At 41.4% G+C, this 144,179-nt stretch overlaps 2 protein-coding genes, 1 long non-coding RNA gene and 2 pseudogenes across 8 annotated transcripts; 3 read left to right on the forward strand and 2 right to left on the reverse strand.

The window, feature by feature from the left end:
* Nucleotides 1-1,637: 1,637 nt before the first annotated feature.
* Nucleotides 1,638-68,143, forward strand: ELMOD1 (ELMO domain containing 1). Of its 3 annotated transcripts, none has more exons than XM_047693740.1 (12): nt 1,638-1,682; nt 24,995-25,096; nt 36,843-36,988; nt 37,132-37,160; nt 38,006-38,103; nt 41,874-42,003; nt 47,763-47,896; nt 51,220-51,288; nt 51,787-51,810; nt 54,696-54,746; nt 55,980-56,113; nt 66,750-68,143. In XM_047693740.1, the coding sequence occupies exons 2-12, from the start codon at nt 25,080-25,082 to the stop codon at nt 66,920-66,922; spliced, it is 1,005 nt and encodes a 334-aa protein (XP_047549696.1). In that variant the 5' UTR covers nt 1,638-1,682; nt 24,995-25,079; the 3' UTR covers nt 66,923-68,143. The 3 variants fall into 3 exon arrangements, with proteins under 3 accessions (XP_047549696.1, XP_047549695.1, XP_047549697.1); XM_047693739.1 differs by lacking the exon at nt 1,638-1,682 and adding an exon at nt 1,959-2,310; XM_047693741.1 differs by lacking the exons at nt 1,638-1,682; nt 51,787-51,810 and adding an exon at nt 1,967-2,310.
* Nucleotides 10,678-22,201, reverse strand: LOC125078625 (rRNA N6-adenosine-methyltransferase METTL5-like; annotated as a pseudogene).
* Nucleotides 68,144-94,538: 26,395 nt separating the features above from the next.
* LOC125079996 (60S ribosomal protein L32-like) lies at nt 94,539-94,942 on the forward strand (annotated as a pseudogene).
* Nucleotides 94,943-104,517: 9,575 nt separating this feature from the next.
* On the reverse strand, nt 104,518-108,925 carry SLN (sarcolipin). 4 transcript variants are annotated; one of them, XM_047693650.1, is made up of 3 exons: nt 108,770-108,810; nt 106,777-106,840; nt 104,518-105,137 (listed from the first exon to the last, which is right to left on the reverse strand). In XM_047693650.1, exon 3 carries the CDS (start codon nt 105,065-105,067, stop codon nt 104,969-104,971), a length of 99 nt encoding a protein of 32 aa, XP_047549606.1. In that variant the 5' UTR covers nt 105,068-105,137; nt 106,777-106,840; nt 108,770-108,810; the 3' UTR covers nt 104,518-104,968. The 4 variants fall into 4 exon arrangements, with proteins under 4 accessions (XP_047549606.1, XP_047549604.1, XP_047549605.1 ...); XM_047693648.1 differs by lacking the exon at nt 106,777-106,840 and having other exon boundaries at nt 108,770-108,925; XM_047693649.1 differs by lacking the exon at nt 106,777-106,840 and having other exon boundaries at nt 108,748-108,894.
* A 4,934-nt stretch (nt 108,926-113,859) lies between these two features.
* LOC125110296 (uncharacterized) lies at nt 113,860-118,005 on the forward strand. Its single transcript, XR_007130555.1, has 3 exons — nt 113,860-114,067; nt 114,902-114,970; nt 117,783-118,005. It is a non-coding gene; the product is annotated as an uncharacterized LOC125110296 (long non-coding RNA).
* Nucleotides 118,006-144,179: the final 26,174 nt, after the last annotated feature.

Here is a 144,179-nt window from a genome sequence, read left to right on the forward strand (position 1 = left end):
AGTCTGCTTGGCTTCGGGCCAATACTAATATCTTTATTGTTTTTGGAAGGATGAATCTAGACTATGTACATTAATCTGATGAATAACACAAAGATAAAAATATACATGACCTGTGTCATTGCTCAGGTGTTTATTGCCTATCTTCTTCAAACTAGACTATAAGTTACATGAGGGCAGGGACCCTTTCTGTCTTGTGCATTGCTATCTTCCTGGTGCCTGGAATGGTGACTGGACATAACAATCGCTGGGGACATTGCTTTAGATGGCTTCGACACTGCCAGCAGGAGGGCAGCGGAGTATTAACTCTGCCATGGGGTTTCGGGCAGTCTTCGGAAAAAAGGTGGCATTTGAGCTTGAAGAGTGGGCAGGACTTTGTGAAGTGGAATGGAAAAGGAAGAGCATTCCAGAAAGGGTGGAATAACATAAATAAAGGCAAAGTGTCATGAAGAAAATGGTATGTTTGGGAGTTAATGACATTTACTCTTTTTTTCAGAGAGAGGGAATGAGCAGGGGAGGGGTGCAGAGAGAGAGGGAGAGTGATAGAGAATCTTAAGCAGACTCCACGCCCAGCACAGAGCCCAACTTGGGGCTCAATCCCATCACCCTGAGATCATGACCTGAGCTGAAATTAGGAGTCAGATGCTTAAGCGACTGAGCCACCCAGGCGCCTCTGAGAAGTTTACTTTTTGAATGTTTATACTTTTTAAAAGTGGGACAGTATTAGTGCAGAGAAAACTTCCTTCCATACCTTACTTTGTTCAATAGTTGTGAAACAAGGACCATGGGGGAATGCAAGTCAATTAAACTACTTTTAGAGGACTATGGAGTGAAATCCCTCCCATGGTGATAATCCTACCCATAGCAAATTGCCTGGATATATGGCCATGATCTAGCTCCTTCCTAGAGGTTTATTCAAAGAAGTAGGAAGAAACTAGAGTGCTGAAAGAAAAGGTAACAGTGGCTAATGTTTTCTAACCAAAAAGTTAGAAAAATCCAAGTTCAAGGTTATTTAATGTGAGAAGGCAACAGCACAAATGGTCACCATTTCAAGATCAGCACTAACCCAACCTGTCATGAAAACAGACCAGCGACGAGGAACTTTCAGAGGCTTACTTGGTGAACGTCCGCTGCAGAGCAAGAGCTCTGCCTCCTTGCCTCACAACAATCCAGAGAGGCCGGGATCACCACGGTCCAGGCTACGGAGGTGCAGCATGGCTAGGGAATGCGGGTGATAGATAAAACTGAGATCAGACCAACCTCGAGGCTCAGCCTCTTTCCCTGACCCCGTGCTGCCTCTAACGTAAGCAGCGTTTTGCTTGAATATAGAGAAAACGTTCTCCATTCAGTATGAAGTACCACACCACTGAAAGGCACAGGTTTCGGAGGGTGTTAAGTTAGTCATTCTGGGCCACTCCTGTTGCACTGTGAAGCAGGGCGCCCTAAAATAACCCCCAACCATGGTGTGTACCTTCCATCCATTACAGTTAACCCCGGGGTGAAGATACTGTTTCGAAGCCCTGGTTGAAATGCAGACATGTGACCTGGGAGGACTGACAGCATCTCTCAATTACACCTAATTAAAGAGCTGGCTCCTGGAGAACTTGACCCGACAGGTCCAGGAGTCGGGAAAGGCGGGCGCTGCCCGCGCACCCAGGAGGCTGGTACCCGACACAGGAAAGCAGGTGGGGCTGCGTACCTGGATTGCGGGAATCATTCTGTGAGGCCGCAAGGGCCGGAGCTGAGCTAAAGCAAACTTTGCCTTCTGGACAATTCTCTGGGAAGCAAGCGAGAAGCACACCTTGCCCCTCACTGCAGGGCTCTCTGCAGGACACACTGTCAGGTGTCAGGGTCCCCGGGCCTCCCGCGGATCCGCCGGGCGCGAACCAACCGGGCCAACCACGGCCGCGGCCCCACTCTGGGCCCCAGCAGCGGTCCCTCCCCCGGCCCCGCGCCCGCGCCCCCGGCTGAGGACTGGGCATGCTCAGTCGCCGCCCGCGTCGCGCTCCCAGGGAAGCCTTCGCACGCCCTCCGCGGGCGGCTCTCAGCTGCCTCCCCGCCGCCGGCCGCCCGGGTGCCTCCCGGCTCGCTCCGCTCCCCGCGACCCAGATTCCTGGCCCGCCCCCGCCCCGCCTGCGCCCGCAGCCAGTGCGACAGCCGCGGCCACCCTGTGCAGCCGCGGTGCGGGGGACGGAGGGACCGTGTCCAGCGCCGCCGCCGAGCGCGCAGCCCGAGAGCCTGCGGAGCGCGGGCATGGAGACCCGGCCGCTGCGCGCCGGGACCTGCTGAGCTTCCCGCCGCCGCCGGGGTCCGGTGAGTCGCCGCGCCTAGGGGCGACCCCGGAGGGGCAGAGGCGCGAGGGGCGAATGCCCTTGGAGAGCAGGGAGGCGGTGACGAGGACGCTGCACCGTGCGAGCTGCGTTGCGTCTGGGGCGCAGCGGAGGAGTCAGGGTTGTGGCCAGAGAGGGGCTGGAATGAGAGGGCGCCTTGCCTCGGTGCAGGGGCTTCGGGGGCAACCAGGAGCGTCATCTTTCCTCCTGCACCGCCCCCCCCCCGCCCCGAACTAACACCCACGGGGCTACGGGGCCGCGCGGGAGGCCGTTTGTGTCTCGGCCCCGACGCAGGTCACCTAGCGACCGAACCGAACGGGGGCTCTGGAGGAGGCATCCTTGGCAGAGGCCAACATGGGAGGTGGGGACACCACGGGCGGCCTGGCCCTGGCGAGTGGCCCTCCCGGGTCCTGGACCCCCGCCACCCCCCGCGCCGCGGCCTTGGGCCCCAGGGACGCTGCAGGGCTGCGGGGCAAGGGGTCCTCCGCGCTGCGGTCCCCGAGGGGCCGTCTGAGGACCTCCTGCAACTGCTGGGAAACTGCTCACTCCGAGACCATCTCTTTCCCGGGCAGGTAGACTCGAACGGGCGTGTGGGGAGCGACGGGCGGCAGAGTGTGGTGGTGGGGTGTGTTGTTGTGAGTGCCTTTTCCCCCGGGTGTGGGTGCGTGCTCCTGCTCTCTCAGTGGGAGTCTGGTAACGCGCCTCATGAATATTTCAGAAACGACCTCACTGGCTCGCTTGCTTCAGATCAAGTTTAACGAGTGTGTTTGTCAGCCCTGCTGCTCTGCACAGCCAGGTAGCAGCCCCGCGCCGTCAGCTTTCCAAAGTTCCTCCCATTCTCGCACCAACTAGGAAAATGCCGCTACTAACCCTCAGTGAGTTTTGGCATGGCCCCATACGTTGAGTGTGTCCTTTGGAGAGACCAGTTTTGGGCAGGCTTCCAGGCATTGTTCTGCATCTCTGCAGTGTGTGCGTGTTGTGCCGGTAGCTTGACAACCGTCCTTAGCTGGAGCTGCCAATATGGTGGAAAGCAGGTACCTTGCTTGTGTTGCGCTAAACGTCTTAATTCATTATCCTCTTGTGACACCCAGTAGTTAGGGCAGACTTCGTCCTTCTCTGCCTAGAAGTTGAAGCTGAGATTAGTCCAGCTGAAATTCTGAGGAAGGTAGACTCCAGTATCCCTCTACTTAGGGAGGTATTTCTCTCTCCTTAATGCTTTCATGGGAATAAGTAATGAGAAATCACTGTCAAGAACACGGAAAGAAGAACACATTAATGTGGGAAACTTTCAGGATCGGAACAAGCTGTCCCTTTCACTCCCACTGCACCATCACCTTCGGTACACCAGCCGGCACACACAGCAGTTAGCACTCTCCGGCCGTAGTCGTTTGCAGAAACCTGCTTTTGCTTTTCTTACTGAGACAGGTATGTCTTTTAAGGACCTGTGAGGAATTCTTCTGTTGACCACAGTTTCAAGCCTCCCAGATTTACAGCAGACTCTAAGAGGCAGCTCTTTTCTGCTTTCCAGCCCATTCACACTGAAGCTGAAGCGCTTGGGTTTACAGACGTTTCCCCTTTAGGGATGGCTCACCAACAAAGACCCACTGCGGTTACATCACAGGCCCCACCTCCGCCTGCCAGGCTGCCTTCCCCTAGCCTGTGATGAGGATGGCACGTCTCATGGTGCCTGATTAATGAAGAAAAGAAATCCCCAAATGAAAGACTTTACTTATTTTCAATATTGTTTTGTGTTTTGCTGGTTTAATTGAAATATGAAATTTTTAAAAATTATTATTAACACTTGTAGATAGGACCTGACTCAGGCATAGTAATAACAATGAATATCAGCTTTGTAAGAGATTTTGAGCAATGCTACAGTGTTCTTTCTGCTAAAATTATTAACAGACATTAGAAAGGAGTTCTATAAATTAGCAAAATGGAAATTATGTACAGTAAACAGCATTTCCTAAAGCATGCTACTGAGATGTTCAGAAAGAAATGGAGCAGCATTAAAAGACATAAAATCTGCCCAAGTGAGAAGTTTGCAGAACTGGGACACAAACCTCCAAGGGCTCTAAATAAGCATCTTTAGAATTTTTAAGGAGTCACTGGTAGAACTGTCAGACTTAACAAGTAAAAATACAGGCTGTCCAGTTAAATTTGAATTTCATATAAACAATGAATAATTGTTTTTAGTATAAGTATGCCCCATGTACTACTTGTGACATACTTATACTTAAAAAAATATTTGTTGTTTATTTGAAAATCAGTTTTGATGGAGCAGCTTGTATTTTATCTAGCAACTCTAGTCATTGGAACTTTCTCACTTCTCGTTTTTGGGTCACTTATGGGTTGAAAATAAAGTGGAGCAGGAGTCAGATGCTGTTCTGCAGACAATCTGGGACAAGCTCATTTCTGGTTCAAGCTATTGAAAATAACTCATGCTTAAAAGTTAGTAGTTTCAGTTCAACACGTAATTGTTGAGTACCTCTGCTTGCTGGGCTTAGTGAGAGGGGCCAAAGCTGCGAAGATGAGGAGGGACAGCGTGGCTGTATGAGGGGGGGACGGCGTGGCTGTATGGGGGGGGGATGGTGTGGCTGTATGAGGGGGGGACGGCGTGGCTGTATGAGGAGGGACGGCGTGGCTGTATGAGGGGGGGACGGCGTGGCTCTATGGGGGGGGACGGCGTGGCTGTATGAGGGGAGGACGGCGTGGCTGTATGGGGGGACGGCGTGGCTGTATGGGGGGGCGGCGTGGCTGTATGGGGGGGACGGCGTGGCTGTGTGAGGGGGGGACGGCGTGGCTGTATGAGGGGGGGACAGCATGGCTGTATGGGGGGGACGGCATGGCTGTATGAGGGGGTCCACATCATGAGACCTGAAACCTGCTGCGCCAAGTGTGTGGGGAGCCTGGGATCGACACTGAATTCTGCTGGGCAGCTCCAGTCGGGGGGTGAGATGACCAGCACTTTGGACAGATGCGGCCTTCAGTAAGAGTGAGATCCTACCCTTATTCTGGAAGGAAAACCACCCCTGGGTCTATACCTAGTGCGTGGGAGCCAGAAGTTGAAGGGTTGTACTTGACGGCCTCAGGTAGAGGACAGAGAGGCCTGCCGGGCGAGGAAGTGAGGAGGAGATACAGAAAGAGACTCCACCTAGCTGCTGAGGGGCTGCAGCCGAGATGGGGCAAGCGGGGCTCGCTAAATGGCACCTGGGTGAACGCATCTCCCTGCATTTAAAAAGGCCTTGGCCTGCCCTCTGACTAATACCCAAAGTCCTGTTCCACTATTCCACTTCCATCCTGCTTTCCTCAGATAAACAGTCATCAAGTGACACTGGAGTATAGCATTTTACAGTATTTTGTATGAAAGTAGATATTTAAATGTAATATGGGAGCTGCTGATCAATATTCAGTTGCTTCTGGCACAAACTTCTGACATAGGATTAGCAGATGTTTTGGTTTTAGGAAATCTACTGCCTCAAGCGGAAAAACATACTAACTTGCCATCATTTTCTGATGTTGTCCAGCTATCTTTAAGGAAGCAGATTCTGATGGTGTTAAGAATGGAGATTTTACAGAAATAGCACTATGTGAAAATGACCATATGCTTGTAGTACCAGAGAGTACCTACTCAGAATATTCCAAATGCAATTAATTCCAAAAAATAGCACACCACTTACATTTGCGTCTTTGAAAACCCAGTGGGTGCCTTCACTATTAATCAGCACAGGAAGTTTCCAGAGAAGCTGAAGATCAAACCAGTACAGTCCATGCAGAGAACTCGAAGACTCCAATCTGTCAGTCTCAAGCAAAGGACACAGAGTGCCATTCTAGACAGCACTTCTGTCAACAACTCTAGTTACCTGAGGGACCATCTTCAGAAAAGGCTCATATCTTTGAGTATCCAGATGGCTAAATTTCCATTTCATATTTTATAATAAGTCTTAAAAATCATAAAAATTACTCTGTGCTAAAACACATCAGGAAGTAGTTAATTCGGGTCTTTCTGATCAAAGGATTATCCTTTAAAAATAGAGCAAAAAATAAAAAGTTCTATTTCAGGTATTTGTACTGTCCCTCTTTGTAGTGTCTGCCAAACATGTCTTGCCTTATAATTCTGATAGCAGATGAGGAAAAAAAAAGTGATCGAGGACATACTGAACTTACTAAAATTCCTAGGCAATTAGACATGGATTTTATTTTGAGCAAGATTCCCCATGGATATGGCTTATTAAAGGAAGGCTTACTGCAGTGGTCTCCAATGACGGCTTACGCGCACTACCACCCAAGAGAGATTTAGCGGAAATCCTGTGCTCTGCTGGCATTCTAAGTCCTCAGTAAATACTAGTGAATTGAAAGAATCTGAAGACAGTGCGTTCTTGCATCCCAGGAGCAAGCGCAATCACGCTGACCACAAGCAAGTCTTATTTTACATCAGTTTCTGTGGTGTAAAAATGAAAGATAGGCACATTTAAAAAGAAAACGGTGCCAGCTCCAACCCTCTAGTCTATAAAATAAATGTTAGCTGTTACTACTGTTTTAAGGGACAAATAACTTCATTTTCAGGGTAATTAGACAATCTGTATATTGTCTGTGTACCCTCTGCTGTTTTAGACACCACTGAAATAATGCACAATTTGCTCTGTTTCATTTTTTGCTTTTTTGGTACAAAGCAAGATGATTGTGGTAAATGCTTAAGAGGAGCTCATTAAACCCCTTTAAAAAATCAGTCTCAAACAAGCTAATAACTGCAGAATTCAAAGGTCTTTCCGTGGTTTTTAAATGTAGAGTTTCCATTTTAATTATTGGTATTAGGACTTGGTTAACGAGAATGCTTAGTAGAAGAGCTTATTTCAGCTGCTGTAGCTCCCCTCCCTTTCTCTTGTACAACTAGATGGCAAAAAGCTGCCATGTGTTTCGAAGATCTCATTCATGGTGAAACTGATAATTTATTTATCCCACAGCTGCTTTGTGGCTTAGCAAATATCAATGACATCATAAACTCGGCTTCCCACCCCCCCTTTTTTTACATCACTAGTAGGCATTATAAATATTTTAAGTGTAAATTGATCCCTGCAATGAATTTACTATACATTTCTTCCTTTTAGAAGAAGAATAAGAATGTTCCAGCCTTCAGAATTTAGAAGCCAAATTTTCTGAAGATCCTACATTCCAGTAGAACACTTTAATTTTAATTAGATTTTCTTTGGTTTCTTAAGTTAGCAAAAAACTTAAAACAATTGTTTTTATTCAAGAAGTTAAATCATATATTCTCTTAAAATGGTAATAAGCATTTATCAAAGTTATTATAATTAAAATGCACATTATGGACATCATTATTTTTAAGGCCTATATTAAAATGCCTTATGTAGAATTTTGACTTTCATATTGACTCATGTACAATGTGTACGTAGCCCAACACTAAACCCAGCATACGAAAATCAAGACTTACAAAAAGGATTGGGTGTCATAGTTTTTGCTTCACTGAAGAGTTCTGTGTTGTATCAGGAATGTCTCCTACTGCTCCTTTGAATTGTAGATAACCTAGAGTATTTAAAATAGAGCCAGACCACCAGATTTTTACATCCTCACAATCATTCCAGAGCACATCTGTAAACGAGGCCCTTGAGTAATGTTTGTGGGTGAGACACAGAAATGAGGTCTAGGATGTGGTCTAATAGCTGGGTTGATCAGCTGTACCCACAGAATGTTCACAGGTGTGGAAGCCAACATAGAAGGTGGCTTGCGTTGGCCTGCCTTGACCCTGACATTTCACAGTTTTATCAACAACTCAGGCATACTTAGACTACAAGTATGTTAGGTTTGCTAATGACACAAAGCTCAAAGCACTAGTGAATTTGAATGACAATCACTATTAAACTTGATATCCCTGAGCCCAGAGCAAGGGCTGAAACTAAGACTATGTTTCAAAAGAATAGATGTTGGCTTCATTGAGGTTCTAAAATCAGCTGCCCAAGGACATGGAATGGAAATTCTAGTTTAACAGTTTGGGTTGTAAAAAAGTTTTAGGTCACTTGAGTATTAACCAACAAGACAAAAGAAATTAATGCTATCTTTGGTGAGATTCCTAAACGAATAGAGTCTGTATCAGAAACAAACAATACAATACACTATACTCAAAATGATGCACCGTGGACCACCTGTCAGGGATATAACAAGGGGGAATGCCTTTGTTGGGTTGGACGCTGGCTCACATGACCTTAAAAGCACCTCCTAAATCTGATTATGCAGTTTAAATTGAGCTTCCACGCACCTATACGTCGTGAGTCTGCCAATGTCTCATTTAGCCTAATTTGGTAATATTTATGTAACATGTAACTATTACATATCCTTTTGTGGACTTATAGTAAATATCTATCCTTATCCTTTTTTTCTTAATGATTATTCCCTAGATAATTAATCAGTCATCACTTAAAGGAAGTGCATCTATTCTGTGACCACCACTGGGTTAAATTTAAAAGGCCATTTCCAACTATTCTTTCATTATCTAAGATCATAAGTAAAATTCCTAATGCAAAATGATATGTATTTTGAATAGCCATAAAATAGGCATTGGTCCAGGTTTTAATATAAAATTGCACAGTGCACCTAATCAACTTAGACAAAGATGGAAGGCAAACATGCTCACTCAGTGTACTTGATGTGTACTCCTCTGCATTGTGTTTTGGCTTTTGAAAGTATTTCTTTAGAGTCGAGTGGACAATTGTTTCTTTTGAACACTGTCATCTGAACCCCTTTCCCATGTTGCAGGCTCTCCCACATTCTGAGGCAGAGCCCACTCCCCACCATAGGAGCTACAATGCTATCTATATAATTGCATCCAAGGCCCGTGACCCAGACTCTGCCCCAGTGGGCCAGACAATACCCCTTGCCCCGTGCTGGGAGATCAGCAGGGCCTGCTCTGGAGTCTGGACCTGGTGGCACCAGGAGAGGTGTCTTTACTGGACCAGCTCCATGCCATCATTTTAAGGGTTATTTTTGGCTACATAACCTCTAAACCTAGTTCTCTGGCCCTCCCAGAGAGTCTATGGGTTACCTTCAGAACAAATTCCTTTTTGGCTAAAATAGGCAGAGCTAGCTTCTGTTCCTTGTGATAAGAAATCCTGACTGTTAGAGGGTGCACGTCCGTGCTCATGCTGGCATATTAGTCACTAGGGCCTACTGAACATGATGCACTCTGAAAAGCACAAAAGGAAATGTTTATTCATTTTCTGTGTATTTCTGGAATAAGGCACCTTGAAGAGGCACACGAAGCTGGTGTTTTCAAATTAGTGATATGGGGACAAGTAGGAGGAGGTTGTCAAACAAGATGGAGACAGATATCATTTTGTGGGTTTACTGATTCTGAAGATTGATTTGGCATGGGGATAAAGGGTCGGAATAAGAAAGAATGCTCTTTGGGAAAATACTGTGTTTCATCAATTCCAAGACGCCTTTTTTTTTTCATCGTAACATTCATGAAATTAGGAAACATTGCTAGAGTGTGTCATATTTTAATTGCCACTTTTTTCTCCTAAACCCATCTACCATATTTCACCAAATATAAGACATCACTGATATAAACCATTAAATATTTTAATCACTAAGAAACAAGCTCCATAAATATATATATATATATATTTTTTTTTTTTTTTTTTTGAGAGAGAGAGAGAATGTGGAGGGAGAAGGGGCAGAGCAAGAGGGAGAGAATCTCAGGTAGGCGCCATGCTTAGGGCAGAGCCCAACGTGGGGCTCCATCTCATGACCCTGAGATCATGAACTGAGCCGAAATCAAGAGTCAGATGCTTAAGCAACTGAGCCACCCAGTATCAGTAAATATTTCAATGGCGACACCTAACACCATATGGAGGCTCTAGAAGATTTAAAGTTCCTAAGAGAACCAAGTCAGTCATGGAAGTAGTGTGGGTTAGATACCAAATTCCTGTTCATTTTTGTTGTAGTCTCCCAAAGCTGTTAAAGAGCAATAAATTTACCTCTAACTTCTGTTCTGAACAAAGTCAGGTGCTAAACATCATTGCTTGGCTGTAAAACATGCCTCTATGGTTACAGTGATTCTCAATTGTGTTGAAGGCTCTTTTTTTTTTTTTTTTTTGCAAAAATTTTTTTTTTATTTAAAGGATTTTTTTTTTTAATTTTATTTATTTATTTGAGAGAGAGAGAGATCACAAGTAGGCAGAGAGGCAGGCAGAGAGATCGGGGAAAGCAGGCTCCCGGCTGAGCAGAGAGCCTGATGTGGGGCTCAATCCCAGGACCCTGAGATCCTGACCTGAGCCGAAGGCAGAGGCTTCACCCACTGAGCCACCCAGGTGCCCTTATCTTTGGAGTTTTTTTAAAAAGAAAACCAAATTAGGTTCACTTCCATGTCCACGGATTTCTTCTGAAGAAATTAATATGATGGCGGTAGGTTACATTGCAGCTTTGGAGTAGTACTGATCTTGATTTTCCATTCTATAGCTTTCTCATGAATGTGTTTTCCAGATGAGAATTATTACGAATATACTGCTATTCTTGCCATTTCCAAAGCAGTCTTCAGAAAATTCCTATCCCCTTTTTATTTTCATTCCCAAAAGGAGGATTCATAGTTACTATATCAAATGACTTGGACATTCTATTAGATAATGGGCACAGCCACACTGAACCACGTCAGCATGTGTTGACCCAAACCCTATGACCGTCGTTGATGATTTCCAGTGGCTCTTCATCTACGTCCCCTCTAGGCCTCAACCCGCAGCTAATGGCCTAGTCAGATACTGTTCTAGAAGTAGGGTGGGCTTTTTGAATCCATCCACTTGTTGCAGGCAGTGCTCTGGTTCCTTAAGCCTTAGTTTATCTCTCACTCTTTCTCTCTTTTCGGTCTTTCTGTATGGGTTCACAGAGTTTAGGACACTGGACCTACAGAGGCTGGAAGCACCATCCTCTGTGTCATCTTTAAAGTTTTTGTTGTTATCAGAGTAATACCTGTCACTTAAAATGGTACATAATTATCTGTCAGGTAATGTATCCGTTCATTTTTTTCATGAAGACATCCTTTGTTAAGCCCCTGCTCACTAACATCTTGAGAATTCCTTTAACCTTTCTCAAATATGGGATCTTCTGATTCCTGGGTCCAAGGTCTTTTCATTCTCTACCTTCATTTTGGTGGAATGCTTCCTTCAGAAACTAAGACATGCTTGGAAGGTACATGACAGGCTTGTCTGTCCAAAATGGTCTTCATGCTCACCTCATGCTTAATATTAATATTTTGGCTGGGTATAAAACTCTAAATGGGAAAGAATTCTTTTTTTAAGATTTTATTTATTTATTTGATAGAGATCACAAGTAGGCAGAGAAGCAGGCAGAGAGAGAGGAAGAAGCAGGCTCCCCACTGAGCAGAGAGCCCAACTCAGGGCTTGATCCCAGGACCCAGGGAATGACCTGAGCCGAAGGCAGAGGCCCTAACCCACTGAGCCACCCAGGTGCCCCTAAATGGGAATGAATTTTTTCTCATAATTTTTATTCTTGCTTCCGTGTTCCTACTGAAAAACTGGATGCTCTGATTCTTAGCCCTTTGTATATGAACTGTTTTTATCCCCCCACCAGAAACATTTATGTTGCAAAATTTCATCAGGATGTGCTTTGGTGAGGGTGTTTGTTGTTTAAGGAGCTGGGTATCCTGTGGGCCCTTTTGATCTGGAGGCTTGGGTTCCTCAGTTCTTGGAATTTCTTGTTTTATTTCTTCAATAATTTTTTCACATACTTTTTCACTTTTTTCTCGGGAATATCTGTTGTTTGAATGCTGAATCTTTTCCTCCCATTTTTCGTCTTTTTCTCTATTTCTTCTCAGCAGGTTTCCTCAAATCTGGGTCATTTTTTCAACTTCCATTTCTATCATTAAAAATTTTTTCTAAGAATATTTTCTTATTCTCATACTGTGGATTTTTATTGTTTCTTATGAATCTCTTTCATGAGTGTAATATTTTTTATAATATCTATGAAAATTAATTATGATGTATTATTTTCTTCTCTTTGCATTGCTTCTGATTCTTCCATATTCCCCCTTTTCTCAACGTTGAGTGTCTGTAATTCAGTCAAGTTAGAAACTTTTTTCAATTCTCTGATAATCCCTGGCTGTCTATTCATATTTAAGACTGAGGCACTAAAACACTGACTGGAAGCTTTGTGTACATCAGTGGAGCTCATGACCAGTAAGGGGCTGGTGCTTCACTGGGGGAGATCCACATTCATGTCAGGTAATTTCCTAAGGGATAAATCCCCCACTGGCCTGAGGAGCACATTATGGCTGCCTCTGTTCTGGGAGCTGAGTAGAAGCAGCAGCCTGGACAAATCTCACATTTACCATGTAGACTTCCACTTAAGCTTCTTATATGCAGTATAAACCAAAAGTTCAGAGCCTCTCTAGATCAACTTCTGCAAGAGTAATCTCACCTCTTCTGATAGGACAGAGAGCGGTTATATTTGCTTCCAAAGAATGGGGAAAGAGATCTAACTATTCCTTATGGGAAATGTCAACCAAATCTCCTGTGTTGACTTCATCCTACACTACACTTTTGGAGGAACGGGGCATTGCTAAGTCCTGAATATAACCAAGATTCTGTATTCTAAATTGTATTGCCTTTGGGTCACTTCCCTCACTGCAGGCTTCATCAATTAGGCTAAATAAATTACCATGTGTCTATCCTTTCCAAACTCTAGAAATCTGCTGATATCTCATGTATTCCCCTGTTGCCCTCAGCCTTATGGATTTATGCCTTTTTTATTTCTTTACTCTCCTGTCAGTGGGATTTCATGCATTTTATTTGCCACGTTTAAATGGAAGTGACATGACACAAGTTTTAAAGGCACACTTAAAAGAAATTAAAGATATAAAATACTATTAAATACACCAGCAATAACTATAGTGAGAGAATTACTACATAGTAAGGATCTCATATTGCTTATGTAGACCCACACAATTGCCATGCTTGTTTTGCTTGCTTATCTCCTAACCCACAGTAAAAATTAATACTCTCTTAACCTACTCATACAATCTTCTTAGCAAAATATTCTACCTGACACATACTATTGTTAAATAATATGTACTCCCCCCTAAAAAGAGAGAATTTCACATAATCACTGATCAGAATCTTGTCACACATCCATGAAGAGTCCATAATACTGACAGACTGGTTAGGAAGCCTTGCCTAAGAAGATAGTCTGGTTTAGTCTGACATGGCTGAAATGTATTTTCATTTGAAGCCGCTCAGAACTTCTGTACTGACTTCAGAAAGGCCCTAGACTCCATGTGTGAGATCTACTAGATTTCCCACTCCTGGAGGGCAAAGTCTGTATCCTGTTTGTTTTGTGTTTCTACTGCCTGGAAAGAACTAAGCATAATAAGTGAACATGTTTATTGACTAGAAATAAGAGCTGAGGTCTTTTCCTACCAGCTGGTTGTCTGGCCTTGGACAAGTCATTTGTTGATCTGATTGAGACCCCAAAAGAGAAGGTCACTTAGAAGAGGTGAAGGGGAAGAAAAGGGTCAAGAGCGGAACATTAGGGAACACTTAGGTTTAAAAGGCAGGAGGAAGAAGAATGTGAAAGAGATGGAACCAGGAGAACACAGAGACCAAAAACAGGCGCTTCAAGAAGCAGCACCACATGAAATCATATCAGCTACAGTAAGGACAGGAAAATGGAGCTTGGACTAGATAATGCTCTATCTTCAACCAAGCATTTCCATACTCATTCATTCTTTGTGTAGATAAGGCATATTCATCACTCCTGAGATGTTTATGGTGAGAGCATAAGATGATAGCATAAGAAAGTTGTCCTGAGCCCCATGTATGTGTAAGAACATTTGTGTGTGATTTGTGTATGCTGTGTGTATACTGGAGGGACTATGATAGGGAAGGGAACCAGAGCCCAGAAACTACGCAGTAAGGGGTTGGGAGGATCTCCAGTGAGTTAAGGACATGAGTTGCTCATATGTAATCAACCTATAACATATCATGGAAGTACTCAGCCTGGTGTAACCTGAATAGAAATGTTTGAGTTGGGGAATAAGAATCCCCTAGTGTGATTTTCTGCAGGCCTGTAGTCCTTTTTATCATTAACCCATGGATTCTTCTGCAGAAACACCATAGCCTGGAATTTGGAAATAAGTGGTAGGCTTCAATGTCTTACTCTATTTCATTGATAATAAGATATTTTCCCCCACCACTGAAATTAGGTTGTATCACAGTTTAATTAGCAGCATTTTATTCTCCCTTAAGGACACATGACACATGATGCATTCTACCCTTGATGGCCTTGAGGAAATACCACTGGAGAGAATAAAATAATATTCACTCAGCAAACATTTATCAAGTCATGTGTATCAAGTCATAGCTGTAAAGTGAGTTTAAAACTTTTTTTTAAATTTGTTTTACAGTATGAATTGTTGCAGAAGCTTAACCTAAAAGATCTACTTGTCCTCGGGGAATGCTATTATCTCATCTGTGTGATGCGGATCAGCAGCTGCCATATAGAGGCAGGGTACCGTTTGCTACCAGGCCCCTGGAAATGCTCCAATTCGCTTCCCTGTCCAACGTTCATAGCAGATGCCTTCACTATTTTTTCATTATATGCAAGAGAAAATTTTACAAAAAGTATCAATTTGGATTGGCAAAATCATATCCATTTAATTTTTATATAGACATAAGTGTATCATTCTTTTATTATGGTTTTATTTAGGAATTTAACTTTTAAAACTCAAATATATAATTGAGAATGAATAAAATCTACATTGAGTATTTTTGTGTTAAAATGGATAATACCTAGATTTTGAAATTTCCTTACTCTTTTAAAGATGAAAGACAAATCTGATCAATTCTGCTTTTCCCACCTTTTATTCCCTCCATGAGAACAGTACAGACATGTAGGCAACCACAGTGAAAGCCAGAAAACCACTGTACCTTTAAAGCAGATCATAAATACATTTGCAGGCAGCCCTGAATTTTGTGGCTGGCATGGGCCTCTATTGCTATAAATCACAAAAATAAACCCTGGAAGAGTGTTTGATTCCCGAAGAAAGAGGAAAAAAAACCTTCCTAGTTGTCATTTTAGTGAGTGTCAGCAGAGCACTTTTCAAGCTAATGGCCAGAGGAGGAAAGTTCTGGAATGTGGCCTCAGGGAGAATGTTATACATGAACATTATATCTCCAATGTGGCGTGCTGGCCAGCATGTGTGAAATGTAAATGCATAATCTGAAAGAGTTTTCATTTCTCCAGGATGGCAAATTTTCACGTTGCCTGCTCTCTCCCTCATCTGCATACCTGTAATAAAGTAAAAAGTGGCACTGTATACAGATTTCAAATGCTCAAAAATAGCCTTAGAAATGTTTCTTTCCCTTCTCTTTCCTTCCCTAGCCTGCCCTCCCCTCCTTTCTTATCTCACATGGTGAGTGTGCTACATCCTTTGAAGACTGAGTCCCTCATCCATCTGGGGTTCCCTGACACAGTGCTTCTCAGGACTTGAGAAAATAGGAAGCATGACGCAAGCTTAGACATTCCCTAAACTTGCTAATCGGGACCTATTTGTTCACCTGATTTGAGTCTGATGCTTGGCCCACCGGATTTAAAAGAATGACCTCTGCCTTCTTGTGTTGTTTGTGGGTCGGTTCAGCCAGAGCCCAGCCCCTCACATGGCAGGTGGCTTACCAGCCACTCCTCAGCCACCGCCATCTGTCCTCTTGCTGGTGTTCCCACAGACACGTGCTCATTTGGGAGCAATTCTCAAGTAACCACATCCTAAAACTACCTTAGCGTCAAACATCTGTACGGTTTGGCCTTTATCAGAATAGCTGCCTTCTCTCTGTTTTACCTACCCCTCCCCCCAGACATAGAGCTGTTGCTGAAGAAAGGGTGGAAAAACGCAAGCAAGAATCCCAAATCTCGGGGTACCTGGGTGGCTCAGTGGTTTAAGCCTCTGCCTTCAGCTCAGGTCATGATCTCAGGGTCTTGGGATCAAGCCCCGCATCGGGCTCTCTGCTCAGCGGGGAGCCTGCTTGCCCCTCTCTCTGCCTGCCTCTGTGCCTACTTGTGATCTCTATCAAAAAAAAATTTAAAAATCTAAAAAAAAAAAAAAAAAATCCCAAATCTCTCCTTGACTGATCGAGGGAGGGATGTCATCACTGTGACTTCACTGGATGCTCATGTCCTCACTAGGAACACAGACTCTTCCAGAGGGAAACTGCCTCATTTGCCTGATAGGTGAAGGTAACTTACTTGGGTTTATTATTGTCTCAAATACTTTTAGGAAATGGTTAAAGTGACATTGTAAATAAAGACGAAGTATAAATGGGATTGAACCAAATCAGCCATAGGCTTTCTTTTGATACCGAAAGCAGCTTTTGACTGAATGTATTTTTAGGGAAGAAAGCTATAAAAGTTATTATTTCTGGACCTTATGGTACAACTTATCATTGTTTTCTTCTTTCTTTTTTTTTTTCAAGATTTTATTTATTTTATTTATTGGGGCACCTGGGTAGCTCAGTGGGTTAAAGATTTTATTTATTTATTTGACAGAGAGAGAGAGAAATCACAAGTGGGCAGAGAGGCAGCCAGAGAGAGAGGGGAAGAGCCTGCTTCCCCGCTGGGCTCGATCCCAGAACCCTGAGATCATGACCTGAGCCGAAGGCAGAGGCTTAACCCACTGAGCCATCCAGGCACCTGTTTTTTCTTTCAAGTGAAATGAGAAGGAAGGCTCAAACTGAGGAAATTAAGTCAGGGGCAAATAATTTCACTACTGCTGACCTCAACTTTATCATATGCAGAGTGAGGTTGTTGGTGTGCATCCCCCCAACTGCTAAGCGGACTTTTTTTTTCACTACTGCTAATAACTGTTGTCCAAACTTTGTCTTTTGAATTCAGGAGGGGGAATGGAATGTGTTTTCATCTCCAGACTATAATTACAGTTTGACACTGACATGTTTGATTTTTTTCTCCTTACTTGTGCTGTAGCATGAAAAGAAAAAAACAGAAGCGGTTAGTGAAATCTAAAGGAGAATGGAACTTATTTTGCTTTTCAGTGTTTTCAAGAAAACTCATTCAAGTTAATATATATCTTCTAGGTTGATGTGGAATATCTTACCAGCCATTAGGTATATTTTATGTATAGTAAAAAAAAAAAAGTATTTGCAAAAAAGAAGGTGTAAAGTATTATGAAAACTAAAACACACAGAGGTGGACTGAAAGCAAACCCAGAGAAGACCCTGCTACACTTATCAATGACTCAAAAAATAATTTGGGGAGAATGAAATCACCACACAAACTGCACTGTGTACCTGGAGCTTGGATTTCATTGGATTTTCCCCAAGGGAAAATTTACACTGAGGGGAAGGGAACTTTTACTATTAGTTATTTCAGAATTGTGTAACTTCCCATAAAACGTTCTCTTTGGGAAACTCAGTTCTGCAGTGTGTTTGCTTCGGGAAAGGAAAGAGGTTAATTTTTAGTGGAACGGTAACCCTTATTATGCAAGAGTCCCCTAGTTAGCTCCAAGAGGAACCCTTAGTTTTCAAGTGCAGATGTACATCCAGGCTTTGATTATCCCCAGCTCTGCAGTTTGGGTTTGATCTGAGTACACTATTCATTTCTTTAACTCTTACGTCACTCCAGAATTTTACTTCAGTGGCTTCCAGAGGCAGCACAGGGGAGTAATTAATAGCAATGCCTCAGGAGCCAGGCTGCAAGGCTTTGAATCCCAGCTCTGCCAGTAACAGCTGTGTGACTGTGGAAGGTCGCTTAACCTCTCTGTGTCTCAATTTCCCCAGCTGTAAAATAGAGATAATAATTATTATTCACTTCATAGGATGACTGTTAAGTTACTATAAACAAAGCTCATAGAATATTGCCTGGCATATGAGAAAGCACTTCATAAATATTAGGTATTATTCCCAAAACTTTAGGCTGAGGCTAAATACGTAAATTAAATTTTACTTTTTAAATGTGTTCCATACAACTTTTTTTAAAAAAAAACTAGGATAATCCCAAATTAGGCAAGCTATGAGAGCAGAACACTGTTCACTTTGTAGATTGTCTTTTAATTACATATAAACATTTTGCGTCCACAAGCATTTTGGTTGTTATAGAGGATTTAGTCAGAATTTGAAAGCTACATACATCGATTTTTTTAGTCTCACTAGGGATTATGATTTTATGGAAAGGACTTTCTCTTCCCTCTAGTTGAGTGTCTAATTCATTCCCTGGGATGCTCAATAGATAGATTGGTTTCTAAGAGGTAGGGTCACCCTGGGGGACTCTACAAAGAGCCTTAGGGGGCTTCTCACTCAAAGGAGGCAGGGCAGGTTCCCTGATACCAGGTGAGAGGATGAGTTCTCAAACAAAGAGACATGCCTGCTTCCCCTTTCCTCCCAGCTGGAAAAAAAAAAGTACAAAGGGGACATATCCCCACACACAGCACTGAAGTGTCAACTGATCTCAGAGGTGTCTGATGCATCAAACACAGATTTGATCCTTCCCTTTGGAACAGGTCTGGGTAGCGGACTCAAACACGTGGAGAGGAATCACTGCAGATAAACTAGGAGGATCAGGAAACCCACGTTATGATCATATTTTTTATTTTGGTTTAAAAAAATCTGCAGGGTTTTCTTTTTCTTCCAGTGGGGAGATTTTTCATTTGTTTTGTTGGTGCTACTATGGAAGAGTGCTATTAAAGAATGGCATTGCTCTAAAAGGGTGCAGAGTTCATTCCAACAAATCCCTTCTGAGCCCCCAATGTGCCTGGCATTGTATCAGGCCCTGGGGCTTCCCCAGTGCCCTAAAAAAGCATGGAATCCAGAGGGGAAAGAAACAGGAAGCACATCACTTCAGAACAACAGGAGAGATTTAAAATAGGGAATTTGATGTCCACCTGGTTAAAAACCCCTCTAGAGAGGAAGTTTGAGGGAAGAGACGACCCAAGAGCAGTTCCCACATTGTCCCTGCATGCAGCAAAGCAGGTGGCATTAGAGTTCATGTCTGACCAGAAAAGGGTGAACTTTATATAAATAATACCTGAATAAACCTGAATTAAACAAACAGTTAATATCAGTGTTTTTCAAGTAGTGAGACAGATAAAAACAAGACCAAGAGAAATAACTGAGTTAAGGTCAACAGGCTGGTGTGTAAAATACTTGAGAATCTATCCGGCCTACCATTTTGTTAAAATGCTGTGCAGAAAAAAAAAAAAAAAAAAAAAAAATGCTGTGCAGACCAGAAGCAGCTGCAAATTCTCCCTGAACTCTGGCCCTGCCCAGCACTTGAAAAATGCTGCTTTGGCCACAAAGGGATAGACTAACTCAGCGCCACTTAGGGGGAAGGCAACTCAAAAGACTTTTTTTTAAATCACAGTGGCTCGGAGTATCATATTTTGCACACTATTTGTTCATGTTCCTATCTTTACAAGATTGTCTAGTTAACAGCAACTAGGACACTGACAAATTTGTGCCTCCTTTAAAACAAAGCCAGATTTTAAAAACTTAGTAAGCAGTTTTTTTAAGAAAACATTTAAAGAAGCTACTGAATGAATATCCAGTAAGCACTGAGTTAAACAGCATTTATACAGGCTTTCCACCCAAAGCCATTTTTGGTGTCTCCTCTCTGCGGGACAGATAATTAGAACTAATTGCTGTCTTTGTTTCCTGTTTGGGGGACAGATAATTGGAAATAATTGTTATTTTCTATCCCTTCACTTTTCCCATCCAACCAATAAGTCCAGATGATGCAACCTTCTGAACATTTTCCACTTCTGTTCACTTCTCTCCACCACCACTGTCAGTGTCCCGGTTTAGGTCACAACTTACCAGAATTTATCTAAATAGTCTCTTCAGTGATTCTTCCCTTGACAAAATGACCTTTTATTTTAGAAGCGTCTTTAGTAAGAATGATAAAATACTGATACTAACAACTAGTACCAATTCATTTAGTGCATATTGTACACCTGTCACTATGCTAAGCACCTTACATGCTTTGGTTCATTCAATCCTTAGTACAACCCTACAAGGTAGTTATAATTTCTCTCTCCACCCACCAGGGAGAAAACGAAATCCTAAAGAGGTTAAACAACTTGTCTAAAGCCAGTTGGCAAGTGGTAGATCCCAGATATGAACTCTCTGTCTCTAAAACTTATGCTCTTAACTACCATGCACACACTGCCGTATTTGCTGAAATTCCCCGTAAATAGTAAAACTCCCTTGCAGTATTAAACTATGTTATACTACCCAGCACAATGCTAGCATATAAGAATTCAAAAAGGTTCTGTTTTGTTTTGTTTGAATGGATAGATTCAGGAATACTTACGTAGATAGCAAGAAACTGAAGTATTACAATACGTCACTTATCCCACATCATTATGAAATTTTTTTTAGATAAACCCGTTTCTAGATAACAAATTAAACCATTTAAGAATATAATTATTTTTATCTTGATAAAACATTTCTGAAATGTATTTCATTCTTTATTGCCTTAGTAGTAAAGTTCTACTTTATTAACCTAATGACAAAGAAAAACTTTATGAGCAAGAAATATTGCATACACTATTTATTTAGTATTTCCTTCTGGATTGCGTTTTTTTTTTTTTTAAGATTTTATTTATTTATTTGACAGACAGAGATCACAAGTAGGCAGAGAGGCAGGCAGAGAGAGAGGAGGAAGCAGGCTCCCCGCTGAGCAGAGAGCCCAACGTGGGGCTCAATCCCAGGACACTGGGATCATGACCTGAGCCGAAGGCAGAGGCCCAACCCACTGAGCCACCCAGGCGCCCCTGGATTGCGGTTTTAATTACCATCTATATGCTGAGGAAGTCCAGATCTTTGTCTCCACCCAGAATTTCTCTCCTGACTTTCAGATCCATGGATATCCACACCACCACTTGACCCTGCAAGTTCAGAATACCTCGAACACCTCCAAATACACCTAGACCCTTAGATCTGCATCTCCAGAATTCCATATCTTAGTGGAAGATTCTACTATCTAGCCATAGGGACAGGGATAATGTCTGACGACTCCTTTTCCTTCAATGTTCCCTAACCAGCAAATTAACAAAAGTCCATTTGATTTTACATTCTGAATCTCTCTCAAATTCACCACACTTCTGTGTCCATTGCCTTCTTTTGCCACGAAGTATCTCCACCTGGATTGTTGTAACGACACTCTATCTTTTTTTTGTTTTTGTTTTTGGTTTTTTTTTTTTTATTTATTTGACAGAGATCACAAGTAGGCAGAGAGTCAGGCAGAGAGAGAGGGGGAAGGCAGGCTCCCTGCTAAGCAGAGAGCCCAATGCGGGGCTCGATCCCAGGACCCTGAGATCATGACCTGAGCTGAAAGCAGAGGCTTTAACCCACTGAGCCACCCAGGTGCCCCTGTAACGACACTCTAAATGGTGCCCTTACGTACAATTCCAACACAATCTAACTCATTCTCCACACTACAATCAGAATATATTTTTTAAAACTAGAAGTCTGGTCATGTCACATCTCAGTCTGAGAACTTTCAGTAGTTTCCCACAGCTCATGGGATCGAGGTTCAAAAGTTTTTAATATTGCTTACAAAGCCTTCTGAGACTTTCTTGCCTTTCCATACGTTGCCATCCCTTTTTACTTGTCCCTCTCACCGAACACAACTAGGTCATAGAGAGCATCTCCCCTCTGCACGCTGTGTATTCTCCTGTTTCTAGGACTCTGCATGCGCTGTCTGCCCCGACCCCTACATCTAGGTGCGCAGCTGCCATGCTCATGATCACAGCAGCTCTTTCCACTTGTAATATTGTGGTGAAGCACCGATTTGCTTCTATCATCTTCTCTTTTCTCTCCCTCAAAGAGACGGATGGAACCCATGCCCACTTATTCACCCTGTATCCCTAGTACCTAACTCTTGTGTCTAGAGCAGAGTAGGTACTAACATTTCTTTTAAATTTTAGTATAGTTTTAGATTTAGAGAAAAGTTACAACACAAAGAGTTCCCTTGCACTGGCACCCAGTTTTCCCTATTGTCAACATCTTAAATTAATGTGATACATTTGTCACAACTAAAAGAGCAATGTTAATACCTAATTATTAACTAAAGCCATGCTACTCAGATTTCTTTAGTTTTTTTTTTTTTTACATTACTTATTTTTTAGTAATCTCTACACCCAATGTGGGCTTTGAACTCATAATCTCCAAGATCAAGTGTCACATGCTCCTCCAAATTAGCCAGCCAGGTGCCCCCAGATATCCTCAGTTTTTAACTGAAATGTCCTTTTTCTATTTCAGTATCCCATCCAGGAACCACATTCCATTTAGTACCTGTGTCTCCCTAGATACCTCTTGGCCTTGAACAGTTTCTGAGACTTTTCTTCTTTTCGGTGATCTCGAGAATTATGAGGGATACTGACTGGGTATTTTGTGGAGTATCCCTCAGTAAGAACTTATCTGATGTTTTCTTCATGATTAGACCAGGTTATGAGTTTGGAGGAGGAAGACCACAGAAGTAAAGTGCCATTTCTATCACCTCACATCAAGGGTACAGAGCATCAGTATGACTTACCGCTGTGATGTTAACCTTGATGATGATGTTAACAGCTTGTTAACCTAGCTGAGGTAGTATCTGCCAGGTTTCTCTAGTACAGGGTTACTCATTTCCCCCCTTTCCATTTTGTAGTCAGGAGGTCACTACACTATGTCCAGTCTACATTCAAAGGGTTGGGAGTTAGGCTCCATCTCCTTGAGGCCAGAGTGTTCACATAAATTATTTGGAATTCATTTGTACTAGAGACATATGTATTCCTTACGTATTTATTTCAGTATGCAATCGTAGATATTTATTTTCTACTTTGGGCAATAATCCAATACTACTTAATTTTTTTGTACTTAAATAGTTCCAGCTTTGTCCATCAAGAACTTTTTTTTTTTAAAGATTTATTTATTTATTTGACAGAGATCACAAGTAGGCAGAGAGGCAGGCAGAGAGAGAGGAGGAAGCAGGCTCCCCGCTGAGCAGAGAGCCTGATGCGGGGCTCGATCCCAAGACCCTGAGATCATGACCCGAGCCGAAGGCAGAGGCTTAACCCACTGAGCCACCCAGGCGCGCCCATCAAGAACTTTTTCAGTTGGCTCCTGGGTTTATTTGACACATCGCTGATTGTCTTTCAAGCACTCCCGCTTTCTGGCCAAGACACTTCAGGCGCACCTTGTGTATTCCCAGGCCTAGACCTAGAATCAGCCATTTCTTCAAGGAGTCCCGGTTCCCTTCATTGTAAACTGTATTCAAAACCACAGTCTGGGCTCTGGGTAGGTACTAACACTTTTTTAATACAAAACATGATTCATTTTTAAAAGCCACAAAAACACAAAGACTAATATATCTTCCCACCACCCAAAATAAGCAGATGTTTTTTCCCTTTGTTTTGCTTCAGGTATATGTAAAAAGTAAAACATGAAGTCGAAGGCCAATTTTCCCCAATGGCCTTTTCCCCAGTCCTGATCCCTTCCCTTGCCTCCCAGAAGCAACCACAATCCTAAGTTGAGGTGTAGGTACTCTTTTTCAAGCATTCGTGGAACAGTTACAGAAGCATATTTATAAAAGGAAAAACCTGGCCTTTATGTGGGCTGAGCTGCCCCCCTCCTGGACTGTGCTGGTTGGTAGTGGTGTCTGTACCCCGAGCCATGTGTCTGCACCCTCAGCTCCTTGCCTCACTCCTACATACTGGGGTTCCATCTCTTCTCTCCGTCGCCCCTCATCTCTCAGTCACCTCCAGTCACTCTCTTTTCTCTAGTCTATAGCTTTCTTTTCTTTTTTTTTTTTTTAAGATTTTATTTATTTATTTGACAGATCACAAATAGGGAGAGAGAGGAAGGGAAGCAGGCTCTCTGCTGAGCAGAGAGCCTGATGCGGGGCTCGATCCCAGGACCCTGGGAACATGACCTGAGCCGAAGGCAGAGGCTTTAACCCACTGAGCCACCCCAGCGCCCCTGTAGCTTTCCATCTTGTCCCAACCTGCTGCTTTGTAAGCAGCTTCTGGCAACCTCCATGTCAGGAGGAAGAAGACCAATAGCCCATAGACTTTGCAAAAGCCAACTATAAACTGGAAAGTGCTAGGCAAATAGAAAATGTTACTGTTTTGTTCAAAGTGCTAAAAGGGGAGGGGGGTGGGGACATAACATTCATACATTTGGAGTACTTGGCTCTTTCACATCTAATTTGTAGCTTAAAGACATTACCAGTTGCTTTTAGTTATTTTTGAGTTGTACTTCTGGAAAGTTGAGGCTGCCAGATTTAAGACCACCAGATATCTAGAAATTAGAATAGTTAATTTCAAGATTCCTCATTTCTATTTTTCTTAAAAATACTATTCTTCAAAATATAGGAATAATACGCTAAACAGAGAAAACCCTTACTAATAAAGAGATTGCTTATGAAATGAATTCTTTCTCCAGCAAGGGACTTACAATGAGAGACTAATTATGCAATGATAAAGTGAAAGCCTTTGGCTGTAATCTCCATCCACCGGACTGCAATGCTATGTGAACAGTCCAGTTGATCATGTTCTGGGTGCAGAGCAGGTTATCTGCTTACTAAGGTAAGCAGTCATCTTGGGTTTGGGATGCCTAGCCCTATTAATAGTAAATATATTAAATTTCTTCCCACAGCTTACACTTACTCTGACAAAGGCAAATTTGGAAGCAATTACTTGAGGATAGTTTGGACAACACCTAGATAATCAAAGCAGACACAATGAAGCACTTCCTGAGGTAAGTACTTATGGTTCCCTGGTTGAGCCCTCTAAAATGGAGAAACTTCCTTCTGAGTTAGAAAAATAATTCTGTTCACTATTTGTAATCCTATAACCAGATCTCTTAGAATTGCATAAAATAGCACTGTATTTTGGCTAAGAATAATTTGGTCACAAGTTTCCTCTGCTGCCCTATCTGAATACTGATGTTAAGAGAGCACTTACCAGTAGGAGATTACCAGAGATCTTAAGAGAGCACAGGCATGAAAGCATGGGGCAGGTGTACTTTGGACAACCTAGATGCCATGTGTCTTCTAAAGCCTTAAGGTCGAGGTTTAAGGAATCAGTTAAGGAGTCAAGGAATCAGTATAATTTGTGTAGAATCATTTTCCTGGAAAAAGTAATTTTAAATATTCTTTAATTTAGATTTTGGTTGGCTGGCCATTCATATGGGCATTTTCAAACATTCCTTTTTGGTAAAAAAATGTATATATTTTATGCATATGTATATGTTTTATGCATCTATGGTAAAAATGTATATATTTCTCACACACACACACACACATATATATTCATATTCTAAGCTTTTGCTCTTCCTGCCTCCTTGATGCCTCTGAACTCTGCATGAATTGTTGGTTCCCTCAAGATTGTGCTGTGTAGAGTAACATATATGCTGGTGTATTCTATGGTGATATTGTATTGTTCTGAAAGCCATCTGACTGGAACTATAATTATAATTATTTTTAAGGGTATTTGATGGCCATTCACAATCTATTAATGAAATTCCCAGAGAAATTTTACATATTAAAATATTATAAAATAGAGTTATTCGGGTCCCAAAAGTTAGAAATAATAACATACTTTCCAGAATATTGAGTTTCTTTTTCTCAGGATAGCCTACCTCTATTACACATTCTTGCCCCTTGCTGTGGCTGTTTTCTCTAAGCAAATAATTAGTCATCTCACTTCCTATAGGAAATGATTTCATTCTTTTAGTGGCTGCCATTTAAGATTTTCTTTTCCTCACTGATATTGGTTGCATCACTGTGTGTGGAACACCTAGATCAGTTTGTGGGGGAGTCACTGTGTTTTGGTGGGGCTACTGGTTTTAGAATTACAGAAAGTTCTCAGAAGGTCACTGTTAAACCATTTATAGGAATTAGCTTTGTTTTATTATACAGAATATTTCTCAGCCTGTTTGTCTTAGCTGTGTAAAAGGACAATATTTGAAAAATCACTAGGACATCTGCCAGCAAAATACTGATCTGACATGATTGTGGTTGCCATGGTAATTAACCCATCTATTTACTCACACATTCACGAAAAATTGGTATTTTTTTAATCCATCCTGAATGTAAACATGGTGTCTTTTAGTTGCAGAAGATTTTAGTGTTAGGTGAAGCTTAGAGGTCAGGGTCTCCTTTCGAAAAGGGGGAGATGCTAGTGGTAAAGTCTGGGGCAAGATTCATATTACTGGGTTTCCTCTTCAAAGTCTTCATTTAGAAAAACTTGAGCAGCCTCACAACCAGCCATTTTAGGAGAAATAGTAGCATTTGTTTCTATTAGTCTTCTACTAAGCTGAATAGCTACAACACTGTGTCTAGCAGAGATGAGAAGATTTTTGTAATTAATTTGTATTTGGGAGAGCCAATCTGGTAAAAACCTGCTGTGACTTCCCAAATGCCAGCACCAAGAAGAACAGAACTAGCACATCCCAGTCAGTTCCATGTTCTGATACAAATCCTTCTCTTCCAACTCAAGACATATATTTTATAAATATTATTTGACATCGATCATTTATATGAAACAGAAGCTAGGGTAACAGATTACATATCAAGAAAGAAAATGAGGATTTTCATTGACCATTGGTTTTGAAATAATAAAAGGAAACTCAATCACTGTCCCAAGTTGACTACTGCTTTGGCTCTAGTTTGGGTTTTTAATGCTTTTTTATTAAATTATAATGTGTGTATAGTCATTATATGTTGGTGTTTTTAGTGCTTTTTATTAAGTCATAATGTATATATTCACTATACGTTGGTGTTTATGGAATCGGAAGGATAAGAGGGCAAGGAGAATTACCCTGAATTACAAGCTCTATCGGGTCATTTAGATTGCCTTTTTTCCCCCTGAACAGATGTGGGACAATTTCAGCAATCTTTTCATTTGAACCAAAGAGGAGGTTATGTAAACACAGCCTGAAAAAATTAAGTGTTTATTCCTGAGCTCAGCAAATACATTATACAGAATAAGGAGTTGATTCTGAGAAGAATTCAGTATTATTTAAAAGCCCACAGAGTCGTTAATCTGTCAGCCTCTGAGTTGCTCTAGAATGAAATGCTTCATTTACAGCTCCAGAAGAAATGAGGTTAATCTTAAACCAGGTTGGGGGAAAGAATGGATTTTAAACCCTAGTTAAGTGACAGGATACCCACACTCTGCTCCTTCTTCTTTTTTTTTTTTTTTTTAAAGATTTTATTTATTTATTTGACTGAGGGAGAGAGATCACAAGTAGGCAGAGAGGCAGGCAGAGAGAGGAGGAAGCAGGCTCACTGCCGAGCAGAGAGCCTGATGCAGGGCTCGATCCCAGGACCCTGAGATCACGACCCGAGCCGAAGGCAGAGGCCCAACCCACTGAGCCACCCAGGCGCCCCCACTCTGCTCTTTCTAGCTCACTTCTGCCATCAGTGTAACTGTCATCAGTGTATCAATGGCATAGCTGTTCAGAGCATAGCAGAGTGGAGAAAATATTTGATTAAAAAATTGGGGCGCCTGGGCAGCTCAGTGGGTTAAAGCCTCTGCCTTCGGCTCAGGTCATGATCCCAGGGTCCTGGGATCGAGCCCTGCATCGGGCTCTCTGCTCAGCGGGGAGCCTGCTTCCTCCTCTCTCTCTCTCTCTGCCTGCCTCTCCGCCTACTGTGATCTCTGTCTGTCAAATAAATAAATAAAACCTTAAAAAAAATTACATGAAATATTAGAAATAAATGTCACAGGATTAGTACACCAAGCTGAAGGGAATATTTGCAATTAAGAGTAGATACAGGATACTGTATAAGCAACCTGTAGTCATCTAGTGACTTTAGCCATGGTCTGCATTAAGGGAATACAACGATAAAATGCAGAAGAAAATGTATTTGTATAGATGACCAGAAAAGGAGGGAGCACTTCTTGAGCCCCACATAGAACTGAGGCTTGGGGTTTAGTTTATATATTTCATTAATTTTAATTAAGTTGATGTATATAATAGGGATGGCTTAAAACTTGTACCAAGATCTTTTCCCATTCTAGGATTTTTTTATTGAAATTATATTTTTTACAGTTATCAGAACATTATGAAATTTTCTAACAAAAGGAATCTTCTAAGTCACTCCATGTAAACAATTGCTTCCAACTATGCCAGCCTCGGGATCTCACTTTCTTGGCCATAGACTTCACTGCGTACCTTCCTCCTCAGGCAGAAGAAAGTGAAGGAAAGCATCTGTCACACTCACACCTCCATGGGAGAAATTTTGAGAAATAGAACAAAGTTATAACCAGTTCCTGGCTATAAAGCAATGAAAGGGGGGGAGAGTATTTTACTGTTATCATTAGGTAAATAAAGGCTTCCAATTAGCAAAAATATCTAAAGTTTTTTTTTAAGTCATTCAACTCAATATCTCAGTCCACTGATTTCATTTAGTAGGCACTTATCGCTAATAATTCCAGTAGTATCCACATTTAAAATTTTTATTTTCTCTTTATAACAATTGTAACAAAGTAGGGATTACTATCCCTTTGTGCAGAGCAAGGCAAGAGGACTTAGCAAAGTTACATAACTCATCCAGGGGCACAGATATTTGAAGGCAGTCCTGTCTGACTTCCAGAGCTGTTTCTCATCGTTTCTGCACCGGGTTACGTCCTCACTCTGTGCCTGTTGTGAGGTGCTGGGTGACACAAAAGCGAATATGAGGGGACCTCTGCTGCAAACCTACTACTTGCTCCAGAGATGAGGTCCACACAGACAAAACTCTGGTGTAAGTGGCAATGTGCTCATGACATGCCATAGGCATTTTGTGGCAGGAGTTTTCAGGGAAGGCTTCGCTGAGATGGGGCTGAGGCGAGGGAGGACTCAAGTCAGAGGCTCGGCGGGGTGGAGAAGCCGCTGGGAAGGAACACAGCCTGGGAAAGCAACACAGCCTGGGAAAGCGTGACCAGCTGCCATAAGCAGCAGCTGGTCCAGGTTTATTGGCTGTAGACCTTTTTTAGGGTGAGTGAAAGAGAAGTGGCAAAGATAAACTCAGGGAGTTCTCAGAGAGATCTTTGCAAGCCCAGCATAACACAGCCCAGGAGCATGGTAACCTTTTCAGCCAGACCTACAGTGGGACCTGAAGAGAAGGGAGAGTCTGATGAAAACTCATTTTGCCTTCCTTATGACACATGTCTAGCCTTCTCTTAGAGCCAGAAAGCTAGTCCATTCCCTTCACCTGACAAATGAGAGGGCAGAGACCCAGAGAAGCAAAGTAGCTTGTCCAAAGTCACACAGCTCATGGTGGCAAATGGCCAGAATGGAAGTCAGGCTTCCAGACACTTCCCTATTTAATCAGGCAGTATTTCCACTCAGCACCAACCAACATCCACTGCTTTTAAAGATTTTTTTTTTTTTTAATTTATTTGAGAGAGAGAGCATGAGAGGAGAGAGGTCGGACTCCAGGATCACCACCCAAGCCGAAGGCAGTTGCCCAACCTACTGAGCCACCCAGGCGCCCCATCCACTGCTTTTAAAGGGCAGATGATGTGTAGAGTCATGCATGTAGTTGTTCCAGAATTTGGTTAACACTGCTTGGGAGATGATGACTGAGCTTAGGAGATAGAGAAGCAGAGTCCTGAAAGGAGGAATATTTAGGGCCTGAGCATCCAAATACCTCTCTCCCTGGAGACCGGTACTTTTACCAGAGTTTTCTCTTTCTTACGACACACACACGCATGCGTGCATGTAGATCACATGTGTATTTATATACATGCACGTGCACACATGAACACCTGTGTATATCTACACATACATATATTTTAAATTATTTTGTTCCCTGCGTTAAAAGAAAACAACAACAAACTGTTTCCGTATCCTTGTTGAAATACGTTAACCTGAAAAGTTCCCTGGGCACTTTCCTGTGGTTGGCCTCACCATCTAGTTCTGTTAGAGCACCACTGTCAGCAGCTGCCCTCCCGCCCCTTTGCTTTCCCTCAGCTTTTCAAGGCCGACTTCCCAGCTACTTCACTGTTCAGGAAGCTCTTCCTCCAGAGCATGAGCAGGATAAATGAAAGCCAGGGACCCTCAATAAGTATTGGTTTGAATTTCATTCACTGAACTATTGTATGAAGGGAGGAAGGCATGCTGATTTTCCATGTTGTTTCTGCCTCCTTGTTAAGAAAATCAGGTCGCGGAGGCTGGCTTTCCTGTCCAATCTCAGAGGAAGGTACTTTCTCTCCTCTGTCTCTCTAACACTCTGGGCCATTTCTTTTATAGAATTATCACACTGTTTTTGTTTTTACCGTCATTTTTTTTACTAGACTGTAAGTTCTTTGTGGACAAGGGTGGCATAGGATTTGCAGTGACACTAAGTTTTTGGCTCTGATCTACCTCTTCCCTCTGCCATAACCCCCCCACCCCATTCTGTACTACACAACTTCTCATTTTGTACTCATTCAGTTTAGTGAAGGAATAAGTAAATTACATGTCAATGATCAATTTTCATTTTTCTCCCCAATTCATTTCAAATCTCCTTCCTTCAGCTACTCCAGGTCTTTTACTCAACAGAAATTAAAATATTCATAATACTAAGAACATTCTCCATGAAATGAATCTCTAACAGTAACAGGCCCACTCCTTATCCCCTCTAGAAGATTTTGAGGCCCACTGTGGATTATGATTTTATTTATAGATTTGGTTAATTTGGGTTCTTTTAGAAATATTTTTATTTGCAATAAAACTTTGTATTTAAGATTATGTTTAAATACTTCTTTTTTTGTTTCTTTTTTAAAAATATTTTTCAAATGTCAAAGTAAAATGTGTTTGCTGATTCCCTTATAAATAAGTCAATGAAAGTATTCTCCAACTAGTAAAACAAAAAATCTGAATTTTAAAAATAAATCTTGTAAAATGTATGTACTTAAGCATCATCTTTTTAGTAGAGTAGGGAATCATCAATAAATCAAAATAAGCCTGTGCCTCCTTTCCTTTGAAATGAAAAGGATAAACCATGAATTTATTTATTGTTTTAGTTATCCCTCTGTCAGCTATTGCTCTCTAAGCCCTCAAATAAAATTTCCCTGGAATATAAAAACAGTGCCCTTTGCTCCAGCAATAGAATGTGGAATGGTGTCAATCCATGATAAATTTATATCACTACTTTTCAAAGGCAGTGCGATCTTCATGCCCAGGGCAGGGCCTCACCATGGCTCGGTGGGGGGAAACACTCTTGTCCTTCCAGAGGCGCACAAATGGTTCTTTGTGATATCATAGTATCAGCTCATGCATCAGGTCCTATCCATTCTATCTTAGTAGTAGCTAGCTCATTCTACAGAGGGGCCCATTTACAAGGCCAAACCCCTAATGACAAGTTAATTCCCAACTGATTACAAGTGCCTCTAATTAGTAACTCCCAATAGAACAACTAAAATTTTTTAAATATCATTTCAGAAAATGCATGAAATGCTGGAAACGTTGACCAGTTTTTTGTTCTTTATGGCCACTTAGATGGAAAATGTTTCTGTTAGGAAACTGTGGTTTGAACCAAGAACTGTGATTATTTTGTATGTATCCTTCCTCACCAGTAGTGTACTTCTTATTTATTACAGGATTTCTTCAAGCAAGAATTAAGTTTCATTAGCAAACTCACTGAAACTGTTCAAAATAAGCCACTTTTCTCTATTCCAAACGAAGACGTCAGTAACAAATTTAAGATCCTGGAGTAGTGTTACACTACAGGTACCCCCCCCCCGCCCCACCCCGCAGGCAGGGGGCTGCATGGTTCTGGGTGATTCTCCCATTTCAGAGGCCCCATCCCTGCTGTGTGGATTCCTCTAACAAAGCACCACAAGACAGGAGCTCGCTTTTATTTGGTGTTAGAGATATGATCCATTTTGAATAATTAACACTGGATGGCTATTCTGGTTCAAGCCAGAGAATGAATGTTAAATAATAGAAGTGATCATAACTGCCTTGTGGAAAAACACTGCTATGAACTCTACCATAAACCTTACTCAGCAGCATATTAATAAACAGTTGTAATAGAAAATGTTGGAAATAAAACATGCGTAAGTAGTTCTAATTATTAAATCAGTTTCTCTCAGTGCTTGTGCAAGACATTGTGTTAAGAAGCCACAATAAGTCCTTCTGGAACACTATCAAAATACTGTGATTAGGGGCACCTGGGTGGCTCAGTGGTTAAGCCTCTGCCTTCGGCTCAGGTCATGATCTCAGGGTCCTGGGATCGAGTCCCATATCGGGCTCTCTGCTCTGCGGGGAGCCTGCTTCCTCCTCTCTCTCTCTCTGCCTGCCTCTCTGCCCACTTGTGATCTCTCTCTGTCAGATAAATAAAATCTTTAAAAAAAAATACTGTGATTAAAAAAAAGAAAGAGAAACAAACAAAACTTGCTGTCTACGCATGGAATTATTAAACATGGGATAGTGATCAGTGTTTTCTCCTAGTACTCTTGAGAATGTTACTGTTGTTCCTACCAAATGTAGATCTTTTCAGTAATGAGTTGACAATCTTCCATCAGAACTAAGAAAATAAGTCTAATGTTATAAAGGAAAAAAGCAAAAGATTCCCCTAATTAAAAGTAAGCCTCTCGTTTTGGTGATTTAGGCCAGGAAGACAGACCAAGCAGAATTATAAAACCCCTTAATAGAATTCAGATGGTAGAGAGGGCGTGGCTATAATTCTTACTCTAAGAAGAGGACCTTCCTTCCTTCCTTTCTACCAACCTACCTTCCTTCCTTCCTTCCAAACCAACCACTAATCAACTTAAGAACATTTCATGGTCCATTTCTTAATTTCTTCCTTTTCAGGGTAAACATGACAAAATATTCTCCCAAATTTCTCCCAAAACATTTAATCATGTTTATTCTCCTCTGGACCTTCAACTTTTTTTCATAAACTTTACAACTTAGGGACTTAAACACATTCAAAAACTTAAAAAGTTAGCCCCTGGCAACACTTTATGGTGAGGAACAGCCATCCTGAGCCGCTCATAAGGAGGCTTTGCTGATCTGGCCCTTTCATGAGGAAGCAAGTTGGATATTGTCACTGTCATCAAAACAAGCCTTCCAAAGTAAAAGGGCAACACTGGTGTTTCCATCTCTGACCATGCCTTAGATTTATGATCTAAATGCAAAAATAAATTATATCTGTCAAAACATTGTTTGATCCGATGCTCTGGCTTGAAAAAACACAAAGTACTCAGCAAAGCAAGAAAACATAATGTCTAGCATAGCAAGCTGGCATTTTAGTGAAATATTTGTGGGTATTTTGGCCCATTAGGAAAAATATTAAAATAATATCCTTAATAACTAATATTATCAGGACAACTGGCCCAGAAATTACAAAAGAATAAAGAAGCAGTATATAAATGTCACTCTGCAAGTGAATGGGCATTTCCTGCACACAGTTTGTGGCAGTGTTTCTGTGACAGTGTGAGAGGGATGCCGTACACTTCAGAGATGAGCTCAGAGGGATGATGCAGCATCTCGAACCCCTCACTGTACATTTCCACTAGGTCTCCCTGTCTTTGACAACAGGAACATCCTCGGGAAAGTGGAAAAAAAGAATAGAGAAAAGCAAATAGAACTTGATGTCTTTTCTCTCTTTTCTCTCCTTTTATGTAAGGCTGTCTTAATGTAAAACAGCTCCCCAGGCATTTTTCTTCTCATGTGCAAAGAGGCCAGTGGGAGAAATTATAGATGGGCTAGAAGCCACGGTACACCTGGACATCTTCTGGCCCTACGAGGACACTTCTAGGCCTCAAGCCACATCTTTGTATGGATCTATCTGATGGAGAAGCTGCATGGGGGGAAACTTTCTAGTTTAATTTAAGCTATAAAATGGTCTGATGGTTTGTACTTAAGTAGAGTAAATACAAAGATACTCCTTAAACAATAATCAGAACCCTTCGGTCTAGGAAGATTTGGTACTACAAGAACCTGATTGTCCTGAGAGTCCTGACACATGAACTGAAGAGGCTTCATCTGTGGAGGTGGCCCCTGTGCTAAGCAAACTACACAGGCACCATAAGGACAGGTCATGGAAAGCTTTTACCCTCAACTTAGTAACAGGCATAAAGCTAACCTGTAATATCATTACCACTTGGCTGGTGACCAGTTAACAAAGACATTGCTCAATCTTTTCTTCTGACATAGCTATCTACTAGATGGAAAAACAAATTTTTTTCCAAGAGAGAAAGTTGAAGTTTAGTAAACTTTCTCACTCACCTAATTAAAATGTTCTTCTGGGGCCCCTGGGTGGCTCAGCTGCTTAAGTGTCTGCCTTCAACTCAGGTAATGAACCCGGGGTCCTGGGATCAAGTCCTCCTGGGATCAAGTCCCACATTGGGCTCCTTGCTCAGTGGGTGACTGCTTCTCCCTCTGCCCCTCTCCCTACTTGTGCACACATTCTCTCTCTCAAATAAATAAATAAAATCTTAAAAAAAAAAGTGTTCCTCCAAATTTATTTTTAGGTTACCTTTTTTGGGGGGGAAGGAACCTGATAACCTCCTAATACATTTTAGGATGTATTTGACTCAACTAGTTGAATTTCAGACTTTATGAGATAGTAAATCCATTTTTTATCTTTCAGCAGAATCTGACTTCACATAGATATTTTATATGCACTTTTGTAATGGTTTTTGGTGATCATTTTTATACATTTTAATTGTTATAACCTTTTTTCTTAAATAAAATAAAATGTACTTATTATACAGAAAGGAAAATATACTTAGCCAAAAATGAAAATTAAAAGTGCTTCTAATTCCTCGACCTAGAAATACCACTATTAACATTTTTGTTGCATATCCTGCATCTTTTTCTCCTTGTTCATACCTCACAATTTTTTTTCTTTCAAGAGAGAGGTGGGGAGGGACAGAGGGAGAGGGAGAGAGAATCTTAAGCAGACCCCATGTCCAGCATGGAGCCTGGCGCAGGGCTCATTCTCAAGACCCTGAGATTATGACCGGAGCTGAAACAAGAGTCAGATATTAAACCAACTGAGCCACCCAGGTGCCCCGCCATTAGATTTTTTTTTTTTTTTAAAGAAAAAGATCATTTCATATGTGTTTTTTTCTAATTTTTTTCTACTTGTTAAGCATATTATGACATTTTCTCATATTATTAGATCTTCTAGAACATGATTTTGTTGCCTACAAAGGATTCCATTCTGTTATCTTAGTGTAGCAGTTTGGTTACTTACTGTTTCCTCCATTCCCTTTGCATTTATATCATATAGATCCCATGCCCTTGTACAAATAAGCCTATTAGAATTTTTATTTTTAACACAGGCTGTCCAAGATATTAGGGCCAGAGCAATTAAGCAAAGGAACACAATCCAAGTGTTGGTTCATATTCATAGATGGATCACATCACTAAGGCTATTAGTTAACTACTCTCATTAATCTGAGTGACCCTGGATCACCTTACGTTAGAGTTGGAGGGAATTAGTGAACATTTGTGATAAAGAAACCTCTTTTAGAAATGACACCAATAAGAAGTTATATAAAGAATTCTGCCTCTTAGGAATCCATAGTAGGAAGAGAAGATGGGTTGAATATAAGTTCCTAGATGAGAAGTCCTCTTTACTGGTGTAGCTTGAGTCATTCTGAGACTCTAAGCAGTACTGTGAAGTAGAAGACACTCACATATTAAAAATAAAAGTCAGTGCCAAAGATGTTGTAAGTACATGACTGGCGACTATACATTTCATAGTTTGTTGAGGAATTATTGGAGTGAGATAGAGGGTGCTACAAGGAAAACTTTGTTAGCAGGAGCCAAGAACAAACTTGTCAAGAGGTGTAGTTTGGGGAAGGTTAAATCAGAGAATGTTGGAAAACTTAAAGTCAATCCATTTGTTCAATGAACTGATGAGGAGGCCTTCTGGCAAGTCCAACAAGTGGAGGGACTGGGCAGCAGAGAAGACGGCTGCTACACAAGCAAGTCCTCTACAGGGACAACAGTGCCTAAAGGAAAGCAGAGAGAAGGAGGGAAAGAATGAGAGCAAGGGAAGAATAAAAATAGTGCCCCACTCCCCTGCAAAACACTAAGGAGGGCCTGGAAATGGACCAAGGCTAGCTGAGAGGCTGTCTACAGAGGCAGAAGACGAGAGCGGCCACAGCATGTTCTTCCCCAAGACTAAGGGACAGACCTTCTAAAATACAAGGATACTGTCTTCAAGGTACTGATTTATTTTTAAAATGTTTTTAGGCAAAGGTACAAAAAGAAAGGATTCTTGGCTGAGCCTCACGTGACCTCAGTTTTTGGAATATCAAATATACTAGAACAGAGCATTCTGGAGTTGCTGGCAGCGTTGGGGCATCTTCACAGACCTTGGGCTTCCCTCCCAATAATGGGTTTTGTAGATTCACCAAATAAAATAACATGGGATTAGAAAAATGAAATATGCTTGTAAATCCAGAAGTCTAATGGCTGATTTTCTTTCGGGCTTTTCCTGCTGGTGGTGGTTGCTTTCTGTTCTCTTCCAGACTTCTAGTGGAAGGGTGCTGTCTTTTGTCTTTGACAGAATGTTGTTCCAGGTGTGCCTGTATTTTTACTGTAAATTTTTGTGGCGCTGCCTAAAATTTGTAATGAGGAAGCTGACTGGAAGATGTGAATTGCAACGGATCTGTTACAATACCAAGCCTGGGGCTTCCAGAACCATGAAAATTGGTAAGCATGAAATAAAGAAGTAAGCAAAATGTAAGCTTTGTGGGATTGTGGACATAGTGTGTTCTATCTGTGTATAGTAATTTTAAACCACTTGTAGAGGAAAATTTTTGAATGACTTTTTAAAATTGTTTTTAATTTTACAGAAACATCACTGAGGGATTCAAAAAGTAAAGTAAGTAAAATTATTTCTGTATTTTACAGCAACTTTTCACTTGGAGGCTTATCTCCACTGTCAAAAAATAAACATTTTAAGGAAGAAAAATATACCAATGGCTGTGCAAGCTGAGAAGAAAGAGTGGTTTGCCCATCGCAACCCACTCTACTTTGGACATGAGAGCAGCTACTGTATGTGAATTTCTAGGCAGATTTATGATGCTTATGACTTATGACTTCGTTGTTTAATTAATCCTTTTTTATACTTTCCAAATCACAGAATGAATAGTCCTTGAAAATAAAAGCAATGTTAACTGTCTGGCATTTCTTTAATATCCAAATCATTGAACTTTATACTCAAGATCTCCCAAGAAAATCAGAGAAGCCACCGTGCTAGCTCGTTTAATAGTTAAGCATCCACATAAGAGAGAAAATCTGGGGTCTTTTTTCAAGATTCTTGAATATTATAATTCTGGCAACCTTAAGACTATATCCTCCATGTACTTCACTTAGTCATAGGCATACTGCCCATTAACAAAGAAACCATGTATATCGGATAAGAAAAATAAAATAATATTTCAATATAAATATTTAGCTTGAAAAAGATGAAAACAGTTTAAAAAAAAACAAACTTATGTATTTCTGTTTTACGTTAATTACCTTAATCAGGAAAACTGCACTACCTCCCCTATTGTGAAAATGTCTAATTTATTAGAATTCAAATACGAAACCAATTTTTGTTTTCAGTTTAGCTGTAGTTTAGTCTCATTTAGAAGCTCTAAGCAAATACTTGAAGCCCCATCTAAGACCCCCTCAAGCCACTGATGCTCTTGACAGGGGAACTGACTGAATCGTGTCTTCCAGCTGCTGCAGACTTCAGTGAGTGTTCACCCTGACGCCATTGAGAAAACTATAGAGGACATCATGGAGCTGAAAAAAATTAACCCCGACATAAATCCACAGTAAGAATGCATTTATGCTGTTGTAAAGATAGAACACATGGCATGTACTTGGTGTCTCCATAATGCTGAGCTCTCCCTGTCACAGGCATCTGCAGTGTATTTGGTTTTCAGGTGAAGAATAAAACAAAAAGGAGCCTTTTTCAGATTTGTAAAGAGCAGCAGCTCTCTAGTTGTTACCATTTATGTTTATGCTTCTGAGCCGCAGTAAGAAATCTGATGGATGCCCTGATATCAGAAGATGAAATCGAGGGAGCCCATTTAGCAACGGTTGCTCCGTGTGAGGTCTGCTTTACACGAACAGTAAATGTTCACGTTGTAAATGTGCCTAAGCTGATTCTGCTCCTTCAAACATATCCCTTCAGTTTTTGACGGGCAGATAATCTCGGAGACTGTTCCTACTTGCTTGTCAAGAAGACTGGCATGTGTGGGAGGGAGAGATGGTTTTTATTTGAAGACTTCAGAACTTTGTAATTTAGTCATCTCATCTTGGAAATATTAAAATTCATTTGGCAATGTACATGACGTTTAAAATTAGCTTTATATTTTCCACTGGGTGCAGGAGTTTTTCAGTAAAATTTTGGGCTAAGGATGTTGGGTGGAATAGATCCCGTAGGCAGATATATTTAGAGACAGTTTAGGTAGGTAACAATCAAACTGTCTTTTAAATGTGCATAGGCGAGAACTTCATGTTATCTCTGAGAAAGGCTTTTAATTGCCAAAGACAGGGAGCTGTCGTTGAAGGGCCTTTCAGAGTGCACTTTGTATAGGTCTGTCTCTTGGAGGAATTCTGGGTACTAGCTAATTGGGGCTCATCACAAAACTCCATTTCTGCATGGTCTCCATAGCATTCTTCTGCAGACACTTCAGCTAATTAGCTGTCTTTTCCTTATTCAGTCATTAAGGGTGATTTAATTATACAGTAAATGTCTTTTTGAAACCTCTGACATATACTTTATTTCTTTGGGAAGATATAAGGCAATTCATTTTAAATTAAGTTGAACCAAAAATTTAAGACTGCAGTTGGGCATGAGGGATATATTAGACTCACAATCATATTTGGAGATTGGATTAGATTTAATAGTAAATCTTTTTTGTCTCTTCCATGAAAGTTTTATATTTCATTCAGAAGCATTTCCTTGCCATCTATTCTTTTGATTTCCTTTAGGGCAGAAAAAACCTTTATAGGCAGTAGACTGTGTTTTTACATCTCAATATGGATTTCAGTGTTTTCTAGACTGACATGACAAAATGTAATTTTTAAAAATTAAATAATTTTCTGGAAAAAAATCAGGAAAAAGAGAAGGCTAGGGGAAGTATTTTATAATTTATCAACCCATTACTACCGTTAACCAGCGTAGTTAACATACAATGTTATACTAGTTCGGATGCACCATATACTGATTCAACACTTCCTTACATTACCTGGTGCTCATCACAGCACATGCCCTCCTTCATCCCCATTACCTGTGTCCCCCATTCCCCTACTCACTTCCCTTCTGGTGACCAGTAGTGTGTTCTCTGTAGTTGAAAGTCTGTGTCTTGGTTTGTTTCTTTTTTTTCCCCTTTGTTTTTGTTTGTTTTGTTTCTTAGATTCCACATGTGAGTGAAATCATATGGTATCTGTCTTTCTCTCACTGAATTCTTTTAGCATAATACTCTCTGGATTCGTCCACATTGTTGCAAAAAACAAGATTTCATTCTTTTTTTTTTATAGAGTTTATTTATTTATTTGACAGAGAGAAATCACAAATAGAGAGGCAGGCAGAGAGAGAGAGAGAGAGGGAAGCAGGCTCCCTGCTGAGCAGAGAGCCCGACGTGGGACTCGATCCCAGGACCCCGAGATCATGACCTGAGCCGAAGGCAGCGGCCTAACCCACTGAGCCACCCAGGCGCCCAAGATTTCATTCTTTTTTATGACTAAAATTCCATTGTGTGTGTGTGTGTGTGTGTGTATGTATGTGTATATATCTATATACATCTATATAGATATACATAGATATCGCATCTTTGTCCATTCACCTATTGATGGACACTTGGGCTGCTGCCATAATTTTTAACCACATTTTGTTTTAATTACATTTTTTTAAGTGCTGCTTATGCACTTGAAAAATTACTACAGTAAAAATGGGGGGGAAATGGAATTGGCCCCTCTTGTTGCTTCTTATTTCTCTTGCTCTCTTCCTCAAAATCAACTCTCTTCTCAGTCATACAATGATTCCCTGGGTAACCAGAGCCACTCTGTTCTTTTCCTAAATTTAAGTATCTCATTTGGTTTTTTGGTGCTATGGTAACAGATAATTATCAGGGCCATTTAATTGAATATTCAGTTTAAGTTTAGTATTTGGGCTATCTCCACACTCAATATGTGGAGTAGGTATACAGTCCTAAAATGTGTAATTCTCTATTACTCCCAGCTTTAGACTTAACCTCTAAACATCTTATTTTCTCCTCAAAAAACAAAAAAAAAAAGACGGTCATGATTATAATAACCACCACAACAAAAATCTTCAAATTTAGTGTAAATTGGGAGTAGGACCATATTGGACAGTAACTCTGGGTGGAATCATATGAAATTGCCAACATTTAAGTATCTTTGAGCCACAAAAGTGAATAGCTGTAAAGAAATAACAGGAACACATAAATGTGAAATACTACCTTCAGATTTAAAAATGCCATCACACAAGGACAGGAGAATATTTACATGACAGAAGCTGGTATGAAAAAAGGATTGGGGTGATTATTTAGTCACCTGCTTGATAAAGTTGTTATGTGAGTGCTTGAAAAGACCCTATTTTATCTGCTATGTAGTAGGGGAGAAAAACAAACTGCGGTCACAGGAAGTAGTGATCCTCTGTGTATCATACTTGCCAGACTGCTTCTGTTCTGGTGATCCGTTTTGGATGTTTATCCCAACAGAACACATTCAGAGAAGACTGGGCGAGAGAGTAAAACATGAGAAACCCAAGTCCCATGAGAGGGAACTGAAAGAATCCGGGATTTTTTTTAAGCCTAAAGATCAGACTAGAAGAAAGAATCACTATCTTAAAATAAGTAGTCATGGCAGAGGAAGTTGGAAATAAATTTGCTCAGAGAACAAAATTTGAACCATTTGGTAATAGGGAAGCAAATTTTGTTTCAACATAGGAAAAAGCATTCAGACAAATAGAGCAGTCAGAACGTGATGAGAAATTTTATGAAGTAATGAGTTCTTTCTCTTGGCATTGCCTCATCTGTCAGGGATGCTCCCAAGCATAGGTTTTCTTGTATTTGTTTCGATACTGTTGTTCTGAAATTTTCCTTCCACTGTGCCCCTGAGAGCAGTCTATCTTTCACACACACATTATCACCTATATTTTCTACATCTTATTTAAGTCACTGGCATTAAAGAGAGCCCTTGTTTTTTAAGCCATATTGTTACAACTTGGTTTAAGAAAAGGCCAGCCAAAAGGTAAATTTTAGCCAAGTTCTACAACTGTCCATTTGAAGCTTCAGTAAGAAACTATGCCTCCTCCACTCAAGTAAGAAGTAGTTGTGAGACCAATGCAGGAAAAGTAGCATTCTTTTATTTTTCTGAGTAAACTAAATATGGTTCTATGTCCACAAAAAGAAAAGAGAAACTGGGCTTCAATTAAATACATCCCATGTGAGCAATTTCCTCAGTATTATATAAATATAGAAAAGTCCTATTGTGCACCCATCAAGTGAACTAATGCCGAAATATATGTTTTGTTTTTCCTCATGTGTGTTTCTTCTGTTTTTAAACACCTTAGGTTGGGAATCTCTCTTCAGGCTTGCCTTCTGCAAATAGTTGGCTACAGAAACCTTATCGCAGATGTGGAAAAACTGCGCAGAGAATCCTATGATTCTGATAACCCCCAACACGAAGAAATGCTTTTGAAGGTTAGACCTTGAACACATTTCTGTGCTTTTCTTAGGTCAGCTAAGCACTGCCAAGCACCGGCTAAGTGCTAGACACTAACTCTAAGGGGAAGGGTACAAAGATGAACAGACATGGGTGTGGAAATGGTTGGCAGAGCCTACTTTGCTTGCTGGTTCAGATGTAGGAGGTAAATTCTTCATTAGAAAATTCATGTGGGAAGCTAAATGTAAAGCCATTTTTTTTTTTAAATCTGAGAGAACATCAGAGGTGATTTCTGTGAATGCTCATATTCCGGCTTAGGTTAGGCTATTTAACTGTATTGAAAGCCAGTAGGAGAAAGAGCATTTGTCAAAGAGTGACCTGGGATTTCCATTTATGAGTTTTAATAGACATCAAAGAAGATGAAGTTGGTTTCTGCTTCAGCAATAGCCCTCTAGGGAAATTACCTAAGATCTTATTGCTGATTATTTATTCATGTAACTTGGAGAGTAACAGAAGAGGTTAAGGTTTATATCTGGTTTATTAAAACTGTTAGAAGAATAATATGCACTTGTAAATACTTCTGGCTATCAAAGCAAAACCTTAAATATCTTATATGATCTGATGTGCATTATTAAACACCAATAAAACTTGACCTCAAAACACTGAATTTGGAGTTTAAGAAATTAGGACCCAACCTTTAGAACTATTCATCTGAAATACTTTCTAAATTCACTCCTGAAAATAGATGCTTTTTAGGATGGAGTGCTTCCTTGTCCTTTGCTAGAATACAAAAAGACACTAACAAAATTGCAAGAAAACATTTGTTTAGCTGCCTTAACTTTATCTCATTGAAAAAATGTCAATAGGAGCTGTAATTTTGTGTGAAAGAGTGCTGTATTTTTGTGTGAAGGAGTTCGTGCTTTTGTGTATGTAAATACTTACACAAATGACTTGTCTCTGCTAATTAGTGCTATATCTGATATGAATCCCTGAATATTAAAGGCGGCTCATTCTTAGAAGTAGTTTTCCTTCTTCCCTTCCTGCTCTGCTTAAATTTAGCTAACCTACTGGCTGAGCTTCATTTCCCATTATTGCCTTTTTTATCATATTTTCTGATAGAAGTAGTCAAGTTCAATTAAAATGACCTCAAGGTGAGAAATAAGAGGTGAATGAAAGAAAAAGTGGTAGAAAACTTAACAGAGTGGCCACAGGCAGCGAAGAATGCATCAGAATGGCCGTGGTGCCTTCAGAGTCAGTGACATCCAGGTGCCTGCTGAGCACCGTCTGAGTTGATCTGTTGTACGAATGCCGCACATTGTGGGTTTTCAACAAATATGGGTGAATGCATGAATTACTGTGGTTCGTTAGATACTAAAAATCAAGAGCTTTTATGATATACCTTTTATCTGTGGTCATGATTTGAGTTTGTATGTGTTATTTTTTACTGGCACGACTCTAAGAGTTAAGCAAAGCGATGGCTGGTATCTACAGCTGAGCAAACTACAAGCATTTCAGTTCAGATTCTGATCCACACAGCTAGTAAGTTATAAAGCCAGGGCTGTCCACTGCTGCCCTAAGCACTTTGAGGAAAGGTATCTTTTCTACACTCAAGTATCTTGCAATCTAATTGGGGAGATACTATGCATCTACAAAATCACTAAACCTTAACTATAGAGCTCCCTCAAAATAGCTCTTGAATGTTTCCTATGCCCACCACCTTATTCTAACATTATCTTCAACTTGGGCTATTATAATAGCCTTATAATTCTGCCACTAAGTATAAGCTTCCTATGTTCCATCTTCTAAAACACTGCTGGAGGGATTATCTAGTCATGTTATTCCTTAGGTTAAAAACTTAAGGGATGCCTGGGTGACTTCGTGGGTTAAGCCTCTGCCTTTGGCTCGGGTCATGATCTCAGGGTCCTGGGATCGAGCCCCACATCGGGCTCTCTGCTCAGCAGGGAGCCTTTTTCCCCCTCTCTCTCTGCCTGCTGCTCTGCCTACTTATGATCTCTCTGTCAAATAAATAAGTAAAAAAATCTTTAAAAAAAAACAAAAAACTTCAGATTCCCATGCATCTTAACATGGCATTTAGGACCCCTTCTATTTCTGCAAGCTGTATCTCCTGTATCCACCATGCTCTGTCATTCACCTTGACCACAACAGGCTGTGCATCCCATATGCCCAGATATTTGCCCATGTGATTCCCTCTATTACCTATTATTCTCACAGCAAAAGCCAGCTCTTTTTAAAATCCTTACTCGTTCAATTTTGAAATCTTCTCTAGTCTCCCCAAGAACACTTAGGAATGGGATCTTTATTCTCTTCTTTAGTCAATTCAAATCCCAAGTCTGATAATAAAATCAATAATAATAAAACACAGCACACATTAATCATCACAGTAAATGTTTTGCAGCATTATTTCACTTAATGGTCACAATAACCTTGTGGTGAGATACTGATATTATCCCCATTTTCAGGTGAGGAAAAATGAGGCCGGGCAGTGAAGTGTTAGAAAGGGCTCCTCACTACTGCACTATACTACCTCCCAAGGGAGAAACCATGTCTTGTTCCCATTTGTATTTCAAAAGGCTAGCCCGTGGTTTGTGTTTATTTATTTTTTATTTTATTTATTTATTTGACAGACAGAGATCACAAGTAGGCAGAGAGGCAGGCAGAGAAAGAGGAAGGGAAGCAGGATTGCTGCTTCACAGAGAGCCCGATGCAGGGCTTGATCCCAGGACCCTGGGATCATGACCTGAGCCGAAGGCAGAGGCTTTAACCCACTGAGCCACCCAGGCGCCCCCATGGTTTGTGTTTAAGGCCTGATCTTAGGCTGCTTCATCTTTAAAATGGGTAATAATACCCTTGTTACCTAGTTCATAAATTGTTTAGAGCAAGAGTCAGCAAACTAAAGCTGTGGTCCAAATCTTGCCTCCCACCCATTTTTGTAAGCGAAGTTTTATTGGAATATGTCCATTCATTGATGTGTGTACTACCTGTGGCTGCTTTTGTACTACTATGTCAAAATTAAGTAATTGCAGCAGTGACCCATTTGGCAACCAAAGCCTAAAATATTTACTATCTGGCCCTTTACAGACAAATTTTGCCAACCCTTGATTTAGAGACTTTGGTAATATATTGCCATATTGTTTAAGTGCTTTGATTTATAAACACAGGAGACCATTATCAGTGCCTATAGTCTTAAAGTATAAAAAAATCTGATTTTATGATTGTTCAAATATAGGGTGAGATGAAACTGAATAACATTACTTTATGTTCATATAGATAGCACTGTTCATATAAGTTATTCACATGGACATTTCTATTAAACATTTTCTAACCACATTAATAATAAAGTGAAAATTTAAGGTGGAGTCACGTACTTAATAGAAAATAATGGGAGTTCCTGGCTGTCAGTCACTTGAGCATCTAACTCTTGATTTTCAGCTCAGGTCATGATCTCAGGGTCATGGGATTGAGCCCCACATTAGACTCTGCACTGCGCGTGGAACCTGCTTAAGATTCTCTCTCTCAGGTGTCTGGGTTGCTCAGTGCATTAAGCCTCTGCCTTCGGCTCAGGTCATGATCTCAGGGTCCTGGGATCGAGCCCCGCATCGGGCTCTCTGCTCAGCGGGGAGCCTGCTTCATCCTCTCTCTCTGCCTGCCTACTTGTGATCTCTCTGTCAAATAAATAAATAAAATCCTAAAAAAAAAAAAAAAGAACAATTTTTAGCCATTGGTCTAGTCTGTCATGATACATGAAATTATTAAAATGGAATTTCTTTTTTAAGCATTATTCAAACTTTTTATTCCCCTAAAGTATTCATCTAATGAATGAGATTGATAACCTACCAACAGAAATCAAATGTTTGCTTTTGCCATTTCACTCCACGATGTTGGGCCCTAAGGTTACTTCAAATTATTGGCTAAATGAGTGTGATGAGCTTTACCAACTGTTTCCTTTCATTCTGGTTTTTTTCATTGTGGCAATAATCAAATCAGTTCCTAAAGAATTTTTAAAAAGAGGACTTTTCACTCATATTTTTAGTGCTCCTCTGTTGAACCCAAAAATTTTCTGTCCTGATGAATGCAGAACACTGGCAAATTCTCATATGCATAATATAAAAAGGAATTTCTTATTATGCATGTTTGCTATTTTGCTTTCAAGCATGATAGATTTACTTTCTCACCCTTTAGACTGCATTTACCTGTTAAGCCATTAGCATATTATATCCTTTGAATTGCATTTTTTTTTTGGTTAGTGTTTCCTGTCACTGAATATTATATTCTATATTGTGTCAGATGTGAGAATTCACTATAAAGCAAGCCGTTTCTATATTACTAATATCTGTAAGATTTAAAATTCATACATCGTAGAATAAATAGTATAGAAGTTGAATTACGTCTAAATAGTAATAAGAAAATTTTTACATTTGCATTTGTCTCTGTCTATAATAAAGACAAATAATTAATAGAGGTAAATAATTAAAAGAGGTAAATTTGCTTATGTGCCCATCTCTATTTATTAGAAAGAAGAGTTTGAACATTATTATTTATGTATAAATAATAATGTGGGTCTCACTCTTTCTCAAGTAATAGTTTATGTTGAATCTATCTTTCCATAGAAAACTCAGGAAAACAGAACCAGCTCCTTAGACAGTAAATAGCATAGTGTTTGCAATTTGTATTTGTCATTTAATATATGCTAATTGGAATTAAAATTCTTTTGGGTAAGTCTTAAAAATGATAACATACTTTGAGGTCTATTTATTCATGAACACCAGTGACCCTCCTTTATCGAGTTACGTGATGCTTATTTATTCTCACCTCTGCTACAGGTGAGAAATGAAATTCAAGTCAGTCCACTTTTCTTTTTGTTAATAATGCTGTAAAAATAATACATGGCCTCAAATTTTTCCCTATTCGCCCCTTACCTTCATTCTCTTACATATTTTTGAGGACCTTTTGTGAGAGATTATGCAGTTATATATATATTTTAAAGATTTTATTTATTAATTTGACAGACAGAGATCACAAGTAGGCACAGAGGCAGGCAGAGAGAGAGAGGGGCAAGCAGGCTCCCCGCTGAGCAGAGAGCCCGATGCGGGGCTCCATCCCAGGACCCTGAGATCATGACCCGAGCCGAAGGCAGAGGTTTAACCCACTGAGCCACCCTGGCGCCCCAATGCAGATATATTTTTTATCAGAAATTAAAACAAGGGTGCCTGAGTGGCTCAGTGGGTTGAGCCTCTGCCTTTGGCTTGGGTCATGATCTCAGGGTCCTGGAACTGGGCCCCTCATCAGGCTCTCTGCTCAGTGGAGAGCCTGCTTCCCCCTCTCTCTCTGCCTCATTATGATCTCTCTCTCTCTGTCAAATAAATAAATAAAATCTTTAAAAATAAAAATAAAAAAAGAAATTAAAACAGAAAGATGTAAAACACTAAAATATACAAGTACACATTTCATAGCCTCCAGAGTAATGACACTGTCACATGTAATGCAGCCTCTGGAAAATTCCACTATATACTCATGAGAAGATGAGAGGGAAAAGGCAAATAACTTCCTAGTTTCATTATGAAATAGTCTTTACCTCCCAGACCCTCTGAAAAAGTCTTGGAGTCCCTTCAGGGAGTCTTCAGAACATGAGAGAACTGCTGTCAAAGATCACTGAGATATGATCAAATCTATATTCAGCTTTGTACAGCTCCTCCTAATAACATAGTTTGCAAAATCTGCCATAGGAAAGAGTGATTGTGTTTACATCAACAGTTTAACTTTCTGTCTTGTCTGCCAGTTATGGAAATTCCTGAAGCCCAATACTCCACTGGAATCTCGAATTTCTAAGCAGTGGTGTGAAATTGGTTTCCAAGGTGATGATCCTAAAACAGATTTTCGAGGAATGGGACTTCTGGGCCTATACAATTTGCAGTAAGTAAAATGGAGGAGGGTCAACTATTAAAAAGTGATGTCCTGGTCATGTGGAAATGACAAAGCTGAGTTATCAGTTCCAAAAGCCACTTTGCAGACAACTCCAAGAAAATACTGAAGTCCTCTGATAACTCAGGTTCCTAAAACTTAAAAAGGTACACCTCTTCCTTTTCTTTGGCAAACTTCATTGTGTTTTAGAAGTGGATCTCAAATGTTTTTATTTTTAATTTTGTATTATGAAAAAATTTAAGTAGATACAAAAACAAATGGACAACTGTAAAGAACCCCCTTATACTGCCCAGGTTCAGTGATTATCAAAATTTTTAAACACCTGCAACGCTTATTTTTTTTGGTAGAAATGTTAATGAAATCCTATACTGTCATTTTGCCCTCACATTTCAATTTGGAGTGCTAATAAAATCAGTATTACCTTATACTAACCACAGTGCCATTATCACATCTAACAAAATTAACAGTGACTCCTTGCTGTCATCTGTATCCAGGTCATACTAAAATTTCCCAGCTCTCTCAAAAATGTCTTCTTAGGCTAGTTTCTTCCAATCCAGTTCTATATGACTATCTACACATTGCATTTAGTTATTATGTCTCTCCCTGTCTACTTTCTCCTTTTGACCCCTCCCCAATGTCATAAACTTGCGCAAGACCCCAGGTCAGCTGTCCTCAAAATGTCCCATGGTCTGGATTTTTCTGAAAATTGGAGGTATTCAGAAAGGCCTGAGGAAGTCCTGATTGACATACGAGGGCAGCCCCCATTGTCCCCTGCTCAGGCCTATGCTGAGAGGGATGAGAGGCATCACGGCTTGATGGCTGCTTTGTAAAGTCTCCCACCAGCCCTTTATCTAACCATTTCATCCTTCAGTGATCTTCGCTGGATCAGTTAATTAATTGCACAAAAAGTGCTTTTTTTTTTTAAAGATTTTATCTATTTATTTGAGAGAGAAACAGTGAGAGAGAGCATGAGCGAGGAGAAGGTCAGAGAGAGAAGCGGACTCCCCGCGGAGCCGGGAGCCCGACGTGGGACTCGATCCTGGGACTCCAGGATCATGACCTGAGCCGAAGGCAGTCGTCCAACCAACTGAGCCACCCAGGCGTCCCAAAAAGTGCTTTTCTAATTCCGTGATTCCTCCCACAATTGTTGGCTGGAATTCTGTAAAAACTTGGTTTCCCTCATCTACTATGGTTATTTACTTTCTCTAACATATAGGCAGGACAGATGCTCAATTTTTCTGTTTAGTTGCCAATTATCAGAGTGAGGAGTTGGTGCCCTAGTTCTCTCATAGTGACCAAAAAAAAAATTTTTTTTTAAATTCTTTAAATACCATTCTTTTTTTTTTTAATCTTTTTTTTATTTGTTATTTGACACAGAGAAAGTGATCACAAGTAGGCAGAGAGGCAGGCAGAGGGTGGGGGGGGAAGCAGGCACCCTGCTGAGCAGAGAGTCCCATGTGGAGCTCAATCCCAGGACCCTGAGACCATGACCGAAGCTGAAGGCAGAGGCTTAACCCACTGAGCCACCCAGGCGCCCCTTTAAATACCATTCTTAATTCATGGTTCTTATATGTTCATCATGATTCAAATAACTGTGCTCATCCTTTTTTTTCATGTTTGAATTAATTCATATGGAGTCACTATTTTTCAAGCCAAAGGGAGTCTTTTCAGTGGTTCTTTGTGTTTATTAGTTAGTTAGGATCCTATTAGTTAGGATACCTATGTATTTTTGTATTATTAATTATTTTTGTTAACATATAATGTATTATTTGCCCCAGGCACATGGGGTTTGTGATATGGTGAGTGCTGTGAAGTGGAAACCTATGTATTTTTAAAAGAAACAAAGCCTGGGACGCCTGGGTGCCTCAGTCAGTTAAACGTCTGCTTTCAGCTCAGGTCATGATCCTGGGGTCCTGGAATCAAGCTCTGCACTGGGCTCCCTGCTCAGTGGGGAGCCTGCTTTTTCCCTCTGGCTGCAGCTCTCCTTGCTTGTGCTCTCTGACAAATAAATAAATAAAATCTTGAAAAAAAATAGAAGAAACTAAGCCTTAGTCATTTTTTTTAAAAGATTTTATTTATTTATTTGACAGAGAGAGATCACAAGTAGACAGAGGCAGGCAGAGAGAGAGAGAGGGAAGCAGGCTCCCTGCTGAGCAGAGAGCCCGATGCGGGACTCGATCCCAGGACCCTGAGATCATGACCCGAGCCGAAGGCAGCAGCTTAACCCACTGAGCCACCCAGGTGCCCCAAGCCTTAGTCATTTTTGATGCTCCCTATTTTTTCTCTAGATCTTTGCCTTTATTTAAAAATTGGGATGTTTGATAATCACCTATTCTTTTATGAACTGTTGTAAATACCCCATTATTATATAAAATGAAATACTTTGGTTAAATTTTCTGAGAGAAAATTCTAGAGCTTGTTTTATGCTTCAGATTGATGTGGGAAATATATACATGTCAAATTAAATAACAGATGCTAATATTTTATTTTGCTACTGTCTTTATGAAATACTTTTTATGTTGTATTTTATAAGGTATGTAACTGTATTTTTAAGAAATTTCATTGCCCTTTTTCCCCGGGGTAGAATTTTGCTTTTAGCACCATATTTTCCACTCATCCAGAATTCTTATACCCGTGAATATTCTCTAAGACAAATGTACTTGAAGTACATCGTCTCTCACCTCCTCTACTCTCTTCCTCTCTCTCCCTTGGCTGCTGCCACAGCCCCTCAGCATATCCCTTCGTCCACGCTGCTTCTGCCTTCTGACGGACCTCATCCTGCCCCTTCATCTATAACCCCTGTAACTACAAGTATCTTAGCTCTCTGGGGAATGGCGAAGTTCATAATTAAAATTTCAAACCTGTGGTGCCTGGGTGGCTCAGTTAGTTAAGAATCTGCCTTTGGCTCAAGTCATGATCCTGGGGTCCTGGGATTGAGTCCTGGATTAGGGTCCTTGCTCTGCGAGGAGTCTGCCTCTCCCTCTCCCTCTGCTCCTCCTCCTGTTTGTGCTCTGTTGCTCGTGCTCTCTCTGTCAAATAAATAAATAAAAAGCTTTAAAAATAAAAAGATAAAATAAAATTTCAGACGCAGTCAATACATTCCTAAATCTGTGTGGGTTTTACAACTACCCTATTATACTGTCATTACATCTGGAAAATTCTATTATGAAAAGCCGTCTGTTCCCTGGAAGAGCTGAAACAAGTAGAAACCTTCTGCTGGTGTCTACCTCTGAAAGCAAAATGGCCTGAAACTGGATTAAAATGAATGCATCCAACAGGTATGGAGCTCTGGTTTTCTTTCCCCCCAACCACAGGTATTTTGCAGAAAGAGACGCTGCAGCAGCTCAGCAGGTCCTCTCTGACTCTCTTCATCCAAAATGCAGGTAATTGCTGAAAATAAAAGATGGATTAAGCTTATGGCTTCAGTAGGAGGAACTTCTCCTCTACAGAAGTGTCAGTGAGATTCTCAGGCGCACCAAGCCACCAGAAGTGGGGCTTAAAGCTATTTCAAATGAGCCCTTTGGACAAATACTGAATAGGAGGGTTAAAACTTCAGCTACTTATTACAGGATTCAGGATATTAAGTGGCACTGTTCAAGTGAGATGAGTATTTAAAAGGACTGATAACAATGCTGGTGTCCAGAGGATTAAGGAGGTAGGCATGGAAGGAGAAAGCAGAGTCTAAAAAAAAGATTTCAAAGACAAAGGAGCACAATGGGGGAACAGAGGGGAGAATGGTGGCCATGAAGTCAAGGGCCAATTGAGAAAATCCAGAATGCTGAGGCTTTTTTATTTTCCTTGGTAAAAAAATCTAGATTCTAAATACTTTGCATTTTCATTTACTTTTCTATATTCTTTTTTATTTAACTGATTACATGAAGGGATATCACTAAAGAGGAAATAAGGTATTTTTGTTTGCTTTTGTGTTTTGTTGCTTTTATTTAATTTTAGAATGAGTATGGGTAAGAATTTACAGAAATATAAATTCATGAAAATTTTTCAAAAAATAAACATTTCACAACTTTTTATCTATTATACTTCATTATATTTAGGTTGTGTTTTAGTGAAGGAAAACCAGCTTAGACCAACCTAACAGAAAATATCAAAGGGCCTTTCTACATTCATGGCTGTAGCTGATCAGAGACCCATGTTCAGCACTTCACCTAACAGCTGAACATGTCACCACACATGCTCTGACCTCATCTACTCCCCAGAGAGGGACATTTTATTTGGAAGTTTTGTTGCAATTTTGTTCTTCTACTGATATTTCTAATTTCATTATTAAAAATAGTAGTTATTGCATATGAGGAGTTCTACCACTTTGCAGTCACACTTTTGTACTCACTTTTGTCTCCTCAGCATACCAAGATCCTTGTTAGTGTTCATATTCAATAAATTAACACAAAATTTTATCATACCATTCTCAAAATCCAGAAACAGGCTAACTTTGCCCCCACCGCCTTATTATTATACTTATTCAAGCTTCATTTGGCTACGTTCATTAAATTACACTAGACTTTATAAATTTGTATTTATAATCTTTTATTTATAAGATTACATTTTCATTTTCTTTACCTTTATTTGAGAAAAACAGTAAAATCACTTAGCTCTTTCTTGATATAGATATTACCTGGTTAAAATCAAGCTATTTTAATTTTTTAACTGCATTTTCTGAATTGCATATTTCTGTAATATAGAGATTCTGAACTTCCTCCAATTAAAACTCTCTGGGGAGTCTGTGTCTAGACTCAGGTATTCCTGGAAGAGCATTAGAAAAACACATGAACCCTCAATGGCCATTGGGAAATGACAATAAGCTTAAAATATTTTTTTGATTAATCATTATAGGGTGATAAATTTTAACTGCGAGCCATTCTCAAAGCTACGCTTTGTAGTTTTATTTCTTGTGTCAACCATCAGAGAGGATATATTTGAGAGTTTATGTGTGAATACTCTTATTTAAGAAGAGACTACTGTGTGTGTGTGTGTGTGTGTGTGTGTGTGTGTGTGTGTGTGTGTAGAGGAATATAGGTAAAGCCACCATGCTTTTCTCCTCAACCCACCATAAAATTGAGTAGATGAACTTCAAATATTAATCACTTCATATTAATGGTAACTGTCAGTAAACAAAAAATCCAAATGTTTTAAAATGCTACTATCCTTCATCAAGGTATAAAATAAGTATATATTGACCACTTGTGATAGCAACATAGGTTCTGTCAGGCCCTGAATACTTCAGATGTTGAGCAGCAGCATATATACTAAGGAAACTCCTCCTGTCTACCCAACAGCAAGCATTATACACATCACTGTTATTGCCCTTGTAAACCTCCATCTGTTAAGTCCTGAAGTAGCTTGAGGGACATAAGTACATTCAATTTTAAGAGGAGAATTCTGCCTGTTGGATTGTTTGTTGTTGTTGCTGTTGTGTGTTTCTTAAAGAAAGGGATTCATTCCATTTAGTCCAGAATATCCTATAAGTGATTAAATGAGTAGAGGTCATTTGGCCTTTTATTTCCAATGCAGAAAGAGACTTTGTTTAACAAATAGAGACACTACGTATTTATAAAGCTCTGTTAAGAGAAAATAGGTGCTTATAAATTTGTTTATTTAAAGTTTCTTAAATTTCGCCCCTAACTCAGTTTAGTTCAGATATGAATCTTTTAAGTAAAAATCGAATTCCTTTTTGGCTGGTTGGCTGTCTGGTTTGTAGGCAGTTACACTTTCAAAAGAGATGGCATATTTTAACATGAATGAAAGGCAGTTACTTTGAATTACCACCAGTCATTTACAGAGTAGAAAGTATATATAGTTAAATATCAATTTTGCATCATGCTTTTGTGGTCTTGTGCTGTGTGTATCACATGGGTGTGTAGTGGTTGCAACTAATTATAGAGAACCCTACTTAGATGGAAGCTTAATATTCATAACTCTAGTTCTGAAATGTTATTTAGTTCAAATGCTAACCACATTTTTTTTCTGTAAAATGAGGATTGCATTACCCACAAAGAGGAGTGGAACATTGTTCCTGTTTACAAAGCACTGATGGTATGGAGTGGGGGAGAATGGGAAGGACTTGCGAGTCCACAAAGTAAAGAATGCAAAGAATTATTTTCAGAATACTTCTGTGATAGACCCCTTTCTACAAAGACTATCCAGAAGCTCAAATTACAAAATGGACTAAATGGAACTGCTATGGTTTAGCTAGCTGTCTTACCTTAGACAGAGGAAATGCCATAACACTTGTCAAAACAGAGTTTTTAAAACCTATATATCCTTCCTTCCTCTCTCCCTGCCTTCCTTCCTTTCACTAGTTCACTACTTTATTCATCAATAAACATTTATTTGGCATCTAAAGTGAGCCAGACATCACAAATAAGAATGAATAGGATAAATGTCATGAAATAAAACCAAAAGAAATGCAAGCAGGAATTATGAAAGAGCAAGGGAGCATCTGGTTAGGAGAGACATACCAGGCAAAGGTTCATGGAGAAAGTGTTGTTTGATAATCAATGATCTCATAAAAAAGTACTTTAGTGTTTCACCTTAAGGACTGTCTCCCACCGCTGCACTAAAAGGAATAGGGGATAAGTAGCAGGGCTTTAAATAATCCCATTTCTGAGCTCCACATAAATTTTACTGTGGATTTTTAATTGATAAAATTTAAGTTGGTTAGTGTTTGAGAACTGAGTTATAGACATCTCTGCATCTAGTCAACAGTTTTAATATAAACATTAAAAGAGAAATTACCAATTAGAGATTAAATCCTTTTTTTTATTCATTCATTTAGCAAATTCAGCAAAGCAGAGTGGGAGAAGAAAAGGATGGATAAAGCAATTGGGTGAGTGTGGGATTTCATATATAAAGATTGTCAATCAGAACCTGAACCAAAAAAAAATGCCCTAAGAATACTGTAAAATATGACAAAATGTCCTGATAAAAATCCAGCTGGACTTTTAAAAGAACCTGTTCATATGTTTTTGGATTTATTTGTGGGATTCTATGGTACTACTTTCCGTTTGACCAGCTAACAATCTTTACAAAGCTCTAACTATATGGAAATGATTTTCAGAAATCATCGTTTAGAATTATAATTGGTAGGGTAGGGCTGTTCAGTTGGTTAAGCATCCAACTTTGTTCTCAGCTCTGGTCTTGATCTCAGGGTTATGAGTTCAGGCCCTACGTTGTGCTCCATGCTGGGTGTGGAGCCGACTTAAAAAAAATAAGTGTATCTGATAGGTTTTTTTTAAGGATTTTTATCAAGTATCAGGCTATTAGATTATAAACTTACTTTATTAGTTTTTTTTAAATGCCCCATTTCATTCAAAAATATTTCTGAATGGAGAACTCCTTTTTTTTTTTTTTTTTTAATGTGCTGGACTTATATTACCCAGAGACTGAAGACATCAATTCCATTTAACTTTTGGTAGCCATGCAGAAGAGGTACTAGGAAATATACTCCAAGATACTTACTTAAATTCTGTCTCATTTTGAAAGTAAATATGATTATGGAAAATACAGAAAATACAGGAAAGCAAACAAAAAAATCACCCCTATATTATTCCTCTAACTTAGCATAGTAACATTTGGTGGCACTTCATTTTCACCCTCTTTTTGTGCACAATTGTGAGCATATAATAAAACATAGCTTGTTTCATACATAATGTTTCCAATTTAAATAGTCTTTAGGAATACAGTATTTATTGTCTGTATTATATGAGATTACCATAATTTATTTCACCAGTCATCTTTTTTTTAGAATATCTGAATAGTTTCTATGTCTTTGCCATTATAAATACTGGTATAATGACTATCCTTGAGTATAAAGCTCTTCGTTTTAGATTTTGTTCTCTCATATATTTGGAAATGGAATTACCAAATCAAAGCATATGGACTCTTAATTCCCTTGGTTACATTACTGCCACTTAGTAATAAGTTACAACATTCAGGGTAAAGATTGGATAGAAAGGGAATGGCACCGTACCACTCTGATAATTCTGCAGTAATTTAAAAATGAGGTTATTTTTAAATGCTTATGTGACACACGGTTGGTTTTGTGGTCTGTGCCTTGCAGGTACTCGTTTGCAATTGTGGGCATCAATATAACTGATCTGGCGTATAATCTACTGGTGAGCGGAGCTCTAAAAACTCACTTCTACAACATTGCCCCAGAAGCTCCAACACTGTCTCATTTCCAGCAAACATTCTGTAAGTGTCCTATTGCTGAATTATCAATATAGTTTCTATGGAACGTTCTCTGCATGGGGCAAAGCTGAGAGATCTTTGTGATTTGGCTGCTTGGGGATCTTTGAACTTCCCCTTGGGTTTTGATTTTGTTGTTTTCTCATTCAAATACCTAAAGTAATATTTTCTGGCACTGTGGATTTTTCTCTTTCCCAGCTCTTGCATAATATCCACTGTATCAGGTTCTGGCTTGGGTAGCTCTCTCCCTCTGATGCAGCATGGCATCGCACTTAAAGCGTGCAGGTTCAAAGACAGCCCGAGGTGATCTATGTTTACCAACCTCTCTAAGCCTCGCTTATGTCAGGTATAAAGAGAGTCCTCTTCTCATAGAGTTGCTATGAAGATAAAGTGAGATAATGGATAAAAAGTTCTTATTAGCTCGCTCCATAGTTAGTGTTCATTGAACATTAGAAAGAGGAGATGCTGGTTTAGTGGGTAATACTGATGGCAGTGGGCTGTCAATGGGATTACTTACCCTGCCACCATGAGTACTGCTACAGAAGGAAGTATTAAGGAGGGGCATCCTTCAGGGTTACAGTTATACTGAAGTTATACTGAACTTTATACAGTTATACAGTTATACTGAACTTTCAGAATATAAAAACCAAGACTATATGACAGAGCCCTGGGATGGTATTTTCTATTCTTAGAATACTAAAACCTGAATGTTACACCCTTATGGGCCACATACAAACTGGTTTGGAGGAACATGGAAAGATGTTCCAAGTCACCAGGCAACCCAGGCAATTTAAAGGAGAAATGTCATTTAAACCATTTAAACCATGCTTATTGCTCTGAGGGCCTTGTACCCAGGCTTTCTTAGAAATTTTCTAAGAAAATTTTAGTTTTTCTTCTCTTTTAAATTTTTCCAGCTCTTCTCTTCTGTTAATTTGCTGAGCAGGTCTGCACTCTATGGTTAAGACACAGCTGTTCATCCCAAATCCACTGCAGGGGAATACTGGTCCCCACTTCATTTTTACAATGTGACAGAGTAAATGGCAATTTATTTTATTTAAACTCCTAACTAATAGTGATTATGTTACCTAGGATTTTGTCTTTTTTAGTGTCTGCATAATCAGGACTTCTAGTTAGAGATGGCATAGTTAATGCATGCATTATGCTCCTTTCGAAACTTCACTAAAGTTAACATAAAGGCTTTTTCCAAGAAATGATAAACCCACAAGGACAGGAAAAATCAGGAGTGAGGCAGGAAAAACCTCATTTTGAAAGGTGGAAAACAGATGAAGTGATAACTGATTTAGCAGCCCTGAGAAAGCAAATCCCAAATAGGTAGTGTGGAAATGTAAGAAGTGACCTGATTTATTCCATGGGAGCTCCCAAAAGGTTCAGGAATTGGCAGCATTAGGTGTCTCTGGAAATAGGGGTGAAGGCAGGATCAAAAACAGCAAGACCGCTTGAAAATATCTTAAGAAACTCTTAGAGGCCCAAATCCCCTTCCCTAGGACACAGCTTCTGTCCTTCCCTGCCCCACAGGAGAGGCTGGTGGATTATTCTCTAGAGAGTTAAAGGGTCTCCTCTAGTCTGACAACAATCAGGTACAGGTACTGGTGAACCACACTGGAAGTGATGAAGGGGACTGAGTTGTGCAGGTGGGTTCTCCTTCCCCATTCCTCTAACTTCGGCAGCCAGTCATGAGACTGACAGGGCCTTCTCTGGGTTGTCGGAGCAGCCCAACAGAAAAGAGATGAAGATGCTGACCTCTGGGTCTCCCCAGTGGAACAGCCCAGCCATATCACTCTACAGTCATGCCCACACCCAAAAAGCCCTCCCACATGCACAGAGCTTCCAATAAGCTTTTAGTCCCTGGCTTTTTATTTAGTAAAAAATATTAAGACAGCCAAGGATTATCAGATGTCTCAGAGTTAAAAACATGTCCTCAAATTCTTTGACAATCCTCCCATTAAGAGGTAGGGTTTGTTCCTCTTACGCCTTGAATCTGGGCTGACCTGTCGGTTGGCCAGTAGAATATAGCAGAAATGACACTATGTGACTTGCAAAACTATGTTAGAAAAGGGTTTTGCCTCATTCTCAGAGACTGAGCTGCTTTTGAAGGCATGAGCCACCATGTAACGGATTGATCTCTACATGTTATAAGGAAGTCTAGGATATATGGAGAAACCATACATAAGTGATCTCACTGACAGCTCCAGATGAAGCCATAGCCGACAGCTAGTGTCCCCACAGACATGTGAGTGAAGATACCTTCAAGTGATTCGTGCCACCAGATATCACCACCACACCCTTCAGGCCTTCCCAGTTAGACTTCAGACATTGTGGAACCATCCCTCCTATGCCCTTTCTGAATTCCCAATCCACTGAATTCATGAGTGTATTAAATGGTTGTTTTAAGCCACTGGATTTTGGAATAATTTCATAAGCAGTACTAGATAACAAGAACAGTAATGAAAGCCTCAAGCATGAAAGAGAGTCCAAAACAGCAGAAATAAAGCCACTAGAAGAAAATAGACAAAATCCAGTATCTGTTCCTGATTAAAACGCTTCAAAGTAAAGGGATAGAGGGAACATTCCTGAACTTCATAAAATCTATCTATGAAAGACCCACAGCAAATATCATCCTCAATGGGAAAAAGCTTGCAGCCTTCCCATTGAGATCAGGAACACGACAACGATGCCCTCTCTCACCACTCTTGTTCAACATAGTATTAGAAGTCCTAGCAACAGCAATCAGACAACAAAGAGAAATAAAAGATATCCAAATTGGCATTGAAGAAGTCAAACTCTCTCTCTTTGCAGATGACATGATTCTTTATATGGAAAACCCAAAAGACTCCACCCCCAAACTACTAGAACTCATACAGCAATTCAGTAACGTGGCAGGATACAAAGTCAATGTACAGAAATCAGTGGCTTTCTTATACACTAACAATGAAAATACAGAAAGGGTAATTAGAGAATTGATTCCATTTACTATAGCACCAAGAACCATAAGATACCTGGGAATAAACCTAACCAAAGAGGTAAAGGATCTGTACTCAAGGAACTACAGAACACTCATGAAAGAAATTGAAGAAGACACAAAAAGATGGAAGACCATTCCATGCTCTTGGATCGGAAGAATAAACATTGTTAAAATGTCTATACTGCCTAGAGCAATCTATACTTTTAATGCCATTCCGATCAAAATTCCACAGGTATTTTTCAAAGAGCTGGAGCAAATAATCCAGACATTTGTAGAACCAGAAGAGACCCCGAATCGCTAAGGAAATGTTGAAAAACAAAAATAAAACTGGGGGCATCATGTTACCTGATTTCAAGCTTTACTACAAAGCTGTGATCACCAAGACAGCATGGTACTGGCATAAAAACAGACACATAGACCAGTGGAACAGAGTAGACAGCCCAGATATGGACCCTCAATTCTATGGTCAGTTAATCTTTGACAAAACAGGAAAAAATATACAGTGGAAAAAAGACAGTTTCTTCAATAAATGGTGCTGGGAAAACTGGGCAGCTATATGTAGAAGAATGAAACTCGACCATTCTCTTACGCCGTACACAAAGATAAACTCGAAATGGATAAAAGACCTCAACCTGAGACAGGAATCCATCAGAATCCTAGAGGAGAACATAGGTAGTAACCTCTTCGATATCAGCCACAACAACTTCTTTCAAGATATGTCTCCAAAGGAAAAGGAAACAAAAGCGAAAATAAACTTTTGGGACTTCATCAAAATCAAAAACTTCTGCACAGCAAAGGAAACAGTCAAGAAAACAAAGAGGCAACCCATGGAATGGGAGAAGATATTTGCAAATGACAGTACAGACAAAAGGTTGATATCCAGGATCTATAAAGAACTCCTCAAACTCAACACACACAAAACAGATAATCTTATCAAAAAATGGGCAGAAGATATGAACAGACACTTCTCCAATGAAGACATACAAATGGCTATCAGACACATGAAAAAATGTTCATCATCACTAGCCATCAGGGAGATTCAAATTAAAACCACATTGAGATACCACCTTACACCACTTAGAATGGCCAAAATTAGCAAGACAGGAAACAACATGTGTTGGAGGGGATGTGGAGAAAGGGGAACCCTCTTACACTGTTGGTGGGAATGCAAGTTGGTGCAGCCACTTTGGAGAACAGTGTGGAGATTCCTCAAGAAATTAAAAATAGAGCTTCCCTATGACCCTGCAATTGCACTACTGGGTATTTACGCCAAAGATACAGAAGTAGTGAAAAGAAGGGCCATCTGTACCCCAATGTTTATAGCAGCAATGGCCACGGTAGCCAAACTGTGGAAAGAACCAAGATGCCCTTCAACGGACGAATGGATAAGGAAGATGTGGTCCATATACACTATGGAGTATTATGCTTCCATCAGAAAGGATGAATCCCCAACTTTTGTAGCAACATGGACGGGACTGGAAGAGATGATGCTGAGTGAAATAAGTCAAGCAGAGAGAGTCAATTATCATATGGTTTCACTTATTTGTGGAGCATAACAAATAGCATGGAGGACAAGGGGAGTTAGAGAGGAGAAGGGAGTTGAGGGAAATTGGAAGGGGAGGTGAACCATGAGAGACTATGGACTCTGAAAAACAATCTGAGGGTTTTGAAGGGGCGGGGGGTGGGAGTTTGGGGGAATCAGGTGGTGGGTATTAGAGAGGGCACGGATTGCATGGAGCACTGGGTGTGGTGCAAAAACAAGGAATACTGTTATGCTGAAAATAAAAAAAAAAAAGAAAATAGAAACTATGCAGGGAAAGGAAAACTTCAAAACTATGTATTATTAGTATCCACAAGGAATTAAGAAAAGAAATTGTAATTATGAAGCAAGAACAAGGTGCCACAGAAAGAACATTCAGAAGACAAAATAGCACTCTTAGAAATTAAAAATCATATAGCAAAAATGAAAGTGCCAACAAGGATTAGAAGATAAAGCTGAAAACACTCCCAGAAAGTAGAACAAAAAGTATAGATGAAAAATAGAAAATAAAAGTCAAGATATCAAAGGACCATTTTAGAAGTCTTATATATGAATAATGGAATTTCCAGAAAAAGGAACAATGACACTAAAGGGAGGGAATCAAAGAAATAAATCAAGAAAAATTTCCAGAACTAAAGGATGAGTTTTCATAATAAAAACCCCCAGCATAATAGAGATTAAAATATATTCACACTAAGGTCCCTGTCACTGTGAAATTTTATGACACCAGAAAGAGATGATTCTAAAAATTTCCAAAGCTGCCACATGATGGATTGGGAATCAAGATGACACTGGAATTCTCAACAGCAACACTGTTCTAGAATACTCTAGAAGAGAGTGGAATAATGTCTTCAAAAATTTGAGAGAATTTTTAAAAAATCTAAGGGCATATGATTTCAATTTAGATTTCTATACCCAGGCTAAGTTCCCAATTAAGTGTGAGAAAACAATAAAGACATATTTTAAATGCAAGGTTTTAAACATTTTACCTCCTTGTACCATTATTAGGAAGATCCTGAAGGATATGTTTGCACAAAGAGAGTAATCCTGAAAGAATAAATGGGGTCCAGAGAGCAGGAAATCTATCAAGTGAAGAGAATCGTCAAGGATGAAGGTGAAGGGAAAGCCCAAGGCGCTATCTGTGCAGCAGGATAAGAATAATAAATCTAGATTGTAACAGGTCGGAAGGCTCTGGTAGAGACTCTTGGAAGAATATGAAACTGATGGAACATCTACCGTGTTTGAATACACTGCAAAGATGCTGGCATAGAGTTCAGTGGGTGAAAACTAAGCAAATATAAACAGAGAGGGCGGCTGATGATACTACACAAAGAAAATTGTTAGAAAACATGTGATAATGTGGTTGGAATGGGTGAAAGGGAGCTACATCTTCATCTTCTTACAAAGCTAGTCCAGGGGGCGCCTGGGTGGCTCAGAAGGTCAAAGCCTCTGCCTTCGGCTCAGGTCATGATCCCAGGGTCCTAGGATTGAGCCCCACATCGGGCTCTCTGCTCAGCAGGGAGCCTGCTTTCTCTCTCTCTCTCTCTCTCTCTCTCTCTCTCTGCCTGCCTCTCTGCCTACTTGTGATCTCTGTCAAATAAATAAATAAATAAAATCTTAAAAAAAAAAAAAAAGCTAGTCCAGAATATCAAGCAATGGCAATCGTGTTATATAAAGCTATATATAATCAAATATAATCAAAAGAATCAGCACAAGAATTGATATGTTCCTTTAGGGAAGCAGTAATTAAGGTAGGAGGTGCTGCTGGTTTTGTGTTTTTTTTGTAAGAAGCCTTGTTAAACTATGAGACTAAACTATGTGCACGAATAACGTAGATAAAAACAAAGCAAATTTAAGAATACATATACTTTATAACTTGTTAATAATGGAAAATTAAAGTCCCTGAATTGATAGGCCTTCAAGACAACCGTAGCCCAAATGAGTAGCATGCAATAGGGTTACTTATTTCCCAAGGCCCTCACCAGGTTTTAGAAAGAGCAGCAATCCCCCTGTGAACTGGGGTATAAGCAGAGGGACTCGTGCATCTCCAGAGAAAGCAAACTGTGCCCTGAATTTACTGTTCCTCTATCAGACATGATCAGTTCTGCACGCTTCCTCTGTAATACTCTTGCAATTACCTGTGTCCTTGCTTATGTCTCTGCTGTCTACTAACTGAATGCAGTGAAGCAAAACCAAGATACATTCAAGCAACAAATACACTGCAGGCTTGGGCTGGAAAGCCAAATTAGTATTCTAAATAGGTATTTCATCTAGGTGAAGGAATAGAAGAAAATAATAGCTCTATCATTCTAACTTTATAGTATTATTCAGTGAAAACTGCACCGCCAAGGCAGTATGCTACAAAAACTACATTCAATATAAAGCCCCACTGAACATACAGTTCCACTGAAATGAAGTAAGGCTGGGTGTAGTGAGCACAAGGAAAATATAATGATCAGAGGAAGAGGAAAAAGAATCATCTTTCCTTTGACCTTCAGAAGAAGGGGCTATTCAGTAAGAATAAGATCCAGAGAAAGAGAATACACTAGGAAAGGCGGCAGGTACAGTGGTGAAAAGTAGCTGATTTCTAGTTCTCCCTTCCAGCTTCTGGCTATATTGTGTAACTGTACACTATTCAAATATTTTTTCCAAGCCCAATGTTCTCGTCTGTTAAATGAAGATACATGTGCACTACCCACTCTACAAAGCTGTTGTAAGAATTAAGAGACTGTAAGCAATTGTCTGGCCTCACTTTCCTCTCTCTACTTTCCATGCCATTTTGTTAGCTTCCTTAGCTACTACATCATTAGCTGAAATTGTCTCCCTGGGTGTCCCTCCTCAGAGACAGAGAACTGGGAAGCACAGGAACTGTACCTTTTTTCTTGTATCTGCTGCATTTTTCTTAACTGGCAGGTAAGCCAACTGATCAATCAACCCAGTGGATAAGTGAACACTCTGTAATGTTATAAAAATGAGTGGAGATTTATAATTATAATATGTGCCCTGGAAGCCGAGCCACCATTTCTGCATTTTGATTAAAATCACATTATACAATCTCTATTTTCCCGGTGTGATAGCGAGAATCTGCAAGCTTGTACTTCACTTTTGTACCCTGAGATCCTGAGAAAGGATCCTGAGAATAGTGTTTAATTTTTCACCACCCCATTTCTAGTCTTATTCTTGCCTGCCTTTTGTTTTTTTTTCTTGCTTTTTAAACCTTTCTAAATGTTTTTCTGTAATTGCATGTAAGGTAGAAAAATGGAGACACCAAATGGATCTGCATTCTTCTAACACTCTGCACCACAGTAGATCACCATTAGAATGAGTTGCCAATGTACAAGCACACTGTGGAAGAGTGACTATTTTTATATAGAAGATGCAAAAGTGAATTCTTCATTAAAAGATAATTTTCACAGTGCCTGTTCATTATTGTCAATATGGGTAAAGACCTTATCACTCATGAGATAATAATGGGATTCTAATTCACCATGTGTGATTTTAATTCATAGTACTAAAACCTGACTCTTTTATATACAAAACATTTCAAGTGTGTTTATAGAGGCCAAGTCAGGAAAATTATGTATTTTATACAGCTCTGGAAGGAGAAATTGTAAGTGGTCGTAGATTTTACTTAAAACCATAAAAAAATGTAATATTTAGGAAAAAGCCAAGGGAACTTAAAAAGAGCGCATCTTTTAGAACAATGGATCTTAAATTTTAGTGACCTGAGATTCATTTTACTGCACTGCAGCTGAATCTGGGTTGGGAGGTCTGCACTCTCAGAAAGTACGCCACAGCATTTGTGGGATACTTAAGGAGTTTGCACAGTCACTGAAATGGACAGATGACTGAATTCTTTTGGTTGAATAAGGTGCTGAGATTAGAGGAAACCACTTCCCCTTGGTGTGCACTAAACCCCAAATAACAGTAAGCAGACGCCCAGTCACAGCACGTGAGAAATGGTGAGGAGAAACAGGGATGCTTAACCTAGAAAAGGTAGAAGCTCAGAGCATAAGAGATACTTCAGTTACCTGAGTTGGAGAAGGACTGAATTTGTTCCAAGAAATACAGGATAAAAGATTTTGGCCCAGTGTGAGCAAAAACCCTTTAAGAATCAGGTTCTTCACATCCATGGCACAGGCTAATGTCTATGTTGTCACCAGAAGAGCTCAAGGCTGGATGCTGCCTCCGGGACTCCCAGCACCAGACAGAGCGGAGGTGGACTGGACAGCCCCTGGGATTGCTGATACCTGTGATCTGGGGCTTCCCTGAAGTTCCCTGACTTTTCCCTGACGGTACCCATAACAGTGGCAATGGGCCCTGGGGTGTGGCCCAGAGGCATGTGAGTGAGGGTTGCTATATGTCCCCATCGAGAGATATTAAAAACAGACACATCAGTTAATATGCTTGGAGGGCCCAAAGATAACCCAATCCTTAAAAAAATGCAATGGTCACATGCTGCATGGAGCACTGGGTATGGTGCATAAACAATGAATTCTGTTATGCTGAAAAAAAATTAATAAAAAAAATGCAATGGTCAGACCCCCAAAAAAGTAAAATAAGTTTTCTCTCTCCTTACTACCTTTCTTTCTATAGTTATAGAGACCATATACTTAAAAATGTAAAGCATATTTAACAGTGTGTTTAACCAGGTATGTTTGTGGAAGTAGACCAGTATCTGGAAGTGTGTTGGGGGTGGAAAGGAGTTTCACTTCTAATTTTGTATTACAGTGAGACATGGTAAGGATATTTTAAAACATGTTTATGGACCTATGTTAAAAGTTTTCTCATGAGTAGCTAATTAATAGAAAAACAAATGGTTTTTTTTTGTTTTTTGGTATTTTTTTACTATTAGCATTGAGAACGTTTGCTTCCAAATTCTCTCCCCATGCCCCTTATCATTTCTGCTGCTCACTCCTTCCTGTGGAGGTGGAAGAGCTAGGATTCAAACCAGGTTTCCAGCTTCAGAATCCATCTCCTATATTCTGCTCCTTCTAACACTAAAACCAAGAAAATCTTCCGTAATGTTTGGTTTTTTAAACTAAGATTATTTCCTTAAATGTTTTTTTCTAACATATAATGAGACACCTGAGCTTGTACTAGTACTTGTATTAGTACTTGTACTTGTATTAGTACATACAAATATCTATTATTGGAGCGCCTGGGTGGCTCAGTGGGTTAAGCCTCTGCCTTCGGCTCAGGTCATGATCCCAGGGTCCTGGGATCAAGCCCCGCATCGGGCTCTCTGCTGAGCGGAGAGCCTGCTTCCCCCTCTCTCTCTGCCTGCCTCTCTGCCTACTTGTGATCTCTCTGTCAAGTGGATAAATAAAATCTTTAAAAAAAAAAAAAAAAACAAATATCTATTATTGTCTTTTTTAAAACCTAGTCACATTTCAATTCTGAATGTGATGGGGGGAGGGAGGGTACACAGTGGGGAAACAGAACACAGTGAATAAATTCAAATACTTAACATTTATTCCAAAAATGTTTCCAATCCAGATCATTCATTGATAACACTTTTGAGACACAGAAGTATTTGAATATGACATTATGCTTCAGAGCAAGAAGGTCTTATTAACAATTTCATGTAGTTTATTGACCAGTCTGTGTTGTTCAGAGTTGATTTACAATTTGTATTGTCTCATAATAAACTGTCAGAATGCATTTGTTTGATTTGTCAGAGTAATTTAAAACTTTACTCAAATCAAATATCAAGAGGAAAAAAAAGCTGAGTGAAGTAATTTTGAAAAATCAGACCATTATGTTAATTTAATCAGGAGGGGAAGGATGAAGTAGTCACTGTTGGCCTTTCAGATTATGTTCTAGATGTGATTCATATTCAAGAGAGGGCGGGACTGATTTGTCTTCCTGGGAAGAGTGACAATAATTCCAAGACCAGTTGCAAAAACCTGCATATTGGTAGTGTCTACTGCACTAGTTTTAAAGAATAAACTTTAATAGTAGTATTTAACAGTAGTATTTGCTGCATTTTGATCTCTTCTTTGAGCTCCATGGTTGCTGTCATTTGGTCTGACATCTCTTTCAGCATTCAGTGATTTCGAATGTGATTAAGGACTTTTTTTCCTCCTGCATTCTTATCACTGTCTTATCTCTAACAGGCTATTTGATGCATGAGTTTCATAAGTTTTGGATTGAAGAGGACCCCATGGACATAATGGAATTCAATCGTGTGCGGGAGAAATTCCGCAAGAGGATCCTAAGACAGCTGCAGAACCCAGACATGGCATTGTGCCCACACTTTGCTGCCTCAGAAGGTTTAATTAACATGTAGTCACCCACGCTGGTTTTAACAGATACCCCAGAACACTGCCTCATTGTCGTGTTAGATCCCTGCTTAGGTCCCAGCTCACACACTGAATGCACAGTGATTGTATGCATGCCTTTTGGTACAGTATTTTCATATCTTGGTCATAATTACCAGATCCCCAGATACCACTATTTGGAGGATCTGTCATCCAGTGACTGTTCATATTGTGGCATTATGCAGTGTTACATTTGCCTTGACACCCAGGTATGGAGAGAGTTTTCTATTTTTTTAGATCGTTTTCCTCCCCCTCATAATTCAGCATTGAAGAACTGTATTTCTCTAGCTGTATTTTGTATGTAAGAGATTTAGATGAATCATGTTCTGTGAAAGTCTTTTAATTTATTGATCTGTTACATGACTACTGCTGCTAGCTCTTCAGGCCAGGTTTACGCTTGGATCTCATTCCACTAAAGTATATGACTTTCAAACAATGAAGACAGACAGACACACGATAAGCCAAACCATTCCTGCAAACACAGCCCCGCTTCATGAAAATGTAACAAGGCTTACAAGAAGCAGATTTAGGTAGGTGCTGTTTTTGTTTGAAGAACCACAGAATTATATTGTATCCTTCCCCAGCTGCAACTGTGTCATAGTCATATGGACACCAAATTATTTTACTCCCATATTTTTACTGGCTTGGATGCCTAAATAAGTTTATGATGCTTGGAGCCTCAGAAAAGAAGTATGCATACTTCAAGCTGCAAAAGGTTTTTAACTGCCTGCCTCTTGCTGAACTCAGAGTTATACCCTGGCACTGTTCTGATCCAAGCATCTTTGCTTGGGGAACCCAGTGCTGACTGGTTTGTTTTCAATGTCAAGAGGTTACATCAAAAAACAATTTGCAAGAAAATGTGTTGCAAGAGAGGGACCTAAGCTGTGTCCTTCTGTAATATTTCTTGAAAATAATGACCTTGTCTTGTATAAGTGAAAAAAGTAAATTGCTTGGAAGGGGAAAAACATCAAATCATTCCAGAACTGCTAAAAATCATTTTAAAAACCATGATTTAGTTTGGAATTATGACTGTAGTCTGTTGAATAGTATTTACCATGGCATTTCATACCCATGGTATTTTATACCTTCTATCAATTTTAGTATTATTAGACATTTGTGTAATCACTTGCTTATTTAAATCAAGTCTGAGTACTGCCTGTCATTATATGAATAAATTACATGTCATCCTACTGTAACGTATAGTGGATTTCATTTTAATATTTTTGTGCTTGTACAGCTTCTGAATATGCAAATATGTGAGTGGGTAGAATGTCAAAGACAGACAACCTAGAGCTGAATATAAATCACGCCATCATTCAGAGTAACCAGGTGTAAATTAGAGTGTGTCATGTCTGAGAGACTTCTATTTAATCTTGAGGCCTGATGGTGCTTTAATGAAAGAATAAGATCCAGCTTCCTCTTTGTAACTTCCTATAAAGCCTGGTTTATCTACTGAGAGACAACTGATAAAGGCAACGTTAAGCTGCCTTTTGTTTCCTTGTCCCTTTTAGCTCCTCGGGGACTGTGCTATACTTTCTCTCTCAGCTGCATACCAGGTGGCAGCGTTTTGCACTGAGTCTAGTACAGCCCTGTGCCCTTCGACAGAATGGAGAAGGGAAGGAGTTGATGAACACGTGATGTGTATCGTAAGGAGTGACAAGAATATAGATTCCTCTCCAGGGTGAGAACGTGTGAACCTGCCAAACGGCCAGTCCTGGAGCCGTGAGTGTGCCCTGCGCCGTCCGTACAGCCTCTGTCAGTCATATGCGCACCCTGTCTCCTTCTATCCGCCACCGCCCTGTGTCACTGACCCGGCTTGATAGTATGTGACGTTTACACCAGCTCGCGTCTCTTCTGCTCAGGTAGAGACAGTTGATGGTAACAAAGCCGAGAGTTTTCCCTCCCAGCTCCTTGCATCTCTCTCTGTTGTATCCTAACATGGCTGCACAATTTTAGGATGAACAAACTGCCAGCTCCATCTAGCTCTGAGTATTATTAGACTTCATGTTCACACCTCTTTGTGAAAGATGCGTTCTACCCAGTAACATGAAGTGAGGTGAGAAAAAGAAGAGAAGAAGGTTTCAAAAGCAAAAAAAAATGTGTAATGTGTATCTGTTTTCCCCTTGAGCATTCTTAGCTTGCTTATCTTTATTCCATGGAACAAGGGTTGACCATTTAAAATGTAAATTATGTGGTAGGGCTCTTACAAGTTTTCCAAAACACTGCTTGCTATGATAAAAACACAATCCTATTTGTGCTACAGAAAGAAAACTCTTTGAAGCATCATTTTTGAAAATTATGACTTTCCTTATCACAGTTCTTATTATTGTAACTGAAAAAATAGTTTCTGCCTGATAACTGACCATCTTTTCCACTTAAAACAAAACTTAAATATATACCTATTTCAAAAGGTAGGATGACCTTACAATATATCTTCCAAGGCTCAAGACTTTTAAGAGAAAAAGAGGATGCTGTTAATAATTTCTTTAGAACAACAGTGTGAACTGGGACAGTATAAGGAAACTGAGATGTTAGGTGCCTGAGAGAGACCAAGAAACAGACATAAGTAGGGACTGTCTACCCACAACTCAGACTCATGCGACCTGGTTTCTTCACATTGAAGCCTCTGGCAGAAGTACATCACAGGGATACAGACACTTTGATATCTAAGATATTATGCAACATCTTAAAGACTCATAAGAGGCACAAGCTTTATCTAAGAAGCTCACATGAATAGGCTAGGCTTATTTATAGAAAGTCAGCATAGGGAAACAAAACCCAGCAATCAAACTCCATTGCCCTAAATTATCTTGATCTGTGAAGAGATGGGGCCAGAACCAAACTGAAGAAATATCAGGGGCAGACCAGAGTAGGGGAAATGTGGGGATCAGGCATGAGAAACAGAAGGAAAAGGGGATAGGAAAAAAAAGTGTCAGCTAGGTCCATAACCATACGTAGGAAACTTTGAGCCTCAGTGACATACTTGTATCAAAGTAATGCCTCTAACTCTTCAGGGAGCTTAAAGTAACTGCTATAATCTGGAAACAAAATGGCAGAAAAGCAGAATCAAGTACAACATCAAGTCCTAGAATGACATAGTATAGAGTCCAATTCAAGAGTGAACAAGTAGTGAGTGCTGATGCTATGTGCCAGGACCATGCTAGCCTTTATTTGCATTAGTTCATCTCCCCAACAGCATACAAAGTGAAATTGCTTCCTTTGTTTTTTAGACAAACAGGCTTATAAAGTCAAATATATTTCCACAGGTCTCAAGAGAATGAGATATCACCTCACACAGCAAAATCTTGGTGAGGATGTGAAGAAAAGGGAACCCGGGTGCACAATGGGTGGGAATGCAAACAAGTGTAGCTACTCTGGAAAACAGTGTGGAAGATCCTCAAAAATAAAAAATAGAGCTATTCTATGATCCACCAATTCCATTTCTGGGTATTTATTCAAAGGAAATGAAAGCACTAACTCAAAAAGGTATCTGCAACCCCAAGTTTACTACAGCATTACTTAAAATAGCCAAGACATGAAAACAACTCAACTGTCCATCAAATGATGAAAAATGTATATATATATATATGCCATGTTTTCTTTATTCATATATTTTGCATACACAAACATGCACGCATGTGCGCACGCACACACACCCACACACACAGGAATATTATTCAGCCATAAAAAAGAAGGAAATTCTGATATTTGTGACAACATGGATGGAACCTGAGGACATTATGCTAAGTGAAATAAGTCAAAGAATGATCTCACTTACATGCAGAATCTAAAAAAAAAACAAAACAAAACAACCCTGAACTCACAGATACAGATACAGATACATATTGTGGTTGCCAGAGCAGGTGGTAGAGACTGGGTGAAATGGGTAAAGGTGGTCAAGAGGTACAAAAAAAAAAATAAGTAGTAAATGGCACAGCTAGATCTTGAACCCCTTAAGCCCTGATTTTTAATCATCATGTTGTTCCCTAACTGGAATTATTTTCTACTGCCCAGGGTGGATTATAAACGTAAGTACACAACCTACCCTGCAAGTGATGATATATATACAAATAACAGTTCTTGCTCAGGTGTCTTTAGGATGAATTCATACAAATGCTGTCATACTGTCCCTCAGGACTTCCCCCATTTTTGGTCAGAATTTCTTCCTTGATACACAAAGAACAATTTTGATAGGATTGTGAGCTCTCTCTCCTAATCTGTCTCTCCCCCGAGAGTCCTGGAAGCTCCGCTGTGGGAAGCTTCAGTGAGGTTCCTCCGTGGGCCTGTTGAGCCTGGGCTGCAATATGCTCACATAGATGCTTAGGATAGAGGTCAGGACAGGGTTACAGAAAATAAAATCCTGACTCAGTGCCTTCCTATTATTTTATGTTACGTACCTGGCACTGTGGTTGGGTTTGCAAAGGGGCTATAGATGAAAAGTTTATGGTGGGGCGCCTGGCTGACTCAGTTGGGTAAGCGTCCAGCTCTTGGTTTTGGCTCAGGTCATGACCTCAGGATCATGAGATCAAAACCCACATCTGCCTCTGCACTCAGCGAGGAGTCTGCCTGAGATTCTCTCTCTTCCTCTGCCACTCCCCCTACTTGTGTAGGCCTGCGCTCTCTCTCTCTCTATCTCAAATAAATGTTTATGGCAATGAGGTAAGTGTGGCAAAGAGAAGAGAAAGCTGAGATATAGCTTGCAAAGCAACAGTTGAACCCCTTCCATCATGCAAGGTGGGTTAAGGGAGGTCCCTTAAGACAGCCACCTACCACAACAATAGTTCAGATGCATTACACAGCATCGCAAGGCATGGGTCTCAGAACAGACTTTATTAGGGACATTTCTAAATCAAGGATTAGCAAGAGGAAAGAAGATATGAGTATGTCCCATGTCCCAAGGCATACCAAGGCCTGTGTGCTATGCCAGACACACTGTAGGTCTGAGTTCGGGTGAAGAACCCCAGGTTCCTGTTGCCCTTGCTTCTTTTAGGGCAAGCCTGAAAGCAACCATGGGGGAGGTGGTGATCTGACAGGATCACTCAGTACACAGGCAGTCTGGATCTGGCTGCCAGCTGTCCACCCCTGCAGACCATGGGGTGTGTGGGATGTTGCCCTTGGGAAGGAAATCTCTGGTCCTAATGGAAGGACAGCATAGATACAACCCCTTCCGAAGGAAGAGAAAAGAGCCTTCAGGCACAGATAGTTGGGTCAAGGAGCCCAAAGAGAGCTTGTGAGTCCTTTTTTGACAAATTTTATCACATCACATCCATACACTTACATTTTAGATATATTAGCTCTTCTGCGCCAAGTGTGTAGCAATTAACATGGAAGAGGGACATCGGCAGCCTCTAGATGTAGGATACTAACAGTTACATAACCTGCTTTTGGTTGAGGTTTTACTATTTCTGCAAAATACAGCAGGAAAAAACTGGCAATCAGCAGACCCATATTGCAGCATACCTGCTGCTAGCCTTCATTAGGTCAATGACTCGCCCTCTGTGACATTGCTTTTATCATCCATAACAGAAAAATAATAATTACAGCTCCACTTCAGAGGATTATTGTTAAGAGTAAAAATCAAATAAACTCTTATTAAAGTGCTAGGGAAACTCCAAAGTACTGGTTAAACACATGTTTAATTATGGTTAGTATTTATCCATTAGGTTTTTGGCTGTGAGATTACTCCAACAGAAAATTAAGCTATAAAATATGTCCTTGTAGCCAGTGTCCCTCATTAATTCAATTCAGCAAATATTTATTGAGAACTCACTTTGTGCCAGGCATCTCGCCAAGACTGGGGATAAAATGGGACACAAGACAGTATCCTTGGTCTCACAGACCTCATTGTCTAAATAGCGCCTTGCTCGTCAAATGTGGTCTTTGGGCCAGCAGCATGAGCACTGATAGAAATGAATCATCACAGCCCCTCTCCAGACCTACTGAACAGGAATCATGTAACACTCTCCTCAGCTGGTTCATGTACACGTTTAAGCTTGACAAGCACTGCTCTAGAGGGTATTGATCAAGTCAGTCTCCACTGAAACCTGACAAAGCCTAAGCCTCAGCTGTTAATGGTTTAGAAATAAATCAAACATTCCCTTTGTTTTCCCACAACTTACTCTGGAAAACAAAGAAGGACTACATGTTCTGTTGTCATCTGCTCACAAGTGCAGACAGGAGTCAACATGGAAAAGGAGGAGGGCTGTGACGGACAGGATGTCTATGTCCCCTCAGCACACTGTGTTCCCTTCATACGATGAAATCCTTATCTCCACTGTGATGGTCTTGGTAGGTGAGGCCTTTGGGGGTGAGCAGGTCATAAGGCTTCCTGGATAGGAGTAGTCCCTAATAAGAAGAGACATGAGTGGGCGCCTGGGTGGCTCAGTGGGTTGGGTCTCTGCCTTCAGCTCAGGTCATGATCTCAGTTCTGGGATCGAGTCCCACATCGGACTCTCTGCTCAGCAAGGAGCCCGCTTCCTCCTCTCTCTCTCTCTGCTTGCCTCTCTGCCTACTTGTGATCTCTCTCTGTCAAATAAATAAATAAAATCTTAAAAAAAAAAAAAAAAGAAGAGACATGAGAATTCCTTTTCTCTTTCTCTCTCATCCTCTCTCTCCCTGAGCATACAATGAGAGGATGACCATCAGGAGACCAAGATGAGTGCCCTCACCAGACAATGGATCTGCTGACAACTCAATCATGGACTTCCCAGCTTCCAGGACTATGAGAAATAAATTGTTGTTTAAGCCACCCAGCCTATGGGTGGGTGGCCCAGACTAAGACATCAACTTGGACACAGGAGGATGGCCTGCCATTCCACCCCAAATGCTTCCTGAGGAGCCATAGCTGGTGCTGCCCCAGAGGCATAGTTTCCCTGAAGGCCATTCTCAGAGTTTTGTTCTCAAGGTTATCTAAGTGGCCAGCCTCTTACGTGCTGGAGAAAGCAAAGAGAATCTTCACATATTAGTCAAAGTCTTCCCCTCACTGAACAGAAATCATCCAGCTGTAACTCAGCAACTATCCAGAGAAATCATTTTAAGTCTGAGGCATGTGCTTCCTAGAGCAAACCCAGAAGCCTGGAAATAAGGGCGCCTGCCTGGCTCAGTTGGTTGAGCAGCTGCCTTCCACTCAGGTCATGATGCCAGGGTCCTGGGATCAAGTCCCACATTGGGCTCCCTGCTCAGCGGGGTGCCTGCTTCTCCCTCTTCCTCTACTTTTCCCCCTGCTTGTACTCCTTCTCTCTCTCTCTCTCTCTCAAATAAATAAAATCTTTTTTAAAAAAATCAGAATAATGCAACTCTGCCACCCAAGTGTTTTGAACCTATTTTAAGAGAAAACTAAGAAGTGCACTTGTAGGGAGCACCAGGTGTTGTATGGAAGTGGTGAATCACTATATTGTATATCTGAAACTAGTATGACCCTGTACGTTACTGAAATTTAAATAAACAAATTTAAACAAACAAATGCTCAGGTATCTCAGTCAGCTAAGTGCCCAACTCTTGATTTCAGCTTAGGGTCATGAGATAGAGCCCTGCCTCGGGCTTTGACTGGGTATGCAGTCTGCTTAAGAGTCTCTCTCTCTCTTCCTCTGCCCTGTCCCACTCCTCTCTCTTTCCAAACAGACAAAAACTTTCAAGAAATTTCATAAAAAGAGAGAGAGCCAAACATTTGTAGAACAAGGTGGAGCCAGTCTTAAATAAACCAAAGAATCTCACCTGACAACAATCTGAATCTTTCCTCATGATCTAGAATAAGAGTGGCAAATTTAAAACAATTTAAAATACTAGTCAATTATAAGAAAGCTATTTTTAAAAAAGATTTTATTTATGTGTGAGAGAGAGAGAGAGCATGAGAGAGGAGAAGGTCAGAGGAGAAGCAGACTCCCTGCTGATCAGGAAGCCTGATGTGGGACTCATCCCTGGGACTCCAGGATCATGACCTGAGCTGAAGGTCCATCCACACCATTGCAAATGACAAGATTTCATTCCTTTTTGTGGCTAATATTTCATTTTATATATATGTACACCATACCTTCCTTATCCATGCATCTACCAATGGACACATGGGCTACAATGCACATTTAATTTCATAAGAAACAGCCAAATTATTTTCCAGAGGAGCTGAACCATTATACACAAAAGATGACCAAGAATTTCTAGATATAGCAGAAGATGTCAGTAATTCCCCAATATCTGACTGACCCATCTCTCATAGTGACTGAAACCCCTAATTTTGGCTACCCTAAAGTAAAGACTTACATTCCTTGTCTTCCCTTGTAGCTAGGTATGATCGCTTGACTAATTCTGGCTAATATCTTGTAAGTAGGAGTTGCAGGAAGCTTCTAAGAATATTCCATTAAAGAAATGCAGAATGTACCCTCTGCTCCTTTACTTATTTCTTGGTTTGTCCTGCTGCTATAAATTACATGTGATATTTGCCATCTTGGACCGTAAACACAAGAGCTGCTTTCTAGGGATGTCAGAGAGGTAAGCTGGAAGTAGCCTAAGTCCCTGAAGACCCTGGTAGACCTATTAGTCCTAGACTGTCTTGCCCAGACTTTTATGTGAAAGTAAAATACATTATGTGATTTAGGTTGTTCTTTATTTATTTCCCTCTTATTCATATCAGGACTGAATCCTGACCAGGTTCCAAAAGATGGAGACATGAATGATCCATCCAGGAAACACCATTAGTTCAGAACAGTGTGAGCATGGATTACTCCTTGGCACCTAACTAGCAATGAAGCCGAAGACAAAGACAAAAACAAGGCCCTGTTACAAATGGTATGGAATACCAGGTCCGCTCATTTAGAGGAACAAAGAGCTCTCATTCAAAAGCTTGCTTAAAAGGTCTAGGAATACCCACGCACGCAGATGGGTTTTCCCACAAACAACAGAGAGGGAGGCTTGGCTTTGGCAGCAGGCTGGAACCTTCCTTGAGGCCGCCACCTCCCAAGGATCTGCTGGGCAACTCAGCCTCCTGGCTTCACTACTGTTTTGGTGCAGATATTATGACAAATAATTCAGGGCTTCCTGGTCACCAGATCTGTCCAGCAGCACTGCTTATAGTAAAATATCACCAAAAATGCTTAAGAAGACAGTGCCTTCACACTCTGGCCCAAACTCCCGTCCCCAATCGGGGAGGTGGGTGAGGTCTCAAGACCAGATGAGATTTCAGACACCTTTCTACCCTCTCCACACTTCTAGAGCTAAAGCACAAAACTCCTTCCCCCCCACACACACACGCATGCACGCACACTCATACAAACACTTTCTCACTCCCCTGCATGAACCAGCCCCCCCACACACACACGCACAGAGGTAAACATGGCAACCTTGTGACAATCGCAGGTCTGTGATATGGTCAGATTGACATTTAGAAACTTCTCTCTGCTTGTTGCATGGAAAATGGTTTCAAAGGCGGCAGGAAAAGAAGCAAATAAATTTGTGATGCCCAAGCAAAAAATTCTGAGGGCCTGAACCAAAGCAGAAACTGGGGGAATGCATTTGAGGATCTCCTCCCTGCAGAGAGGAGGAGACATATTTGAGGAGCACGAAACAAGTAAAATCAACAGCATTTGGCAACTGGTAGATGTAGGGATGAGGACAGAGAGGAGCATGGGGAGACTTCTGGGACATTACTTCTGGGACAATCCTTTGGATTATAAATACCATACGAATACATGGAAGAAATGTATTTAGTATTAATACATTATGTATTAATGTATTAATGTATTATGTATTAATGTATTAATACTAAATGTATTAATGTATTATTACTAAATGTATTAATGTATTAATACTAAATGTATTAATACTAAAGCTACTAGAAACAGCCACCAAACACTGGCCACCAGCTCCAAGCTACTCCCTGAGTCTAGTGCTTCATATTCATCACCGCTTAATTCTCAGACTCACTCTGTGGGATATAACTTTAATCCACACTTCACAAATAAGAAAAATCAGGCAGGGAAAAGTTGAGTATCCTACTCAAAACTCGCCAGGTAGAAACCAACAAGGATATGCCTCAAACCCTGTTCTCTGGCTCAGTGCTGGTCTCTATGACACAACCCTATGCTATGTCCCCCAGTTCAGCACTCATATTTTATGTTTTTCAGAAAAGGAACTGAAAGAAAATATACCAAAATGGTTACCTTTGGATGGGAGAAGCTGTTTTTATTTTATACACATCTATATTTTCCAGATTTTCTTCCATGTATTCGTATGGTATTTATAATCCAAAGGAAGCAATGAATGTTTCCATGTAAATAACAATATAACACTGAGAAAGAATAGCTCCGGAAATCTAAACATATGCACATATTCTTTGGCAGGAAAGAGGGGACGGTCTTAAATCACAGGCCCAGGTTGCCGAAGAAGTGAGAGCCAAGCCTAATAAATACTCCCAGTAAAAGCCTTGTCAGATGGCAGACCCCTGGGCTGGTGCTGGCCAGGAAGGACACCTCCTTTCACAAAGCCATTACCTTGAGAGATTCTCATTATCTCACTGGCTCTGAGACCATTAGTATGTTGGTTTTTCCTCTTTAGAAAAAATTTTGTCAGTAATAATTTCAGGCACTGAAGCAAAAATTCCAGACAGCACACCCTTTGCCAACACTTCATAAGTCTCTGAATAATGGCGCCATGAATATTTATGTCTTGTTATTATCACAGCTACAAGGAATGACAGTTTCAGCACAAGTGACCATATTCGTTTTCATCTCACTGTTTGACCCTGAATATTCTTTATTTCTCCCACTCAGCAGCATCATACACCTTGCTACAGACTTGCATATGGTCCTGTTACATAGATGGAATGCTCCTGGAAGAAAGACTCAGTTTTCTTTTCCTGTGCAACCAAAGAGCTAGGGAACCATGCACTCATCCATCTATCCATCAGCAAATACTCACTGAGGACCCTGTGCTGGGCTCCGGGACACAAAGCTGACATGTTCCATGCCTGCAAGTCAGGTTAGGAGACACGTCAACAGCCCATTACACTACAGTGAGGTGAGTGCAACAAATGGTTGGCACTGAATCGTATGTACTGTGGCAGATAACACTACCGGGGACAACATGAACAAAGGCGTCAAACTCAAAAGACCACAGTCTGGGCAGAGCATGACGAGCGGTTCAATGTTGTCAGAGAGCAGGGAGATGGGATAAGAATGGCCTCAAAGGCTGCAAGAAAAAGCTGGGACTTGAGGGTGAATTGAAGAGATCAAAAGTAAAGGGGCAAGACTGATGGGCATCGGGAGTAGTCTAGGAAACAAAATTATGGGATCCCAAATTTGGAACTGAGGGGGAGGGTCTATGGAAGAGGAAACAGATTCAGAAACTACTAGAAAGATTAAATCAGAAAATATTGGTCCCTGATTAAAGGAGGAATACAGTACGCATTTCGATGAGTTGGAAGAAGAATATCAGGGTAGAGGAGAAGGAGAAGGAGCCAACACATAGAAAAATTTGCAGATTATTTTATGGAAATTTCATCTGTTTAAAACATGGTATCTTCCAATCCAGGTTCTTATTGTCTCTTTTCAATATTCAAATCTTCTTCTAGTCCCTCAGTAACATTTCATCATTTTCTTCACTTAGGTCACTTATTTCTTCCTAGATGAATACATATCGATTTTTTATTTCCTTGTTGTTATTGTAAATGGGCTCTCTTTTTCATCATATTTTCTCATTAGTTGCAACATTTAAGATTCACTTGGTTACAAATGACAGAAAATCCAACTCAAATTGATATAAACAAATAGTACACATACTGAGCACTTATTATTTCTAGATACTGATCCAAGCACTTTGTATGTATTAGTCTTCTAACTCAGTTAAATAAAAGGGAGAAAATTTAAACGAAAAAAAATGAGTCCTGTCTTAAAATACAGATGGATCTAGCAGCACAAAAACTCTCACAAGGACTCAGTATGTCTCCATCTCTTGGCTCCACAGAGGCAATGAATGAAAGAGCTTCCACACTGTCTAATTTGAGGGGCAGGCCTGGCAAGGATTTAGGTGGAGAAGCCTGCTCCAGATAAAGACCTCACACTGAGTCTCTTCACTAGCCCAGCTTGAGATGTGTGTGCATCACAGCTACCAGAGGGAAGTGGTGCTTTGATTGACTAGATGTGGTCATGTGCCACTCTCCCAAAACTGTACACACTAAGAGTAGGGGAGGAGTCACTCAGTCTTAAACAAGTCCTTTGCAAAAAGTAGGGACATGGGAGAAGATGGCAAAAAAAAAATAACCGATGTCATTTGTACTCCATTGGTCACTACTCCATCGATTACTATTATTACTTTGGATTAAAACTATACACACACTTATACATGCGCCTAAATAGTACATGTGTAATATACACATAACAAGCAACCAGCCTGGATAATTTCAAGGTTACTTTAACTGGGTGTTGTATTAGAATGAATGTACTAGTAGCCCCAATCTTCATGCTTCCCTGACTCTGATTTCTCTGCTCTCCCCACTGACTCTGGGCTCAGCCTGATGCCTGACTTTTATCAATGGGACAATCTCAAACCTGATACAAACAATCCTGAAAAAGAAACTTTAGGTTTCTTCCTCCACTCTTTGAACTTGGCCACCACCAGGAAGACAAGCTTGGGCTAGCCTGCTAGAAGATCAAAACCCACGTGGAGGAAAGTCAAGATATCCTAGCTAAAGCTATCCCAGACCCCACCAGCCCCAGCCGACCTGCCCTCTAACTGCAGATGCATGAGCAAACCCAGCCAAAATTAGCCAAGTTCAGCCCAGATCAGCAGAACCACCCCACCACAGACTCATGAGAAATAAAAAATGTTTTTTGTTTTAAGCCATGAAGTTGTATAGTGATTTATAATGCAGCAATAGGTATCTGAAACAGACATTCTCCATTTATGCCTAATAATATGAAAAATCCGACATATTAATGGGCTAGTTCTGCTCAGGAAGATAGCAGGAAAGAGAGAGATACATGGCTGCTGCCTCAGTAGGTTGCTACACTAGGCACACTAGCAGCCTGAGATCCCAGACAGCAGGACCAAGAGTACTGAAAGGCAGAAGTAAATTGTTAACAAAGGTGGTTTGCAAATCAGACCAAGTAAGTTTCAATTCACACATTTTTTGATATACTATTAAATGATGTAGAGGTCTAGGCCTTGAGGCAAAGGTAAAGGAGCTGGAACAAGGAGACACCGCTCATGAAATGAGAGCATAATGACCCTTGTGATATGACCAAATGCACACAGGCAAGGTGTAGCCGACTGATATATAAATTGGAGAAGGGAGACAGCCGGCCCTAGGGTACAGGAAACTTGAAGGAAAGAAACCAAGCCAGATTTTCCCATGAAATGGGAAGAATATAATCCCTGGAAGTTTGGAAGCTTGAACAGTTTACTGATCTGAATCATGCTGCAAACCACAAAAAAATCTGGAAGAATTTATTTCATTGTTTTTGTGCTAGAATAGAAAAAGCAGAGTTGACATCAGGAGATGTGAGTTTTGTTTCTGCTTGACCTTGCAAAAGTCACATAATGTCTTTGGGGTTTTTTGGTTTGGGGTTTTTTTTTTAGGTTTGTTTATCTATTAAGTATCTCTACATCCAACCTGGAGCTCAAGCACAATCCAACACCAAGAGTCGCACCCTCCACCAACTGAGCCCCCCAGGCACCCCAGGACATCTGTGGATCTTAGTTTTCTCATACATAAAATAAAGAAATTTAATGATCTCTAACCTTTCCTCTGTGTCTAAAAATTCTCCCCTTCTCTCTCTCTCTCTCTTTTTCCTCCCACCCTGTTACTCCCTCTCTTCTCTTCCTTCTCTCTACTCCCCGATATATAGCAAAAAATATAATTTCTGTCGTATTTCATCCACCTTACCTTTGGTCCAAGAAGCGGCTCTTCTCCAGAGAGCTGGAAGAGGAGCGAAAAACCAAGCCAACTGTCAGGTCAGAGCTAAGGATGAGAGAGATATACATATCTGTCTCCAAACATATGATGAAAAGAATAATCTCTTGGCTACCACCATTTTCCAGAAATTTCTCAAATCTTCCAACAGTAATAAGGACTCTTTTTTGACACTATAAAAATAATCAAATGTCTTTTTCTCCTTGGAACACTAACCTGTTTGATGACACAGGAAGTGGCAGCCAAGTATCAACTTTAATTGCTCTCTTAATACATGTAGTAGATAAGGTCATTGTTTAGCTTCCAATATGCATCTCCATCCTAATAATACCCCAATTTTCTTGTGGAACTAATTTTCCTCCAGTGTGTGTTTTCTTAGAAGAAAATTTTTGGAAACCACTTCCCGTAACAGAAGATGAAGGGCTTAGATCCTCCTCCTGGCCCTGGGAGTAGGGGCAGGAGTGATGCAAGTAACTAAGACTGACCAATAAGACACATCCTGAGGACTTAGAATTTGAGCAAGCTTCAGCTGAGTTAGGGTTGGGGATTATTCTTTTCAAATGTTGCTCACCATGCAGTTCCTTCCCCAAAATGCCTACTGAAATTTCCATGGGTTTTTATGGGCTCTACATTTGCAAGCTGTTCGTTCAGCCTCCTGTTGTGTGAGTCCCCTAACAACGTGCCAAAATTTCCCTTTAGCTGAAGTTATTCTGAGTCAGTTTCTAGTATAGAAGACTGAGAAGCTTGATTGATGATGCAATAACATCCCGCCAAAACCAGTCTTAGGCATAAGTCAATGTTAGGCTATCTCTTACTTCCTGTCCTTTTACACACTGTTTCCTGTGCTTCAGGCATTTTTCTTCCTTCAATAATAACAACAATAATAATAATAATAATATTTAGTTAGTTAGTTAGTTAGTTAAAATTCCAGATTAGGTCCTAAATATGAGACCTGAAACCATAAAAATCCTAAAAGAGAGCACAAGCAGGAATTTCTCTGTCACTGCCCATAGCAGTATTTTTCTAGATATGTCTCAGACAAGGGAAACAAAAGCAAAAAGAAAAAAAAAAAACACCTATTAAGACTACATCAAAATAAAAAGCTTTTGCACAGTGAAGGAACCATTAAGAAAACAAAAAGCAACCTACTGAATAGGAGAATATAATCACAAATTATATACCCAATAAGGGGTTAATATCCAAACTATATAAAGAACCTATATAACTCAACACCAAAGAAACAATTTTAAAATGGACGGAAGACCTGAATAGACATTTTTCCAAAGAGGACATATAGATAGCCAACAGACACATAAAAAGATGTTCACTCATCATCAGGGAAATGCAAATCAAAACCACAATGAGTTATCACCTCACACTTGTCAGAATGGCCAAAATAAAAAAGATAAGAAATAATTAGTGTTGGCAAGGAGGTAGAGAAAAAAGAACCCTTGTATACTGCTGATGGGAGTATCAATTTGTACAGCCACCATGGCAAACATTATGGAGGTTCCCCCCAAAATTAAAAATATAAATACTGTCTGATACAACAATTCCTCTCCTGAGTATTTATTCAAAGAAAACAAAAATGCTAACTCAAAAAGATATATGCAACTACACCCAAATAAAAAAAATCTCAAGATTTAATTTTAAAAAATAAATTTCTTTTTTTTCTTTCTTTTCTCATTTATTCACTTATATACTATATAACAAGCTAGCTGTTTAACATCTATGGCCTAGATTTCTTCATATGCAAAATGAGTATAATAGAAACATCCACATCACAGAATTGTAATGAGGATTCAATGAGTTATATTACCTGAGAAATTAAGTAATAACGTAAATGAGAATAATGTCCAGCACCTGGTAAATGCTATATAATTATTTGCTATTGTCATTATGTACTGACTACTATACAAACAATTCTCTATGCCCTTCACAATGTATCAAGTAGGCACAATCATCTTTTTATATATAAGGAAACTGAGGCTCAGAGAAGGTACAAACTTGCCCTGGGTCCCACACTTAGTATCAATGGCAGAGTCAGTTTCATGTCTATATCTAACTTCTACTGTCTGCCTCAACTCAAGTTTACCTCCTCCAGAAAGCCTTGAAAATCCCATGCATTTTCCATGATGACTAGCTATTACTCTCTAAGCAATAAAATTTAATTTTTATAAAATGGTGACCTTGGAGATAAAGTGGGAACTGAAGACTGACATTAATCAATGAACTTACCTCCATCTCTTCCTCTCCCTGGTCAAATCCCTATAACAAGGCAGGCTCCAAGTTCCCACTAATCTTTTTGTGACTGTATAAAAAATGAACTTAATCATTTTCTAAGCTTAACAGTACAATTGTCTAACACAAGTAACCTCTGTTTGGGCCATATAGTATTTAGTTATTCCATTGTGGAAAATTTGCCATAATATTTCCAAAACAAGGTGGTGCTTTAGTCATTATGCATCTGGCCTCTGGGATGATTTACACTTTTTTCTGGTATAAGTTTTAATTGAAGAATAATACAGTAATGTATAAAACATGGATTTTTACATACGTATAGCCAACGAAATCATTCATATCAAGAAAGAAAGTATCACCAGCTCTCCAGAGAGCTCCTTCATGTTCTGTCCAGTCAATAACCCCCATAAACAGAACCACTATTCTGCAGACTTCTATCAACACAGATTATTAGTTTGCCTGTTTTCAAACTTAATATAAGTGGAATTATAGGAAATGGACTCCACTGTATTTGGTCTCTTTAATTAAAGGTTATGTTTGTCAGATTTATACCAGTTGTTTCATACTCCAATACTTTGTTCTGCTTCGGTGCTGAGTAATAATCCATTGTTTGAATTTTATAATTTACCTATGCTACAATTCATGAACATTTTGATTGTTTTCTATCTTGGTCTATTAGGAAGAGTACTGTAATAAACATTCTTGTGCAAGTCTTTTATTGCACATATACATTCACTGATATAGTGTATATATCTAGGAGTGAAACTGCTGGCTCATAAAACCAACATACAGCTTTCTGAATTTTCCAAAGTGATCCTATTAATTTCAAAGTAATTACACTAATTTTAAATCATAACAGCAGTATATGAGAATTGTTGTTTCTCTATATCTCACTAACACTAGATATTATTACATTCATTTAGTTTCAACTATTTTGGCAGATGCACATATTATTTTTGCTTTAATTTAGATTTCTCTAATAACTAATGATATTAACTATTTTTATATTTGTTTATTGGCCATCTGAATATTTTTGTGAACTTCCTGTTCCATACTTCTACTCACTTAAAAAAAATACCCTGCCCAATTTCTCCTATTGATTGGCATATCTTTATATATTCTGTGAATCTTATATCAGATATACATATTGAAAACACCTTTCACTCAGTGGTTTATCTTTTTACTCTCCTAATGGTAACTTTGGAGAAAACATGTTTTACATTGTAATGAGGTCCAATTTATCGACCTTTTTTATTTGCACTTGATATTATTTTTTAATTGAAGCATAGTTTATCAAACAATGCTGCATTAGTTTCAGGTGTGTAACAGTGATTCAGCATCTCTATACCTTATGCTATGCTCACTACAGTGTAGCTACCATCTGTCACCATACAATGCTATTACGCTACTATTGACTAGGGGCACCTGGGTGGCTCATTCAGTTAAGTGTCTGCCTTTAGCTCGGGTCATGATCCCAGGGTCCTGGGATCAAGTCCTAGGTCAGGCTCCCTGATCAGCTGGGAGCCTGCTTCTTCCTCTGCCTGCTGCTCCTCTGCTTGTGCTCACTCACTCTCTGTCAAATAAATAAATAAAAATATTTGAAAAAGAAACAATACTACTGACTATATTCCCTATGCTGTGCCTTTCATCCCCATGACTTAGTACTCATTCCATAACTAGAAGCCTATATCTCCCACTGCCCTTCACCCATTTTGTCCATCCCCCCCACACCTTTCCCACTGACAACCATCAGTTTGTTCTCTATTTGCAGACGTTATCCCCATCTGAGTAGAAGTACCCTCCAGATCATTCCTCCCTTCCCACTCCCAATTCCCATCCCCCACCTCCATCCCCTGTCTAAACTGGGCTTTATGAATTCCTACATGAACTATGTCTACGGGTTCCAAATTGGTTACCTTATTACAACATTCCTCCATCAATCTATTCTACTATTCCTTGTGAAACTCACCTTCCAAGTGGTATCTATGATCACATTACTTCTGGCTCAAAAACCTTCCTTGATCCCTCACAACCTGTATTTCTTTTATGTAAGAAAGTAACTTAGACAGTATTTCATCCTCAAGGCATTTGGAACAACCACTGAGAAGGAAATGATGGAAATTTCACATAAACAAGAAAGTCAGAGGTCATTGAAGTTAATTCATAGGCATACAAATTTAAATTCAAACCCTAAAATCTCTATGAAAAATGAATTGGTGGGTACAGAAAAGAGAAGAGGTGGTCTTGATCACTAGATGGAGTGAACTAAGGTTGTGGGTTCTGTTTAAACCACAGCCCACCTCAAAGGCATCTTGCCTTCACTCTCTCCCTGCTCCAAACTTTGTATCATACCACTACCAGAGATATCTTTCTAAAACCCAAATCTATGTCATGACTTTGAGAGCTTCCCATTTTTATAAAATAATGTCCATACTTAGTATTCAGATAGAGATAACCTCTAGTATCTGATCTTACCGCAAGAGATTGAGTGCAAACATATCCACAATTCTTCATCCCTCTCTGTATACCCATCCTTTGCAATTTGACTTTGTAGATGCTCCCAAAAAGAGGTGGAGTCAACTTCCCCACCCTGTGAATTTAGGCTGGCCTGTGACTAACTTTGGCAAATAGAAAGTGGCAGATATGCCAGAGGACCAATTACAAGCTGAGGTCTCAAGAGGCTTTGCCCACTTCTACTCACCTCAGAACCCTCCCACTGCCAAGTGAATAAACCCAGGCTAGCCTACTAAATGATGACAGGCCCAATCACCTTGATTCACCAGCCAACATCCAGCCAACCACCTCATGTGTGGGTGAGGCCACGATAGGCAAAGCAGCCCCTAGTCTACCCATTTGGTCACCACAGAATTTTGACCGAGCCCACCTGAATTCAGCCAAGCCCACATGAAATCAGCCAAGTCTGACCAGAACAGCAAACTCCCCCAACTGCCCTGTACCCTCATAAAAAATAATTAATACTGATTGCTTAAAATACTATATTTATGGTAATTTGTTACACAACAAAGCTTATAGTGACTTACTACACAACACATAGTTGAGACACCAGCCTACTTTCCAACTTCTGTCTACCTTGTACTCTGATATTCCTTCATCCCAAAGTACTTGAAATGCCCTATTTTACAATCATATCTCACTGCCTTTGTTATGCTGTACCCACTGCCTAGAAGGCCCTTTCCTCTCTCCTATATTGTGAAAAATCTCATCATTCAAGATCAAGCTCAAACATTATTCTTTCGATCATGAGGTATTTATCGAAGGCTAAGCACTAAAGTTTTAAAACTGAATAAAACATAGTCTGCCCGCTAAAGCAGCTCACAGTTCAGGAAAGGCTAATGTCACTGTCTTATTTCTTTCCCCTCTGACTCCCTTCAGTAGACTTAAGTCCTTCTTATTTCTTTCCAAGCACTCTTATTTCTTAGTTACAACACTGCTCACAGTGTGGTGCCAGCCATAACAACAGTACCTGACTTCTAGAAATCTCATGAATAATAGATGAGACTATGAAGGCAAAACCCTTAGCATGGTGTGTGAAGCATAGTAAGTGGAAAATAAATGTTAGCTGTTGTGATTTTTAGTTAACACATATTCTCATCTCCCCTACTCGGCTGCATGTAAGTTTCTTGAGAGCAGGAACTGAGCCAAATTCATCTTTGTGTCTGAAGTGCCTAAAGTGTATACGTGCCTGGCACATAATAAACACTCACCAGATGTTTGTTGAACAGCTATCACCAGATCTATAAGAACTGAGCACAAACCCCTTAACTGCAGAGCTGATCAGTGGCCCTGGGGCTTTAGTGTTATACTGGGGCGCCCTCTGCTGTGTATGGATTTGTTCACACATCTGGGTATGAACCAAAACCCTTGAGGGAATTCAGGAGTAAAGCTAGAAATTTCCAGACTCATTCCAGGCAAAGGATTCATCTCCTTAACTAGGGGGTACTGATTTCCCTCCCCAGTGCTACACCTGGGGTCATTCATTTTATAGCTACAATCACCCACGTCATCTGTTTTTTGAAAAAACAAAATGTTTTGGCTTGGGTTTAACTTTCTTTTTAAGATTTATTTATTGTGGAGAAAGTGAAAGAGAGAGAGAGAGCATGAGTAGAACGGGCAGAGAGAGAGAGAGATTCCCAAGCAGACTCTGCCTGAGCATGTAGCTGGATGCGGGCCTCAATCTCACAACCCTGAGTAACCACCTGAGCTGAAACCAAGAGTCAGACACTGAAATGAATGCACCACCCAGGCATCTCTGACTCAGGTTTTATATCTTATTTAGATCATAAATAAGCCCTTCATAAGTAATAATCGAATAATAAAAGGAAGAGAGGTGGTGGGATAGATGGAAGGACAGCTCACAGTACTCCACACCTTACCATGTTTGAAAATCCTCTAAAAAGAAATCGAGAAAGCAACCATGTAGATGGAACATGTCCATCACTTGGGATTTTAGCCAAAGACACCTGGATGTAGAAGTACCTCAACCGAAAGAACAGACAAATTCTGAGCAATGCCCATGTAAAGCACATAAATCATATCATGTGCCATGATTAACCATGTAACTGTAAAGAAAATGTTCAAACAGAAGGGATAAAAAAAATTAAAATTAATCATGCAGCAAATTATTTAAAATACTGCATTTGTCTGAAAAGAGTATATAATTTATATATCAGCAGATACTATTTGGACACTGTGGTAAGAAAGGCAATGGGAGTGGGGAGATGCATTTCCGGTTATGTACCTGTTTTTACTTAAGAGAAACCATATTCAAAGAAAGTTGCTCTGAAATTACTCAATGTACAGTGCTCCACAGACACTGGCCTCTTCTCAGTCACCTCCATTATGAACAAAGCCCCATGACAGGGCAGTGCTGTGCTCTTACAGCCACGCTTCACGCCCTGAAGACCCAAAGCCAGGAGCAAGATGAGCCAAGCAGAGTACCGTGCTTTTTACAAATACAAAGCTCCTTTATTCCCAAATTCTGCTACTGCTGGAGTATCAGTTCCTTTGAACTAATTCTGACTGAAATCGACAATTGACACTCACCAGGATATATGATAGTTCTGTAACAGCAGCAACAAATTTGAGTAAATTTAAAAGCCTTTTCCCTTTTTAGTGTTACCTGAGGCAAGTAAGAAGGCCACCTCTAGGGGAATCCTAAGCCTTTCCAAGGGATAGAAGAAAATTCACAAAATTAAGATGAGGCAGGACAGAAGGGAAGATTAAGACAAAACAAATCACCAAACAAAGGTAACATTCTCTGAAGAAAATGTACTCTCAGAAAAAGAGGGCACTCAAATAACCTGGAGACTATAGTCCAAATGGGTAAGATGAATTTAAAAACAACAACAAAAAAAAAAGTCTGGATTTAGCTCTAGGGGCGCCTGACTGGCTCATCCTGTAGAGCATGCGACTGTTGATCTGCGGGTTGCGAGTCTGAGCCCCACCTCGGGTGTAGAGATTATTTAAAAGTAAAATCTCAAAATATGGAAGTAAATAAAATTTTAGAAATAAAAAATATGGGCCAGGTAAAAGTGACTCTAACTAGTCTACTAGTTAGACTGACTCTAACTCGTCTACTCTACTCCAAACAGGCCATAGTACTGTTTATTCTGGAAAGGTCGCTGACTTTGTAACACTTTTTCTTCCTTTTTTTTTTTTTTCCTTAAAGATTTTGTCAGAGAGGGAATGAGCACACGCAGGGAGAGCGGCAGGCAGAGGGAGAAGCAGGCTCCCCGCTGAGCAAGGATCCCCCCCACACACACACACCCGGTGTGGGGCTCCATCCCAGGACCCGAGCCCAAGCAGACGCTTCACTGACTGAGCCTCCCACGCATCCCACATTCTTTTCTTCTAAGGGGATTCCCCCACACTCCCATACAGCGAACCCAACCCATTTAGTAGAAGGGCGGGCGGTGCGCCCGAAAGTGAGGCCCGTCTGCCCCTGGCTTTCTCAGGGTGTGGGCGGCACAGACCCCAGACGTCCCTTGGTCTGGCCTCCGACCACCCTCCACCCTCCTTCCCAGTCGCGACCTCGAGAAGCCCGTCCGCAGCCAGCCTCCGCGGCGGCACCGGCCCACGCGCTCGCTCGTGCCCGCCAAGCTCGCACACCCTGATACGTCAGGACTAGTCCGGCCAGGCGGAGCCCGAATGCACCCCACTCGCGACGCTCACTGGCCCGGTGCCAGCCTACCTGTCTCGGGGCTCCGGTGTCCGCCGCCTCCACGTGGCTCTGCACCGCGCAGCCACTTCTTCAGAATCGCCTGAGGAGAAGCGCAAGGAGGCGGGCGTCTCTGGAAGGCGCCAACCCAGCACGGGGCTGCGCCCTCTTCCAGGACCTGCACAAGGCCTCCACCGAGGAGTGGGGTGGCCCCCAGGCCGCCCTAGAAGCCACCATGGTTCTGGAGAAGAACGTGAAGGGCGCCCGCCCAGAGCCCTCGGGTGTGCCCTGCAGGCGCAGGCCCCTGTGTCTGTGAGCTCCGGGAGAACCACTTCCGGGGTGAGCAGGTGACCCCGTCAGGAAGATGGCGGCCCCCTGACTCTGCTCTCAAGCACAACCAGAGCCTCTGGAGCCCAGCAGGCTTTGAGGAGCCCCTGTAGTGTCCCCCTCATGTCCCCCCGGTGTCGGAGCTTCTGCCTGAGCCTCTCAATGCAGCCACTAGACAGCTTTTCAGCGCGCCAAGGCCTTTCCCACACCTAGACCAAATGGAAAAATAAATGTTTTCGCAGGGAGAAACAAAACAAAAAGGCAGCCGCATTTTGCCAGTCTTCTAAAGGAAGACCAAGTTGTAGATACAGAGAATATTAAAAGCTATAAGAGAATATAAGGGACAACTTATAACCATATATTTTTTCCTTGACCATGTTAGCGGTTATTTCAAAGTCAGTGTCTGTACTCTGTGGGTCTTCTTTATTGTCTGTTGTTTCTCATTTTTTATCTTCTTGTGTCTCTTCATGGGCCTTTTTTTATTGAGTGCAGCTATTCCATATCAGAAATTATAAAAATAAATGGAGCTCTAGGATTATGAGAGAGTCTCTCCCAAGAGGGTTTTCATTTGCTCCACCAGACCACTGCCCCACTAAGAATCTGTACCATCTTAATCTGGTCAGGGGGTTAGATGGTTCAAATCTAGACTTCAGGCACTTCTACTTTTGCCTAAAATGAATAAACCTCACTCTATATCTTTCTCTAAAATCATCTAACAACTATTAAAATAGTGAGTTTTCCGGTTTTTATTTTTCTACTCCAGTCTTTTTTTTTTTTTCCAAAGATTTTATTTATTTATTTGACAGAGAGAGATCACAAGTAGACAGAGAGGCAGGCAGAGAGAGAGGGGGAAGCAGGCTCTCTGCTGAGCAGAGAGCTCGATGTGGGACTCAATCCCAGGACCCTGAGATCATGACCTGAGCCAAAGGCAGCGGCTTAACCCACTGAGCCACCCAGGCGCCCCTCTACTCCAGTCTTTTAATTCAGACTCTAGGACAAGCCCAAATCCTGGAACTACACAGCATGTGTCAACAGACTAGCTCCCACAGAAACCTCTCTTTTCTAGTCGGAGGACCAGGTAGGGGATTGTGAATTTGAAGAAAATCTCCCACTTTTTTCTTTTAGTAATCTCCTGACCCTGCCCTGTGTAGTCATAAAGCCACAATTCTTGCAACAAAGCAGCTGTGATGAGTTGCAGGCACCTAAAATCTGGAGAAAATCCTTCTTTATTACATGAGAACTGAGAAAAGGAGTCCCTGTGATCTGAACAGTGTTGAAGGAAACTCTATTGTTTTCTCCCTCTTTTGTTTCTACCCTTTGTTCCTGAGCCAGACCCAGCTATGGAAAGTATGCAACTGCATGGAAAAACAACAACAACAAACAAACAAACAAAAAAACAGTACTCCTGCTTTCTAACTCCAGCTTTCTAAGGACCATGAAAAGGTGCTCTTGAGAGCTAGGGGATATTGGAAAAATCACAGAAGAGTGAGAACTGAAGAAATGAAGGCCCTAATTCTGTGTATGAAGCCACTTCTTGAGCTCTTCATGAACCGCTATGACTCTGACTCTGGTAGCGAAAGGGTTCTATTCAAAAACCCCTCCCCAGCCAAGCTTACTGATAAAACTCAAGGGTGTCTGTACTTGGCCCTGACTCTTTGTTTTTCTAGGTCATGGAGCCCCTCATCCTCAGAAAATAGACAACTACAGAACATATTCCTCTCTAGCCAAACCACAACACACATTCCAGAAGGGCCCTGGACAGAGGCTTCCCCACCCCCACCCCCCACCCCCCAACTCTGAAACTTGTTACCCCTGCTCTACCTGGCCAAGAGTTGACCCTTCTTACAAACCCTCCCCTGTGGGCACAACTGCAACCCACATCGTAAAATCCCTTAAAAGGCCCAGCCTAACAAACATAGGGCCAACATCTCCCTCCATGCCTGGCCTCTCTCCACCCTTAGAGAGTAAATAAACTCTGCTCTGCTTATTGCTCTACTTTTTTGGGCAACTCTTTGCCGCCAGCATTACTGGCCACTCTAACTGGTAGTACAGTGAAAGAGTGATACATTCTGATCAGGTAGGATATATCCCAGGAATGTAATTAGATTAATTAATTACCAGATCAAATGAGAAAAAAAAGACCCATATGATAATCTCAAAGGAATAACATTTGGTCAAGCTAAACCCATACCCTGGTTCTTTTAATTAACAAATTCAAAATAGAAAAGAAATTTTAAAAAGAAAAGAAATTATCCTTATGAGGTAAGTGTTATCTACCAGAAATTTACATCAAATATCATATCTAATGGGGAAACTACAGAGGCATTCTCAGTAAAGTAAGTAACAAGAAAGGTAAGGGGAAAAGAGAATACTAACACCTTAGTTTAAAAAAAAAAGTGAAAATTAGGTCTTTCTTGTTTTTTTAAAAAAGATTTATTTATTTGGGGTGCCTGGGTGGCTCAGTGGGTTAAAGCCTCTGCCTTCGGCTCAGGTCATGATCTCAGGGTCCTGGGATCGAGCCCTGCATCAGGCTGTCTGCTCAGCAGGGAGCCTGCTTCCTCCTCTCTCTCTGCCTGCCTCTCTGCCTACTTGTGATCTCTGTCTGTCAAATAAATAAATAAGATTTTTTTTAAAAAGATTTATTTATTTATTTCGGGGGGTTGGCTGAGAGAGAGGGAGTAAAGCAGACCCTCCCCTCCCACTCAGTGCAGAGCCCATGTGCTCAGTCACACCACCCTGAGATCATAACTTGCGCCAAAATCAAGAGTTGGACCCTTAACTGAGTGAGCCACCCAGGCACTGCAGATCTTGTTTCTTATTCTTGCCTTCTCTCATATAAACTCCCACCCCCAACGCACACATGCTCTGATCCATGTGTAGGATTTGGTGGGGTAGTAAATCTCACAAGCTTACCTTATAGAGAGATGGTGCTCCATTCTAGTAATCACACTCAACCTATGCGTCATAGTTACAAGTTATAATATCTAGAATCTACTGTATTAGAGTACTTTATATGTACTATTTCTACTTTTTCACTACCTTCGGAGGTACATAACATTATCTCCATTTTTAGATTGGACATTGCAGCTCTGGGAAATTATTTTGCTTATCATAGGTCACACAGCCCATAAATGGCTGAGTCAGGATGAATACTTTAGCGGTAGCCAAAGCCAGAGCTTTTTCCACTATGCCCTATTGCCTCTCTTCTGAGGAAGAAGCTGTGGAAAGAATTCTTCTGGCATCACTCAGGGAATAGGATACTATGTCACTAGGAAGATTTTCTAGCCAAGGTCTTGGTGCCTGTGATGATTCATATTTAGATCATGTTCCTTGAGAGTAGTAAAAGATATCTGAAAGCAGCTGGTTTTAGCATCTGAGTTGTAAAAAAAAGTTCTCAGGGAAAGCATCCAGTGATATTGTAGGAAATCTCAGAGGTCACAGGAGCTCTTTGTTCCTCCCTATGGCTAAAATTTTAACCCTTGCTGAAATTTTCCTCCTTCCATCCATAATAATAAAGGCTAAATACTCTAAAGAAAAATTCCGGGAGAGTCTGCAGTTTTCTGATCCAACACCCCTGAGCCCACACTTTTTGGGTAACTGCACTATTAGCTGAATTCTGTGCGGAGGGGCCTGGACATCTAGCCAGGAGGAAGTCCCAATGTATTTTCTGGCCTATGGCAAGGCAAACTTGGCCTTGGGGAGCCACATAATCACATATTTCCAGTTGTATACAAACAGACTGAGATCTACTCTTTGGGCCACAGCCTAAAAGAACTGGATTTTGCCCTTTTCCCCCCTATCTGAGAGCTATGAAGAGAGATTCCATCACAGAAATCCAATTATTTGGTGGTGTCAGTTGGAAAATGGTGGCCTAAACATCAGGATATGTGGCTTCTTGCCCCCAAATTGCAACTAACAGATCAGGAGTAGTTGCTTAACTTTTTTAAGCTTGGCTGCCCACCCTAAAATTTCACTGTTGAGCCAAGTATCTTTGAAATTCTCTCTAGCTGAAACATTCCAGAAATTTTATCGGTCTGGTAGTGAAGAGAGAGTGACTATGTTTGAGATTAGCCCCAAATTATCGTGGGGGAACTTCTCCTGCCTCTCCATTGAAGTTCTTGCCTACATCACTTGGTCTAGTTTAAGTATCATCATCGGATGCTGCCCAACGTGAAGACTTCATTTGAAAGGTTTCTAATTTTTTTTCTTTCTTCCTTTTTAAGAAACTTTGTATTTTTTGTCAACACTATTTCCATGTTGTTTGCCTTAGTGCAAGAGTAGCTTAAAAACACTCACTTTATCAAAGAGTTCCAAAAGCCTCAGGGAAACTCCAGCTAAACAAAATTTGAGTAAGTTTCTCTTTCCAGAAAATATAAGACATTATGATGAAGTGTTATAACCAGTTTTAATTAAATAGTATAGTAAGATATATAACTCATATTTCAGGTCTGAGTTCTTCACTTGTTATAATGAGCACTGGGTGTTGTATAATAAGTGACGAATCACTGAATTCTACTCCTGAAGCCAATATTGCACTGACTATTAACTAACTATAATTTAAATTTAAAATTTTAAAGATTTTTTTATTTATTTATTTGTCAGAGAGAGAGAGGGAGAGAGAGCAAGCACAGGCAGACAGAATGGCAGGCAGAGGCAGAGGGAGAAGCAGGCTCCCCAATGAGTAAGGAGCCCGATGCGGGACTCGATCCCAGGACGCTGGGATCATGACCTGAGCCGAAGGCAGCTGCTTAACCAACTGAGCCACCCAGGTGTCCCTAAATTTTTTTTTTTAAAGGACTGAGTTCCTTCCCCTCTCTTCCTCGGCACTGCCTGTGGAGGTGACAGCCATCTCTTACTGGTTTTCTTGTCTTGGGGTTGCTGCTGCAGCCCGACCACCTAACAACAGACTGACCACCATGAGCTTCGAGTCAATGGCATCATGGTTGCCCTCAGACTTCTGGTGAAGTACAAAATCATTAAAAAGAGAACCAAGAGGTTCATCCGGAACCCGTCAGACCAATATGTCAAATTAAGCACAACTGGTGGAAACCCAGAAGCATTGACAATAGGGTGTGCAGAAGATTCAGGAGCCAGATCTTGATGCCCAACATTGGTTACGGAAGCAACAAGACAACAAAGCGCATGTTGCCCAGTGGCTTCTGGAAGTTCCTACTCCACAACGTCAAGGAGCTGGGAGTGCTGTTGATGTGCAACAAAGCTGACTGTGCAGAGACTGCTCACAGTGTCTCCTCCAAGAACCACAAAGATGTGGACAAAACAGCCCAGCTGGCAATCAGAGTCACCAGTCCTGACGCCAGGCTGTGCAGTGAAGAAAATGAATAGACAGCTTGTGTGCATATCACATTTGTGTTAATAAAACCATAAAACTAGCACCCAGCATTTATTTCACTCCTTAAAAAAAAAAAAAAAAAGACAGTTCTTTTTTTGATTGGCACCCAGGTAGAAAAAGACTTCCATTACTTTTTTTTTTTTAAGTCATCATATCTAATATTCAGAAGCACATCTTTGAATTGCAAATAAAAAATAGTACTTACCTGGGGCGCCTGGGTGGCTCAGTGGGTTAAGGCCTCTGCCTTCGGCTCGGGTCATGATCCCAGGGTCCTGGGATCGAGCCCCACATTGGGCTCTCTGCTCTGCAGGGAGCCTGCTTCCTCCTCTCTCTCTCTCTCTGCCTGCCTCTCTGCCTACTTGTGATCTCTGTCTGTCGAATAAATAAAAATCTTTAAAAAAAAAATAGTACTTACCAAAATACATGCCTTATTATTGGGTACTACTGCATCCTTTTCTCCCATAGGAGATATTCCTTCATTCATATCTCCATAGAGGAGGGGTCATGTGATTTATATAGCTAGGACTAAAGATGGGGCTTGCTTTGACTTTTCACTGTAAATAGAAAAAATGTGCTTTTATTTGGGGGATTGATTTACAGATTAAATACAGCCTCAGCCAATAGTCAGATTAATCATTATAGTATAAAAATAAGCTCCTGAAAATATCAGGAGAAGATAGAAAAGATGGGAACAAGTACAGACCTCTTCAAGGAAAATATATTTCATGATACCTATCATGAAATACACATTCTCAGGAAGAGAACACATTATGGCTTAGAGGCTAATCATCAATAATAATCAATGTCAATGATATGATCTTTCATAAGTGGTATTCAAAATGAACTTGTCCAGAACCATTGTTAAAGTTAGTGGATTTAAGACAGGTTGCATTGTGAAGACAAATCATCTTGGGACTTGGCAGGACATGGGGGGGGTGGGGGCTGGGTATCACTTTGCATGTCACTGTAGCATGTGTTGAAAATAGACTTTTTTTTTTTTTCCTCCATGGCCTTTTTGAGGCTGTGTCAGGGGACTCTAAAGCGAGTAAGTGATTGGAAGAGAAATAATTCGCAGGTGGATCTAGGTCAGACAGTATTGTCTGGAGCCTGTGAACATTGCTACCAGACCAGTATCACATCAGGCAGACCCTGGATGAAACAGCTGCTCTGAGAAAAGTCATTTTCACTTTACCCACACAGGGAGAACATAACAAAGTTCTGCATTTTTTAAAATCTGAGGTCTAATGAGAAGACTGCTTTCCACTGATGTTCTAGCCTTGGGTGCAGTCTCATTGCCAGGAAGAAGGTGAGGGTCAAATGGGAACATAATCTGGAAGATCTCTTGATGTTTATGTTTCTAACGCTTCAAAATTTTAGTGACAGTTCCAACATTTTCTTTGAAAATGTATCCAAATAGAACTCTTTTATACAAGCTAACACACTACACAACCTCAGGTTTAGAAATACTATTAGTATTAGTATTAGTATTAGTATTAGTATTAGTATTAGTGGAGGTGTAGAGAGCATCTGAATCTGCAGGTACAAAAAAGCAAATGCTTTTGAGAGAGAATCTATAGATCCAGCGTGGGAACGACTGAGAATAGGGTATAGAGGGTGCAAGGAGAGCTTTCCCTGTAAAGACGGGGAGGAACAAGAACATAAATTAGCAGTTCAAGGGGATTGAGTGAGAATTCTGTGATCCCTCTGAGAAAGTGAAACTGGGAGAACTTGTGAGTCCAGCCAGCACCCAAATCCTTAATAGTATTAGAGATGCAAATCTTGTGGGTTCGCATGTGTGGACGTTGCAGATATGTGGTTCTCAAGCTTTAGGGAAATAAGAATCATCTAGGGAGCAGGTTTAAAAGGTAGCAAGCCAGACCCTACTCCTAGAGATTCCATCAGTAGATTTGGGGTTGGCACAGGAATCCAGGTATCATTCAAATGATCCTCGCATTTTGAGAAAAATACTGTTCTCTTTTGGAGTAAAGGAATCAGCCATTCTCCTATCCCTTTCCTCTGCTTTGAAAAAAAAAAAATCAAACTTTACAAAGTGTTTCATTTTCCCTCTTAAAAGAAATAGCATTGAAATCTTAGCGGAATTCCTTACCACATATCTTTAACACTTTTTTAGGGTTACAATGTTCCAAACATTGTATACACTTTATTTATGTTAATATATTAACTATTGTTTAATGAGTATTTGCTAATTTCCAGGCACTCTAATTAAACGCAGGATATCTAAATAATGTCTAAACTTCCTACAAAGAAAATATTATTCTCTATTGTTCTGGCTAAGAAAATTGTGGCTCACAAAAGTTCGGTAACTTGTCTGGGGTCACAGGTTAATACACAAAATATAGTCTGTGAATCCAAAAACCGTACTTTTTCCAGTGCTTTATTTTAAAATGATCTAATGAATGGGAGATAAAAACATCTCCATGTGACAAATTCCTACAAGTGTATATAAGAGGCTAATGCTGTAGACAGAGCTGTCATTTCTACTTAATTCCCATAGATAACACTGACACATTGAAAATAACTCAAATCACCCATCAATATTCTTGTCCTTTCTTGTCTACTGCTCAGTTGACTAACAAAGAAAAGATGATTCCAGTACTTTGTATCAAACTCTTAGGAAATAAAGTTGTGTATATTACACACCCTATATGTTTGACCTGTAGAGCAATTTAATTATTTGCCTGGAGACCTCTGATATATACTATCTTTTGGCACTTTCAGCCCAGATTAAGGGATTGTGCCTTCTCCCCTAGAGTCACTCATCTGATAATGCAAAGGGGCAGCCCTGTGATTCAAAAGAGCTCTCTGTGGTCAGAGCTGGAAAGAACTGGATTTGCCTCTCAGCTCCACCTCTCATTAGCTCTGTCTTAGGACTAATCAACTGTCCTTTCTGAGCCTTTCTGTCCAGGCTTCTCACTCTTAAGGTATGAATGAAAATGGATACTTAACAAGATAAAAGAAATAAGTTTCTCTTATTTACACACAGTAGGTAGACTGTAGGTTTTGTTTAACTATGGTGTTTATAATGAAGTTTAACCCTAACTTTATACAACTTGAAAAATGGAAATTTCTTCAGTATCACCCTGTTTGTGTAGATGAACTCAGATATGTACTCAACACATTGGGCTTTGCTGAGTCATCCCTAACTACTGTCAAACTATTCACGGTGGTGACAGAGATAGATCAAAAGAAGCAAGCCCCATGAATATTTCATAAAGATGCAAACTGCCTGTTTCAACTGTCTAAAGTTTAAAGGAAGTTTGCTTTGTTCATTACTGTGAGAGAGTTTTCAGAGCACAGATTTCATGCCCCCTCTTCTTATACTGTGGTGAGCAGAGATCATGTATCTAATCAAAGAAACAGGTACATGTCTATTCCCAGGATTATTACAACCAGCCAAGCATTTCTTGATGGATTCAATGGATACTTACCTAGTGATGATGGTCCACCAGCTAGGAACTAAAATTTAGCTTTGAAATGAGACCACCCTCCCCCCGCCCACCACTCACCCATGGACTAAAAAGAAATGAGAGAGACAACAAACTATGTAATGGGATAAGGGCTAAGAACACGTGAGGCTTGAAACACATAAAGAGAATCATCTGGGGATAACCTCCAAGAGGTAATAACACTTAATGGCAATCTTAATAAATGCATTAGCCAGGAAAAGAAAGAGAAGAAAGTTCAGACAAAGGGAAGAGATGTACAAGGTCACAGCACTGTAAGAGAGCATGGCATACTTGAAAACTACAAATAATAAGAGATAGTGGGAAATGAGGGGTGGAGTGGGGCACGTGGGACAGGTAAACAGAAGAGAAGTTACAGGTAGACATAAGTCAGCTCAAAAAGGTCTTCCGTGCCAAAAATTTTTAAAAGACATTCTAAAAGCAAGAAAATGAGGAAACACATCTAGGTGAATGATAGGTAATGCGTGTGGAGGAAAGAGGCACAGAACCAGTTTGGTTTATTTGATCCCTACCTAATGGGGGTACTCTAGGTATTCAGAACAGGATTCTGGGTAGTGAGGTCTCAAGGAGGTAACACACATACCCGCCTGCTAAGGCAGGCTCTGGGATCCCATCCAGGAATGACAGGTCTCACTCACCCAAATGGCTGGTAGGCATGTGGAATGGCACAAGAATTGTGTCCTAGGGACGCACACCTGGGGTGCTCAGTCAGTTGGGTGGCTGCCTTCAGCTCAGGTCATGATGGCAGGGTCCTGGGAGGGAGCCCTGCATCAGGATCCCCGTTCAGCAGGGAGTCTGCTTCTCCCTCCCTCTCCACCGCTTGTTCTCTCTTTTTCTTTCTCTCTCCACGGAAAAAGAAACACCTTTTTTCTGCGAATCTTGCTCTTTTGACTCTAAACAAATAAGAATAGGAAGAAGGTGGAAGAAAATAAAACTGCACATCCAACCTTTACCTTTTCATGTGAGACTGCCTTCTAAAGAGGGATTCTGCAGCAGAAAACCATTTACCATGCTAATGGACATCAAAAGAAAGCTGGGTTGGCAATCCTTCTATCAGATAAATTAGATTTTAAACCAAAGACTAATAAGAGATGAAGAAGGACATTATATCATACTTAAAGGGTCTCTCCAACAAGAAAATCTAACATTTGTAAATATTTACGCCCCTAACATGGGAACAGCCAATTATATAAGCCAATTAATTACAAAATCAAAGAAACACATTGGCAATAATACAGTAATAGTAGGAGACTTTAACACGCCCCTCACTGAAATGAACAGATCATCTAAGCAAAAGATCAACAAGGAAATAAAAGCTCTAAATGACACACTGGGCCAGATGAACATCACAGATATATTCAGAACATTCCATCCCAAAGCAACAGAATACACATTCTTCTCTAGTGCACACAGAACATTCTCCAGAATAGATCACATCCTGGATCACAAATCGGGTCTCAACCAGTACCAAAAGATTGGGATCATTCCTACATATTTTCAGACCACAACGCTTTGAAACTCAAACTTAATCACAAGAGGAAAGTTGGAAAGAACTCAAATACATGGAAGCTAAAGAGCATCCTACTAAAGAAGGAATGGGTCAACCAGGAATAAAGAAGAATTTTTAAAAATTCATGGAACAAATGAAAATAAAAATATAACTGTTCAAAATCTTTTGGATGCAGCAAAGGTGGTCCTGAGAGGAAAGCATATAGCGATACAAGCCTTTCTCAAGAAACAAGAAAGGCCTCAAGTACACAGCCTAACCCTACACCTAAAGGAGCTGGAGCAAGAACAGGAAAGAAAGCCTAAACCCGGAAGGAGAAAAGAAATAATAAAGATCAGAGCAGAAATCACTCAAACAGAAACCAAAAGAACGGTAGAACAGATCAATGAAACTAGGAGCTGGTTCTTTGAAAGAATTAATAAGATTGATAAACCCCTGGCCAGACTTATCAAAAAGAAAAGAGAAAGGACCCAAATAAATAAAATCATGAGTGAAGGAGGAGAGATCACAACCAACACCAAAGAAATACAAACAATTATAAGAACATATTATGAGCAACTATACACCAGCAAATTTGACAATCTGGAAGAAATGGGTGGATTCCTAGAACATATAAACTACCAGAAGTGAACCAGGAAGAAATAGAAAACCTGAACAGACCCAAAACCAGCAAGGAAATTGAAGTAGTAATCAAAAGTCTCCCAAAAAACAAGAGCCCAGGCCCAGACAGCTTCCCAGGGGAATTCTACCAAACATTTAAAGAAGAATTAATACCTATTCTCCTGAAACTGTTCCAAAAAATGGAAATGGAAGGAAAACTTCCAAACTCATTTTAAAATTTATATGGTTGGTTGCCGCTGTACTATGAGCAGCTCAGCTTCTTGTACAAGGTGCTTGAATGGGCAGTCTGGGGGTCATGAGGAGAAGAGACCATTACCCAACAGAGAGCTATCCCAAGGGTGAGATGGTAAGTGGGGAGAACTCTCCTCATTGCTGGGGGTACATGTGGCCAGGTGTTCCCAGACCCAGTGTCAGGTTCCTATGTAAGCCCAGACATGATTCAGATGATTGTTGGTGGCAGGAGGTCCCTCCCAGTGAGTGAGGAGGCATGACGGTGAGGAAAACCAGAGACAGTCCAACTTTGAATATCAGAGGCAGTCAGAACTTGAGACCCGCCCTCATGGGGTATAACTTCTGTCTGGTTGGAGAGGTTCTTTGTGCTTTAGCTGTGATGATACTTTCAATTTCCTGGAATTGCCATGCTGTCTGACCTTTGAAATTCTATTCTTGCTGTTCCCTCTGCCTGGGATTTCTTCCAACAACACCCACCCTATCCTCTCATTGAAGAACTTATGCCATTATAACCACACAGTCATATATCTGTCTCCCCCAGTTAATGAAATGCTCCTTGAGCTGGGGGCTTGCCTGTCTTATTAGCTATTTTATCCCCAGTGATGGTATAATGCCCAACACATTCTAGTTCCATATAAGTACTTATCAAACTGAACGAACTAAAGATCGAACTAAACTAAAGCTAGCGATGGTTCAAGCTCCTGAGCGGGAATACCAAGTAGGATCCAGCCTTCTGGTTGCCGAGAACTAGCATCTTGTTTCAGTGGGTGAGGCCGACACTGAGGGAACTGTGATGATTCAGGTACCTGAGGACTCAGGGAAGGTTGTACATAAAAGGAGACTTACAGAACACCTGGATGTCTCCATCGATGAAGTGTCTGCCTTCGGCTCAGGTCATGATCCTGGGGTCCTAGGATCGAACCCACGTTGGGCTCCCTGCTCTGTGGGGAGTCTCCTTTTCCCTCTCCCTTTGCCCCTCCTCCCCCACTCATGTTCTCTTGCTCATTCTCTCTCAAATAAATAAAGTCTTAAAAAAAAAAAAGGGAAAGGAGACTTAGAAGTCAAACAGGAATTTAGGTATAATGACTAGGACTCCTGAACCTGGAGGAAATCAGATACATTTGCTAATGGCTGTTCTATGCCCACAGAGGCGACTCATAATGTGGTCTGCAAATGGGTCCCATCAGGAGATCCAATCACAGCAAGTGAGGAAGAGAAAGGCAGGAGAGCAGAGAAATTACATAGAGAATTACAGCTGTTACCTTTATCTCATTAGCGTGACGTTCTAGAATGCTAAAGAACGTGAAGGTAAAAACTTATAATCAAATGGTTTGGAGATCTATCATAAAGCATGATTTGTTTGCAGTCCCGACAGAGACGAGCATGGTGCTTTTGTCACCCTGGCGAGTGAGGTCTGTGGTCCTCAGCTCCCACATCTACTAAATGGTGTAAGACGTGGAAAGTGCCCAGTACGGGACTTCATATACAGCAGACTCAGCACATGGCGGCTCTGGTAAGTGTCTGCACCAGCACTGACTGAGGTGATGAGACTTGTCACTCATTTTGTCCACTCCCCCTCCACCTCCATACACACACCTTCTCAAACGCAGGCACAAACAGCCATAGATTGTCTGAGGTCTTCTTAGCGTGAGCGAGAGACTAATAACCCTCTGCCAAGGGCCCCTGAGCCCCGTGTCTAGGAGGAGGCACACTGCACACTAAATTATTAACGTGTGCACATCCCTGTGTGTCGTCTGACTCTAACATAGGAACAGGAGGGCCTCCTGGCTCAGGACCGACTCTTGATTTTGGCTCAGGTCATGATCTCAGGGTCCTGAGATGGAGCCCTGCATCAGTCTCACCAGGCTCGGAGCTCAAGGCTGGGTGGGGCGAGGGAGGTGTCCCTCCTCCTTTCCCTCTGCCCCTCCCCTCCAAAATAAATAAATAAATCTTGAAAGAAATGAAATAAAATTAGGAACAGGACATTGAGGACCATACACTACCATTTCCTAACTTTTGCTGGGAACCCTTCAAAAAAAAAACAATTTTTCCCTTAATTATATCCGGGTTCGTAATTGGTTGCACAGAAGAATCACCTGGAATCTTTCTGAAAAAGGATAATGCTCGGGTTCACCCCAGACCAATTAGATTGCAAACTCCCGGGAAGGGGGCTCAAGTTTGGATGGTTTTCTGAAGATCCCAGGTGATTCTATTGCGTTGATTCATGTGCAGACCCTGGACCACAGCACCAGCCTCACCAAGAAGATTGTTTAAAGTGGGATCTCCTTTTGGGGTGCCTGGGTGGCTCAGTCAGTGAGGCGTCTGCCTTTGGCTCAGGTCATGATCCAAGTCCTTGGATCAAGTCCTGCATCGGGCTCCTTGCTCAGAGGGGATCCTGCTTCTCCTTCTTCTGCTCCCTCTGCTTGTGCTCGCTCTGTCAAATAAATAAATAAAATATTTTTTAAAATAATAATTAAAAAAATAAAATGTAGGATCTCGGGCCCCAGTCTAGACTGAATTAGAATCGGAACAAATAAGAATCCTCACCTCCAATGATCCATAATCACATCAAGGTTTGAGAAGTGCTAGTGAGGGTCAGGGATTCCCGACTCTGGCTGCACAACAGAATCATCTAGAGGAATCTGGGAAAATGCAGATGCTTGGGCTCTACCCCCTAAGGCTTCTACCTAATTGGTCCAAAAAGGATCACGAATAACTATTTTGAAAAGTCACCCCTAAGCACATAAGCTGGGAGGCCAGGGCTGAGAACCACAATGTTAGGCAGGCACTGCCCCAGAGATGGACTGAATTCTCAGCTGGGAGCACCTTCCTGAGGGAGCTCGGAAAGACGAGGTGAATCAACGTTTCTTTTCTCAGAAGTGGCAGAAAGAACAAGTATGGTCTCTCTAGTATGGGGCCTCCTAGCAACATGTTTAAGAAATGTCTATTTCAGGGCGCCTGGGTGGCTCAGTGGGTTAAGCCGCTGCCTTCGGCTCAGGTCATGATCCCAGAGTCCTGGGATCGAGTCCCGCATCGGGCTCGCTGCTCAGCAGGAAGCCTGCTTCCCTTCCTCTCTCTCTGCCTGCCTCTCTGCCTACTTGTGATCTCTCTCTGTCAAATAAATAAATAAAATCTTAAAAAAAAAAAAAAAGAATCATGGAAAAAAAAAAAGAAATGTCTATTTCATAACCACATATGTAAATTTGTATTTTCTGTTTTTCTCCTTGTTATAACTGTAGTTTATTAATGACTAGATCTATGTGCATAATCATGTGTAAAAAAGCTGAAATACGGCGCTCTTAGAGATGTGATTCGTGTCTTACTTTTACTCCTTGGCAATGATTTTAAATATTTACATTAAAACGAACAAGGGGTATTATAGGTACAATATCCATTTCTTGTGAATTTTAAAGGCAAAATGCAAGACTTCAAAGAAATTTTTTTGCTTCAAGGGGACACTTCAGGCTATGCCCCAGACCTCCTACTGAAATTTATTCTCCCTCAGTCCTCAGGACTACTCTAGAGGGAAAGTCTGAGGAACACCGAGTCAACAGAATTATTTGAAATGTGACAAATCTTAATTGATGTGGTTTCAAATCCCCAGCAGTTGAAGCATCTCGGCTTATCTCAAATGCCAGAAATACTGTAACATTTGTCACTTCAATCCCAGCCAAGGGTCAAATGCAGCACCACAAGTAGAAGCCGAAATAAATCCCAGAAGTCATTTTGCAGTTGACTTCACTTTATTCACATGATAGCTATAGGGGTTGACAATGACTTCCTCTAACATTTCTTTCTTCTGATGGGTTGATGGAGAGTTTGGCGGCAAACAGTGTGGGGAGAAGGGACGTACGGGAAGACAGATCAGGGGTTTGTTACAATTCTACGTCATCATGAATCATTTAATTTTCACCTTGTGGCTTGTCTCACACATTTGCAGGAAGAGTTGAGGAATAGCTCTAATGCTCACTGGCAGATACCGGACAGCCCTTGTGGGCAGCATCTTTAGAGGACACACAATCGATCCTAACAGTAGAGGACCTCAGACAGTGTGCTTGTGGGTCAGAGGTGAGTTGGGGTGCTGAGAAAGGCATCCCATGACAGCAGTGGGCGCTCAGGACATCCAGCAGGCAGCTCGAGAGTTGCCGTCAATCCCAGGAGCATGACATGGCTTCTCAGTACTGATAGGACCTCACAAGGAGCCACATAAGAATTACGGTGATCAGGACAATAGTGAAGTTGAGAAACAGCTCTCGGGTGGATATCCCCATCATCTGAGTTGGCTCGATGAGAACGGACGGTGGACTTTGGAGGGCACGCCAAAGACCTCCTGCTTGTCCTCACCTAGTGGGAAGTAATGAAGAAAAATGGGGAGATTCGTGAGGGTGCTGTCCTAGATGTGGAAGAGCAGAGTGTTATGGGCTGAACGGTGGCCCCAACAAAATTTATATGTTGAAGCCCTAACACCCTGCGTCTCAATATATGACTGTATTTGGAGATCGGGTCTTTCAAGAGGTAATTAAGTTTCCATGAGGCCATTAAGTTGCGCCCTGTTCCACGATAGCTGGTGTTCTTATAAGAAAAGTAGACGAGGACACAGACATGTACAGAAGGAAGTCTGTGTGAAGGCAGGGAAGGCAGTCATCTACCAGACAAGGAGGGAAGCCACAGAAGGAATCAACCCTGCCAACACCTTCTTTTTAAATTTCTAGCCTCCGAACTATCTTTGGACTAGAGCAGCGACTCTTCCTGGGTCTCCATTCTGCTGACCTCCCCTCTAGATTCCGGACTTGTCAGCGTCCACAATCACCTAAGCCAATTGTATCCATATATCTACCTACATCTGACTTGATATTCACATATACATGTGGGTCTCACACATACACACACACACACACACACACACACACACACACATACACCCTACTAGCTCTGTTTACCTGAAGAACCCTAACTAATAAGAACCTGGGTTTTCTTTTCCCAACGTCAAAAAAGACCAACAAAGTCCTAATTTTTTTCCTGGGATGAACATATAGATCCTCTGGATAAAACACAACATATTGTATTTTCTCTCTCCCAGGATGTATGTGCTTGCCTTGCTAATGTGGGGTACCAGCAAGCAAAGTCACCGAAACAAAATAAAGCCTAAAAGTGGTATGGTTTAGTATTTGTTCTTGCTTGGATTTGCGTGCAGGAGCAGGGCCCTGTCATCTCTCAAGGGCTGGGCTGCCGCAGGTCTCCATCCAAGCCCGAGAGTGCATGAAGGTCTTGCAGCAGTTGCTTGGCCTCTTCTAAGCCCTGCGCCGGACACAGGCCCACCGGGGTCAACCAAAAGTCCCTCGCATAACAGGCATTCAGTCAACAGAGCAAGTGTTAACCTCATGGGTACTTCTATTTCAAAAAGGGCTTCTGCCAGCTATTTTTAGTCAAGTGCAGGGTGTGCCTATATTGTAAACACTTCACAGAGCAGGGATGGTATCGTTAGAGTGTGTGCAGATCGTACGTGCAGGAAATCGTACTTCGAGAACATATGCAATGCGATCCATGAGATTATTGCCTTCGGTGATGTGGCATAATGAGTAGTCTGTGTTTGCAAACCAAATGAAATTAAAGATTAAAGATAAAATTTTAGATACTATGCAGTGAAAAAGTTTAGGGGGAAGGCGTGTTTTGCTTATCTGTTAAGGGTAGGAGTTCAGGGGGTAGGAAGTGTTGTTAGTGTGCTTTCGGCCTGAATGGCGTTTTTTAACCATCTAATGGGACTGAATGATTAATTGTAATTACCGTGTTTATTATATTAGTAATGGGTGGAATTATTAGTTGTACACACCAACTAAATGATCGTTCTTCATATTATGGAATGGTTGGTGTAATGAACACACAGGTTCTAAGGACATGGTGTCAACTAGGAGCTTGTCAGAATCTGGCTTTAAAAAATGGCCGATAATGATGATCTCTGTATCATTTTCCTTTGAATCGTTACCCATCATTTGGCCTTCCACATCCAGGATACAGTGAATTCCAATGAAACTCTTCACAAAGGTTTGCTTGAAGGAGAAAGTAAACAGAAGAAAATAAATGGATAAAAGAAGTAGAGAGAATGTGTTAGAAGGTGTACAAGAGCAGAGAGGAACGGGAAGGTGATGAATCCAGGCCAGGAGCCTGGAGACAAAGGAATGGGAATCATAGGCAGACTCTTCCTTCTTAATAAAAAATCTAGTGCTGGTCCAAACACTGATTTATATGGGTGCATTTTGGAGAAATACAGAGATATGCAAAGAGAGAGAGAGACTCTATTTATAATGATCAAAACAACCCAGTTCAGGGAGGGCAAAATCACTATCCCACCCAAACTGTTTTTCAGATTAATCTCTTAAATAAAGGGATCCATGGGGAGTGGCCCAACAGGACATACTCAGAAAATGTTATTGAAAGCCGTCCACAGTTCTATTTGTGTGACATTCACAGCTCTGTGACCTTCACAACTCTGGCAAATATTACCACAATTATTCTCTCTCCCACGACTATAGCTAAGAAGCTGCGAGATGAGGTACGTTGTTTGCGTGATGGCACATAGCAATTTAGAGCAGAACCAGAACTGGCAGACTGGAACTAGATGTTAGAATTGTGGTTACGATACTGGAATGATTACAAGAATGAGTTATTACTCCAACTAACTGTCCTGACTACACAAAGCATGTATAAAATTTCAACACTTTGGGAGAACAATTTCACATTTTTTATTAAGGTTGTTAATGGTAACTCTCTATTACCTAGCTATTTCACTTCTGCCCTTAGAAACTCAAGCATGTGCTCACCAGGATCCATATATAAGAATGTTCACAGTCACATTTCATGATATCCACAAACTGGAAACCACTCAGGTCTTCATCAACATCCATGGGATGGATGATGAATTTTGGTACATTCATATATTTGAATACTATAGAGCAAAGCAAATATGTGAACTACAGCAACACACAACAAGATGGCTGTCACAGGTACAACCGTCTGGCCAAAGAAGAATTTACAAAAGTCAAACAGACTGTGATTCCATTAATACAAAACCCAGAATGGGGAACTTAATCATGTTGTTTAGGAATCTTGACCTAGTTGGTAAAATTATAAAGAAGAGAATAAACAAATTTATCTCAGCAATCAAGATGGTGGGGCAGAAGGGAGAGATAATCAAGAATGGACTTCTGGGGTGCCATCAATGATCTCTTTCTTGACCTGGGTGACAGTATACAGGTGCTGCTTTATAATTATTGTCCAAAATATGTTTTATGATTCTTTACATTTTTATCCAGTAGTCTCTGAATTGGCAGGCTACTTCATATACTTCTTTATTTCCTACAGTTTACTTCTTACTATTACTCGCACTTTGATGGTGAACTTGAATATTTGTTGTGTAATATATTATTTAAATAAATAGAACACAAATAATGAAGGTGAGAATTTGTAATGAATGCAATTGAATCAACATTCATGCTAACAGTAGGAAATGGACTTTACTATCACATACATTTATACCAAGGTTAGGCAGATGTTCAGATCAGCAACCTTCCATTTGTCTGTTGTTACCCCACAAACACCATTGTGGCCTCGTTGTAAATATTCCCCAGAGTCAAGGTCCCACCATATGATCCAAAGTGACTGCCAGAGCCAGGAAGGCCCTAAATACATAGACATTGACCTTCTTTGAATGGAGGCTGTGAGAATTAGGAAGGTAGAAATGCATACCACGAGATGGAAGAAAAAAAACAAATAAGAATAAATAATACTCTTTACATCTTAAAAAATACTGGACACAATAGGTATTGCCTATTTGATAAAGAAATGTAAATACACCTCTGTGTTTCTCATTTGTAACTTGTACACACACACACACACACACACACACACTCCCTCTCTCTCTTTCTCTCTCTGCTAAGTATAAAAATCCTGCTGTCACCTGAAGAGGGTCAAGGACACACCTGGCTGCTGTAGGCTTCTTCTCTCTCTCTCCACCTCAGGCTCCCACTCCTGCTTGTCTCCCAGGCTCTCTGGACTCCTGGACTCTGGGCAGGGCCTAAAGTAGTCTGAGAGCGGTGGCAGTCACTGTGATGTCACTGATGAAACATCTCAGAGGAACCACCTCCAACGGTTCGAGGCTATTTGTGTTTTGGGGGAATATAGACGTCTGTTGACTAAGACTCTAGTCCTTCGGCTGCTTATTTGTACTAACACCACATAGACCTAACGTCTTCTCTTCCCATTGACTGTAGGCATGATTAATGCGGATTTTACATTTATTTTACACATCTTCATGAATAGCTCTAACATGTGTTTCGAACACCACAAACCCAAAGCGATAGGCTAATATTAACAGATAACGCGGAAATGGGCCGTTCACCCTACTCATCACACGAGGGTATAAAAAAATACAACTTCGGTTTCCCATCCGTGTTCTTAACTATGAGAAATGTGCAGCGTTCTCTGCCTTGCCCATGTACACCCCAAAGCGCGCGGGCACCTATATTCAACGGACATCTCCAGCTCCTCCAGACTGACCTTCATCCAAGCAGTGAAAGCTATCTCCTCAGTCACCTGCTCTGCATAACATTCCAGCTAAGCCATATTTTGGAAGTTCACACATTAATATACAGTTTCATCCGAGACAGCTGTGGAAGGCATGGTTTATGTCTCTCTGTCAGTAAGCTAATCCCGCAGCAAACTCATACAGCAAAAGTCAGTCCTTCGGAGAGACCTCAGGGGGGGTAAAAGGAAACATGGTGGACACCAGCACAATCGTGAGTTATGGACCCTCTCTGCAAGAGACAGAAGCGTGTAACTTTCGGTTATAAACGCAAACTAAAACTAGGCTGCTACAATGAGTTTACAAGCAACATTCCCAAGGTCAGGAGGTAAATGGAGCCCTGAACTACTTAACGGAACTTGAAAGCACATCAGCAAAACACTTTCCCCGGGACCCCAGCAACTGTTTGCTCAGCAAATCCCTTCCTTACAGATAATAGAGCAAATTCCCCTCTGAATTCCCAAATTCAGGGTGAATCAAAATAATGCATTTCCAGAAGGCATAAGCAAGCAAAATTCTCCCTCTCGTTGTGTTCATTGTCAGTCCTCTCCCCGCCATGCCTCATACTGCAGAAACGTTACTAAAAGACTTTCCATCCTTTTCTTCATTTTCAACATAAACCCACTGACAGATAATGTTAAGACAACATTCTGTCGCCACACGCCTTGTAAAAAGATAGCTTGGTGAAGTGACAGATAGTATATAATAATTATAGCTCAATCGAACATTGGCACTGATGTGTTGCCATCTGGCAAACCCTTTCGAATGTAGTCAGATTTCTGTCTTTTGCCTCCGAGCCCTTGCCAGATTGTTTCAAAAGCTAGGAGTGTTTTCCTAGTCACCAAGCCACGCCTGTACCTTTTTTTAACCACTCAAAATTATGTTGGGGGCAATCAAAAAGTTATATATTTATTAAAGAGCATTCGAAAATAATAAATCATAAAGAAAATTTCTATTAGCTATTAATCTCACCACTCAACAGGGGAAAAATCCTTTCTACTACTTTTTATTCATGTTCGGGCTGTACAGACACAATCTCAAATTGCCAAGATATTTTTGGTAAAGGGATCTGATCCCTGGAAAACAGTTATCTTTTTGGAGTCACGTAGAATCAAATTCATACTATGCCTTGGGACTGGTATTGTGTGTAGGGGACAAGCATTTATTTTGTACATGTTCAAAACAGGATTAGCTGTGCAATCTCTAAAACATTATATATAATGGGGGGGAATGTTAACATATTCTGAAACAGCTGGCCAACACGGTCAGTTTGGTGAAAATGGGCCAATGTCAACGCAACTGGGAGGGAAAACCCTATTGCCTATTCATGAGTCATTTCAGTTGGCCTACTTGGTTGTCCCACTGAAGTCTATCCACTTTGTACCAGGGACTGCTCTGCCCAGGACATTGACAAATTCCCGGATAGAGGCTCAGAAGCTTCTGCATAGTAGGGGCTTATCCTGTGATGTCATGAGAGAGTGGGATTACATTGAGAATTTAGCTTGTTATCAGTTTGACCTGACCCTCTCCAGAAAAATATGCCACCCGAAGTCACCGGACAACTGTTCAAGGCCTATGGGGATAGTTTAGCCCTGAGGATTTGCAGGTCTTTCCCCAAAAAATCAATCAATCAATCAATCAACATTACTGTCTCTCCTTTAAGAACCTGAGAATAACAAGATTTCAAACCTCAGTGCCAAAGCAAAAGCATCCCTTTCAATTAACCTTCCTTGAAGTCTCTTGCTACTTTCCTCTCTGTGAGCAGTTCCCAAGACTTAACAGCACGTATTCCCTCTCAACTTTCTTTCAAGATGCTGTTCCGCCCGTCAACAAGAAGACTTAATGGAAAATCCTTTGAGGTTATTTCTATGCCTATTAAAGTAGAATTCAGCCACAGGCCAAAAATGTCAAGTAAAGGGACACCTGGGTGGCTCAGTCAGTTAAGCGTCTGCCTTCTGCTCAGGTCGTGATCCCAGGGTCCTGGAATTGAGCCCCACATCAAGCTCCCGGTTCAGTGGGGAGCCTGCTTCTTCCTCTCCCTCTGCTGTTCCCACTGCTGGGCTCCCGGCTCAGTGGGGAGCCTGATTCTCCTTCTCCCTCTGCTGCTCCCACTATTTGTTTTCTCTCTCTCTCTCTCTGCCAAATTAGTAAATAAATACAATCTTTTTAAAAATGTTGGGGCACCTGGGTGGCTCAGTGGGTTAAAGCCTCTGCCTTAAGCTCAGGTCATCATCCCAGGGTCCTGGGATCGAGCCCCGAATCGGGCTCTCTGCTTGGTGGGGAGCCTGCTTCCTCCTCTCTCTCTGCCTGCCTCTCTGCCTACTTGTGATCTCTGTCTGTCAAATAAGTAAATAAAATATTTTTAAAAAGACTTTTAAAAAATGTCAAGTAAATAATGTTGACACTGACGTTGGTACTGATGATCTGCTCGGCCCTTAGCCACCCATCCTTCAGTATAATACACACTTTGAGAATCAATGCTGAGCTCTTGTGTCTGGTTATTCCCCATTTTCATCCACCATTTTACTTTGCAAAAACCGAACACCTCAAGTCAGTCCATGACTTCTGGGTTAAGTCTATGACATGATGGAAGAAATCAGCAAGGCCTGATGAAAGGTGATAAGCTCTTAGCACATCAAGGGGACGAATATGATGATTCGTCTCACCTTTCTCACCTTCGCATCTTCACACCCAGCTGCCCATGGAGCTGCTGAGAAGGAAAGAAACTGCTTTCTGCTATGCTTTCTCATTAATCCAAACACCAGTGCAAGCCCAAAGGAAGAGGAAACCCTATTTCTTGAAGCTCTTTCTGTGTCCTTGAAAAAGTCATGGTCATTACCTGTATTCTCAATTGCTTTTGGTTTATGTGTGATTTTATTTGTCTCACTCACTGGATTGCGTTTCAAAGGCAGGGATGGTTTTTTGTATTTCTTTTGTCCTCTAGCCATGCATAGAAGCAACGAAATATCAGAATAGATGCTCTAGAATGTATAGCAAGGGGCTCAGTTTGCTCCTCTCCTCCTGAGAGCCAGACGTGTCTGAGTGTGCCCAGCAAACATGAGTGGGGGAAGTTGAGGTCGACGTCACTTCTACTCATCAAAGGATCTAGACACCACCTGGGACAGAAAACTCCTTTGAAGGGAAGTGATCAAAGTTACATGTGGTTCAGCAGCAGGGAAACTACAGATGGTCATTCCACTACACATAACACATCTGGCTAGCTAGGTCCCATAAGATGTGGATGTCAAGGTGGGACTAGACGTGCAAAGGGAAAATATATTAGGGGAAATGCCTGAGAGAGAAAACATGGAGAGAGAGAGAGAGAGACTGAGAGAGCCATCGAATGGCAAGAGAAAGAGACGGGGGGAAAAGGAAGAGAGGTTGGGTAGAAGCATCTCAGACCGCAATTCAGTTCTAAGGGAAGTTTGACCAGGCTGTTAGGAAGCCCCAAGTCACAGTCACATGTCAGAGACATCCCGTGTCTCCCAGGGAGGAGCTGGCCTTGATCTTCCTCCCAGCTCAGCCACTGACCAGGAGAGCCCCCGGGGCACACGGCTTCTGTGTGGCCACCATCATGACTTCAGCTGGGATCCACCTCGACGTCGCTGCTTTCGGTGAGAGGCACCATCTCACAGCCCCTTACCCATATGCTACCCATCCTGCTTCACTACAGCCTGGGGTCTGGGGCCTAGATAAGGATAAAAACTGTCCGTAGCTCGTAGCACTGAGCGGGAGAGAGAGAGAGTCACTCCCTCGACCTGCGCCATCTCGAGGACCGCAGCATCGAGGGAATCAGCAAAGTTCCTTCCTTCCTTCCGTGAAGGGTCACGGAGCCTGAGAAGCCGCCGTAGGATCAAGACCAACTTGCACTTCACATCCAGCTGTGCAGGCCTCGGTAGCAAACACTAGCGGAGAGGAGCTGAAGCGGAAGGTAAAGGAAATGGCAAGCACAGTGCGGTAGCCTGCGGCTCCTGTGCCCAGGGCTGCTGGAAATGGTCAGGAGGAACATGAAAGGGGCAGCCGTCCTGCATAACAGGTGGGAGCAAGAGCCAGGAAAAAAAAAAAAAAAAAAAAAAAATATATATATATATATATATATATATATATATATATTAGTCCTTTTTATAATAACCCATTTCACGTCCTGGTTTGGGGACATGACACCTGTTACCATCATTTGACTTGGAACCAATTAAATTCCTCTTCTCTGGAACAAGAGTATTTCTGCTCTATAATAAGATTCTGCAAGCAAACAGCTTTCTTTCAGCGCATTAAACAAAGCAGCCGGGGGAAAAAAAAGAAGCAGCCAAAAATGTGTTTACTACGAGGCTAATACCATCTGCTCTCAAAACACTCCCAGGTTTCAGCCTGGCTTTGTTGTTTTTCCTGATGGGAAATAAAAATGCAGCCGTCTTTCGATGTGCTATTACTGAGTCGTTCAGGGAGACGGGCCAGGCACGCCTACTTGAAACCTGCTGTTTCCTGGTGAATTTGATCGAGGAGTTCACGGAGTCTCTTTTGAGAATCTGTCAGTCAGAATAACACAATTGCAATTTCGAATCGAATAGTAAGGCTCAGGCAAAATGGCTGGTTCTCTGTGAACGAGTACATCAGGCTTTAGCTACGGCTTATGGAAGCCGAGAGAAGAGCGTCGTGACAAATCCTGAGAATCTAACTGCTCTCCGTGAAGGCAATGGTACAACGCAAGCGCCTCGTTGCAGTAATGTGGGAGGTTAGCTGGGTGCACGCTGCAGGCTAGGTTTCCTTTTGGATGAGGGATGTACTCTCTCCGAGAGCAATTGGGCACTTGCTCTAGACCCTGAGGAGTAACCTAACCTTTTACACTTTTACAGTAAGTAATGTGGAATTGCCAGGGGCTCATATTCTGGGAATTTGGGCAGCTTATCTGGGAGAGGTGGTTCAGGCCTCCTCTTAGCTTACATTTCGCTGGTTCCTGCCCTCAGGTGCCAGTGTCGAAGAGGAAAGGAGGCCCCCACACCTCAGGCCAGTTGTATCTGTGTCCTCATGGGGGTATCCCGTTGGCATTAACAAAAGCCCAGCCAGCAAACCTTTTCTTTTCCTCCTCCCATTCGATCCCCCCTCTTTTTGCTAGATGCTCGCCAAGCCCTTACGAGCCAACCAGGCCCACTGAGCACTGACACAAGCAGAGACATTCCTGCTACTTCCACTCTGGCATCTCCCTAGCACCCCTCCCCACCCCGTGGCGTGGCTTGGCTTGTGCCCACAAGACCCCTCTCTTCTGCAGCCTCCTCTCCTGGGTACCACAGATTTGGACCAACCCAGTCCTGGAGTTACGCTCACTTCTGGAGCAAGATGAGGGGGTGGTGAGGCAGGGTGCCTTCTGTGTGCTGAGGGATACCGAAGGAAGACCTCCTTGCTCTTGCTCCGGACATGAGTGCATGGGGAAGTCCAGCCAGGCCCTATGTAGAAGTCAGACGCATCTTCTCATCTCAGACTCCCTTCTCCCCTCCCACTAATAGCATTTGGTACTAAACTTTCCTTTTCTTAGGATGAATCGTCTCTCGGCAGGCGGCTGTTTCCAGAACAAACCAACCTCTCCCGGTCTGCACAGAGTCAGGTAGTGTAAAGAATGTAGTGGATGGCCCCATAGAAGTTTGTGGAATAAAAACATGTCTGAATGCAAAAATGATGGGTTGGTTAATAACTGTTCAACTCTGGAGAGTCACGGGCCAATGAATGTTGTAAAAATAAGCCTCTCGGGTACCTGGGTGGTGCAGTTGGTTAAGTGTAGGACTCTTGGCTTGGCTCAGGTCATGCTCTCAGGGTCCTAAGATCAAGTCCCAGCTGGGGCTTCCAGCTCAGTGTGGCTTCTCCTTAAGTAAGACTCTCTCCCTCTCCCTCTGGCCTTCCTCCCACTCACACACACTCTCTCTCTCCAAAATAAATAAATAAATCTCTTCAAAAAATAATATAATAAATAAATAAAACTCTCTAACCTTTCAACAATTTATGTGAGAAAAGATGATGATGTTCACAAGACCTGGAGTAATTTGAACCACTTAGGGTTTCCTGATCTAAAAATAGTACATTATAGGCTTCTTACCACTGATCAGATCCGACAGCTATTTTTTAGGTTGGTACATAATATGCTGAGTTGTTATATGTTATATGATTTGTTATAGATTTTTTTAGAAGAAAACTTTTTAATTGAGCAATGTAAAATATAATTCAAATGTGCCTACCACACAAAATTTTTTTTTAAGATTTTTTATTTATTTATTTGTCAGAGAGAGAGAGATCACAAGTAGGCAGAGAGGCAGGCAGAGACAGAGGGAGAAGCAGGTTCCCTGCCGAGCAAGGAACCCGATATGGGACTCGATCCCAGGACGCCGACCATGACCTGAGCCAAAGGCAGCCGCTTAACCAACTGAGCCACCCAGGCGTCCCCCTACCACACAAAATTAACAATTCTTAATATCTTTGTCAGATTGTTTCATGTCTTTTTTAAATAAGGGAATTAAAATATGATTGATAAAGCTGAGGTGCCATTGAACCGTCAATGCTATGCTCCTTCCCATCTCCCTCGATAAAACAGCTGCTATGAGTTTGGGGTACAGTCCAAGTTCTATAATTAAACCTTTTAGATTTAGCATCTAGATTATGCTAGTCTGGTAGATAGGTTTTCCTCTTTCTTTCTTCTCTGAAACAGTTTGTGTAAAATAGGCCTTATCTTTTTTTTTCTTTTTTAAGATTTGGAACTACCAGTTTCTAAACTGTTTGGGCCTAGTGACCTTTTTGAAGTATAAGAGGAAATTTTTGACTACTGATTTCATGATTTTTCATGGTTATAGGTTTTCTGTTTATTAAGTCGATTCTGGAAATTTACTCTATTACTAGAAATTGTCCATTTAATGTTTTTGTGATTTTTTTCCAAGTATCAAATTTTGTTTTCATTTCTTTTCTCTCAGTACTTTGAAGCAATAACTGCACTCTTTCCTGGCTTCTGTTGCCAGACAATTTTCTTCTATTTCTCTTCTCTATAATTAACCTCATTTATAATATTCTTGCCATCCTAAATTTGTACAGAACTGTAGAAGCTGTGAGTTGAGAGATTATTCTGTCTAATCTCTGTTTTATAGATGAGGAAATCAAGGCCAAGGGAAGCTAAATGACTTGACAAAAAGATCACTAATCCCTTTCACCTATGTGTTACAGGTTAATATTAATTTACTTTGAATAGCTAAAAGGTATGTTCATTTTATTGATCCATTTTGACATTCATCTGGATTTAACATAAGCATTATTCTCAGACATTAAAAGCTTTTCCCAACAGACTGACCCAAAGTAATTCTCCCTGGTTATTCTCCTTCATAGCATTCTGTTCTTTCCTTTTATAACACCTACCACAAAAATTTTTTAAAGATTTTATTTATTTATTTGTCAGAGAGAGAGAGAGAGCACGCATAAGCAGGCAGAGTGGCAGGCAGAGGCAGAGAGAGAAGCAGGCTCCCTGCTGAGCAAGGAGCCCGATGTGGGTCTTGATCCCAAAACCCTAGGATCATGACTTGAGCCGAAGGCAGAGGCTTAACCCACTGAGCCACCCAGGCACCCCAAGGGGCTGCATTATTATCTCTACTATAAAGATTTTAAAAATACTGAGGCTAGGAGAGATTTGGTAAATGTCAAAAGGTCAGAAACCCAGCAAGTGGCAAGTGGCAGACACAGGGCTCAATCCCAGGTTTAATCCCAGGGTCTAAGCTTTGAATCCTTACGCTATCTGGTTGTTAATTTCCTGGCTTCAATAGATGTTCAAGATTCAGTAATAAGAATAGCATTCCTTTACCCTCAATTTAAAAGATTTCTGGGCTTCTGGGTGAAGAAAGCAGATTGAAAATATGCATCTGATTTTGCTCCCACTCCAAACCCTACTAAAATAACAGTAGGAGGATTTTTTTTTTTAAAGACATAAAGCCATAAGGACAGGAGAATCAAGGAAAACGCAGCAAATAAATTTTAGAAGCTGTAATGCAAAAGGACGGGTATAACCAATTTAGCTAAGCTAAGAAAGCTGAATCCTAAACTGGTAGTAGAGAAAGCCAAGAGCCAATCTGATTTAGACTCTACAGATTGGCAGCAGTGGGGGTAAAAATTGGGGTGTCTAAAATAAGGAGAATGAGAACCGGTTGAGAGTTTTTCAAGAAATTGTTAGGTGCCAAGATCTCTCCCTTCCCCCAGCTTTGGTACAGCCAACAGTTGCCCTTCCCCCACCCAGGCAGAAGGCTGGAGTTTTATTCCCTGGAGAGAGTCTCTGGGCTGAAAAACCACAGGCACGCTTAAAGAAAGAAGTATCCTATTGACGGGGGGATTTAAATGAATGTACATCTGTATGGTGAACCTATCTCCCAACCAACCCCTCTTCTCCTGCTCAGGTTCCAGAGGAGTAGAAGCTAAGCCTTCACATGAAGCCCCAGCTAAAGATGAGAAGAAACTTCTCTGAGGAATCTGGGCAGCCCAAGAGGAAGGGAGACTGACATTGCAATTCCCCACTGAAAAGGCCTCAATATCAGTGGAACAGAATAGAAAACCCAGAAATAAACCCATGACTATATGGTCAATTAATTCTTGGCAAAGCAAGAAAGAATATTCAATGGCAAAGAGACAGTATCTTCAACAAATGATTTTGGGAAAGCTGGACAGCAACATGCAGAAGAATGAAACTGGATGAAATGAAACTGGATTCAGAAGAATGAAACATGCAGAAGAATTAAACTTTCTTACACCATACACAAAAATAAACTCAAAATTATCTAAGTACTTAAATGTGAGACAAGAAACCACAAAATTCCTAGAAGAGGTAGTAACTCCTCTGATTGGTCATAGCAACTTCATACTAGATGTCTTCTGAGGCAAGGGGAACAAAAGCAACAACAAACTATTGGGATTACATCAAGATAAAAAGCTTCTGCACAGCAAAAGAAACAACCAACGAAACTAAAAGGCAACCTACAGAATGGCAGAAGACATTTGCAAGTGACTTATCTGATAAAGGGTTTGTGTCCAAATGTTTAAAGAACTTCCAAAACTCAACAACCCAAAACAAATAATCCAGTTAGAAAATGGGCAGAAGACATGGACAGACATTTTTTCAAAGAAGACATACAAACAGCCAACAGATAGATGAAAAGATGTGGTAGGAAAATGCAAATCAAAACTACAGTGGGATATCACCTCACACCTGTCAGAATGGCTAAAATCAAAAACCCAAGAAACAACAGGTGTTGGTGAGGACATGGAGAAAAAGGAACCTTCGTGCACTCTTGGAGGGAATGCAAACTGGTGCAGCCACTGTGGAAAAAAGCATGGAAGTTCCTCCAAAATTTAAAAATAGAACTACCCTATGAACTATCAATTTCACTGCTGGGTATTTTAAATAGAAAAAGACTAATTAAAAAGGATTTACACATCCATATAGTTGCAGCATTATTCACAATAGCCAAGAAATGGAAGCAGCCCAAGTGTCCATCAGTTGATGAATGGATAAGGAAAATGTGGTCTACCTATATAATGGAATATTACTCAACCATAAAAAGGAATTAAATCTTGCCATTTGCAACAACATGGATGGAGCTAGAGAGTATTATGTTAAGTGAAATAAGTCCACCAGAGAAAGACTGATTTCAGTCATATGATTTCAATCATATGTGGGGTTTAGGAAACAAAACAAATGAGCAAAGAGAAAAGAAAGAGAGAGAGAAACCAAGAAACAGACTCTTAACTATAGACAACACACTGATGGTGAGCAGAGGAAGATGGACAGGGGGATGGGGGAAATAGTGATGGGGATGAAAGAGAGCTCTTGTCAAGATGAGCACCAGATGTTGTATGTGAGCATTGAATCACTATATCATACAACAGAAACTAATGTAATACTGCATATTAATGAAAGGGAATTAAAAAAAAAAACTTAGAAAAAGAAAAGATGAAGAAGAAAAGAAAAGGCCTCAACAGCTCATCTTATAGAGAATTGTACCGTTGGAAACCTGACTCATGTCCTCAAAGAGTCTTCATAGTTTTTAGTCCACATGCTTAAATATTAGCAGAAAAAGTAGAAGTTAGAGTACCAAATAAACAGAAGAAAAGCAACATGCAGGAGACAGAAATTATACAGGGGAGAAGAAAACATGCAGAGAAGAAATCAGATTGGTGTCCAATTTCTCACCAGCAACATTGGGAGATAGTAGGCAATGGAGAAATTACTTCAAAATTCTGAAGAAAAACTATCTCCAACTGAGAATTTTATCCCCAGTCAACTATCCATCAAAGGAAAGGGTAAATAAAGATATTTTCAGACATGCTTGGCTTCAAATAACTCACCTCCCATTAGTCCAGCCCCAGATGACATGCTCCACAAGAAAGAGGGAGTTACCCATGAAGAAGGACAGGAGATCCAAGAAACCACACTTCCAAGGGGATGCCAAGATAATTGTGAATGGACGTGTCAAAGTGATGTCTGGTACCTTGGAATAAAGAGCCATTGGTCTACACTGGAGTAGGTCAGCAGCCATGAGAGACGCCTTCTGGAAAGCGCAAACTGCTGGCTTGATACACCTGAATATCTTGAAAAGAGTTTTAGAGAATGAGAAAAATTTGGAGTTGAATAACTCCTCCGTATTAGAAAAGCAAGCAAGCCAACAAAAGATGTCAATTCTTACTGACAGGGAAAAAAATTAAATTTTGTACAGAAAATGAAAAGTAGTCACAGTTTATTACGTGACTCAACTATGAATAGCATTTCCACCTCACTAATGTAAAAAATGAATATTGAGCTAGATAATATTAAGGCATAACTCTATTGGGACATGGAGGAGAGAAGAGTAAAAGGAAATAAGCTTTTCTACTATAGTAAGAAGTCAATATCATGCTTAAAGTTGAAAAATCAAGGAGTAATGCAAACACATTATTAAAAAATATGTAAGTAAATGTGAAATGAATCAGCAAAATGGTGGAGATGTTGGCTTCTGAGGGAGGAGACATGGGGATAAGCAGAGAACTACTCTGGGGCGTTGTAAAGTCATCAGTTACCTTAAACTAGGAGATGTATAACTTACAAGATTAAAATGCAGATGTGGTCCCTGGGTAGCTCAGTCAGTTAAGTATCAGACTCTTGATTTCAGCTCAGGTCTCAGTCTCAGGGTTGTGAAATCGAGCCCCACACACCATACTGTGTGGAATCTGCTTGAGATTCTCTCTCTCTCTCCCGCCCCCGACTCTGTCCCTATCCCCTGCTTGTGCATGCATACTCTCCCTCTGTAAAAAAAAAAAAAAAAAAAAATTTAAAAATAAAATAAAACATAGATCAATGTTTCTGCGTAGTATAACATGTTTATCCTCCATCTCTCTCCTCCTCTCCCCTTCCCTCACCTCTCTTCTGTTTCCTCTCTCATTATAAACCTTATGCCAACCCCTCTGGTCAATCAGCTGGAAGGAGGGTTTTAAAGAACAAGTTGACTTACTCTGGTAAATGAGCAGAACTCAATTAGACAATAAAGAAAATCATTTCCTTTCCAGCATTCTGTATAAATGGGCCCCAAACTTGCGGGAAATGGAAATTCTAGTCTTAGCATAAGACAACCTCTTAATGATTTATCTTTCACCCATTTATAACTGTCCTTAGTTCTTTCCACTGATCTTCTCTATAAAAGCCCTGCATCATCACATACGTTGAGTTCTGAAACTTCTTCCACACTTTATTCCATTTGTAATTTTTCTTACTTTGTTCTTTCCCTCTAGCAAATGCCTGTGTTAATATTTGACCCATGCAAGGGGCGTTGGGCCAAAAATAGTCCTCAGTCAAACTGTGGCCTGAGACAGATGGTAAGCTGCCCTTGGGGACTCGGGTTACATTTCCAAGGCGTTCTCACGTAACAGCTGTGTGCCTTTGATCAAAACACTGAGACACACAAACCCTCACGTCCACATACTTAAAAACCAGCCAGGCCCCTGTTCTCTTGGACCAAGTAAAGGCATGCCGACTGTTCCATAGGACTCCATATGCAGTAAACACCCACACTGCAGAAAATCGTGCAGAGAAGCGGACGATATGGGTCAGACAGAGCATGAGGAGGGGGGTGTCTCCCAGATGGGGTGGGGGGGCTGTTTCCCTGTGTTTACTCCCCACCTCCACACCTGCAGCAGTGCTCGGCACATAGTAGGACTTCAGCAGATATTGGTTGAGTAAACTCCTGAATAAATGTGTTGCATCTCTGTCTGGCACACACTTGACTTTTCTCAGATTAACACATTCCTGCTCATCCTTCAAGATTCAGTTCGCCTCCCTCTCATACAGCTTCCTTTGACCCGCTCGACTCCTTCCTCTCTACTTATCTGCATTTTTAACACATCCCTGTAGCTTGTTGTTGCCTCACAACCCTGCAGTCCCTCGCACGTCTGTCCTCCCTACGAGACTTTTAGCTCTGGGGCGCCTGGGTGGCTCAGATGGTTAGGCCTCTGCCTTCGGCTCAGGTCATGATCCCAGGGTCCTGAGACCAAGCCCCACATCGGGTTCCCAGCTCGGTGGGGGCTCTACTTCTCCCTCTCTTTCCCCACTGTCTGCCCTGCTTATGCTCTCTCACTCTCTCTGTCAAATAAATACATAAAAGCTTAAAAAAAAAAAAAAAGAACACTTTTAGTTCCTTGAGAGAGCTAAGGCTTTGCCTTATTTATTTCTGTATCCATGCTGCTGGCATAGTGCCTATATATACATTCATTCATTCATCCATTCAACCGGATTTCAGTATTTGTTATGTTCCAGGCACTAGAATGGGCTCTGGAGATACAGCAGTGAACAAGGCATGGCCTCCCACACGGCCAGGCTTATATTCTCTTTGGGGTTGCAGACAATTAAAGGAAGTGTGGCCCATGCAATGATAGGGTTGTGAGCACACTATGGGATCCCATGGGAAGAGCATCGCACGCAGAATCTGAGGAGTAAAGAAAAGCCTCCAACGGGACGCTGCCCAGAGGGACAAAGAACATCTGAAGAAGGAAGAGAAGTTAGCCAGGAAGCGTGGGACTGAGTGTTCCAGGAAGTATAGCAAGTGCGGGAAATGGAAGAAAGGAGAGAGGAAGAAGACGAATGGATGGACGGACAGGAGGAGGACGGGAAGAATGGAAAAAGCGATGGAGGGAGGAAGAGATGCTAGATGATCTCACTGGCCTCATAAGATTTCTTGTTCCAGAAGGTGGCCTTACCAAGAGTCCTAAATCTCCAGAGGCCGCCTGCTACCCCTCTGATCCAGGCGGTCTGTTTACATCCCAGTCACAGAATCACAGGCTACTGTTGAGCCACAGAGAGAAAACCTACTTCAGTAACTCTTGTTCTACAGAGATAAAACCAAAGCCCACAGAAGTAAGAAATGACAGCATGTTGCTTTTATCTCTCATCTCACAAAGCATTTTCACCCCATCCAGCCCTGTGAGACAGCGCCGTTTTCCTTCACGTATCATGACACTGAGTCTTGAGTGGAGGTAGTGGTAGCGCTGGAAGCCGGGTCTTCGGGAGTCACGTTCGCTGCTCATTCTGCCATACCTCAGCTCCTCTACCAAAGTCACAGCATTAGGAACAGAGCCAGCAGGGGACTGGACTCCTCATCCAAAGCTCCTTCCAGAAGGCAAGAGCGTCCTGACACCTGATACGGACTGACCGCTGCTAATTATCACAAGATGTCCCATTACGAGAATACTTGTGCCCAACAACTTGTTCACCAGCAGCCTGAAGGACACTGAAATGTTTGGGGTTTACTTGGTCTCACCTTGATTCGGTGTAAGGTTGTAGGTCAGCCTCCCTACAAATGAAAAGACTGTTAATTTTCACTACATAAAAAAGCAAAATTTCTGTAAAAGCAAGACTCTATAACAAAGTTAAAACACAAGCCAAAGACTGAGGAAAAAATATAAACTGCTCCTCCAAGCAAAGAAATAATACCCAGAGTTCAGGAAGTTCCTGCAAGTCAAGAAGAAAAAGACATAACCCAACAGAAACATGGGCAAAGGATATCAGTAGACACTCCACAACAAACAGGAAAATTTACTGGCCAACTAATGCATGAAAAATGATCAATAAAAAATGCACAGTAAAACATGAAGATAACAAGTCTTCCACCTCAATCAGATTTATAAAAATTTTAAAGTCTAACCATAAGAATTGTGGATGAAGATAGAACAATCAAGAATCCCACTCTGGAAAGGAATAAGACAATGTAGAGTAAAGCTGAAAATGCTCAATGACCCAGCAATTAATTCCATATCTAGATACATAATCAGAGATAGGTGATAGACATATAGTTCAAGAAATTCACACACACACACACACACCCCAAGGTGGTTCACTAAAGTATTGTTTGCCATCAAAGTTTTTAGAAAGCAAATTTCAGAATGCTATATACTGTGTTACCATTTCTATAAATTATATCATTACCTATGAGCAGTGAAAATACAATTATATAATACATACATGAGCAAAAGTATAAATGCATGGACTGAACATTTACCAAAGTTGTGATAATGGTTTCCTCTGGGAAAGGACAGGAATGGGATTAAGAAGGGAACCCAGGGACTTCAATTTTGTTGGGTTTTCTTTTTTCTTTTTTTTATCTGAGTATAGTTGGCACACCATGTTACATTTGTCTCACGTACGACACAGTGATTTAACTTCTCTGTACATGATGTTATGCTTATGGGCTTTTTTTTCCTTAAAAATAATTTTTTAATCCAAACCTAAGACTTAAAAATATTTTTTTAAAGATTTTATTTATTTATTTGACAGAGAGAGACCACAAGTAGGCAGAGAGGCAGGCAGAGAGAGAGGAAGGGAAGCAGGCTTCCTGCTGAGCAGCGAGCCCGATGCGGGACTCGATCCCAGGACCCTGGGATCATGACCTGAGCCGAAGGCAGCGGCCTAACCCACTGAGCCACCCAGGCGCCCTTAAAAATATTTTCTAATTCTTTATTCGTTTCTGCACCAAAATCATTTTTCAAAACATTTTAAGCAAGTCTGTCATTTCACACACAAGTTTCAAATATTCTCTTCCCACTCCAGTCTTTACACCACAAGTCTGCTCATCTGCTAAAGAAAGAAAAGGTAGATTAGATCACTTCTAAGATTGCTTCCAGCCCTGACACTCTAACCTCCTACGAAATCTCAAAGGCTTTAAAGAGATTGCAAATGAGTGACCTTTTGTTGTCAGTGCTGGAAAGGGGTTAGGAATCTACTGTCAGCTGTTACAAGGGAAGGAAACTGTGGAACATTTTTTTAATTATGAAAGCCTCTTCTTTGCTCAGTAGCCTCACCCCAGAGACATTCCCCACTGAGTGTCTTATCTATTTATATTCTAGGAACCCTGTCTAAATGAAGCTTCCACACCAGGTTTAAATGGTGATGGGGTCTGGAAGTTCTGGATTCTCTCCAGACCCCCAGCCCCACCCCTAGCCAAATGCCTTGACATGAAACTCCATTATTACTACTTCTTGTATAGAACACTAAGCTTAAAGTTTTGGTGACCATATATTGAACCCGGAAGTAGAACTTGTGATCTGACACAGGTTTGATGATGGGACAGAATATTTGCCATCAGGAGGATCCCAGCAAGTCTTCAGTCCTGTGGCAGACGAAAGGAACCAGGGAGCAGGTTTGATAGGAAGACTGGCAGAACCAAGGATTTTATACCCATCTATACCCAGTCAAGATATCCTCTGGGTACGCAGAAACACTTCTGGAGAAACATACTGGGGATAAGTTTCATCCAACCAAGAGAGAACTAAGAAAACTTCAGCAAGAGGTCTGCTGATGAGCATTTGGTGTATTTTACTGCAGAACTAAGAATAAAACAAGGCTTGGAAGACTGGTGTGTGAACAAAATAAAAACAATGCTGTTAACATACCAAGAGGAGAAGAGATAAAAGAGAAAGGAGAAAAAAGATGACTGACTCTGGGGGAAAAAAAAGGTGCCCCTTTAAACTGAAAGTGTATAAAACAGGAACGAGGGGTACCAGAAAAGATTTTAGAACAACGATAACTATTATACACACCCACGTTCTTTGCAGCACTATTTACAGTAATCAAGACACGGAAACCAGCAAAGCGTCCATCAGTGGGTGAACACGTAGGGAAAATGTGGTGTGTATGTACATATATTCCACAGATTGTTACCCAGCCGTAAAACAGAAGGAAATCTTGCTAGCTGCAACTACGGGAATGGACGCTGAGAGCCTTAGGCTAAGTGAAATAATAAGTCAGACACTGAGAGGCAAATACCATGTGAGCTCACTCATATGTGGAACCTAAAACAAAGACACAAACAATTCGAACTCATAGGTCCCGAGAACAGACTGGTGGTGGCCAGAGACAGGGGGGAGGGGGAGGGCAAATGGATGAAGAGGATCAAAAGGGATAAACCCCCAACTGTAAAATAAATAAGTCATGATGCTGTAATATACAGCATGGTGACCATGGATAAATTCTCATCCCAAAGAAAAAAAATTGTAACTGTGTGGGGATGCATGTTAACAAGACTTACTGTGATCATTTCTCAATATGTAGAAATATTGAATCATTATTTGTACACCTGAAACTAACATCATGTTACATGTCAATTACTTCTCAATTTAAAAAACAAAGATAACTGTTAAAATGAATAATACAAACTTTCCAACTGCCAAAAGAAATGTTTTTAAATAGTAAAGAAGCATAGTAAATACAATTTATATGATAGTTTAATAGTTGTAGCATTAAATAAACGGCAGCGTTGAGGAGTGATTTCCAGGATACCTTCTTAAGTGAAACGAGCAACTAAAGAGTATGGAGTAACATGGCGTGCTAGCCTTTGTGTTAAAAGAGGGAGACAAGAGCTGCACCTGTGGCTCAGTTTGTTGAGCATCTGACTCTTGATTTCAGCTCAGGGTCCTGAGTTCGAGTCTCCATTCACTCTCAGAGCTCAGCACAGAGTCTGCCTGTCCCTCTCCCTCTGCTCCTCCTCCCGCTCTCCCTCAAATAAATAAAATCTTAAAAAAAAAAAAAAGAGGAGACATACATGTACCTATTTATTTTTGCAAAAAGAAACACAAGAAGGATAACAAAAAGAATAATAAAATCGATTTCATACAGGGAGTGGGGAGAAATGAGGAAATGAGGAGGGATGGGTAGACAGGGAGGAATAGTCCTCTGAGTATACTTTTGACTTTGGGAAGCATGTTAATACGCTACATATTCAAACAATGAAATTAAATCAGCAAGAATGGGGATACCTAAAGCTGAGTATAAATGGAAACAAATGAATTCAATTGTACTTCCAATGAATGAATGAGAGAGGGAGAGAACAGGACAAACAAATCCTGAACTCCTCTTTCCGTAGATTTTGTTATTCATAATGGTATGGATGGAAGTATTCTGAATCCATCCTCTCTCTATTGTAGGATTGAGTAAAGGTGATTATGTTTGAGGAAGCCGGCATTCTCAGTATGAAGAAAGGAGGTACAACTATGCAACGGGCAGAAGAAAGGAAGATTCTCGAATTGGCATTAGAAGCATAAACAGGAACTCACGATTTCCGAAACACACTAGCAGCAATGAGCATCCCCAGGGCCCAGATCTTGGTTTATAGTAGAAGTGACCTCACTAAAGATGAGGCAAAGATGATGTTGAAAAGAGGGGCTCATGACATGGGGAAAAAAATGAATGTGGGTCCACACTTCACACCATTAATCAAGGTAAATCCCCAATGTGTTAAATAGCTACTCGTGAAAGGTAAATCCACAAGGCAAATAAGAAAAAAAAAAAAAAGTCAGAAAAAATCTTATCAACTTAGAGAAGGATTTCTTTTTTTTTTTTTTTTTTTATTTATTTGACAGAGAGAAATCACAAGTAAGCAGAGAGGCAGGCAGAGAGAGGAGGAAGCAGGCTCCCCGCCGAGCAGAAAGCCCGATGTGGGGCTCGAACCCAGGACCTGGGATCATGACCTGAGCCGAAGGCAGCGGCTCAACCCACTGAGCCACCCAGGCGCCCCTAGAGAAGGATTTCTTAAACAAGGACCCAGTGTTGGTTCACCAGAAGTAGAGAAGGTGATGAGATCTGACTGCATCAAAATGAAGGATTTCTGTTCAACAAAGCACGCCATACCAAGGGGTAACATGACAGGTTAGATGTTTGCCGTATATAAAACCAACAAGGAATTAACATCAAGGTTGTCCCTGGAACACCTGAAGACATTTAAGAAAAAGAAAGAACATTCACTTTTCTAAAAGGTAAAAAATATGAATACATAAATAGGATTCCCAAAATAGAAAAAAAAAAAGTGAGTAGGAAACACCTGCCCTCCTCAAGTCAAGATCTTCCTCTTCTTCCAGCACTGGGTATTATTTCTCTGGTCAGCAAATCTCTACACCAGTTAGCGCCTCAGTCTGGAGCGCATTTCCCTGAAATTTCCTTTGAATGACTCTGTTTGTCAGATCTCCATTTATGTGCTATGTCATCAGGGAGGTCCTTCCATCCCAAATCACCTAACAGAGCCGTCCCTCATCATTACGTCTTTATTACATCATGTACACTGATTATTTAGTGACATTCTCCTTTATCTGTGCACTGATTCCCCTCTCTAACCAGATGGCAAGATGGAGGAGGGAGAGTGTCTCCTTCAACCTTGCATGCTTGGTGCTTGGCACGGAGTTGGTATTCAGTACATTTTTGTGAATAAATATATTACTGTATGAAAAGAGTCATACCATCAATATTACTGGCTTAATGAGCTTTCCAGAAAAGGATGTTCAATCCTAATTAAATGGCTAATTAATGGAATTTTGCTAAGCGGTGTTAAGCATCACATGAAGAACTGGATGGGACAACCATTTAATAGGCTCCTTCTAAAAATATTCTATGAGTCAAAGGAACACAGTTTCCTTGGATACTTTTGTTTTGACCACACTGCCTCGAGCTCATTCTTTTAGCCAACTGGATTAAGCCAATTGAAACTCAACCCTCTTTAAGACCGTGCACTTTCTAAAAACCACCACCCAGAGGGGCCCTGATGTGAATTCCATCAACAGGAGGTGATATTTATGCAGAATATTCCATGAGGCAGAAATATTCTAACCATGAATCTTTGTGACCCAGGGTCACTGACAGCGGCTTCCCGCTTTAAAATCTGTGGTGCGACAATTGCCACCTAACAGCGGAAACCCCTACACTCTGCTAAGTAGGTTTTGTGAAAGAAAAATCAGTGAGGTTTTTTTTAAAAAAGTAGGTGTCAGAAGGATGGAAAAAGGCGCCATGCCACACCTTCCATTTTAGTTAAGACACGGAGAGCTTGATTTAACAAGTTGTTGAGTTTATTTCAACAAAATACTTACATGCTTGGAAAATCTGTCATACAGCTTCTCAACATGCCATGCGATTTCTAATGATCCATTTCTGTAACCTTCGCTTGCCCAGCGTAACCTGAGCCTCGTCCCTGAGGATTTGCTGGGATGTCTATTTATGCGGTCTGTATTTGTTTGTTTTGCTTTACCTCAGAAGAAAAGGTATGCAGAATCCTAATTCTTAACACAGTGTCATCATCAGTCGAGGCCAAATACCACTCTTCTTATCTCTTGATTCTTTTATTTTATTTCTTTTTATATTTTACTTAATCCCTTTATTCTTTTCCTACATTCCCAACCCCCAGAGTCACTAACTAGAATGCATTTTAGAGAATGTTCTCGATCAGGCATATATTCTCATGAAACTTATTCTTTTAAAATAACTTTAATCTTTTTCTTACTGTCGCATCAACACCATTTTTAAAGGATTTTGTTTATTTATTTATTTATTTATTTATTTATTATATAAAGAGCTAGAGTGGGGGGGGGAGGGAGAGAGGGAGAAGCAGACTCCCCACTGAGCAGGGAGCCCGATGCGGGGTTTGATCCCTGGACTACAGGATCAGGACTTGAGCCGAAGGCAGATGCTTAACTGACTGAGCCACCTAGGCGCCCCAAAGCTACTTTTTGTTTTAAGTTTTTAGTCATTCCTTTGACAGAGAGAGAGAGAGAGAACAAGCAGGGGGAGCAGCAGACGAGGGAGAAGCAGATTCCCTGCGGGCCCTGGGATCATGACCTGAGCCAAAGGCAGATGCTCAACCGACTGAGCCACCCAGGTCCCCCACTTCAACACCATTTTTAAGGACTATTTGTTCCTGCATGAATATCTAGTTCAAAACTTCTGTCTCAGCCTGTAGCCACTATATTTTAATGATCTATCCTCTTGTGCAAGTTTTATTGCTATTTGTCAAAAGATGCTTTCTCTATCACGTTCAACTTTGTTATTCCTGGCCTAGAGGAAGAGTGTTGATTTTTTTTATTTGACCTTGTATCCAACAATTTTATCAAATATTCGTATTAGTTCTAATATACTTACACATTGAATAGGTCGGTTTTAACTCTTCTGTTGAGGAGCAACAATATCTTATCGCCTTCAAGGTCCTTGGACTAAGAACCAGAGTGACGTGAGACAGATTAAAAGGAGAAAATCAAATTTAATTCTGTACATACAAGGAATCCACACATAGACATGGAAATTCCAAAGTCAATCAGGCAAAATGAGGTATATGTGTCATTCTGAACCAAGGAAGGGGGTAGGGGTTTGGGACTTCAAAGGGAAGGACTGCAATTCACAGAAATATGAGAAAGAGTAAATGTTTGGTAAATGAATAGTTTCTGGAACATTTGGAAACAATGGGACCCGGAGGACTTGGCTCAAACAGGCCTTGCTAGGTTCCTCTCTGTCCGCCATATCCAGGTCCCAGTACAATGTGTTTCTCAGTGGGAAGAGCTCTCTTCCCAGAGCAGGTCCTCCGTCTAAATTCTTTTTAGATAGTTGTGGGGGAAACAAAGATCTTTTCCTGAATCTGCTGGGTTTTGATTGCTTTTAACTCAAAATAACCTTCGTGTCAAAGGGATCCAGGCTGGGGTGGCCTGCCCTTGGCCTCTACACGTTCCTTTCAGTCCTTACACTTTTTGTCTCTTTTGTTTGTCTCAGCAGTAGCCGGGACTTCCTTCACCATGGTAAAATGCAGTAGTGAACAGGGGCACCTGGGTGGCTCAGCCGGCTAAGCACGTGACCCTTGACTTCAGCTCAGGTCATGATCTCAGGGTTGGGAGGTTGAACCCTGCAATGGGGTCCATGCTGGGGAAGGAGCCTGCTTAAGTCTCTCTCTGCCCCTCCTCCCTGCTTGTGCACACATCAAAAAAAGTAATAGTGAACTGTTGGCTCCCAAACTAGCCTTGTACTCAGAGGGCAAGGAGAGACCTCAGAAAGAGACAGGTCCCTCCAAATTGGTAGGCGACCATTTTAATAGGCAAGGATACTTAAAAGACAGGCCGACTTGCCCACCTGCCTGCCATATCTTACAACTTTATGTAGAAGCCTTAACTGGCTTTGGTCTCTGATACTGACCAGATGGTCTCCACAACACATCACTCTCTTAAGGCTGTGTCCTTGAACATGGCCCCCACTGTGGGAACGGTGGGCAGAAGCTGCATTCCAAGGACAGGAGAGTCAGGGAGGGGCTCCCAACTTCCCAGGCCCAGCTCTTGGGTCGGCCAGGGGTCACCTTCTCTGGATTACCTCCTCCAACACGAACAAGGCTAACCATTGCAGTAAAAGACTGGAAAGCATCCAAATGTCCATCAGTAAGGAACTGTTTGGATAAACTGTACCATTCTGCAGAGCGCTCTACAACTATAAAAGTAAATAAGGGAGATCTCTTCTTTTGCTATGGAATAATCTCTAGGATTGCATGAAAAAGCAAGATTCCAAACAGAGTATATAGTGCGTTCCCTTTACTCAAGGAAGAGACCGAGATACAGATGACAGAGAGAAAGAGGGAGAATTTTCCCCTCATACTGTTAAATATGATTAAAGAAGACAATTTAGGTGATCCAAACAGACTTTAGCATTTTATGAAGTGGGCAGTTTCTATCCCCCAAAGGTCTGGCAACCTGCAAAACAGGGCAGAAGACACGATGCTTTCATAGGATAAAAAATGAGGAATAAAGAAGTGACCTGGAGCCCAGAGTTGGCTTGGCGGTTGGGGACTGGCTGAGATATGTTTCTGGTCAAGCAGAACATTAGCAGAGACAGGAAAATTCTCCAAGTTTAGTTTTTTTTAAGATTTTATTTATTTATTTGACAGGCAGAAATCACAAGTGGGCAGAGAGGCAGGCAGAGAGGGGGGAAGCAGGCTCCCCGCGGAGCAGAGAGTCCGATGCAGGCCTCGATCCCAGGACCCTGGGATCATGACCTGAGCTGAAGGCAGAGGCTTTAACCCACTGAGCCACCCAGGTGCCCCTCTCCAAGTTTTTTGTTAGCTGGTGTGGTACCCCCAGACAGAAGCTCTCCATCACAGGCCCAGAAACTTATTCCTACAGAACTCTCCAGGGCGTGGTGCAAACATGGGTACAGTCAGGGCCTCCACTCTTCATCCTTGCAGGAGACTCTCTTGACCCGACATCGCAGCGCAGTCCTTCATTCTGTGTTCCTTCTGCTGGATGCGGTGAGCTGTTGAATCTGGCTTCAACGACTGCATTCTTATACTCATGATATCTACACAGCTCTTCTTGGCAGCTTTCTGCCCCTACTTCTTACGGCCAATATCACCTCCTATGTCTCTGAAGGGTTCTATTAAGCTTATTTTCTTTTAAAGTCTTAGTCCACATTTCCCACTAATTGTTTTCCTCAATAAAGGTCACTTGGTGAGTGTTCTTTCTCTCAAACACACCAGACTCCTGTGAACTTTTTCATCTGTGATGTGGACCTAGAGTGAGGAGTTGAGGCCCAGACCCTTGCTGGAATCATTCCTGGAGAGTTGAGGGGGTTCCCATATTTTAAACCTTCCCCTGGTGACTCTGATTCGATCTCCACATTACAGGAGAAGCTACATAAACTTCTCAGACATCACCCTTGAAAGATCTTTTTTTCTCTCTGCGCTGTAACTGTCCACCCCTGATGTGTGGGGGTGTGATATTGGGATTGATAATAAGGAATACATATTTGGTCCTTGTCCTCCTCCTAGGCACCAAGGTCTTAAGATCTTTGGAATGTCCTAAGCAATAAAGGTGATAAAGGGGACAGAAGCATTTGTGATGCATACAAGCCCGTCTTAACCACATGGTGTTCATGCTAATGAGATCACTCTTGGGGAGGGGCAGTGGTGGCAAGGACCAACCTTGTGATGAGAAGGTTGGAGCTTCCAGTCCCACCCCTGACCTCGAGGGAGGGGAGAGGGGCTGGAGGTGGAGTTCAATCACTACTGGTCTATGATTTAATCACTTGTGCCTACATAATGAAGCTTCCATTTGAAAAAAAAGGTGGGGGAGGGGAACCTGAAGGGGTTCAGAGAGCTTTCAGATGCTGGGAGGGTGGTCTTCCTTGAGAGGGCACGGAGCTCCTCACCCCTTCCCGCAAACATTGCCTTATGCACGTCTTCCATCTTGGCTGGTCCTGAGTTACTGCCTTTTATGACAAACCAGTCATCTAGTAAGTGCATGGCTTTCTGGACTTCTCTGAACCCTTATATCAAATTACGAAACCCGAGGAGGTTGTCCTAGGAACCACTGATTTCCATCTGGACGGTCAGAAGTACAGTGACCACCTAGGGCTCGGGGCTGGATGTCTGAAAGCAAGTGGGGCAGTCTGTGAGACGGAGCTCTTGAACCTGGGGAACGTGATGCTGGTGCACGTAGATGGTGTCAGAAGGGAAGTGTGAGTGTAGCAGGAGAGAAAAACACTGCATTTTTTCTTTAGGAAGAAGAGGGAGGCTCGATGATGGGACCATATCCTTGTTATGCTGTTTCCCCACTGGTTCCCTCGCCCCGCACGGGAGCTGCCGTAGCTCTGTTCTACGCTGCAGGACACCCCTCAGTGACCCACGTGGGCAGCAGACAAGAACATCACCAAGTTTCCCCTTGATCCGACTGGAGCCTGGACTTCCTCACCCTTCCCTGAGCTTCCTTTTCCACACCAGACCCTAATCACTTTGCACCTCCCCAAGGCTGACTCGTGGGGTTCTCAGGCCTTCTGCTTCAGTACTTCAAATCCAGTGCTTTTCTCTCTGTTCCGCGGGGTGTCTGTGGTTGGGTGAGGAGGGCCGGCAACGCTGCTAGCTCACCAGCTCATCTAGAACCAGAAGTAGCCTCTATTCCTTAGCAGCATTAGAGCAAAGTCAGCTTGCTTGCTTTCTTTCTTCCTTTTTTTAAGAAAAGAACAGAGAGCCTGACACGGGGATCGGGGATCGATCCCAGGACCCTGAGATCAGGACCTGAGCTGAAGTCAGATGCTTCACTCCCTGAGCCACCCAGGCGCCCCATCATGTGCTGTTCTTAACACTAAAGTCAGGTTGGCAGGACCATTCATAAATTTGAGTTTGCTTGTTCCAAGGGGGAAAAAATGATCCCAGGCACTTAATTAGACGTTCATTACCCTGCGTGGGAGCTCCATGGGCGCCTGCGTGGCTCAGAACACGGACAGACTATATATTTTATACATTTTAATCCTGTTTTTTCCCCATCAGTTAGTGATTTGATCTTGGGTAACTTAACTTCCTACAATCTGCTTTTTTTTTCCCTTAAATCCCATCTCATGTAGTGACTATGAGACTACACACAAAATCATGTATGAAACATTAGAATAGAGTGCATCATGTCGTCCCGGGCAAATCAGCCTTCATAGCTTCACAAGCTACCTCCAGTTTAGGGGCTTAAAACAACCACAGTTTATCTGGGTCCCGATTTCATGGATCGGGAATTTGGGCTAGGATCAGCTGGGATGTTCTGGGAACAGGCTGTTGTCAGATGGAGCAAAGGCAGTCACAGGGCCGTGTCTGTGTCCCCAACCTGCAGGTACACCCGGGCCGCATGGGACTGACCAAAGCACGTTACAGGTTCTGTCCAGACTCCAGGGGTTAGAGAAAGTCCACGGCACTTCTTGATGGGAGGAAGGACAGAGGCAGGTTAGCAGACCGTCTCCACAGAGAGAAAAGCACCACGTCCACATTTGCAATTTGCTGGAAGCAGGTAAGGACACCGTCTTCCGAGACCGACTGGCCTGGGTTTGGATGCTGGCCCTGTCAGGTGGTGGTGGGGGGACCTTAGACGGGACTCAACCTTTCTGTGCCTCAGCTTCCTCCTCTATGAGACCAGCTCTTCCTCACACAGAGTTCATGGGAGGGTTGGGGATTTAGGGAGTTACTGCTCACAAGGCACTTAAAGCGGAGTGTTGGTGGGGCTTTCCACTGAAGTTCAGCGCGCCCCTGGCTTTCCTGACTTGCCTGCCCCCGTCCTCGAGTTCCCTCCTGGAACAAGAGATCAGTCGCTCTCCCCACCCCTGCTGTCTTCAAAATGTTTCCTATCCCTCCGGGCTCTGCTCAAACACCCCCTTCCCCCAGACTCCCTCGTTCCCTTTAAATGTGTTCCAACACCACCCTTCATCTCTGCGATGGCACCTGTCACATGGCGCCCTGTGTGGATTACACAGTCAGTCACCCAGACACAAGGATGAGCTCCTCCGTGCTCCAGGCAGAGGATGAAGGGCTGATGAACGGGACGCACAAAGCCCCGGGGTTTACTGGACTGCGCTAGAGAAGACAGTTGTGTGCGCGCCTGTGTCTGCCAGATTACACCTCCTGGAGGCAGGGATGACGTCGCACCCACCTCATCCTTCACAATCCCCAGCTGTAGGAGGCACACAAAAAGCTGTTAATGGGATTGGAATATCTTTCACTGAATTCAACTGAACGTAATGTCACCAAATTGACGATGCTTCATTTGGGTGAGCTTGCCTTTACGTTTTCGGTTAATTTCCTTTCCCAAACCATCTCCTCAAGCTTTCCCTCTCCAGGCTCCGCAATGAAGACAGGTATTGTCTCCGGCTGAAGGCAGCAGGGTCGGCCACCAGAGCAAGTGCGACTGGTAGCTTTTCGTGGGTCCGTGTGAACAAAGCCACCTCGCTTTCCCTCGTGCCACTTCCCGAAATTCATGTCAGTGACTCAGTGCTATAACAGACACATGGGGTTACTGTCAGTGAATGTGGCAGGACTGAGCTCTGACTCTGGAAATACTTTCATGTCTTGAATCACCGGGTATTTTCGTGGGACTAAGCTTGTGAGAGTCTCTACTATGGAGTGGTTTGAGATGTCAGTGCAGTGCCAAATAAAAGGGTATTAAATGGTATGACAAATTAAAGAAATTCATAAAGTACTGATTTTTCCCATGACCGCTGTTCTTAAAAATACAAATGATCAAATTCAGAATATTTTTCTAATTAATGGGTGTGGCTGGCAGGGTCCTAAGCGTGTGTATTGTCTACCTATCTAATGCCCCAGAATGGGGCCGGCTGTTACTATTCATGTTAACAAACAAATCCCACTGAGTCCATTTTAAGATCTAACTGGCGTTGGGAAGCTGTTCAGGAAAGTTCCGTGAGCTGTCAGCTGGATAGTTCCTCACTTGGCAAGCAGGGCGGAACTCCCCATTCCAAGGAAGGAGGATGGGGCAAGGACCTTATTAGCAAAAGAAAGGATTTTTCCAGGCAAGGTCACCTTCCCTTAGAGGGAAGGGCAGGGGGTCTTATTAGGTGGGTGACCTCATCTTCCTTTGTGGGGATGGAGCGGAACCATGTGAAAGTCACATCATTGGTGCTGACCAAAAAATTCCTGACTGACAAGGTAAGATTACATTTCTGGAGCACCTGGCTGGCTTGGTCAGTGGAGCTTGCTTGAGACTCTTTTTTTTTTTTTTTAAAGATTTTATTTATCTATTTGACAGAGATCACAAGTAGGCAGAGAGGCAGACAGAGAGAGAGAGGGGGAGAACCAGGCTCCCAACTGAGCAGAGAGCCCGATACAGGGCTTGATCCCAGGACCCTGGGATCATGACCTGAGCTGAAGGCAGTGGCTTTAACCCACTGAGCCACCCAGGTGCCCCATTGCTTGAGACTCTTAATCTGAGGGTCATGGGTTTGAGACCCATGTTGGGTGTAGATTACTTAAAAATAAAAGGGGCGCCTCGGTGGCTCAGTGGGTTAAAGCCTCTGCCTTCGGCCCAGGTCATGATCCCAGGGTCCTGGGATCAAGCCCCACATCGGGCTGTCTGCTCCTCAGGGAGCCTGCTTCATCTTCTCTCTCTCTCTCTGCCTGCCTCTCTGCCTACTTGTGATCTCTGTCTGTCAAATAAATAAATAAAATCTTTAAAAAATAAATAAATAAATAAAAATAAAAATCTTAAAAACAAAAAACACTACATTTCTGGAGGAGGTTGGAATTGCAATCAGGTTAGGTAGTAAGCCCCATCCTCATGATTTGGCCTGGCCTAAGTGACTCCATCTTGGGCTTGTGGTTTTCTAATACTTTTTTTTTTTTTTTTTTTTTTTTTTTGAGAGAGAGAGAGAGAGACAGCACACACATGCGAGTTGGTGGGGGTGGAGGGCACACCTTAAGCTGGGCAGCTGGACGTGGAGCCCGAGGCGTGGCTTGATCTCATGATCCTGAGATCATGACCTAAGCCCAAATCAAGAGTCAGATGCTTAACTGGCTGAGCCACCCAGGCGACCCAGTAACACTCCTATTTAACAAAACCAAGAAGGAGAAATAGGGTAAGGGATTTAACCAAGGTCATAAGGTTGGTTAGCAGCTGAGTTAAAACTCCTGACTTGCACATTGCTTTCTTCCCAATAGAGCACACGGCCCGGATATCGGAGGGTGTGTGTGTGTCTGTGTTGGGATCAGAAGCAGAAATTATCTACAAAAAACAAGGTGACTCAAAGAAGACTAGGATTCTGAAGGTCTGGGCTGACGCGCTTGATGGGGAGGGCAGGGCTCCAGGTCTCTGGGACTTGGCATCTCAGAGGGAGGCAGCACCCAGGGGGCCCCAGGCCAGGCAGGGACCCTGTTCCCAGTTTACTGCCGCCGACAGATAGATACAAGGATCAGGCTGGCTTTTCAGGGTGGGAAGGCAGCGAGAGTGTCAGTCCATCTGCTGTGTCTGGTATGGGGGCTGGGAAGAGAGTGTGAAAAAAGACGGCAAGTCGTTTCTTCCTTCCACAGAGGGCACATTTTCACTTTCCCAGATGGATGATAAAACAGATCTGAAGGCTGTCTTACAAAAAATCTTGGAGTCATAGGAGCTTCTGCTCCCAGTCCAAGCTGGGGGAATACGGAGCCTCCAAAGTAATACAATCTTAATCAGATAAATGTCCTTTTACCAGTTATTAATTATCAGAATGTCAATAACAAGATTCGGGGGGAATGATGTCCCAGGGACCTCCCGTTCCTGAGTGATTCTGGTAGGTTTCTTCCAAATTTTTCATTGTTTCAACACTGCCACCTAGTGTCTACTTCTGGACTTACCAAGTCTGCTGTGACCTGCTCAAGTATTCATCTCTGAAGACAGGAAGGTCCATTTTCTCTACCTTGGAAAGGTATCTGTGACAACTTGTTGAGTGAGAGGGGCGGTGTGTGTCACAAAGTGGTATGCACTATTGTAGTTCAATGCAGGTAGATGTGTGTGTGTGTGTGTGTGTGTGTGTAAACTTGAATCATGCGCGCACATGTATAAAAATCTGGAAAGACATTCTCCAAATTATTGATGCTGATTATCTCTGGTTGGTAGGATTTGGGGGGACTTTTGCTACCTTCTTATTCTTACCTGTATTTCTTTAGTTTTTCATAACAATAATAATCGACCATTTGTGTAAATAGGGGGAAACAGTTTTTGAAAGGACTAAATGAGCCCCCAACATGAGAATCACCCTCAAAATACTATTTTCTGAATTAGATCAATCCAGGAGAAATTTATGAAGCATATACTATGTACAGTGTGTTCTTCTAATTGTAAGGTACACCAGGAAAGTAAGATGATGTCCTTCTACCAAACTACTAGCCACCTTTTAAGGAGCATTTACTGTGTGCCAAACACTGCGCCAAGCTCTTCCCACTGGAGATGTTGAATCAGTCCTGTAGGCACCGCTCCTGGGGTGGGAATACTGAGGCTCAGAGAGGTTAAGTAACTTACCCCAAGTCACAAAGTTATAGGCTGTAACTCCCTCGACTGGATAGAAGATAAGCCAGACTTCAGCCCTGGGGATTCTCCAACACGAATTTCCTAAGCTACACCAGAGGTGATGTTAAGCAGGGAGTTGGGCAATGTATGGGCTAGGACATCAGGCTGGGACAAATCTCTCCTCAGGCTAGGAAGGCATGAAAGATCTTGTCTCACACCACTGATCTAGCATTGGGGTTTTGCTGGGCAGGATGTGAGTGCAAGGAAATGAACAGTGTAGTTGAGAAGGGAAGAAATCCAAAGCAGCCAATCACAGACTCTAGGCAGAATAGGGAGAACATTCCAGAAGGGGGTGAATGAAAGGAAGCAAAGAGCAAGAGTTCAGAAGGGCTTGAAAAACTGGTATGCTGGGTTTAGGGATGTAAATTGTGCTCAGAATATAGACTATGGGACTATATCGAGCACTTCTGATAGCAATATACAGATTTATCATGAGAGTAACAGAGATACGTTAAAGCAATAGATTGGCATGAAGGACATATATACATGTTGAGGTCCAGATGTGGGCAGTTCATCCACATGGGCACTGACCAAACAAATGATGGAGGCATTTGAGTAGGAAGATGGCAGCCAGGGTCAGAGCCCCCAGTGAGAGCCGGCGAATGACTGGGAGGCAGGAGTTGGCTGACCATACCAAGAGATAGAGAGTATGAAACTAAATGTGAAACTGGAAGATAATAAAATAAAATGTACAGTTGGAAATAAATTTTATCGCTCTGAGAAAATCAAAGACTAATCATTCCACTGGGCCAAAAACTGGAATACTGTTGGCAACAAATTTTACTGCTTCTGGCAATAATGCACAAATACTTTTTAATCCCCATCAGAGAAATGATTCCTAGTAGATGTTATGCTTCTAAAGAAAAATCTTAGATTTTTTTAAACTTGATAGTTTATTCTTAAATGTAAGTCATCCTAAGTTTTATATAGTGGAACAACTTTCTCCAGGTAACAACTTCGTGGGAGTTTCTTTTTTCTCTTTTTCAGCCAGGAAGGCACCAGAAAACTGCTCTATCCTCAGTGACAACAGCTTCCCTTCAAAAGGGGATAGGATAGCTTAGGTTCATTGAAAATAGTTACTCCCCAGAATTTGGTGGACACATGCGAATCCCTTGGAAAATCTCCTCTAAAAGGGTGAGTTACCTTCATGGCTTTCAAAGGAGTTAAGATTGCCTCCCTCAGGAAGACTGATGGTCTATAGGTTTTCAGGTAATTCAGGGAAGCGGGAGAGCCCCTCAAGAAAGAATAAGGACCATGAGTTCTAGACTAATTCATTAGTAAAATAAACATGATGTAACTGTGCCCCATTTTATGGAGCAGTTTCTATCTGTGACATTAGTAATGACGAGTCACTTTGTGCTTTCTTGACTTTTGGATCTTTGCCCTTTGCAGTCCACAACAGAAACAACTATCTCAAGATGACAAGAGAAGTCGTGAGATTGCGAAACTCAAAAGAGTTGAAGTGTAGCGTGGGGGGCGGAGGGGTGACTGCAGCCGTGGGAGGCAGAGCCAGCACCCCCGGAGGATGATGGGCCCCAACATGGCCGGAAGGGTGGTGTTGCACAGTGCTCAGCGCTAGAGGGCAACCCAGAGGCTCTGTGATCACAAGACTGGTGGTTTCCTCCAGAAGACATCTCTGCTTAGGCCCAAAGATGCCTTGTGTCCTCCAATTCACCCAAGGGTTTTTCAGGTTGGTTGTTTCTTGTTTGATTATTTTTTTCAAGTCATAGACAACTCCATCTCTTACAGGTTTAACGACATAATATTAATTATTCTAGCTGGTGTTCTAATAATTCCCCAGGTAGCAGGCCTATGTCTGGAAAGCAACCAAAGCCTGACACTCAGAACTTATTCTCAAATTACCAGGGCCTGAAAGGACTCTCTGACAGGCGTGAGTGCTACCAAGTTCTAGATCAAATGATTGCACCTGAGTGCCACTAATCAGGACAAAACAAAGCATCCATGCTTAAAGCCCACAATTCTCCTGGTTCTAACAAGACTTCCATGTGTCTAAATGACTATGATTTTATTATGAAAATTAAAACAATGTTTTGCAATTTGATTACTCTTTTTTATTTCCTTCACACATTACTGGTGTTGCTATTTCAACAGTGATAGATAATGAAGGCATTACTACTTTACCATAGCATCACAGTGTGATGGTTAAGAGTCTGGACTCTGGAGTCAGACAGATGAGAGTCTAAATTTCATAAAGTTGCTTAACTTCTTTAGGTCTTCTGACAGATAGAGATGCACATAAACACCCGCAAGGCTTCTCCCCATCCAAGCACATAGTAGAACTGCATTTCCTTTGAATTTGGACAAGGCCAGGTGACTTGCTTTGGCTGATGAAATGTAAGAGAAAGTGCTACCTGCCCCTTCCAGGCAGCCTTTAAGAGCCAGGGAGGAATTTTCTGATTCCCTCTTTCTGGTAAAGCTATTTCATTAGCCAGAGCCCCAGAGTAAGGACAACTTGGACCAGATCCACAGTGGACTGGAGCATGGCCAAAAATGAAATCTTTGTTGTTTTAAGCCAATAATATATTTGCTGTTGTTTGTTACAGCAGCATAACCTAACCAATCCTGACTAATAAAGCCCAATTTCCTCACTTGTTAAATAGGGGCATGAATAGAATCTGCATCCTTAGAGGCACCCAGGTGGCACAGTCGGTTAAGAATCTGACTCTTGATTTCAGCTCAGTCTTAATCTCAGGGTCATGAGCTCAGGCCCCGTGTTGGGCTCCACACCCTACTTAAAAAAAAAAAAAAAATAGAATCTACCTCCTTAGAATGTTGTGAAGTTTAAATAAATAATGCAGGTTTTAGGAAAACCCACCACGCTGCCAGACATGTACTACGTCTAGATCAGTAAGAGGTACAAGTAGAAAGGGGCAAAGGATTGCTCAAGATCATCCAGATTTTTAATCATAGAACCATCCTTTCCTCCTAAGCAGTCACTTGGAGAGTCTATCAAAGTGCTAGTTCTCTACTCAGACATGCAAATTCTGGCTTCCAAATATAGTCACTCTCCCCAGGGTTCATGTGAATATTGGGGTGATCATAATTTCCTCTTATTCCCTTCTATTTAATTTGCTTGGCATTTTTCAGTAACACTTGTCTAACCACAGGAAATACAACCTACTGATCGAGGTGCTTCTTTCACCCAACTAGTGCAGCATTTCCTCACCAAATATCTTCTAGAATTCTTTGTTTGGCCCTATTTGCACTGATGCCAAGAATGAGATGACCTGGGAGGAAGACTCATAAGCAGTTCACAGATACCATCTGGCCTCATCCCACACAGTAAATCATCTTTGGGTTTTCTTCTATCACAGAATTATTACCTACTTTCCAAACCCAAAAATAATGCTTCTCAACTCCAAGATTGACCAGAACATAGAAACACATGGTCAGCAACAGAAATGCAGTTCTACTGAGTCCCTGTTATTTTTAAGGCTTGATGTTTGGTGTTTCAGTTTGCTACAAGTAGGGCAAGATCTGCCCATCTAGATTTTACACTTTCATGAGAAGGGTAAAATATTCACATGAGTTGGCAATTAGGTAAATTAGCAATATAAGGCAGAAAGTAGACCTCAAATTCGGTGTTTTCGTAGACTCCCCATTTTCTTACATTGATATTGATACTACAAACCAACTTTTGAAAGCCCTTCAGTGCCATTCATAGTACCAGAGGCCCCGGGCTCTGACTTTCCCTAGTTTCTTCTTGTCCCATGCATCGCTGTCTTGGGGATCTATGTGAGTATTCTCCCATAACCTAGCCAACCATCTTCCTAGGAGATACGCATGCCCTCACTGAACTCCAGGCAATTAGAAAGTGCCGTGCTGGGTATTTACCCCAAAGATACAGATGTAGTGAAGAAAAAGGGCCATATGTATCCCAAGGTTTATAGCAGCAATGGCCACGGTCGCCAAACTGTGGAAAGAGCCGAGATGCCCTTCAACGGACGAATGGATAAAGAAGATGTGGTCCATATACACTATGGAATATTATGCCTTCATCAGAAAGGATGAATACCCAACTTTTGCATCAACATGGACAGGACTGGAGGAGACTATGCTGAGTGAAATAAGTCAAGCAGAAAGAGTCAATTATCATATGGTTTCACTTACTTGTGGAGCATAAGGAATAACACAGAGAACATTGGGAGATGGAGAGAAGAAGTGAGTTGGGGGAAATCGGAGGGGGAGATGAACCATGAGAGACTGTGGACTCTGAGAAACAAACTGAGGGTTTTGGAGGGGCGGGGGCTGGGGGGCTGGGTAAGCCTGGTGGTGGGTATTATGGAGGGCACGTATTGCATGGAGCACTGGGTGTGGTACATAAACAATGGATCTTGGAACACTGCATCAAAAACCAATAATGTATTTTATGGTGACTAACATAACACGATAAAAATATACATATATACATGTATAAAACAAATAAATAAATTTCTATCTGGGGAAAAAAAAAAAAAAAGGAAAAGAAATTGCCCTGCTCTCTACAAATAAGTCTCCCAGAGTCTCCTGGCCTGACCTGGAGTCATCCTGCTCTGTTCTGCACAATGAGACAGGGGCATGAACGATGTTTGTGCATCAGAACCTAACAGTCCTAGGGGATGGACACTTCGCTCCCCAGTTGAGTCACATACCCCTGCTCTGGCATGGCTCACACTTTAGTGAGATCAGGAATCAGGCCCTGGCTCTCCTCCTCCCATCTAATCCTCCAAAAGGATAGTAGGGACCAAATAAATGTGTACCAGTTGTGGGCAAGTAAAGGTGCCATTTACACTCAACCAACAGATGGACTAGGGAACCAAGGCTTTACAGGAATGCCTCTAGGTGGGTGTCAAGGGTGGGGGCAGATTCCCTGAAGCAGCTGCAAGCAATCTTATCGACAAAGCAATTTCTGGAGAAAAGAGATGCTAGAAGGCAAGTTGGGATGGGGCTGGTGTTACTGGTGACGGCGGTGTCAGTGGCGTGTCTGTGCGTGTCCCCGCGTGTAAAGGTGTACGCATTGAACTAGCAGTTTTTTCACAAAGACCAAGCTGGATGAGGTCTCACACGGGCTCACAAGACCAAAGTCTGAAAAGAAATCTGAAAGAACGAAAAAATGGGAAATACTTGGGCACGATTGAAAAGCCTGGTTACCCAGCAGGAAGAGACATCTGTGGTCAAGGAAGGTGGGACTCTGCACGGAAACTCCAGCTTCATCATATCAGCCTCTCCACTGGGTCAGCCATGGCTAGTACCAGCTGGTCACGGGATGACCATTTGGCACCATCTGAATACTTGATGCGATCAGGTGGAGCCAACAATTGTTCAAATGACTTTTGTATTTTTCCTTGGTATCACTTCTCTTTCCCTTCCAACCTAAATTTTCTCCTCCTCCAAAAGTATCTGCACTTAAAGATTGCTCGAGGGGCCTCCGGGTGGCTCAGTGGGTTGAGCATTGGACTCCTGATTACAGCTTGGGTTGTGATCTGGGGTGGTGGGATGGAGCCCTGCATTGGGCTCCACGCTCAGTGCGGATCTGCTTGTCCCTCTCCTTCTGCTTCTTCCCAGCCCCTCTCTCAAATAAATAAAATAAATCTTAAAAAAAAAAATAAAATAAAAGATTGTTCTAAGAAGATAATACTGAGACCAAGGAATAAAGTACATGACAAAAGCATTAAGAGAAGACATTT

The sequence above is a fragment of the Lutra lutra genome, chromosome 10 (assembly GCF_902655055.1).
Source record: "Lutra lutra chromosome 10, mLutLut1.2, whole genome shotgun sequence".
Lineage (NCBI taxonomy): Eukaryota > Metazoa > Chordata > Mammalia > Carnivora > Mustelidae > Lutra > Lutra lutra.

Bases quoted from the DNA above. Each gene is read 5' to 3' on its own strand.
- ELMOD1 (XM_047693740.1), top strand. The intron at 36,989-37,131 runs GTAAGCATGAAA...TTAATTTTACAG, and splicing joins TTCCAGAACCATGAAAATTG to AAACATCACTGAGGGATTCA. The intron at 51,811-54,695 runs GTATTTTTGTTT...TCATTCATTTAG, and splicing joins ATCACTAAAGAGGAAATAAG to CAAATTCAGCAAAGCAGAGT.
- SLN (XM_047693648.1), bottom strand. From the start codon at position 105,067: ATGATGGGGATATCCACCCGAGAGCTGTTTCTCAACTTCACTATTGTC.